This window comes from Nicotiana tomentosiformis, chromosome 12 (assembly GCF_000390325.3).
Source record: "Nicotiana tomentosiformis chromosome 12, ASM39032v3, whole genome shotgun sequence".
NCBI lineage: Eukaryota > Viridiplantae > Streptophyta > Magnoliopsida > Solanales > Solanaceae > Nicotiana > Nicotiana tomentosiformis.
Genome location: NC_090823.1, coordinates 75,458,432 through 75,602,610, shown reverse-complemented (window position 1 = coordinate 75,602,610; position 144,179 = coordinate 75,458,432). Strand labels below are relative to the sequence as shown.

At 37.6% G+C, this 144,179-nt stretch overlaps 6 protein-coding genes across 6 annotated transcripts; 2 read left to right on the top strand and 4 right to left on the bottom strand.

Moving 5' to 3' along the window:
• Positions 1 to 31,385: 31,385 nt before the first annotated feature.
• Positions 31,386 to 32,915, bottom strand: LOC104101067 (transcription factor MYB20). Its single transcript, XM_009608476.4, has 3 exons — positions 32,738 to 32,915; positions 32,042 to 32,171; positions 31,386 to 31,957 (listed from the first exon to the last, which is right to left on the bottom strand). Exons 1-3 carry the CDS (start codon positions 32,868 to 32,870, stop codon positions 31,573 to 31,575), a joined length of 648 nt encoding a protein of 215 aa, XP_009606771.1. The 5' UTR covers positions 32,871 to 32,915; the 3' UTR covers positions 31,386 to 31,572.
• A 17,316-nt stretch (positions 32,916 to 50,231) lies between these two features.
• LOC104101068 (protein HHL1, chloroplastic) lies at positions 50,232 to 53,664 on the bottom strand. Its single transcript, XM_009608477.4, has 5 exons — positions 53,230 to 53,664; positions 52,325 to 52,462; positions 51,516 to 51,602; positions 51,347 to 51,394; positions 50,232 to 50,687 (listed from the first exon to the last, which is right to left on the bottom strand). Exons 1-5 carry the CDS (start codon positions 53,506 to 53,508, stop codon positions 50,544 to 50,546), a joined length of 696 nt encoding a protein of 231 aa, XP_009606772.1. The 5' UTR covers positions 53,509 to 53,664; the 3' UTR covers positions 50,232 to 50,543.
• Positions 53,665 to 95,761: 42,097 nt separating this feature from the next.
• On the bottom strand, positions 95,762 to 98,423 carry LOC104101070 (probable carboxylesterase 11). The gene is made up of 2 exons (XM_009608480.4): positions 97,583 to 98,423; positions 95,762 to 96,637 (listed from the first exon to the last, which is right to left on the bottom strand). The coding sequence occupies exons 1-2, from the start codon at positions 98,236 to 98,238 to the stop codon at positions 96,094 to 96,096; spliced, it is 1,200 nt and encodes a 399-aa protein (XP_009606775.1). The 5' UTR covers positions 98,239 to 98,423; the 3' UTR covers positions 95,762 to 96,093.
• A 965-nt stretch (positions 98,424 to 99,388) lies between these two features.
• Positions 99,389 to 100,177, top strand: LOC104101076 (uncharacterized). Its single transcript, XM_009608487.2, has 2 exons — positions 99,389 to 99,656; positions 99,747 to 100,177. Exons 1-2 carry the CDS (start codon positions 99,389 to 99,391, stop codon positions 100,175 to 100,177), a joined length of 699 nt encoding a protein of 232 aa, XP_009606782.2.
• Positions 100,178 to 129,090: 28,913 nt separating this feature from the next.
• LOC104101077 (stemmadenine O-acetyltransferase-like) lies at positions 129,091 to 130,782 on the top strand. The gene has a single exon (XM_009608488.4). The coding sequence runs from the start codon at positions 129,180 to 129,182 to the stop codon at positions 130,539 to 130,541; it is 1,362 nt and encodes a 453-aa protein (XP_009606783.3). The 5' UTR covers positions 129,091 to 129,179; the 3' UTR covers positions 130,542 to 130,782.
• Positions 130,783 to 131,912: 1,130 nt separating this feature from the next.
• On the bottom strand, positions 131,913 to 139,726 carry LOC104101071 (serine/threonine protein phosphatase 2A 57 kDa regulatory subunit B' theta isoform-like). Its single transcript, XM_009608481.4, has 3 exons — positions 139,183 to 139,726; positions 137,656 to 139,090; positions 131,913 to 132,490 (listed from the first exon to the last, which is right to left on the bottom strand). Exons 2-3 carry the CDS (start codon positions 138,844 to 138,846, stop codon positions 132,140 to 132,142), a joined length of 1,542 nt encoding a protein of 513 aa, XP_009606776.1. The 5' UTR covers positions 138,847 to 139,090; positions 139,183 to 139,726; the 3' UTR covers positions 131,913 to 132,139.
• Positions 139,727 to 144,179: the final 4,453 nt, after the last annotated feature.

Below are 144,179 nucleotides of genomic sequence, written 5' to 3'. Positions count from 1 at the left end.
GATTTCAGGTCAGGATCGAAATGTCAAACCCACAGTGTGTCCCTCTAAACCTAGACACAGAATCCGGCCACCACGGCAGGAACAATATGCAGTGCTCGGTAACGAGAAAACACCGGTCGATCTTGGTAGAATACCGGTGGTGGTTCCCATCAACGCCTGTTCGTATATGGTCATCGACACAAACCAGCCCACCGACCCTGAAAACAGCGTGCGTATGGAAGTGCATTCGATTACCCAAAACACTCACAACGGCGAAAATGATGGAATCAACCTGCGCATGATTTTTAAAATGCTACAGGCTCAATAGACAGCGATAGCTCAGATGCAGAACCAAGGTCGAACACTGAGCAAGAATGAACCCGAGCTCCCCCGGGAAGCCATTCGCACAAACGAACCAATCTCGAAAAAAATGAGCGAGAGTGAATCGGGGACTAACCCCTAAATCCTGAAATTGCTAGAAGAATTAATGAAACAGATATAAACAGGGGAAAAGAAAATCGAAGCCAATGATAAAAAGGTGAAAACCTACAATTCCAGGGTCGACCAAATCCTAGGAGCACCCTCGATATTGAAGGGCCTGGATTCCAAGAAATTTATTCAAAGGCCATTTCCCCCGAGCGCGGCTCCGAAGCCGATCCCCAAAAAGTTTCGCATGCCCGAAATCCCCAAGTACAACGGAACGACCGACCCAAACGAGCATGTAACCCCTTATACATGCGCCATCAAAGGGAATGACTTGGAAGATGATGAGATCGAGGAATAACGAGATGCTCAGAGAGTTCGTTTCTCTATTCCAGATGGAACAGATGGATTTTCCCCCGGTCACGGACGATTGGGCCGTTCAGGCTTTCACCCAAGGACTCGACAATTGAAGCTCATTGGCTTCACAGCAGTTAAAACAGAACTTGGTAGAATATACAGCCATCACTTGGACTGATATCCATAACCGGTATCAATCAAAAATCAGGGTCGAGGATGACCAACTTGGGACCCCTTCCGGATCCGTACACCCCATCAGGATCACCGACCGAGTCAAGAGAGACACCGATCACGAACTTAGATCAAACCGGGATCGATATCAACCGTACAATAGGGACCGGAGAAGTAGTGGATCCGGGCGAAACCCTATGAGAAATGAAAGAAGGAATGACCGAGGACAGAACAACCAAGGACTCATGGGAAAAAACAGCTTCGACAGGACCATCTGGACTAAAGAAGCACCGAGGCTATCAGAGTATAATTTCAGCGTCGATGCCTCTGCTATCGTGTCCGCCATCGGACACATCAAAGATACCAAATGGCCTCGACCTTTGCAATCTGATCCAGCCCAAAGGGATCCTAACCTTATATGCAAATATCACGGTACTCACTGTCACAGAACGGAAAACTATCAACAATTAAGGGAAGAGGTAGCACGGCTGTTCAACAACGGGCATCTCCGAGAATTCCTCAGTGATCGGGCCAAGAACCATTTAAGGAACAGAGACTCAAATAAACGAACCAAATCATAATAACCTCAGCACGTCATAAACATGATCATCGGTGGGTTCAACGTTCCCTAGGGACTGATGTTAAAGCGCACCAAATTTTCCCCCACAAGAGAAAAACGGACTCGAGATTACCTATCGGAAGGGACCTTGTCATTCAATGACAAAGACGTAGAGGGGATCACACAGCCCCACAATGATGCACTAGTTATATCGATACTCATAAATAAATATCGGATTAAACGTGTGTTGATTGATCCAGGTAGCTCGGCCAACATTATCAGATCGAGGGTCGTGGAACAACTTCGCCTACAAGGTCAGATCGTACCTGCAGTCCGAATCCTAAACGAGTTCAATATGGCCTGTGAGACCACTAAAGGGGAAATAACATTACCGGTAAACGTCACCGGAATCATTCAGGAAACCAAGTTCTAATGTAATCGAAGGGGACATGAGATACAACGCTTTGCTTGGAAGGCCATAGATTCACAACATGAGAGCAATACCCTCGACATTACACCAGATGTTGAAATTACCGACGCCCGAAGGAACCAAAACAGTATACGGGGAACAACCGATCGCAAGGGAGATGTTCGCAGTCGATGAGGTGATCTCGACATCCACTCTCTTGGTATATAAGGGTATGGATCCAATGATCAAAAATGGGGCCAAATAGCAATCACCGATACCAACCTCGATAGAATCGGAGGAGCGGCGAATTGATAAAGGTGACGACTACGGAGTCCCCAGGTCTTCCATAACCCCTGATGATTCCGACTCTACAAAATCAACGGTCAAGGAACTCGATCAATTTCTTATAGCTAAAAAAGATTGTTTTGCTTGGTCCCACCTCGATATGACAGGGATACTATCGAAAATAACCACTCACAAGCTAAGCTTGGATCCAAAGTTCCACCCGGTCAAGCAGAAGAGGAGGCCCTAGTCCGAGGTCAAACATGTTTTCATCAAGGATGAGGTATCTGAACTCCTTAAAATAGGGTCCGTTTGGGAAGTTAAATACTCGAATTGGTTAGCAAACGTAGTGGTAGTTCCCAAGAAAGGGGCTAAATTAAGAATGTGAATAGACAATAAGGATTTGAATATAGCGTGTCCCAAGGACTCCTTCCCATTGCCCAACATCAATCACATGATCGATGCTACGGCCGACCACGAGATCCTCAGTTTTCTCGATACCTATTTTGGGTACAACCAAATACGGATGAACCCGCATGATCAAGAAAAAACCTCCTTTATCACTAAATACGGAACATACTGCTATAACGTAATGCCATTCTGGTTAAAAAATGTCGGTGCCACTTACCAACGCCTAGTAAACCGGATGTTCGAAGAACAAATAGGAAAATCAATGAAAGTTTACATTGACGATATGTTGGTTAAGTCCTTGCGAGCAGAGGACCATTTAAAACACTTACAGGAAACCTTTAACATATTGAAAAAATACAACATGAAGCTGAACCCGGAGAAAATGTACGTTCGGAGTTAGATCAGGAAAATTCCTCGAATTTATGATATCCAATCGGGGAATCGAGATTAGCCCCGATAAGATCAAAGCCATCGAAGATATCATAGTCGTAGATAACGTAAAGGTCATGCAAAGGCTAATCGGGCGCATAGCCGCTTTGGGGCAATTCATCTCGAGGTCCTCCAATAAAAGTCACCGATTCTTCTCATTATTGAAGAAAAAAGTAACTTCTCATGGACTTCGGAATGCCAACGGGCCTTGGAAGAGCTCAGGCAATATCTATCGAGCCCGTCATTGCTCCACACGCTGAAGATAGACGAACAACTATACCTATATTTGGCAGTCTCGGAGATAGCGATAAGTGGAGTCCTGGTCCGGGAAGAAAAAGGTATGCAATTCCCTAGTTACTGTGAAACCGAAACTAGGTAACCTCACCTAGAGAAATTAGCGCTTGCCTTGCTAAGCGCCTCTAGGAAGGTGAAACCGTATTTTCAGTGCCACCTCATACGTGTTGTGACTACTTACCCATTGAGAAATATAATGCATAAGCCCGAACTCTCGGGACGGTTAGCCAAGTGGGCCGTTGAGGCAGCAGGTACGACATTGAATATCGGCCTCGAATCACCATTAAATACCAAATTCTGGCAGACTTTGTGGACGATTTTATACTGGCGCTGGTACCCGAAGTCGAAAGAGAGTTATTATTAAACTCGGGGACTTCTTCGGGGATCTGGGCCCTCTTTACAGATGGGGCCTCGAACGCGAAGGGGTACGGACTTGGCATCTTGTTAAAACCACCAAAAGGTAATATAGTTAGACAATATATTAGAACTATAACATTGACTAACAATGAGGCCGAATATGAGGCAATGATTGCAGGTCTCGAACTAGACAACAGTTTGGGGCCGGAGGTGATCGAAGCTAAGTGCGATTCACTCCTTGTGGTAAAACAAGTTAATGGGACCTTCGAGGTAAGAGAAGAACGAATGCAGAGATATCTAGATAAATTACAGGTAACACTACACCGGTTCAAAGAATGGACTCTACAACACGTGCCTCGAGATCAAAACAACAATGCCGATGCCCTCGCTAATTTGGGGTCATCGGTAGAAGACAATGAGCTCAATACAGGGGCAGTCGTACAACTAATGAAATCGGTAGTCAAAGAGGGCCATGCCGAAATCAACACAATGAGCCTAACATGATATTGGAGAAACAAATACATAGAATATCTGAAAATCGGAAAATTGCCCTCGAATCCAAAGGAATCGAGGGCCCTACGTACGAAGGCAGCCCGATTTAGTTTGTCTGAGGATGGAACCTTAGTCAGAAGAATGTTCGATGGACCGATCGAAATATGTTTGGGACCAGGAGATACCGAATACATTTTAAGGGAAATTCACGAAGGCACCTGCGAAAATCATTCAGGTACCAAAGCACAGGTCCGAAAAAAAAATCAGGGCCGATTACTACTAGGTCGACATGGAAAAAGAGGCGAAGGAATTTGTACGAAGATGTGATGAATGCCAAAGATATGCTCCGATGATTCATCGAGCCGGAGAGCTGCTACATTCGGTCTTATCACCATGGCCATTCATGAAATGGGGGATGGACATCGTTGGCCCGCTTCCACGAGCACCCGGTAAGGCCCAATTTATTTTGTTTATGACTGACTATTTTTCTAAATGGGAGGAAGCCCAGTCATATGAGAAGGTCAGAGAGAAGGATGTCATCGATTTTATCTGGGACCATATCATATGTCGGTTCGGAATACCGACCGAAATCATGTGCGACAATGGGAAATAATTTATTGGCAGCAGAGTAAGCAAATTTCTCAAAGACCAAAAGATCAAAAGGATCTTATCAACTCCCTACCACCCTAGTGGAAACGGACAAGCAGATCCACCAATAAAACCATAATCCAAAACCTCATAAAGAGGTTGATCGATGACAAAGGAAAATGGAAGGATATCCTGCCCGAAGTTCTGTGGGCATATCGTACGACTTCGAAATATAGTATTGGGGCCACCCCATTCTCACTAGTTTACAGCACCGAATCTATGATACCTGTCAAAGTCGGAGAACCGAGTCACAGGTTCTGATACGCTACCGAAGAAATAAATAACGAGACCATGAATACAAGTTTGGAGATACTAGATGAGAGACGTGATGTCGCCCTCATTCGAATGGCGGCCCAGAAATAACGAATCGAGAGATATTACAATCGAAGAGCCAACCTTCGAAACTTCAATGTCGGGGACTTGGTATTGAGGAAGGTCACATTAAATACTCAAAATCCGAACGAAGGAAAACTGGGAAGGCCTGTATTAGATTAATGAGATTACCGAAAAAGGGTCGGACAAACTCGGAATAATGAACGTTGGACTACTACCGAATAACTGGAACATAACCCACTTAAAGCGATATTATTGCTAAGGTACGACCCCGGCCATATTATTTTACTAAGCTACATTTTTAACTAACACTTGCAGGTACCCAACACATTTCTTTAGGCCTGAAAGCACGTGTTGCACTCTTTTTTCCCTTGATCCGATTTTGTCCCAAATGAATTTTTTGGCAAGGTTTTTAACGAGGCAAAAATGAAATTGTGCTAACTTAGAATCCAAGTCAACAGTATACGAGTCTTATCTATGACAAACCATAATCCGAGGGGAATGGTTTTTGATTCTTGTGCTTGAACAATCTAGGCTTGCTCAATAATAAGATTTTCTGTAGAGGCCAAACGGTCGATTGAACCATGCCCATATAGATCACCCGAGCCCGGACACAAAATACAAGTTTAACTTTGTATACTACATACAAAATTGAAAGGAAGTCTATGCGTTTTGAATAAAAATTCCTTTCCTCTCAAAGATTGTTTCGTTTGGTTCCCCGAAGACATCAAGCCCAAAAGCCACTTCACTCGGGGACTACCACTTAGGCATTGCCTAAATTAAAAGGCTAAGGCCGTTCCGGGTTAACAATACTCGAGGGAATGAAGCTTATTTAGTATTGCCTAATTAAAAGGCTAAGGTCGTTCCGGGTTAACAAAACTCGAGGGCACAAAGCTTATTTGGCATTGTCCGAATTAAAAGGCTACGTCCATTCCGAGTTAACGAAACCCGAGGGCACAAAGCTTATTTGGCATTGCCCGAATTAAAAGGCTATGGCCATCCCGGGATATAAACACCTGAGGGCATGAAGCTTATTTAACATTGCCCGAACTAAAGGCTAAGGCTATTTTCAGGTTAATAATACCCAAGGTTATAGAATTTGACGAAAACCTGAGCAAAACACACTCTCGGCAAGTCATATCCAAAAAAGTATTAAGTATTTCGAGGAAACGTTCCCGGACATACCGGATCCCGCCATGCCTTAAGAGATAATGAAATCAAAGGCAAAGCCTGTTCAAAATTCCGAACATGACTATTTAATGCAAAGGCATTCCAATCTTTGAAAAACATAAAAAGGAAAAGCAAAGGAAGAACTCGAGAATTATCAAAAAGAAATAGAAAATTTGTATTTATGAAGTATGTCTTTACAAAGGCCGAGCGGCCTTAACAAAAAGTACTAAGTACAAAAAGAAATAAAATCAAATAGAAGCGGCCTGATCTTGGCCGGAGCCCGCCTTGTCATCAGGATCCTCGGGGTCTTCTCCATCCTCGGACCCGCTTGAGTCCTCGAAATCCTCCTCCTCCGGATAGGCCATCTTCCTGGCCTCCGCTTCGAGCACCTTGGCATCCTTGATCTCGGCCGATAAGTCAAAACCCTGAGCATGAACTTCCTCGAGGGCTTGTCTTCGAGATTTCCACTTCATATGCTCGGCTATACTTTTTGATTGGTCTTGAGTAACTTCGGCATCGGCCTTGTACTGGGCTACCATTTCAGCAGCTTCAGACTTGGCCACGGAGACCTCTGACTTGGCCGTTTTAAGCTCCTTGACCAGATTATCTCGATCTGAGATGACCGAATTGAGCCGAGATTAGAGCTCCTCAACGTTTTTTGTCTGAACCTCAGATCTTTCCTTTGCCGCTCTTAGCTGGATCTCAGCTGAAGTTAGTTGTGCTTGAACAACCTCTTTTTTCGAGGCCAAACGATCCATTCTGCCTCTCCATTCATCGGTCTCAGCTTTGACTATATCCATTTCAGCTCGGAGCTGAGCAATCCGATCGAGTTTTTGCTGGACCTGCGGATTTTGACCATCAGTCACCAAATCAAGTTCATCATCACTTACTTCGAAAACTTTTACCTGATCGACCAAGTCAGCATTATCCTTCCGGGCCACTTCCAGTTAGGCACGGAGGTTCTTAGTCTCCCTTCGAGCTGCTCACTAAGAAGTTTAAAGGCGTCTCTCTTCTCAGGTCATCCCGGTAGCTTAAAAAAGCCTCGTGATGAAGCACTGAAGCCTATGAACAAGAAAAGAAATGCTAAGTCATATGCGAAATAATCTAAGTGTAAATCAAAAATTCACTTAGGAAAGCAGGGAGCTACCGGTTCAGCGCCTGTTGCACTTCGTTGAAAAGGCAGGGTTCATCCACCTCGTTCATCTTAGCTTGATCATCCTCGGTCACTAGGCACCGAAGATAGCTGTCCACCCCTACGGGGGCGGAAAGAACCCGGGTATCTTCCGGAAGGGAAAAAACAATGGTGCGTTTCCGATCAGGATATGCACTCAGGGCAGGGAATCGATCGACCAATTTCGGGCTCGAGGAAGGCCCGCGTGCCTCAGAAGGTGAGCTCTTCCTCGGTATCTCTAAATCGCCAAATCCAATGGCGTCCTACGTGGACGTCAAATCCACACCGTCGAAAAAACTACGGAAGGGGTCGTTCGATCTATGGGCCCCTCGATGGGCGGTTCTTTTGCTACTTGGGCCTTGTTAAACATCGACTCTATGAACGAGGGCGACTCAGCAATCTTTATCGGTCCGAGTGATTCCTGCAGGGCTTTTCCCGCATCTCGTGAAGCCTCAGCTCCTACCTCCGCCTTGGCCTCCCCGACATGATAAAAATCGGCCTCGCCTCCCCCTAGTTCGGAGGCCCCTTGCCCTTCGAGATGCGACGACATACTGGCTACCAGATCAAAGGCTTCTCCTTCCCCCCTCGGACTCATCCCTCAATCGATAGAGTGAGTCCGGGAACAGTGCTCGACCAGTGGTGCTTCCCGTGGGTTTACGTGCCAATCGTTTCTTTGGCCTCTTCTTCTCAGGACCAGAGAACTCGGAGCCTTTTTCCTTTTCTTCGCTTTATCCTGCCTCGAGGTAGGGGGCTCGGTGAAGATATCGTCATCATCGAATGGAGGCCTCATCTCGATATCTTTTGGTAAACCTGCAAAAAAAAAGTAAAAGCAAATTAGAAATCGATAGCGCGAAAGGGAAATCAAAGTCATTTGAGAAAACTCTTACCATGAGAACGGGCCTCCCATCGGCCCTTCGAGAGCTCGCGCCACGAATGCTCGGAATAAAGTCTTTGTTTCACGATGCCCACGACCCATTCCTTGAGTCAAGGAACCGCATCCGACATCCGAACAATAGCTGCACCACCACAAAATATAGATGAGAGGGGAGGAAAAGAGAAGAGCAACGAACGAAATCTTAAAAGCGAGATTATACTTATGTTTCATATTCCACTTCTTAGGAAATGGCATATGCTCGGATGGGATCAAATCCGAGGTCTTCACTCGGACAAAACGACCTAACCAGCCTCGGTCCCGATCTTCATCGATGTTGGAAAACGGAGCCTTACTGGCCCGACGGGCTAGCTTAATCAGTCCACCTCGATAAAGTCGGGGGCTATACAAACACATGAGATAATCGATGGTGAAGAGACACACCTCGATCTTGCTCACGAAGAAGCGGAGGAGAATTACTATCCTCTAGAAGAAAGGATGAATCTGACCGAGGGTCACCTCGTACCTCTTACAGAAGGCGATAATGACCGGATCTAAGGGGCCCAGCGTGAAGGGGTAAGTGTAAACACTTAAAAAACCCTCCACGTGGGTAGTAATCGCTTCCTCGCCCGTAGGGATCACTACGTGCTTATCAGCCCAGTTACAGTCTTCCTTGACCTTGGCAAGGATACTATCACATATCGAGCATATATATCTCAAGACCGGCTCACACCGGCCCGGTACCGAGAAAGTTTTCTTGACCTTGAAATCAGCTCTGGTTGGGCACATCGTAGGGACAAATATTTGCAGAGGAGGTTCCGGTGTCGGTTCCTCGGCAGCGTCAGACAAAATATTTTTCTCAACAACCGGTCTTGAAGCAGAGGGAGTTTCTTTTTGGGGAACAGATTTTGAAGTCTTTGCCATTGCTTTTAACTAGTGAAAAAGGTGGAGAAATGAGGATGTTAATGAAAGAGAGGGTATGGTTGGCAGATGAGCAACTTTTACGGAAGTTTTCAGAAAACCGAAAGGGAACAAGTTTGAATGTAAGCCAGAATACAGAAAGTGAGAGTGATGAAATTTCTTAAAGCACAAGAACAAAGAGTTTAAATGTAAAGTTCAAATGAATAGATGAGAGGGTATTTATAGTTTTCCAAACGACGGTTCACGTCTTGGAGTGGCCGACCGTTAACTGACACACATTTAATGCCCAGAAGACTGGACCGATGGGACGTTTCAACTGTTCTTATCGCTTACGTCATGATTTTGTCGCTTACGTCATGATTTATCGAAGAGGAAATCGGGAGCTCACATCGTTTCTCGTTATTTACTTTCTAAAAAACGAGGAGACTATCTGTATACGGGTAAAATCGAACTCAGGATTTGACCGAGCATCCAACACGACAATTTGGGATTGAGAGATGGTGATAAAATACCGAAGATCAGTTCTTGCCTTACCGAATTAGCCATCGGAACCACCAGACTTGCCCTCGAGCTTATCGAGGTCATAACCGGTCCCGGTCATAACGGTCTCAAGGAATATATTGCCTGCTTATCCTACAGGGGTCCGAAATTCTCGTAATTAACCGGGCATTACGGCAAAAATTACTGAACATACCAAAAAAGGAACCAACAGTCAATAAATCAAGGACATTTTTACCTTTTATGCAATAATAGAATAATACCTTAAAAGTAGGTTCCCCTAATATATAAAGGGGGCCTCACAATTCATGAAAGACATTGTAACATATACTCATAAGCAATACATTACTGTTATCCTCTAAATTCTTATTTCTTTGTTATCTTGGCGTCAATCAAAGTACATTCGATTCAAGGATGGTCAGCTTTCCTAGGCCGAAATTACTCAATCCGTGTAGTTTGCAGTTAATTTATCGTTATTTATTTCAATTGCAATCTAATTTATGTCCAGTATCAAGTTAATCTGCATATCATTTAAGCCACTAACAAATTCAATTGTTATCCAATTTTGAGGGTAAACACAAATTGAGGAAAATCAGGGAACGTGACGTGAGATAATATAAAGGGAACAGGAGATTGTTCTGGAAGCAGGGCCTAAGTAAGCAAAGCACGTTTCTGGACTTCTCTGGAATTCTAGAAATTTTCATAATTCAATTACTTTTAATGTGACCAAAATAATTTTCAACTTTACGGTCATAGTAACAAAGTTTTATGACCCTATTGTAAAATTAAATCGTGATTATATAATGTCGCAAACTTAATTTGCAATTGGTGAGTGATTCCCTTTATTCCTTTTTGTTTTAATTTTCATTTATCGATTATCGATTTGTGTTGAAAATTCTTTATCGAAATCCAGAAGGTGCGAGGAGAAGTATCTGTAGGATATTCGGTAGAAGATGACAGTCCAGAACAAGACATTCATCAGTATGGACTTTTAGCTAATCTTTCTGCTTTTTATTCGAATTCGAATAGAAACAGCTATTATATATATATATATATATATATATATATATATATATATATATATATAGAGGGGACTTGACAAGGTGATTCTTTGACTTAGAATCTTATTTATCTTTTTTCTCCATTTTTTAGATTTCCTTCTATTTTTAAAAGACTTTATATTAGAGACCAACCATTTACTTTAAAATTTAAGAAACCCAAACGTTTTCTAACGTACAAAGACACATCAGTTCGGAAACGTACATACCAATTAAAACCATACTTCATATTATTTGCTTATTTAATTTGCACTTCATATTATTTATTTATTTATTTATTCACATCTTTAGAAATCCGGATCCATCTGAAAGCGGCATCAAATTTGAATAAAGCTAATGCAGATCGCAGAGAAACAAGGGAACAAAGATGCTGATGATTCAAATGAATTAAATTTTGACAAGAGTTCCTCGTAGCTTTGGAATATGGAACGCCTCCAACTTCGGAATGGTATATGTGCTCGATTTCTTACTTAATGAATATGTTGTAGGGTTTTGGCATTTGAGTTAAAAAGCTGGTAACTGTTATAAAATAAAGATTATAAAAAAAATAAACTGAAGACAAGTATAGAGAGAGATTGATATTTTATTCAACTTTTAAAGTTATATTCATAATGAACTTAAAACTCCTTTATTTATAGAAGAAAGGAAGCAGCTGCGATGCTTTTCAGGAAGCAGCTGCAAGGCTTTTCTTTAGCTGCTTGTAACCTGTCTGCATGAGTTGCTTGCAACCTGCTTGTTTAATAAGAAGCTGCTGCAAATCATTTCATTGAGTTGCTTGCAACCTGCCTGCATCAGCTGCTTGTAAGCTGTCTGCATGAGTTGCTTGCAACCTGCCTGTTTAATAAAAAGCTGCTGCAAATTATTTCATTGAGTTGCTTGCAACCTGCCTGCATCAGCTGCTTGTAGATAAATTTCAACAGAATACTAAATGGATAATCTTCTTCAGGAAGATTATCTATAGCGGAATAATGAATGGACATCCACAATATAATATTTTCATAACACTCCCCCTTGGATGTTCATTAAAAGATAATGTGCCTCGTTAAAACCTTACTAGGAAAAATTCAGTGAAAAAAAACCTAGTGAAGGAAAGAGAGTACACATATTTAGTAATACGCATTTCTAGCTGCCTCATTAAAAACCTTACAAGAAAAACCCCATGGGAAAAAAACTTAGTAAGGAAAAAAGAGTACAATGCGTATTTCACTCCCCCTGATAAAAACCTTGTTTCAAATATTTGAGTCTCCGCATTCCAATCTTGTATACCGTTTTCTCAAAAGTTGAAGTTGGCAAAGACTTAGTGAACAAATCTGTCGGATTGTCACTTGAACGGATTTGTTGCACATCAATGTCACCATTTTTCTTTATGAAAATACATGGACAAATAACATCATTTATGTAACCTTCTTTTAACAAATATTCACTAAGGCGATTATACCACATGCGCCCAGATTGCTTTAAACCATACAAAGATCTTTGTAATTTGATTGAATACATTTTTCGAGATTTTGAATTTGCTTCAGGCATTTTAAATCCTTAGGGGATCTTCATATAGAATTAATCAAATGAGTCATATAGGTTATGACTTACATTTAAATGGCATGACACCTTCAGGTGTCTGGACTACAGGTCCGATCCTCACAATCTTTTACAATATTATATCAAATATATCGTCGACAATCATTTCGTATCAGTTTGCAAGCGACATAACTTGTTGAGATCTCATCACTTTCTTTATTTTCAGGTACCTGAACTTCTTCTGGAGTTTCATGAAATGTTATGTCGTGGGCTCTTCCAGAGCTTATTTCCTCCTTATTATGATCATTTTGATTATTTGCTCCTATTCTTTTCGAGGATTGTTACCTTTGGAACCGATTGGTCTACCACGCTTCATGCGTACAGTAAACTCTATCCTTCAGGGACTTTAATTTTAATAGGAGCATTTGCAGCTGAAATATGATATTTAATTTTGGATCAGCAAATGCTTCTGCCATTTGACTTGAATTATCTTCTAAGCGAGGATCATATTAATGATAATTCGATTCATCTAGCATATTTTGCAGTTATTTTATTCCATCCCCCAAATGTTAGAAAAACTAACTCATATCCCTAATCTTCTTTGGGAAATATATCTTTATGCATTGTGGTAGAGAAATTAATCATATACCACATATCAAAAGTTATTAGATAGTAAAAATATTTGGTTTTTTATCCTAAACCAATTGTGAGGGGAAGACTTATCATATTTTGTTGGTCTGATGCATACAAGTGCTACTGTATGCAATTTAGAAAATCTTAGACCAACACATGAGGTTTTGTTCTCATAAGAAATAGTTTAGGCATTAATAGGAGGTATTCAATGCTAAACTAGCTTGGATATAAATCAGCATCATCAAGATGAACTATCTTGATTTCATAATCTAAAAATTATGCTTTTAATTGAGAAAGACAATTTCAAATGCCAAACTGCAGGTTGACAATAAACATACATGTAACCATCTTATATATGCATCTATAAGTGGTTCACATGATAGGTGAATGAGCCCATATTCACCCTTTATATATTCCAGAATTCGAAGATTTTAGTCCCAACTTTAGCTGGTATAATCAAGTTATTATGAGAACAAGCAACACAAGAGATTTCTTGAAGAATATTCCAGTTCTTCAGTATGTGCTTATCTGAATTCTCAAATAGCTCATTTAAAAATGGCAAATGAAAACTTCAAGTTTATCATGGCATGTGCTATCTCTAAGTAAACTTCTGATTTACTATAGCATAAACTTTTGCATCAGTAAACTTCTGATTTACTGTGGCTACTTTTATATCAATAAATTTCTGATTTACTATGACTGCTTTTGCATTAGTAAACTTCTGGTATATTGTGATACATGATGTAGTACAAATTTAAAAAATAAGGCAGGTATGTTCTCACATATATATTTACCCCATATGATTGTAGGAACATGAAGATTTTTAATCTTTCAATCATTTGTAGTCTCAGTATGATAGTTATATGTATTAGTAAACTTCGATTTATCATAACGTATGTTTTGACCACAATAATGACAAATAAGCTCTTCGGGAGCCTTCCATTTATTGTCCACAATCAAATATTATTCAAACACTACTTGTGTCATGTGTCTTCTAGACAAACAGTTATCTCTTCAGGAGCTTTTGTTGTACTACCAAATATTGCTCAGACACTTCTGGTGTCATGAGAGAAAATTATAATCAAATGAACAATATAAAGCTAATTCTAAAATTATAAATGAGGAAAATTAAGAATTTTAATATTTCTACCACTAACTTTGTGACAAATATCTCCTTCAAGGAGAAATACCATTAATATCTGAATATTTTATATCAATACGGCAACCACATAGTCATTGCATCTTTTAAGGAAAGATACACGAGTTGTTATTTCCTTCGGAGAACTCAATAACTAACCATAATATATTAATGTGAGTGTAGTAGAAAGCATTCTACAAGAATACTTTTGCCTTAGAATGATACTTAATAAAATTATCCAAGATGTTTTACGTACAACAAGTACGTGTGGCAATGATCTTTATGCTACAAAAATAATATTTATATCCTCTATTATTCTACCTCTTCAGGAGGTGAGTTGTGGTATTTCTTCATTCACTCCAAGGAATAAAAATATGCTTCAAAAATAACTTTGAATAGCTCATTATTTTTTACGCACATAAAGATACTGCTTCAAAATATTTTCCTACTTCAGGAGGAAATTTCAGTTGTATTACTTCTTCAGGAGCAAATTTAAAATACGAAATATTGAGTATATATTCTCTCAATCATATTAACTCTTCTGGAGGTGAATTATAATATATTTACAACAAGAGCGCATTCATATTTATAACTTTATTAATATTATTATATTTACTTCAGGGAATAGATTAATATTTATCACAAATTCTCATCCTTCAGAAAATCGAACATAATTATCTGAACGCGCATTAATCACATCAAATTGTGATGTTTCAACCTCTTTTAAAATATTTACTACTTTAGGAGCAAATCGAGGCGTGTATGTAATATAGAGAATATTTCTCTAGCTTATCTTTAATTGTAACCATAGAAAGCCTAAATTATTACTTCTGGTGGTTAACAAAATTTAGTTACAATGAGATATACGAAATATAACCACTTCTGGTGGTTGTATATTTCTTGCAAACTCTGCTGGAGTTTAAGTGGATCTAACAATGTTATCCACTTTGTAATCCTTTATTAAGATAATAAGGATGAAAACAAATACCAAAATAGGTACTGTATACGTAACATATAACCAAGCAAGCGATGATAAAGATATTAAAATATAAGCAAAAGGCTCAAATTAAATTACGCAAATTTGGCCACTCCATATGTAAGTGATATCTACATCACTACTGCCAAGAAGAAAAATTCACCATCTCAAGGATATAATCTACCTTATGATGCTCGGAATAAACAAGATCTAACCACGAACATAAGAGTGTCGCCTTACATCGGAGATAAACACTGAAATAGAAATTAAATTCGATGTAAGTACTCAAAATGACAGAGTTTCATGCTGATAACGTGTTATAAAATAAAGACTATAAAAGAAATAAACTGAAGACAAGTATAAAGGGAGATTGATATTTTATTCAACTTTCAAAGTTATATTCATAATGAACTGAAAACTCCTTTATTTATAGAAGAAAGGAAGCAGTTGCGATGCTTTTCAGGAAGCAGCTGCAAGGCTTTTCTTTAGCTGCTTGTAACATGTTTGCATGAGTTGCTTGTAACCTGTCTGTTTAATAAGAAGCTGCTGCAAATCATTTCATTGAGTTGTTTGCAACCTGCCTGCATCAGCTGCTTGTAAGCTGTCTGCATGAGCTGCTTGCAACCTGCCTGTTTAATAAGAAGCTGCTGCAAATCATTTCATTGAGTTGATTGCAACCTGCATGCATCAGCTGCTTGTAAATAAATTTCAACAGAGTACTAAATGGATAATCTTCTTCAGGAAGATTATCTATAACGGAGTAATGAATGGACATCCACAATATAATATTTTCATAACAATAACGTTTTAGTTTGAATCTATTTAAGCTTTTCGTTTCATTTTCTTCAATTTTCCAGTGGGGATTTTATATGAAAATTTAAAGAGATTGTATTTTGTAAGGATAAATTTCTGAGATGATGGAGAATTTTTAAGATGTTTAGCGTGATTTTTGGACGAAAAGGGATTGTGCACATTTACGGGGTGATTTTGGATTTTATTAGAAAATTGGCACATAAGAATGGAAAAGAAAAATAATAAAAAATAAGGTAAAAAAGGAAGAAAGAATCAAAGAACAGAAGATAGTGGGAGGGCCTCCCTATTGTTGTCCTAAACTAGATATCATCTCAGCCTTTGCTTGTGTGAGAATTGTCATATTTTGCGCCTGGAGTGGGTAAGAATCATCGATATACATCAAATGGTAATGTGACTTATGGAATAAGATTAATAATTTTGTGAATTGTTATTTCTGCCATTTCTGAAAAACTAAGCAAGGCATATAACTTGGCAAAGCTGAAGATGTTGTTAACATATCTGTATAACCTTATTAAAATATTTGTTTTGAGTGGACAAGTAATGTGATGATCAAAAATATCATCATTAAATTTAATAATTAATTCTGTAATTTAAGACCTCGAAAAGTACTATTTATTATTCCTCGACTTGCGTGCGTAATCCGTAAAATTTTATGAAAAGTTTTTATATGAAAAAATGGATTAAAATGTGAATTAGAGCTTTAAAACTCAATTGAGTTGACTTTGGTCAACATTTTGAGCAAACAGACTCGGATCAATATTTTAACAGTTCTGTTAGGTCCGTATCGTGATTTGGGACTTGGGCGTATGCCCGGAATCAAATTCCGAGGTCCCTAGCCCGAGATATAGAATTTTGATGAAAAAATTAAAAGTTTAAGTTCAAATAATGACCGGATGTCGAATTATGTGCAAACGACCCCGGAATAGAATTTTGATGATTCCAACAACTCTGTATGGTGATTTTGGACTTAGGAGCGTGTTCAGAATTTTATCTGGAAGTCCGTAGTTAAATTAGGCTTGAAATGGCTAAAAATAAGAATTTAGATTTGAAAGTTTGACCGGGGAGTTGACTTTTTGATACCGGAGTCGGAATCGAGTTCCAAAAATATTCATAGCTCTGTTATGTCATTTATGACTTGTGTGCAATATTTGAGGTCAATCGGAGTTGATTTGATAGGTTTCGACATCGAATGTAGAAGTTGGAAATTTTAAGTTTCATTAAACTTGAATGAGTTATCGGATTTCGTAACTTTCGCCGAATTTCGAGACGTGGGCCCCAAGGACGAATTTTTAATTAATTTCAGAATTTTTATTAAAAATATAGTATTTTCTTATAGAATTGATTCCTTTAAGTTTTAGTGATTGTATCGAATTGTTTTGGCTAGATTCGAGCTAGACAGAGTTGGATAATCATGGAAAAGGCCTTCTAATGGATTAAATTAGAGCAAGACGAGGTAAGTCTCTTGTCTAATCTTGTGAGGGAGAAAGTACCTCATAGGTGATTAAAATTAAATAATTGTTGCTAATTGTGGGGGCTACGTACGCACGAGGTGACGAGAGTCCGTGCGTAGCTACTATTAATGCTAAAGTCTAGGTAGTTTAGGACTCAAAGTATGAATTACTTGTGTAAATTGTATTCTTATATATATATATATATATATATATATATATATTGTGAATTGTTAGATAAAAATATTAAAGGATGAAAATCTCATGTACTTGATTTTTCTGTTTAAATTAATTAATTGTTAAGAGAAATTGTTCTTCCTCCTAAATTTATCTTATAACAAATATACTCTCATTCCGGAGATACATAAGAAAATATCCTCCTTTCTTGTGGAGCGGGCCGAACGCCTCGGCATGATAGATGCATCTATAGATCGTGCCATACGTCCCTCGGCAGTGTACACGAAACTCTGGATCGGGCCGTACGACCTCGGTAGAAATCGTGCTTGATAATAAAATAAATTCACGATACTTGGATAGTTTATTGCAGCTTGTAAAGCTATTTGATAAATTGGAAATTTATTGAAATTGAATTGCAGCTTGTATAGCTATTTGATAAATTGGAATTTTTATTGAAATTGAAGGATTTAATTAATAGATTGGAAATTGTTGCATTTAAAGGATTTTTATTATTTCTGCTAAATGAATAAAATTATTGTTAACTCTGTGAATCATGCTGATTTGAATAATTATAATTTATTTCATTTATTATTGTTGACTTTTAGTGAGTGTCAAAGTCGGCCATCTCGTCTCAACCACTTCGAGATTAGGCTTGATTCTTACTGGGTACATGTTATTTACGTACTCATGCTACACTTGCTGCACTTTTTGTGCAGGATCTGAGACAGATACTAGTGGAGGACTTATTATAGCACATCCTCGTTATCTAGGGGCGTAGTGGTGAGCTGCCTTTCTGAGCCGTCTTCCAGCTACCAGTGCCTCTTCTTGTATTTTAATTCTGTCTATTTTTATTTCAGACAGTATTTGGATTTTTTTATAATCTACTAGATGCTCATACACTTGTGACACCAGGTCTTGGCACACACATTGGTAGAATTTGGTATCTTATCATTTTTCGTGGATTTAAATTTTATCGATATATGTTTAATTTATTAGTTGGCTTGCCTAGCTATAGTGTTGGGCGCCATCATGACCTATAGGTGAAATTGGCATCGTGATAACATGGTATCAGAGTACTAAGTTCACGTAGGTCTCACAAGTTATGAGCAGACCTAATATAATCTTGAGATCGATACAGAGACGTCTGTACTTATCTTCGAGAGGCTATGGGGTGTTAGAAAACTACATTTCTTCATATTCCATCGTGAAATTAATGTTGTACTAAATATCCTTCTCTTATTCTCTCACAGATGGTGAGAACGCGCTCTAATGAGGTTCCAGACCAGGGAAGAGCTACTCTCCCAGTTACTAGAGGCCGAGGGAGGGCTCCAGCCCGTGGTAGAGGGCGAGGACGTCCCAGGACTGTTCCAGTTATGCCGCCAGTGGGTCCAGCAGAGAATCCCATTATTGAGGAGCAGGGTGAAGTGCCTGTGGCAGAGCCAGCTCCGGTGGATTTCACATCTGCACAGGGATTTCAGGATGTCATGGGTCGTATGCTGCGGTTCATAGATAATATGACTCAGGCCGGTTTATTTCCGGCAGACCCAGCCACATCTCAGGCGGGCAGGGGAGCACAGACCCCTACCGCTCAGGCTCATGGACAGGCAGCTGTTGTATATCAGACCCAGGGTGCACTACCCGTGGGTGGAGCCTAGCCAGTGGCAGCAGCTACACCTGAGCTCAGGCCAGCTGTAGTCGCTGATCCTCAGAATCTATTGGACAGATAGACTAGACTACATCATCATGTCTTTGGGGGTGAGCGACATGAGGATCCCAGGATTTCATTGATCGGTGCAAGGATAGACTGTATAACATGAGGATATTGGAGTCTCATGGGGTAGACTTTGCTACTTTTTAGCTAGAGGGCAGAGCCCGTAGATGGTGGTAGTCTTATATTCTTAGCAGACCAGCAGATTCTCCTCCCATGACTTGGGACAAGTTCACCCGTATCTTCCTGGACAAGTATATTCCATCCTCCGAGAGGGAAGAGTTGAGGTTTCAGTTTGAGCAGCTCCAGCAGGGTCAGATGTCAGTGACCGATTATGAGGCGAGGTTTTCTGAGTTACCTCGCCATGGACTTATGATACTCCCTACTGAGGCGGAGAGAGTGCGGAGGTTTGTTGCGGGTTTACATACTGGCATTCAGGCCACTATGGCTCGAGAGGTTGAGATGGGTACTTCTTATGAGCTAGTCGTGGAGATAGCCCGGAGGATTGGGGGTGTACGTCAGCGTAGCCGAGAGAAGGTTACTAGAGATAAGCGGTTTAGGTATTCTGGAGAGTTCAGAGGTGCTCCGTCTGGGGGCAGAGGTCAGTTCGTGAGAGGGCAGTCCAGCAAGCCCCCATATCCAGCACCACCGCCTCTTCGAGTTGCTCCAGTGCGACCCTATCTCAGTGTTATACCAGAGAGTTCTTATCGCCTACCAGCTATTCAGGGTTCTTCTAGTGGGTATTCAGGTCACCAAGTCCAGACTTCTAGTCAGTAGTTTATCACACCGAAACGTTGTTACGAGTGCGGGGATCCCAATCACATGCGGAGAGGTGGAGGTCAGCCAGGCGGAGGCCACCCAATTGGCGCTCCAGCTCGGTTCTATGCTTTTTCGGCCAGACCAGATGCAGAGGCCTCAGATGTCGTGATTACAGGTATTATTTCTATTTGTGGCAAAGATGCCTCAGTATTATTTGATCCAGGATCTAAGTATTCATATGTGTCATCTCTATTTGCTCCATTCCTGGGTGTTTCTCGTGAGTCCTTGAGTACTCATGTTTATGTGTCCACTCCTGTGGGCGATTCTGTTATTGTGAACCGGATCTACCGGTCCTGTATTATTACATTCTGTGGTTATGAAACTAGAGCAGATCTTCTATTGCTTGAGATGACCGATTTTGAAATTATTCTGGACATGGACTGGTTATCTCCATATCATGCTATTCTAGATTGTCATGCCAAGACTGTTACCTTGGCTATTCCAGCATTGCCTAAGCTGGAGTGGAAGGGTTCGCCTGTTAGTTCATTTAATCGATTTATTTCTTTTATAAAGGCTCAACACATGGTTGAGAAGGGTTGTTTGGCTTATCTAGCCTATGTTCGGGATACTACTGCAGAGACTCCGGCTATTGATTCAGTGTGTGTAATTCGGGAGTTCTCTGATGTATTTCCGTCAGATCTTCCAGGTATGCCACCTGATCGTGATATTGCTTTCTGTATTGACTTGGCTTCAGATACCCATCCTATATCTATCCCACTATATCACATGGCTCCGAAAGAATTAAAGGAATTAAAAGAACAACTTGAGGAGTTACTAGCCAAAGGGTTCGTGAGATCGAGTGTATCGCCTTGGAGTGCACCGATATTATTTGTGAAGAAGAAGGATGGAACAATGCGGATGTGTATTGATTATTGTCAACTGAACAAAGTCACTATTAAGAACAAGTACCCGTTGCCGCGTATTGATGATATATTTGACCAGTTGCAGTGTGCTAGGGTATTCTCTAAGATCGACTTGAGGTCGGGGTAACATTAGTTGAAGATTCGGGATTTGGATGTTCCGAAGACTGCTTTTCGGACTAAATATGGTCATTATAAGTTTCTGGTGATGTCCTTCGGTTTAACTAACGCCTCGGCAGCGTTTATGGATCTGATGAACATGGTCTTTAGGCCATATATTGATTAGTTTGTCATTGTCTTTATTGATGACATTTTGATCTACTCGCGCAGTAAGGAGGAGCATGAGCAGCATATGAGAGTAGTGCTTCAGACATTGCGGGAACAAAAACTATATGCTAAGTTATCTAAATGTGAATTTTGGCTAGAGTCTGTAGCATTTTTGGGGCATATTATATTGGGTGATGGTATTAAGGTTGATCCCAAAAAGATTGAGGCAGTTCAGAATTGGCATTGTCCCACTTCGGCGACTAAGATCAGGAGTTTTCTGAGTTTAACAGGTTATTATCGTCGGGTTGTGAAAGGCTTTTCATCTATTGCAACACCTTTGACCAAATTAACCCAGAAGGGTGCTCCGTTCCGATGGTCCGATGATTGTGGAGTGAGCTTTCAGAAGCTCAAGACAGCATTGACTACAGCACCAGTGTTAGTGTTTCCTTCCAGTTTGGGAATGTATACAGTGTATTGCGATGCTTCACGCGTTGGTTTGGGTTGTGTATTAATGCAGGAAGGGCGAGTTATTGCATATGCTTCACGTCAGCTGAAGCCCCACGAGAAGAATTATCCGGTGCATGATTTGGAGTTAGCTGCGATTGTTCACGCTCTTAAGATTTGGAGGCATTATCTTTATGGGGTGTCTTGTGAAGTTTACACTGATCATCGCAGTTTGCAGCATTTGTTCAAGCAGAGGGACCTAAATTTGAGGCAGTGCAGATGGCTGGAATTACTGAAAGATTATTATATTACTATCCTATACCATATGGGTAAAGCAAATGTGGTTGCAGACGCCTTGAGTAGAAAGGACGAGAGTATGGGTAGTTTGGCTTTCATTTCAGCAGAGGAGAGGACATTAGCTTTGGATATTCAGTCCTTGGCCAACAGACTTGTGCGGCTGGACATTTTAGAGCCCAGCCGAGCTCTTGCATGTGTTGTAGCTCAGTCTTCACTATTTGAGCAGATCAAGGCTCGTCAGTATGATGATCCACACTTAATGGTTCTTCGAGAAACGGTACTACGGGGTGGTGCCAAGGAAGTTACTATTGGAGCGGACTGTGTTCTGCGACTCCAGGATCGTCTATGTGTTCCTAATGTGGATGGACTGGGAAAAAAAGATCCTAGAAGAGGCACACAGTTCTCGATATTCTATTCATCCAGGTGCTACGAAGATGTATCATGATTTGAGGCAACATTATTGATGGAGGCGAATGAAAAAGGACATAGTTGAGTATGTAGCTAGGTGTCTAAATTACCAGCAAGTTAATTATGAGCACCAGAAGCCAGGTGACCTACTTCAGCAGATGACTATACCAGAGTGGAAATGGGAACGCATCACTATGGATTTTGTAGTTGGGTTGCCGCGGACCTTGCGGAAGTTTGATGCAGTTTGGGTCATTGTTGACAAGCTGACCAAGTCGGCACATTTTATTCCTATTGTGACTACGTATACTTCAGATAGGTTGGCCCAGATATATATCTAGGAGATAGTTCGGTTGCACGGTGTGCCAATTTCTATCATATCAGATAGATGCCCTCAATTTACTTCACATTTCTGGAGAGCAGTACAGAGTGAGTTGGGGACCCGTGTAGAGCTTAGCACAACCTTTTTTCGGTTGCACGGTGTGCCAATTTCTATCATATCAGATAGATGCCCTCAATTTACTTCACATTTCTGGAGAGCAGTACAGAGTGAGTTGGGGACCCGTGTAGAGCTTAGCACAACCTTTCATCCGCAAACCGACGGGCAGTCAAAGCGGACAATTCAGATTTTGGAGGATATGCTCATGGCATGTGTGATTGACTTTGGAGGTCAGTGGGATCGTTTATTGCATTTGGTCGAGTTCGCTTATAATAACAGTTACCAATCCAGCATTAAGATGGCTCCATTTGAGGCTTTATATGGTCGGCGATGTCGTTCGCCCATCGGGTGGTTTGAGCCTGGTGAGGCTAAGTTATATGGTACTGATTTGGTGAAAGATGCCTTGAAAAAGGTAAAGTTGATTCAGGAGCGACTTCGTACAGCACAGTCCAGACAGAAGAGTTACACGGATCAGAAAGCGCGTGATTTATCATTTGTGGTGGGTGAAAAAGTTCTTTTGAAAGTTTCGCCGATGAAGGGAATCATGAGATTCGGGAAGAAGGGCAAGTTGAGCCCAAGGTTTGTAGGCCCATTTGAGGTGTTGAGACGAGTTGGGAAGGTTGCTTATGAGCTTGCATTGCCTCCCAGCCTATCGGGAGTTCATCCGATTTTCCATGTATCTATGCTCCGAAAGTATCATGCCGACCTATCACATGTGTTAGACTTCAGCATAGTTCAGCTAGACAATAGCTTGGGTTATGAAGAGGAGCCAGTTGCCATTGTTGATAAACATGTTCGACAGTTGAGGTCCAAGAGGATTTCTGCAGTAAAAGTCCAGTGGAGGGGCCAACCAGTCGAGGAAGCGACTTGGGAGGCCGAGGAAAATATGCGGAGTAGATATCCACACTTATTCAGCACTTCAGGTATAATTCTAAACCCGTTCGAGGACGAACGTTTGTTTTAGAGGTGGAGAATGTGATGACCCAAAATATCATCTTTAAATTTAATAATTAATTCTGTATTCTAAGACCTCGAAAAGTACTATTTATTATTCCTCGACTTGCGTGCGCAATCAGTAAATTTTTCTAGAAAGTTTTTATGTGAAAAATAGATTAAAATATAAATTAGAGCTTTAAAACTCAATTGTGTTGACTTTGGTCAACATTTTGAACAAACACACTCGGATCAGTATTTTGACAGTTCCGTTAGGTCTGTATCGTGATTTGAGACTTGAGCATATGCCCAGAATCAAATTCCGAGGACCCTAGCACGAGATATGGAATCTTGATGAAACAATTAAACGTTTAAGTTCAAATAGTGACCAGATGTCGAATTATGTGCAAACGACCCCGGAATAGAATTTTGATGATTCCAACAACTCCGTATGGTGATTTTGGACTTAGGAGCGTGTTCGAAATTTTATCTGGAAGTCTATAGTTAAATTAGGCTTGAAATGGCTAAAACAAGAATTTAAGTTTGAAAGTTTGACCGGGGAGTTAACTTTTTGATATCGGAGTCGGAATCTAGTTTCGAAATTTTTCATAGCTCTGTTATGTCGTATATGACTTGTGTGCAAAATTTGAGGTCAATCGGAGTTGATTTGATAGGTTTCGACATCGAATGTAGAAGTTGGAAATTTTTTAAGTTTCATTAAGCTCGAATGGGTTGTCGGGTTTCGTAACTTTCGCCGGATTCCGAGACATGGGCCCCACAGACGAATTTTTAATTAATTTCAAAATTTTTATTAAAAATATAGTATTTTCTTATAGAATTGATTCCTATAATTTTTAGTGATTGTATCGAATTATTTTGGCTAGATTCGAGCTAGACAGAGTTGGATAATCGTGGAAAAGGCCTTCTAGTGGATTAAATTGGAGCAAGACGAGGTAAGTCTCTTGTCTAATCTTGTGAGGGAAAAATTACCTCATAGGTGATTAAAATTAAATAATTATTGCTAATTGTGGGGGCTACGTACGCATGAGGTGACGAGAGTCCATGCGTAGCTACTATTAATGCTAAAGTCCGGGTAGTTTAGGAATCAAAGTATGAATTACTTGTGTAAATTGTATTCTTTGTTTAATTAATATTATCTGATATATATATATATATATATATTGTGAATTATTAGATAAAAATATTAAAGGATGGAAATCTCATATACTTGATTTTTCTGTTTAAATTAATTAATTGTTAAGAGAAATTGTTCTTCCTCCTGAATTTATCTTATATCAAATATACTCTCATTCCGGAGGTACATAAGAAAATGTCCTCCTTTCTTGTGGAGCGGGCCGAACGCCTCGGCATGATAGATGCATCTATGGATTGTGCCGCACGTCCCTCGACATTGTACACGAAACTCTGGATCGGGTCGTACGACCTCGGCAGAAATCGTGCTTGATAATAAAAAAAATTCATGATACTTGAACAGTTTATTGCAGCTTGTAAAGCTATTTGAAAAATTTGAAATTTATTGAAATTGAATTGTAACTTGTATAGCTATTTGATAAATTAAATTTTTATTGAAATTGAAGGATTTAATTAATAGATTGGAAATTTTTGCATTTGAAGGATTTTTATTATTTCTGCTAAATGAATAAAATTATTGTTAACTCTGTGAATCATGCTGATTTGAATAATTATAATTTATTCCATTTATTATTGTTGACCCTTAGTGAGTGTCAAAGTCGGTCATCTCGTCTCAACCACTTCGAGATTAAGCTTGATACTTACTGGGTACACGTTGTTTACGTACTCATGCTACACTTGCTGTACTTTTTGTGCAGGATCTGAGACAGATACTAGTGGAGGACCTATCATAGCACATCCTCATTATCCAGGGGCGTAGTGGTGAGCTGCCTTTCTGAGCCGTCTTGCAGCTACCGGTGCCTCTTCTTGTATTTTAATTCTGTCTATTTTCATTTCAGACAGTATTTGGATTTTTATATAATCTACTAGATGCTCATACACTTATGACACCAGATCTTGGCATACACATTGGTAGAATTTGGTGTCTTATCATTTTTCTTGAATTTAAATTTTATCGATATATGTTTAATTTATTAGTTGGCTTGCCTAGCTTTAGTGTTGGGCGCCATCATGACCTATAGGTAAAATTGGGTCACGCAACAAAAACTTATTCATAAGCTATTCTTTTGCGAACAAATCCTTGATTGCTATTAATTGATTTGCTAACTGCTAATAAACCATTAATTTAATCCCAAAAGCTAAGACCTTAAAATTAAGCGATGTAATTGGGATCAAGGCTTGAGATACATGAATTGAGACCCTTTTTTTAGGGGAAAAAGAAGAAGGATGAAACTGGCGAAAAAGGATCATTTTCCTTTGGGAAGCTAAACACGAGAAATGCAAAAAAGAAAACCCAATATACTGACTTTAATTTTTAAATTAGACAAAGACGAGAAAATATGTCTCTTTATTGCCTTTGTACAGTACCAAACATCTAATAAATTAATTTATGCATACTTCATGCAAAAGAAAGAAGTAAATAAATTTCTCTTTTTTTGTGAAACCAGACATGATAGATAAGGTATAAAAGAACTTAACGTTAAAAATTAGATCTTCACAACTTTTATTTTGAATTTTTAAAACTATTAATTAATAAAAAGATCAATATAATGAGGTTTTTTTTATAATCGCGCGAAGCGCGGAAAGTTCACTAGTTAATAGAGTAAATTTAGCTTTGTGTTTATTACCCTAATAGGAGTATCATTTTTCTTTTTTTCGTTACGTAAAAGTCATTTAACCTTGTGTTCATTACCCAAAAGTCATTTTTCTTTCTTATGTTATACAAAAATTATTTTATTGTGCTCTAGTTTTCACAATAGTCATTTTGACCAGATTTTATAAAACTTTCACCTGAAAAGTCTATTATGCCCTGGCATTATAAATCCTCGAATTATGTAATACCTTATATATTATATACTATATAATATATTTTTACCTAGGTATTTTACTTATAGTTAAAATAAATTTATATTATTTTATAATATATCCGTACATTTACAATTGTCATGGCACTCAATTTGTTTAATCATATTCAGACATGAACATATATTGAAACATAAAAACGATAAAAAAATATTTATTTTAATATTTATTTGAAATAATAAAAACAGATTTAGTTAACAAATGATAGCTTTTTATAGTTAATAAAACTTTCAAAAAAATTCAAAGATATTTGTGTTTAATATTAAGTCTTTTAAAGCTTTTTTCTGTTAATATTTTTTTTTTTTGAAAGTGTTAATTTGATGTGTTAGTGTGTCAAATGTGGGTATTTTGTTTATTTGATTAACGAATATGGCTTGACTGATGTGAGTTTAATTTTATAATTTTTATTAAAAATATTTCATTAGGTATGGTTAAGAATGTTTACTTGAGATTTATTCACAGTAATATTACTAACAAATTTAATAATGTTACCTCTATATCTTGTAAATTAACGTTTAGGAAAAATTAAATGTCGAATATATTATAAAAATGATAAATCAAATAATATTAAGTTATTATAATTATAAGTAAAATATATGTAGTATATAATATAGAAGATATTACATAAATTGAGGGATTTATAATGTCAAGGACATAATAGACTTTTTAAGTGAAAGTTTTATAAAATTTGGTCAAAGTGACTATTGTGATAACTAGAATATAGTAAAATAATTCTTTTGTAACAAAATAAAGAAAAATAACTTTTGAGTAATAAATGTAAAGTTGAATGACTTTTATGTAACAAAAAAATTTATTTTAAGGTAACAAATATAAAGTTGAATGACCATCCATAAAATTTACTCGTTACTGTGCATGGCCAATGGAATGGAAAATTGACGAATCTGCTCGAAAACCTTTAGCTAGAGTCTAACTTGTCCACTTTCTAATAAGCTGCATTCAGGGGCGGACTTAAATGTACGATTCACACGAATTCAATACTTTTAGTGTACTTATAAGTTGTACTAGTTTTAGTGGGCGTTTGGACATAAGAATTGTAAAATATTAAAAAAAATGCAAGTGAAAATGGTATTTAAAATTAGAGTTGTATTTGGACATGAATATAATTTTGGGTTATTTTTGAAGTTTTGTGAGTGATCTGAGTGAAAATTTTGAAAAACAATTTTTTGGAGTTTTTTAAATTTTCAAAAAATTTCAAAATCCATGTTCAAGTAAAAATTTGAAAATTTATGGCCAAATATTAATTTCGAAAAAAAGTAAAAAATTTCTTATATCCAAACGGGCTCTTAGTGTATGTGTTGTACGTGAATGCTGTGCCAATTAATAAAAAATAGAAACAAATATACATAACAAACAAATATTTGAGAATAACAATTTTGGTTAAAATAAATGCAAATATTTATTTAAATGATAAAAAAAATACTAGATTATTAACATATTTAGTAGCTAAACTCAATATCTTTTGAACATGGTGATGAATTAAATTAAATTAGTTATATTAGTAATACATGACATATAAAACCTTTTTGAAATTACCGTAAAAGAAATCAATATATAACTTTCAACGTAATTCTAATTTATGAAGATAAGGTTTCCATTTGTTAAGAATAAAAATAGATCAGATATTAATATGTCATGATTCTGAAATAAATGTTTTGTGTAGAAATATGAAGTTAAGATATTTTTTCACAAACTATTGATTTTTTCAAGTATTACAAAAGAGATTGATAAGAATTAGAAACGCGCTCTATTTATTTATCCTTCTTTTTTCAGGTCGATTCCGATTCTTAGTTTTTTCTGTAATGTTGGTATTTATAGATCTGTTTCAATATGGTGATGAATTTTTTATTTTTTGGTAACTTAAGTACATAAAAATCTTATATGTCATCCCTAGTTTATGAAAATTATAGGTATGCTAAATGAACCTATTCTGGTGTAAAAAGAATTAATAGATTTATTTTCCGTAGAGTCTAAAACTTCTTCTTTACCACGTTTATCCAAAGGCCAAATAAAATTAAAGACTATCCTAAATTCATTTCAGTCCTTGATGGAACTACCAATTAGTTTGAAATTTCAATAATTTACAATGATGAGGATAACTTTTCAAAGTATTAAGGGGAAAATGATAAATTATCATTATTTTAAAGATTCAACTATATTAGTTTAGCAACAGTTTAAAATATTATTGTAATCACAAGTTTGATATGCTTGTAGCTGAATTTATTGTTTAAAGTAATATAAACCAAATATAATATCAACAATCAAGCCTTGTATTATGTAAACTAAGGCCTTGTATTTTTGTAAACTAAGCACCTTAAAATTGTTGACAAATGATATGGTTGAATAAAAATTAGATGTTTATAGGTCATCATATTACCTTCATGGTTTCTGATAAACGTTAAATTTTCAATATTAGAGAGTTTAAATTTTTTTTTAAAAAAATCATTAAAAGGAGTTCAATCAACTAATGAAGTGTTAATTCTAAATTAGCATATGTTGATTATATAAATCATGTGTATAACAATATTTTAATTAGACTATTGACAGCGTTTTTCAGAAGATATTAACTTTTAATAAAGTAAATAGTCGTGAAAAGTTTTGAAACAAATATTAGATCAAACTAACTTTTATATCTCTTATTGAACATAGATGAGGAAAACCCGTCCATAAAAACACAAGATTTTGTATATATGTAAGTAGAGGCGTTAATCATGCTTAAATTGTTACTTGGCTTAAATTATTCAAAAAAGATAAATTATAGATTCCTAAATATTAAATCTTCATACCTAGTTCAATAAGGAAAGATTTTGTTTTCCCTCAAAATCGGATAACAATTAAATTTTTAAGTGGTTTTAAGTATACGCGGATTAATTTGATACAAAGCGATAAATTAAGTTGCTATTGAATAAACCAAGACAAAATAAATTCAAACCACACGAGTTGGATAGTTTTAGCCTTAATGAAATAGCCACTCTCGAACTGAGCTCACTGAGACCGGTATAGACGAAAAAGAACAAGAGTTGGAGACAAAAATAATAATAATATAATTGCTTTTGAGTGCATGTTACAATGTATTTCATGAATTATCAGGCCCCCTTTATACAGTAGGGAAGTTCTATGTTAGGTACAACTCTCCAAAAGGTAAAGAATCTTTCGATTCACTGATTGCCGGTTCCTCATTGATACGTGCCGAGATCCCCGCCGTAATATTCGGTCGATTACGGATATTTCGGCCTTCTGTTGGCTATACTGAATTGTCCGACAATGTCCTTCGAAGTCGATCGAGGCTAAGACCGATTCCGGGACCATGACCTCGATATTTCCGATGGCAGGCGTCATGCCCCCGGATTCTGGCTCGATTTCGGTCTCTTGTTGCCATGTCTCGAGCCTGGCTTATTTTGTCGGAGGTTAGGATACACCATGAGTTCGATTCCACTCGTATACAGATTTAATAACCAAAATTCTAGTTGATTTCTAAGTCCTAAGCAAATAATTTAGTTACAATTACAATTTTGTCCAAGAAAAAAGTTTATTTTTAAGGGTAAAAAAGGCGGACGACATTTTATTAAAATTTTTTGTACTTTTAATATAATATAGATAGATAAATTTATATTAGAAAATTTATTACTTATATATATAATATTTAATTATGAACTCGTATATTTTTGATGACAAGTTCCAAAATCTTCTTTAAAATATGCAAATAACAGATTCACTATATATGACAACGAGGCAAGGTCCACTCATGATCAGACGGATGTAAAGTAGTTAGAAGCCTGTCTTTGCTAACTTTCCTTTTTTGTCTTTTAATATTTTTGGTTGGTGAGGAGTGAGGAGTGAGGATAGAGGAGTTTGCTTTTTTAAGGCCTATTTTGCAATTGAGAATTGGCTGACATGTCCAGGACCAGGGGCAGACTTTGATTTTGAACCTTTCTTCGTTGTATCGTTGAATCATCAATATGAACCAAGGGAAGACTAGCTTTAATTAATGTCTCATCAAAAGACTTTCCTAAGGAAGGTGTTAACTTAATTAGGATTTAAGGGGCATTTCCTTCTCTGCACAAGCCGAGATACGATGTCAATCTATTATTACAATTCGATTTATGAGCGATATTGTGGTGGATTTCAAATATTAATATATGCTTTATGTTATTTTCAAGCGTGTCTATTCATTGTATATATACATATTATTATTTTTAAAATATATATTACACTGATTTAAAAAGCAGTGTCGGATTGGATCCCTTATTAAAGGGTGTCTCTGCCACTAGTTCTTGGTTCAGGTTGTACTCAATAATTTTACTGGATAGTAGGGTGCAGTAATCTCTTCTGCGTTTTGTATAAAATACATTGTACATTTATACTCTGTATCATCTAAAACCAAGAGATGAATGATGTCAGTAATACAATTATAAAGTCCTCAAATATCTTAATTACAATGTGAAGGATTATTCGAATTCAAGTCTAACTCAAAAGGAAAACTACAACTTTCATCAATTATCAACATATAGCAGCTCTTTAGTTATGCACGTAAACCACCTTTGTCCTAATTGGTTATTCGTGATGCACCCGATTTCGCATAATTTTCAATAGTTGGATTTAAAACAAGCAATATTTTGGGTTTTGTAAAGATATTCTAGGTGACATCATGAAGATTTTTATTCAAACAAGAACCATCTGTCCAAATACCAAATAATGTTGCAGTTGAACTGAATAGATATATTTCTTAATACTCAACTCAAGAAGAATAGTGGAAGCATACATTCGCAATTTAGAAGATCCGACCAACGTCATAACCGGAAGCAAGGGAATAATTGATCTAAATAGATTCTCATAGAAAATTGTCGTCTAAGTTGTCGAAAAGATTCCAATGAATTGGGCTATCTATCCAATTCTGGAAAGGATCTTCAAGTCCTGGATTATACATGTCGCTGGAAAATGTGTCTGAATTTTGGAACAACTCATTTGATCCCATTTCCAAATTACTCTCATTCATTTCATCTAAGCTGGGACTAGATGTTGAAATTTGAATATTCTGCTGCTCCTGTGGAAAGTTTAAAGTTTCTGGCAATTCCAGCTTCTCAGACTGTTCAATAGGCTTGTGTGTTAAAGGGTCTAAGCCAAGGAGCTTTAGCTTCTTCTTGATCCTTGTATTCCAGTGATTCTTTATTTCATTGTCTGTACGCCCTGGAAAATGCGCCGCTATTTTCGACCACCTATTATTTATTAAAAAGTACTCGTATTTATTAGGCCGCTTTAATCAAAGGTTTAGTAACTTTGTAAAATACTGAGGTTAATACCTATTGCCAAGCTGAGAATGAAGCTTGATGATCATGTCTTCCTCTGCTTCTGACAGTGCTCCTCTTTTGAGATCTGGCCTTAGATAATTTATCCACCTTAATCTACAGCTCTTTCCACATCTCATTAGCCCTTCAATATCATTATAAAGGAAATTTTTTATAATTTATATCAAAATGTCAAACAAAAATCCAAAATTATTGTATGTTATTACCAGATAACTCCATCTACTATCATAGTATCAAGTCAATTTAAAAAAAAAAAAGAATGCAGACATCTATCTTACTTATGCCATATATTTGCACGTTAATTTGTTACACTTATTTTTAAATTGTTTATGTTGGTGTAAGAACCAGGTGCATGTAAGCTTTACTACGCTACTATTAGAGAAGATTAGGGTGAAAATGACATACACTTACACACACAGTGTCTAAACCGGCCAATAAAGTCATGTCTTAAATATGCACTTCTACGAATAACAATTAATGGTTGATTAATACTATATATTATGTTGTCACATGAATACATCATTTAATCATATATTAAGTTTTTCCTATCATGTTTCCGTAAAATCAGTGTTGCTAGTTAATAGTCTCATTGAGATTAAAAAAACAAATCAAAATGCATAATAAATATATACTAGCAAATTAAAGTAGTAATTAGAGAGTTTGATTCTTGGGAAACTATATATTAAGTACCTGCTAATTTTGGTACAAGACGCCAGCATTGTATACCATTGTTGAGGATGAAATTCATAAGCTTATGATCTTCTTCAATAGTCCAAGGACCCCTTTTGAGTCCAATCTTGTCACAACAAGGTTGTCTTCCCATATTTTTGGGGAACTAAACTTCAAAAGAAAACCTAAACTTGAACAAGTTTCATTCAGTCAAGGAAATTAATTAAACTTGGGATCAGCAGCCAAAATGTGGCTTATAAACAAAAGCAAAGATTCTGCCAACTCATCATAGATTAAAAATACCATTTCTTTTATGAGTTTACTCATAATTGAGGAGGAAATTAAAGAATCAACCTTTGAAACAATATTATTAAATTCAATATGTCTGGTTTCCTTATCATTGCCAAAAAGGACTATTTGCAATTAATAAAATGAAGAAACAGACGTGAGTTCTTGTCGTTGACATGTTTTTATATATATATGCCCACGATGTATTCTCCAATTGAATTTTGCAAAAAGTAAAACATTATAAATTTTCAAAAAGATTCTTGGAGTTGCCTTTCAGCTGGCTAGTTACATTTATGGGAGGCAAGTCCTTTTCTTCTTCTTTGTTTATTTTATTTACCTTTTGATTATTTGGAGCTTTTTGATTCTATTAAAGGCCACGGTGTTCGACTTTGCTTTAATTTTCTTTACCTTATCCCGTGCATCAAATCTCTATGGGATTCAACTTGTCAATATTCTAACTGCAATTTGTTAGCAAACACATATTATTAATTAGTTACAAGTGCCAACTGAAATGATTATTATATAAAGTACTCATCATTGCATATTTAAATTGTCATTATTTTTTCTTGACAACTTCAATAATATTCGTGATATTGTCAATAGAGTTTGTTGACTAATTTAATCTCCAACGAATTAACTAGAATATGCTCTCTTACGAAGAAACCATCTATGTCAATCATCTAAGAGTTAAATTTCTGTGCAGGAACAATGCACTACCATCACATCAAGATTACATACAATAGATAGTTATCTGTAGTAATCTTAATTTGGCAACATAAAAAGTCAGTAATAACATGTTATAATGCATTAATACTATAAATTCTTTATACTATCAGTATTATTCACTACTATTTTTGTCTCAATTTGTGTGTCGTACTTTCATTTGTACTGTCGTCGTACTTTCTTAGTTAATTATTTTAATTTTAATTTTTCCATTTTATTCGTTATGAGATGATTTTAATCATACAAATGTCTATGATAAGGGGCGACTCAATAAGTTTGGTGGCCTAAAATAAAATTTTAACGAGAGACTTTAAATTTTGAAAAGACTAATATTTATTTTATATAAATTCTATTTTTAACATTTTAATATGTAAAGTTGTAAATAATTTTTTAAACTTTAAAGTTTTCTATTTGAGGAAACGTAAAGAGAGAAAACAGTAATTTACATGTCAAACTTATTCCCCAATTTATTCACACATAAAGGATTTAGGGAAAGATTCACATTACCAGGTTTTTGGTGAAACAGTAAATCAATCACAATATAAATTGATTTTCTACGTAAAATACTTAATACCAATTTAACTAAGTACTTAATTGTGGGTAAAATTTGGGGGCTCCAAAAGGGTGAGGCCTAAAGCAATTGCTTTAGTTGCTTCACCCATCAGCCGGTCTTGTCTATAACTTATTTTAGATCACAAGTTTCAATTTTTTTTTTAATTTAGTGCCTAATCAAAAACCACTACATAAATCCGGAAGATTTAAATGGAGTATTGAATTGCAAAGGCAAAGGTGGCTAGCAAGTATACATAGACAGAAGAACAAAAGAATAGTTTGTACGGAGATATTGCTGTCTGAATGAGATTTAGACACGGTTCTCATTCAAGTACATAGTCATGATTTCTGAATAATGATACACCCTTGAGTTCATTGGATTTGTAATTTTCAATAGAACAATCTTTACATGGACCATGGTTTCATTTATATTAATAAGCACAAATCGAATATTGAGATGTTTATGAGATGGTTTAACTAAAGACAAGTATATAGAATATAATAATGCTTTCACAATATTATTGACTTTGAGTGGGACTTGAGGCCTTCCGTCTTAACTATATAAAATGATTTGGCAGAGCCAACTTTCGGTAAAGTCGTTTTTTTGCCTTAAGTCGACTAATTTTTTTTATAATATCAATGTAGTTTAAAATGATATTTCAGGTTATTAATTCCACTTAATATAGATGGGATCACATTTGCTTGCTTCCCTAATTTGGATCTATATTATATTATCAGTTTCTTTTGATGGCTTGTATCCATTATTACCTGATTCTGATAGCTAAATTCACATTGACGAGCTCAGCTGCTAATCATCTCTTACCTTTTGATGTAGTTTAATACTTATGTAGGGCAAGGAACCATTGGATAATATATTGATAATTGTGTCGTTTATTGTGTTTAGAAGTAACAAATTTAGGGTGCAGTTGATAGTTGATCTTTTATTTTGCAGCTTCTACTCGATGGGACAGACAGAATTCTTCCATCAACGGAATTGTGCCGTCCGGACCGAGCAAGCAAACAGCAGTCGACAAAAGAATACAACTTTTCCTCTTTGATACAGGGGATGTTCTGAAAACGCTGCAGACCCTACGAGGCAGCATTAATATTTATGTTTTAATCGATAATATGTGTATCGTATAACTTTGTATATATTTCGGTACAGTATCTATCACGATCCAAGACCATGTAACGTATTGTCCGCTTTAGACCTATAGTTATCGGTTCTCCATCTAACTTTCTTACATCATAGACCTCCTTATGAGGTTCTAGGAGCTGACGGCAGAAATACTAAGTCTTCTGGTCATAATTCATCTTATGCTCCCCACGTGAGTCTAATAGGATGATCCAACTCTCAAGTTTCATACAGGGACGGAAAGACTTCCAATTTACCTTCCTTACTTAACTCACTCGTAACATATGGGCGTTATGTACTTTCTATTTCCTCGAGCTAAGGTCCTAGTGCATATTCACGAGATGAATTGTTCTACATAGTCGTTTCCGGCACACTAATCTACACTTAATTTGGCCAATCACCCGTAATCTCATGCTTAACTACTAATGATTCACCTTAAGTTAACGCTACTCCCGTAAAATTCTTATTCGCTAACCCGAGATCTCGTTTGTAAACTATATATATAACAATCTGTAATTTGCTATCGTACATTACTTAGTAAAATAAATAATAACATACCGACATCCTCATCGCGGTAACTCTAATCTCATTTGATCCTCTGAGGAAATGCTACTCATGATGATGATATCATAGCACTCCTCCTTATCCGATAATAACAATCTCGTATTCTGTTGCCAGGAATCCCGCACCAATAACATACATTGGTACCCAGACGACACACTCCTGAGTGCGCCTTCCAACACTGCCTACAGTAAGGTCTGGATGGCCCTGCCTGGCTTTGATCTCTCTATGAGTGTATAAAGGTTTTCTGAAGCTTATCTATAAAATTTTGTAGGTCCTCGTGCAGATCTGAGCCAGTGAACTCTAGGGGTTTAGACTAAGGAACTCTCATACCCTTGAACTAGTCGATCTCTCTGAAGGTTCAACACCCAAAGATGCTCCCACCTGCCATTGTACATGTGCTGCTACTATCTAGGTCAATAGTTGTTTTGCCTCCCACAATTTCTGCTCCGCTGCACTTGATGGGGATGCTGAGGGTACTGGAAATCCTCGGGGCTCCTCCGGAACTAGGGTAGTCGAGAAAACCTAGGATGTTGATCCATGCTGTGTCTCAGTCTGACTCTCATCTACTGGTGGTCTACTACTAGGCCCTTCCTCTGTAACTTGATGACCCTTAGTCATTTTCTTACCTGTCGGCATCCCTCAAGAATTTTGCGGCCGCACCATTTTTTTCGCGACCGCGGGACCTAGGGCGTGGCCGCGGTTGGAATTTCGAAGCGGGTCATAATACATATTACGAAGCTGCTCGAGCCCTTAATCCACTGGACCGAGCGCTAATTCTTAAAACGACAAGTCGGGTCGTTACATTCTTCACCTCTTAAACAAACATTCATCCTCGAACGTTCTAAGAATTATTCTGAGGTTACCAAATTGATGATTTTACTTTTACACATATACTTAACGGTTGATTCCACGCTACTGCATTTGAGATAAGCCTGACAATATCATCTCATTTGAGTTTATTTCTTTTATCCATACTTTAAGATCAATTTCTTACACTCCAAACATTTCAAAAGGTCTGATTTTCACAACAACGCACGGTATTAGTCTCAACTGGTTATAACAACCCGTGCCTACGCACACATCAATTTTCTTGATGGTGTTGAAGTACTTCAAAACTTTCTCTGGGGTGCTACATTCTTCCCCGCTTAGGATTATTCGCCCTCAAATATATAACATATTTATCTCTTCCTTTGCAAATCCCAATCCTCCAAATTTTACTAACTCCCAAATTTTTCAGAAATTTCGGTAGAGTCTCCTCTGTAATTGGGCCTATCCACCTACCAGAGTAACACAAAAAAAAACTCCTAACAACACATCCACAACTCAAAAAAATACCACAAGGTATATATCAATAATACCAATCTCGACATCACAAGCATTGCATTATCATAATGATATCAGGACATGAAGCACATCATATGTATGCTCATCACCACATCTCTGGTCTTAAAAACTGTTCATAATTAATTCCAGCATCATCAATTAATCTCATATTAACCACCACCTCATTTTGAATTTTCACAACACTGACAACAGAATGTGAGGCATGAAGACCTCATGATTACTTACTCGGATTAATGAGTCACATTTAACGCCACCCGGGAACTCATCTCATAGGTTAAAACTTAATAATTACAGCACAATTATGGCACAGAAACACATAAAAGAATTATCACTTAAGCCTATCAGGCATGACTCCCTATTAGTACTATAGTACAATTTAAACTTCACACAGGGAGAATTTAAGACTCATAAATATTTCACCACAAGGACCTCATCCTTATATAACTTCCACCGCGACTTGTAGCCCGGTTAAATATTTTACATCATATATAAAATACGAGGATCTCGTCCTCAACTCCGAATCACAAGTATTTTGTACATTGTGCCATCTAAAATTTCAGTTTCTTTTCTTTCTTCTTTTCAATATATTTCATAAACAGTTTTCACAACACATAATGAACCCTCATACCGGTAGGGCATATAATTCATAAAAATTGGGATCAATTATTCCGAAACACATTAAACCCACTGTAAGGAATAATAAAAATTACTTTTGGACTTATAGCCCTCAATGGTGTACAAAAATAAATGACAAACACGGGCTCACACCTTCAAACCTCCCAACAGGGATAAATATATAAGTGGATCACAAATTTATGAAGCTCACCCATAAGTGAAGCATAATAGGAGGACTCACCTAAATATTCAGAACCGAATCAAATTAAGAAAAATATCCTTTTATAATAAAAATCAGGATCGTACATGTAACGACACCATTTGGTATATTGGCCTCAGCCAAATCATAGTGACTAAATCAATGGGTCGAGCCTCTACCTTTTAGGCGCCCACTACCCGCCTGTCGTCCACCTCTAGCTGACTGTGCACGTGGAGTATCAACTGGAATAAAGTTTATAGCTGGAGTATTCTGATGAAATCCACCCATCCCAAGTCTGGGACAATCTCTCATGATATGCCTAGTATCACCACACTCATAGCAACCCCTCTGAGGTCGTGGCTGCTCGTACTGAGTCTGTGCTGGATAACTGGAATAACCACTGTAAGAATCTCGTGTCGGTGGTGCACTGTAAACTGGAGCATTCCGAGTAATCTGATGTGCGGACTGAGCTGACCGACTGCTCAAGCTTCCGCTATAATGGGTTCTAGCTGAAGAGTAAAATTCACTGAACCCTCAATATTTTCGAGACCTTTTGGCCTCCTTAGAATCCCTTTCCTCGCCTAAAACACCCTCAATCTTTCTTGCAATCTCCACTACTTGTTGGAATGGAGTATCAGTTTGCAATTCTCGAGCCATGCATATTTTAATATCATATTCGATCCCCGCAATAAATTTGCGGACCCGCTATCTGATTGTAGGAACCAAGATAGGTGCATGACGGGCTAACTCACTGAACCTGATAGCATATTCTGACACTGTCATAGTGCCCTGACGGGACTGTTCAAACTCTGCGCGCCATGCATCTCTGAGAGTCTGGGGAACAAACTCTTTCAAGAATATTTTAGAAAATTGGGCTCAAGTTGGTGGTGTGGCATCGGCTGGTATACCCTCTTCATAGATTTGCCACCACCGATACGCTGCACATGACAGTTGAAATGTAGTAAAGGCAACTACGCTCACCTCCACAATACCCATGGTACGGAGAATACAGTGACAATTTTCTAGAAATCCTTGGGCATCCTCTGTAGCTGTGCCACTGAAAGTAGGTGGACTATACCTCTTAAACCTTTCAAGTCTCTTTTGTTCTTCTTCTGATGCCTCGGGCCGAACCGAAATAACAGGTTGTACCGATATTGCACCCGGAACCTGACCAACGTGAACCTGCTGCTCTGGAGTTATGGTAGGAGTCTGAGCTACTCCCCCAATCTGCGAAATATTTAGTGCAACAGAGATCAATCCCGCCTGAGTTAATGTACCAAACATACTCATGAACTGTGCTAAGGTCTCCTGAAGTTCGGGGGTAACAACAGGTACTTCTGGTACCTGTCCCCCAACTGAAGCTACTAGTGGCTCCTCAAATGTTGTTCTGACAGGTGCTCTAGTCGCAGCACGTGCCCTTCCTCGACCTCTACCTTGGCCTCTACCTCGGCCCCGGCCTCTTGCAGCCCTAGCAGTATGTGCGGATGCCTGCTCAGCTAACCTAGTAGCATGTGTCCTCGCCATCTGTGAGAGAATGGAGATACAAAGTTTCAAATTCCAAATTCAACAAATTTCGCACGATAGGAATGAAAGAAATAGAAATTTCCTAACAGTTCTGTAGCCTCTCGAAGATAAGTACAGACGTCTCCGTACTGATCTGCAAGACTCTACTAGACTCGTTCATGACTCGTAGAACCTGTGAACCTAGAGATCTGATACCAACTTGTCACGACCAAAAATCCCACCACAGGCGTCATGATAACACCTAGTCTCTAAGACTAGGTAAGCCGATTTCAATTATCTTTTGAAGCCATTTTTTTGAAACTAATAGCAGAAATAATTACAATATATAAGCTCCCAAGACTGGTAGTACTGAGTCACGAACTCTAACTGAATACATGGAATGATCACGAGGACCGAATATGCAATACTGTTTGATTACAAATTAACAGTACAATGAAATGAAAAGACCTCAAGGGACTGCGACGACCAAACATATCTACCTTAAATATTTACGATCCCGCTATAACTCTGCTCAAGTCCGATATCTCCAATACCTGGCTTTGCACAAAAATATGCAGAAGTGTAGTATGAGTACACCACGGTCGGTACCCAGTAAGTATCAAGACTAACCTCAATGGAGTAGAGACGAGGTACAGTCAAGACACTCACTAGTTTATTAACCTGCGCAATATAATATACAAAATACTAGAAAAACAGATAGCAATAAGGGCAGGATAAAACAAATAGTGGTATGCGCAGCAAGACAACAAGAATACCATATATATCACTCAACAATTAATAAATACATGTACGCCCAATTAATTCAAGCTTTTCAAATAAATATCCTTCACATATAATTCTTACGAATAAAACTCCTTTTCTTTGTTGAATAAATATCATTCAAATATAATTCTTTTGATTAAAGAGTCACCATGTGACACCTCGTTTCAAAATCATAAAAATACGGGTCTCAACCCATTTTCATATTTTCATGGTACCTCGTGCCCATAATTAAATCATCATATTTCCCCGGCACCTCGTGCGCTCATCTTATATCACAACTGCATGGATAATTTACGTGCCAAATATTATTATCATTTCATCATAGCACCTCGTGCCCACATTTCATATCACAACTGCATAGACAATTCACACGCCAATATCCCCATTTCATATTATAATTCATGGCATCTCGTGCCCATATTTTATTTTATAAACCGCTTGGCAATAGCCATAGGCTCCCAATTTCAACATAAATTAAATTATTATCAATTTACCAACAACAAGACAAATTGCACAAGGTATAAAAATAAACACAAGTAAATCACAATATCACATGAAAATTATCAACACCACAACCCCACATCATCACATATCGTCCCTGACAATAGCCACCCTTATCGTTCCTATTGCCGCCCTTATCGCTCCTATAGCCACCCTTATCGCTCCGCCTAGATAATATCAATAGCCACCATTATCGCTCTTATTGTCGCCCTTATCGTTCCTATAGCCACCCTTATCGCTCCGCCCAGACAATATTCCAACAAACACAACAACAATGAAATACCACCCTTATACCCACATAATATCAACGGTGAAATGTCACCCTTATCTCCCCAAAATAATAACTCTCACAACACAATAATTTACACGGAAAATTATCACGACAACATAATAAAATCAATTCATATCACAATTTACCCAATGGCCACAACCAAATTCCAAAAATATAACGAAATCAATTAATTTCACAACAAATAGCCCAAGGCTCCACACAATGTATATAACACCCAAAAATAATTAATAGAGATAGAAATTACTCAGCATAAAGCAAAGCCTTCATTAATGCAAATTTAAATAATTATATTAATATTTTTTCTTAACCTTGCTTAATTAATTATTTACAGAGAAAAAATCCATAATGAAGTTAAATTCCAAGAAATATTAACCATCAAACTCACGGAATTCACATAAATATACAAGTAATAATTCCATCAAATTGTCATATAAAAATAAATTCAACAACAAGGATTTAGGCATGGCAAACAGATGATTTAATAATTATCCACGATTATCCAATTTACTATACAATAATGCCTAAGACTTTAATCCAATAAAATTTGCACATATAAGCCCGAGTACGTACTCGTCACCTCGCGTACACGGCTTTTCACATTTCACAAATGGCATATAAGACTCGATGTCTAAGGGGTAATTCTCCCACTCAAGGTTAAGCAAGACACTTACCTTTTTGAAGTTATGCCTATATTCTAAAATCTCCTTCTTGCTTGAATTGGCTTCCGGACCGCTCAAATCTATTCAAATCAGTTGTATAACTTCATTAAAATTCATCGAAAATAATTCCGGATAATAAAACGTCGACTTAGAAATTTATTTCAAAAAGTCAACAAAAGTCAATGCGGGGCCCGCCCCTCAGAACCCGACATAATTTTTATGAAATCCGAACACCCATTCCGATACGAGTTCAACCATACCAATTTTATCGAATTCCAATAACAAATCGACCTCCAAATCTTAAATTTGTGGTTTATGAAATTTCTATAATTTTTCCAAAATTTTCATCTCAAAGTACTAATTAAATGATAAAATCAGTGATATATTCATGTATGTTAACCAAAGATTATTTACCCCGATGAATTTCTTAAAAAACCCTCGAAAGATCGCCACAAACCGAGCTCCCTAGGTCCAAAATGTGAAATAATGCCCTAAACCCCGTTTATATAGTGCACCCTCTGAACTCCCCTACGCGGTCCATGAAATTCCAACCGCGGCCGCACCCCAGGTCCTGCGGTCGCAGAAAAAAATGATGCGGCCGCGAAATTCTTGGGCCAGCACTGCCAGGCTTTAGTATTTTGTCCATAACTTTTTCTACTAATGTCCAAATGATGACCTCTTTACCTTTCTGGAAACTAGACACGAAGGACTACAATTTTCGTTTTTGAATCATCTCATAATTCCTTGTAGATCAAAAGATATAAGCTTCCGAAGTCCGACCAGCGGGTCTGCAGAACTTCCTGGCACGCGGACGCGGACAGAATTGTGCGGTTCGCGAAATCTTGAGCGCGGTCGTGAAATTCTGCTGCTGTCCGCGTTCTTATGTGCGGTCCGTACCCCTCCTTCGCCTCAGCACCCAAAAATGTGCTGTCCGCACCCCCAAAAGTGCCAGAACAATATCAGAGTGCCGAAATGCCCCGACTCGCTCAAAACTCACCCCGAAACTCATCCGGAACCTCCCAGACACAAACCATATATGAATTTCAATCATAAAATACGCTACGGACCTGCTCGTGCACTCAAAACACTGAAAAGGAGCCGTCTTGACCTGATATTGACCATGGTCAAACTCCCAAATTTCTTAACTTTACTAATCTATCAATCAATGATCCAAAAATACACCCAAGCCCCTCGGGACCTCAACCAAATATACCAATTGTCCTACGGACTTCCAAATCCAAATTCGAACATACGCCTAAGTCCAAAATCATCATACGAAGCTATTGACATCATAAAAATTTCATTCCAGGGTCGTTTGCTCAAAAGTCAACTCTCCGGTTAACTCTTTCTATTTAAGCTTCTAAATAAGAATTGTTCTTTAAATAAAATTTTGAATCTTCAGTAAATCAAACTCGACCACACCCGCGGGTCATAATACATATTACGAAGCTGCTCGAGACCTTAATCCACTGGACGAGGCGCTAATTCTTAAAACGACAAGTCGGGTCGTTACAAAAGCGTACGTACTATGTGAACTTGTAACATGCCTTATAAAGCAATTCACTTTCCTCTTCCATTCTAATATTGGGATTCGCCTAAGGTGACTTGTGCACCTCTTTTTTAGAAGCTCGCCAGCCTGGAAGCCTGCCAGTCATGCTTGACCCGCCCTCCATCACGGGCATCACATTCACCCCCCTTGGGACTCAGCGTCCTCACTGAGGTTTGCCCCACCATCGCACTGAGGGAAATTCGGCTCTGATGCCATATTTATATTTTTCACGACCCAAGCCCGTGGTACGTATTATCTGCTTTGGGTCTAGGCCTATACGAATTTATCTTTTGGGGCTATGCCACCTCGAGCCTCAAAAGCATGCGTACCATGTGAACTTGTGTCATGCCTTATAAAGCACTTCACTTTTCTCTCCCATTTCGATGTGGGAATTTCCTAAGGTGAAATGTGCACTTCTTTCTCAAAACCTCGCCAACCTAGAAGTTTGTCAGTCCTACTTGACCCGCCCTTATCAGCCCGCCCTCTATCATGGGCATCACATTCGCCCCTCTTGGGACTCATCATCCTCACTGAGGTTTGCCCCACCATCGTAGTACGGGAGATTCGGCTTTGATACTATATTTGTCATGACCCAAGTCCATGGCACATATTGTTTGCTTTGGGCCTAGGCCCGTCCGAATTTGTCTTTTGGGATACGCCACCTCAAGCCCCAAAAATGTATGTTCCATGTGAACTTGTGTTATGCCTTATAAATCTCTTCACTTTTCTCTCCCATTCCGATATAGTATTCGCGTAAGGTGACATGTCCACCCCTTCTTCAAAAGCTTGCTAGCCTAGAAACCTGCCAGTCGTGCTTGACCCGCCCTCATCAGCCTGCCCTCTATCATGGGCATCACATTCACCCCTTTGGGACTCAGCATCGTCGCTGAGGTTTGCCCACCCTCCTTCGTCATAATTTTTATTAATGATATATTGGTGTATTCTCACGGCTGAGAGGATCATGAGCAGCATCTGAGGATCGTGCTCCAGACTTTGAGGGAGAAGAAGCTATATGCTAAATTCTCCAAGTGTAAGTTTTAGTTAGACTCGGTGGCATTCTTAGCCACGTGGTGTCAAGTGAGGGGATTAAGGTGGATTCGAAAAAGATTGAGGTAGTTTAGAGTTGGACTCGCTGGCATTCTTAGCCACGTGGTGTCTAGTGAGGGGATTAAAGTGGATCCGAAAAAAATTGAGGCAGTTTAAAGTTGGCCCAGATCATCTACTGCTACTGAGATCTGGAGTTTCCTATGTTGGCTGGGTATTATCGCTATTGTTTGGAGGGGTTTTCATTTATAACAGCCCTATTGACAAGATTGATGTAGAAGGGTGCCCCATTCAGGTGGTCTGATGAGTGTGAGGAGAGATTTCAAAATCTCAAGACTGCCTTGAATACAACTCTAGTTTTGGTTTTGCCTTCGGGATCGGGTTCTTATACAGTATATTGTGATGCTTCATGGATTGGCATCAGATGTATGTTGATGCAGGAGGGTAGAGTAATTGTTTATGCTTCGCTTCAGTTGAAGCCCCATGAGAAGAACTACCAAGTGCACGATTTGGAGTTGGCAGTCATTGTTCATGTGCTCAAGATTTGGAGGCATTATCTTTATGACGTGTCTTGTGAGGTGTTCACGGATCACAGGAGTCTCCAACACTTATTCAAGAAAATAGATCTCAACTTGAGGCAGCGGAGGTGGTTAGAGCTACTAAGGGACTATGATATCACTATTCCTTATCATCTGGGAAAGGCCAATGTGGTGGCCGATGATTTGAGTAGGAAGGCTGAGAGCATGGGGAGTCTTGCTTGTATTCCAGTTGGGGAGAGACCATTAGCATTGGATTTTAGGGATTAGGAAAATCGGTTCGTATGGTTGGATATTTCGGAGTCCAGCAGGGTTCTCGCTTGTGTTGTATCACGGTCGTCCTTGTTTGAGCGCATCAAGGTGCGTCAGTATGATGATTTTCACTTGCTTATTCTGAGGGACACAGTTCGGCACGGTGATGCTAAGGAGGTTACTATTGGAGATAAATGGGTTATTGAGGCTATAGGGTCAGATCTATGTCCCGAATGTGGATGGGTTGTGAGAGTTGATTCTTGAGGAGTCCCATAGTTCGCGTTATTCCATTCATCCGGGGGCGCGAAGATGTATAATGATTTGAGGAGGCACTATTGATAGCGAAGGATGAAGAAGGATATTGTTCAGTATGTTTCTTGGTGTTTGAAATGTCATCAGCTGAAGTATGAGCATTAGAGACCCGATGATTTGCTTCAAAGGCTTGATATTCTGGAGTGGAAGTGGGAGCGTATCACTATGGATTTTGTAGTTGGGCTTTCACGGACCTTGAGGAGATTCGATATAGTGTGGGTCATTGTGGACAGACTGACTAAGTCTGCACACTTCATTCCAGTCATGACTACCTACACTTCAGAGCAGCTAGCTCGGATTTATATTTAGGAGATTGTTCGCCTTCATGGTGTGCCCACGTCTATTATCTCTGATCAAGGAAGTTTACATCACATTTTTGGAGAGCAATGCAGTGAGAGTTGGGCACACAGGTTGAGTTGAGTACGACATTTCATCCCTAGATGGATAGGAAGTCCGAGCGCACTATTCAAATTTTGGAGCACATGCTATGAGCTTGTGTCATAAATTTCGGAGGATCCTTGGATCATTTTATACCGTTAGCAGAGTTCGCCTACAACAATAATTATTAGTCGAGTATCCATATGGCTCCTTATGAGGCCTTATATGGGAGGCGATGCGGTTCTCTGGTTGGTTGGTTCAAACCTGGAGAGGCTAGGTTACTGGGCACTAACTTGGTCCCGTGATGCTTTGGAGAAGGTGAAGTTAATTCAGGAGCGGCTTCACACAATGCAGTCCAGGCAAAAAAGTTATGCTGACAGGAAGGCTCGTGATGTTACATATATAGTGGGTGAGAAGGTTCTACTCAGAGTTTCGCTCATGAAGGGTGTGATGAGGTTCAGGAGGAAGGGCAAGTTGAGCCCTAGGCATATTGGTCCTTTTTTAGGTGCTTGAGAGTGTTGGAGAGGTGGCCTACAAACTTGCCTTGCCACATAATTTATTAGGAGATCACCCAGTGTATCATGTTTCTATGCTTCGGAAGTATTATGGGGATCCGTCACATGTTTTAGACTTCAGCACGGTACAATTGGATGAGGGTTTGACATATGATGTGGAGCCGGGGTGGCCATTGTGAACCAGCAGGTTTGAAAGTTGAGGTCGAAGAATATAGCATCGGTAAAGGTTCATTAGAGAGTTCAGCCAATCAAGGAGGCTACTTGGGAGACCGATTAGGAGATGTGGAGCAGATATCCTTAACTTTTTTAGACTCCAGGTAGGATTCTAGACTCGTTCGAGGATGAACGTTTATTTAAGAGGGGGAGAATGTAACGACCCGGTCAGTAGTTTTGAGTATTTTAGCCATGTTTCCTCTATTTGATGCTTTACATATGCATATTTATGATTATGGGACTTGCCGGCATGGTTTGTTTAGTTTCGGGAAAGTTTTAGATTGAATTGGGACACTTAGTCCTAAGGTTGGATGCTTAAGTTATAAGAGTTGATCGAGTTTGAATTTTATGTAGACAACCTCGGAATGATGTTTTGATAGTTCCAATAGCTTCGTATGGTGATTTTAGACTCAGGTGTATGTACGGATTTAGATTTGGAGGTTCCTAGATCATTTTGGCTTGAATTGGAAAAAGTTGGAAGGTTGAAGGTTTGGAAGGTTGATAGGTTTGACCGAGAATTGACTTTGATGGTATCGAGTTCGGATGGTGGTTTCGGAAGTTGGAATAGGTCCATTGTGTCATTTGGGACTTGCATGCAAAATTTGAAGTTATTCCGAGTTGTGTAGGCATGTTCGGTGTAAGTTTTGAATTTAAAATTTTGGATTAATTCCTTAGGCTTGAATTGAGGTGTGATTCATGATTTTGATGTTATTTTGTGTGATTTGAGGCCTCGATTAAGTCAGTGTTATATTTTGGTATTGGTTGGTGTGATTAGATGGGGTCCCGGGGGCCTCGAATGCGTTTCAGACCATTTCGCCATGTTTTGGATTGCTGTTTTTTGATGTCTGCTTTTCTTCATTGCGATCGCACAAGGCAGTCGCGTTCCCAGAGGGCAATTTGATGGCAGGTGTGTTTGTTTATCGCGTTCGCGGAGGGGAGACCGCGTTCTGATCTTGGAGAGGTTGTGTCCTTCGCGATCGCAAACTGGGCAACGCGTTCGCGTAGAAGGAATGGTTGGTTGGGATGTCAGGCTTTTAGCCTTCGCGATCACGAGTGGAGGACCGCGTTCGCGCAGGCTCAACATGGGTGTACATCGCGTTCGCGATCGATATCACACGTTCGCGTAGGGCTTTTTTGAGGCAGTGTTTGGATATGCTTCGTGATCGCGAAAGGTATGCCTGGGCAGACCTTAAGTACTCTATTTTCGAGGGTTTTAGTCATTTTAACATATTTTGAGATATAAAGCTTGGATTTGGGCGATTCTGGAAGGAATTTTTACTATTTGGATTGGGTTAAGTATTTTTGGCTATGATTTGTTTATTATTCATGATTCCAACTTTGAATTCAACGTTTGATGGATGAATCTAAGTGAAGAAATTAGAAATTTTAGTAAAAACGTTTCTAAATTATAAATTGATGATTAGAGGGTCGATTTGAGGTTGGATTTGGATGAAACACATATATTTGAGCTCGTATTGGAATGGGTGTTTGAAATATGGGAGTTTGGTCGGGTTCTGAAGTGCGGGCCCGGAGTTAACATTTTGGGTTGACTTTGCATAGTTGATTCAAGATCTTAGCTTTATCATTTGGAATTATTTTCTATTGCTTTTATTGATGATATTAAGTTATTTTGGCTAGATTTGAGTCGTCCGGATATTGATTCACGCGGGAAGGACTTCTTAGAGTATTGATTTAGCTTACTTGAGGTAAGTATCTTACCTAAACTTAGTTAAGGTATTAGTTGCCTGAGTTATTTGTGATAGCTACGTGCTATGGGTGGCGCACATGTGCAGGGTTGAGCCCATGTGCGTGCACCGGGGTATTTTTATGCTCGGGGTAGTATTTAGGCTATGATGTGCCTTAGAGTAATTGCTAAGCTTCATGTTATGATGGTTCTTATAATTGTACCCATGTTGTGAGCTATTTGAGCGATGTTTGAGGTTACATAGAGGTTAATCTCCTAATTGAACCCGATAATTGCTCTTTTTGTGATGTATTTTCTTGATTTGAGCTATAATAGCACACTTTGCACATGCACAAACCTTAGCATGTCACTTATACCAGTCTGGGAATATGAAATTTGATGTTCATTGATCATGTACATGTATTCTTGTATATCTGCTTTTTGTATGATATGAATTGGACTGGTGGCACGTGACTACGCCGTGTGGATTGTGATATTGAGCCTGTGACCACGCTTGGCGGATTGTGATATTGAGCATGTGACCACGCCGTGCGAATTTTGATATTGAGCCTGTGACCACGCCGGGTGGATTGTGATATTGGGCCTGTGACCACGCCGGGCAGATTGCACGTGACTACGCCGTGCAACGTGTGGAATTGGGCGTGTGATTCGTGGCTTGGTCATATTATTTTTCAGTACTTGTTGGAATTATGAACTGTACAGGTGATTAGCGAGTATCATTTATAATTTTTTCTTCTATTACCTCGCCGAGGTTAGTTATGATACTTGCTGAGTATATATGGTCGGTTATACTCATACTACACTCTGCACTTAATTATACAGATCCAGGTATTGAACCGAGCCACCAGTAGCTGAGACTTATTGCTGAGCTATCTTGGAGAGAAGAGGTAGGGTTGCATCTCGACTGCATTCTTGGCGTCTCTTTTCATTTGTACTGTTGTCTTTCATTCTGACAGTATTGTTAGTTGGTATTTCAGACTTGCATTTCCGTTTTAGAGCTCATGACTCAGTATTTACCCGTTCTGGTGGATTTATTATGTATCGATGCTATTATGTTATGTTGATGGCTTAGACTTGTACTATTTCTGCTAATTCAGTATTTATATTTCGCTTTTGTTATGTTTGGCTTACCTAGCAAGTGAGTTAGGTGCCATCACGATCGGTTGGCGGTTTTGGGTTGAAGAATTTCACTCATTGCTGGACTCAACGTAATTTCTTCAACCGTAGGACAGTGTATGTAGCTGCAACAGATAAAACAGCAGCTACACTGGAATGAACAACGAAAGGACTGACTAGGCATCTAAGTGTGTCACAAAAAGGCAAAACATGAAGTAACGCAAAGTGTAGGTAACAGAGGGAAGCTATCTTCAACATCACCATTACATAATAAAGGAGACTCTGACTACACTGGAGGAATCCTTTGGACTACAATCCTGGAAACTCTTTAGACAAGGAAATGTTTCAGAGAAAAAGATTTCAGGTTTGTACCCTTTAAAGGATGCACATGTTACTTGCTGGCATTAGCCACTATAGAGCTCTCCACTGTATCATTTAGGCTTGACAGAAATTTAAAGCTGAATACCAAGAAAAAGATCGGGTTTGAAGCTTGTACCAGACTATCAATAAGCTCTACATCTACTTAGGATGCTTGAGAATGAAAATTTGGTTATCCAGACCGATACAGTTCAAGGGTAATTGTATTTTGCAGCTCTTTGTATCAATATCCACAGATTAGAACTACAATTTTACTTTGAACCAATGCTTACTGAGGTTCCAAATAATATATACAAGTTTTGTAATTCGATGATATTCCTTACACAAGTGTGTAGTGGCTGAAGGTGACACATTTCACATTAACAATAAACTAATTAGAGTACTGCTGCATTTTATACTATGAAATGAACAGTATTAAACAAAAAATCCAGTAGAGTTTGTCAAGTATAACTCACTCCAATCAACCAAAAACATGGAAAATCAAGGGCTGGAAACTTTTTGATAGTTTAACAAGTATGCTTTAAAGTATAGTTCCTCATCTTCCACAGCGCGTTATCAGTTCTTGGCCCTGCTGATTTAAGAATGGTAAATGCAGTAGGTCGAAGAAAAAGTGCATGTGACAACAAACATCCATATGACATCTAAGTTCTGCAGTACTTATGGTGAATCTTCTATTTGGATCCTTCTTTTGGTGAATCTTCCTCTGATGACTCGGACGTCGGAAGGGCTGTCAGCTTACCAAATGACTCTTTAGCATCTCCGAAGAAGTCCTTGACCTTATCAACGACTGTTTTAAGCTGATCCGGGGTCGGAAGCTGAAAGAATCATATGAAGATTTTGAAAGATGTCATTTAGCAGAAAGCAGAACAACATGCTACTACTCTAAGCAAGGCATATAATATCATTACTGAGTACTGCTAGTACCAATGCCATGTTGTCGTCTAAAATTTTCAGATAAATTTCTTCTGCAATTTGAATGCCTCTTAGCAAAACCTTAATTGTTTATAACGTAGCTACATGGTACAAATTCTTTGGACAAATCCAATTTGATTGGTAATAGATGCAATAATATGCTTTCCGGAAATAGCGAGTTACTCAATGTAGAAGAGATCATTCAACATAATTAGAAGCCTATGGTCATATACAGGGGAAGTGCAATAAAAGATTAATATTTTAGACCATAAAGGAGTGCACAACTGAGAAACTCCTGGGAATTAGGCCGATTCTGAGACATAATTCTTTAAATAGATAAACCACAAAGCTGCACTAATGATTAGAGATTGATTTATCCTTTTTATTAGATAATACAGAAGCACAATCCTGTAGTACAAGTCAGCAGTTGGACTCAATATTTCTCTCTCTTTTAGCAAAGTCTTCTGTTCTTAAGATTATGTTTACTATCCCATGGTTTATTATATCCCACCACCTATGATTGCTGTATAGTAAAGCCTTAGAACAGCTATAAGTTCCATACCTCAATCACATCTGTAGTAGAGAGGGCAGCCCTCAAATTGTTATTCTCCTGCAAATCAGACAGAACAAATTTTTTTCACTCTTTCGTTTACAGGTGTCCTACGAATTAGAAAAAACACACAAGAAAACAAAGAATCAATACTGAATGATGCAGAGACTAAGAACATTACCACAAGTTTGTATCCATATCTAAATTCTGTCGCTGACTTCAATACACGGTGCTGTTTCATTGCCAATTTCTGTATATTCTTTTCATCCTGTTCCAAGTAGAAACCAAGTTACAGTATCTCAGAAAGATTGACATAACCCCAAAGAATTAATGTAAATTAACATCGCAATAATGTCAAGACTCATATTTCTTGATCATTTACTCATCTTTCTAGTGAATCTTAGATTTCAAGGTAGGATCAATATCATAGGCTTTGCCTTGTTATGAACTCTCGGTTCATTCTTATGGGTTTCAATTTATTTACATCTACCTAGAACAACAATGAAGGGAAGCCTTGGAGCAACGGTAAAGTTGTCTTCGTGTGACCTATAGGTCATGGGTTTGAGCCGTGGAAGCAGCTACTAATGCTTGCATTAGGGTAGGTTGCCTGCATCACACCCCTTGGGGTGCGGCCCTTCCTCGGACCCTGTGTGAATGCGGGATGCTTTGTGCACCAGGCTGCCCTTTACCTAGAACAATAATACTCGTTTATCAGGAAAATACATGTTTGATAGACAAATCATCGTTTCAGATGGATCGTGCACCTGATGCAACGCCATAACCCTGAAACCAATCATCAACCATGATGATTGTACAAGTGTTAAGAATTTGCTTAAAAGCACAAAGAACAGTTTTTAGCTCATTACCTCCCGGGTGATTGAAGAAAGTGAGCACGAGGAAAACCAGATTCCTGCTATCTCTTATGAAGGATAAAGAAACTGGATACTAACAAGGGACTGAGGTCTAACCAGTTGTTTCACAGGCACTTACATTGTAAATCACTGCCGCGAGATTCCTAGCTAGAGTATCTTTGTATATGTATTTCCCTAGGAAGTTGTCTTTTGCAGCAACCATTATTTTTGCAGTTGTGCCACCGGTTACAATATTCAGGGGGTACCAAAGATAAACCTGTCCCGAGGAATAAAACAAAACATGAATTAGATTTTCCACAAGCTAAAATGTAAATAAGCAAGAATATGTGAAGGAAGAAATACGAACAAAACCGCAAAGTTTTAAACTTTAAAGTAGTCATGAGCTGGGAACTGCTACATTCACTTCAAAGTCAATTACATTCGAACTTGTGTAGGAAGCAATGAAGGATATGGTGAGTTGAGATGACAAAAACACAGGGGAATGTGAGGATCAACTAGCTAATCAAATGCAACTAGTCCTTTCACTTGGTTTCAAATTCATCCATCTTACTAACTCATAAAGCTTTGAATATTCAACACGAAATCTTACTTGTAGTTTTGGAAGCTCTGACACGAACAGAAGTATATACTTACAAGACTTGCTGACTTATGAGAAAGAAAAAGATACAAGACTAAGCATTGCCTTGGTACAACAAGAAGTGCAAAGGAACAAACATTACTCTCCCAACAACAACTACGCGTCAATCCCAAGCAAATTGGGAGGGGTATGACCATATTGCTCCATTTTAGGCCAAATTTGTATTGTGAGGATTCAGCATCATAAAATGACTAGCTTTACATGAACTGTTAGCCTAGCGCAATATGAGCATAGAGTAATAAAGCTCAAACTTTACTCTCCCAATAGACAAAAGGTCACGAATCTTTATCGCCTATACTCTCAAACTACAGCATAGAGTAATAAAATAAGAATCATACTTATAGTAAGTAAAATTAAAGGACAAAAGATACAAGGGAGAAACTAACATTGGCCATGCGAACAAAGATAACGAATTTGGGGTTGCCATCATCTTCAATCTTGGGAATAGGAGGAGCCATACGTTGGTACTGACGAGCTGCCATTCCTCCTTTCTTTCCTTTTGCTTCAACCACTAACAATCTTCTACCATGTAACTGCCTCTGCTTCTGAGTTGTTGTTGTTCTTGAGGAGAAAACTGAATGTTTAACAATTGAAAAATCTTCATGGGTTCTTGAATTTGAAAGGGGTAATCTAACCAGTGGATTCAAAGACATAGCCACTTCCATATTTCTTTCTTACAATTCTTCTGCTACTATGAATTTTCCTTTTTTTTTTTCTTGTTTAGTCTATGGTTTTTGAGGTATTTTTACAAGGTTGATGGAGAGACAAATCATCAGCACTGCTTGTGAGTTGTGAGATTCTTGGATCACCTTATCCACAAATTTCTTTTTTGTTTGAAATTGAGTTTAAGCTATTAGGAGTAATCAATATGTTCCATACACGTGGCATGGTAATAAGCTACTAGTATTATATTAACAACTATTTTTTTTTTACCTGAAGTATTCATTTACCTATTTGAAAATAATTTATCTTTATATAATGATTTATAACCACACAAAATATATGTGTCTCATTTTACATCACAAGTTCAAAAGTTTTTTCTAATAAATTTTAAAATAATTTAATCGAGATAGAAGAGAACTTTTTTATGTATATCCGTAAAATTAAAATTCTATGTCTGGGTGATATAAGAAATTATAATATTTTTATTAGAATTAGAGCTTAGGTGACCTGTTTTCATTATAAAAATTTCTTTGAAAATGAAGAAAAAAAACAGAAAAGAGCTTTAAAGGAAAATTTTCAGCTTTATATAGTGGTCCTAATACGCGATTCTCTAAGTGTACTATATAAATGTACGTATTTATATTGTTTGTGAGTTCGAGGTACAATGCTGTTATTGTAGTATCCATAAATTGTTGATAACCAAAACTCATCATTTGATTGTTTCTTTCCTACTCTTCCTTGTGTACTCAAAATTTCATCTTTCACTCTTGTCATCGTCCTTACATCTACCCATAAATTATGAGGGGTTCACGTTATTCTATAATTTAATTTGATAAATAGTATAAAAAATACAATTTGAACTAACATTTTATTTTTTGTTAGGTAGTCATAGCACCGTAACCCTTGTCAATGTTGAGTTCCAAATTTGGTGACCAGATTCTTGATATGAGCCATCTCTTTTCTCCTTCAATATTTTTGGACAAACTGAGGGCAATTAGTAATGCGTTTAATATATGCTAAAAGAAAATTTTCTCAATATAGTTACGACGAAACTAATTTGGGGACTGAAATTTCTCATGAAGCATAAATCCCCTGTTTTAATATCCCATCTCGCCTACCATTCTGGTGAAATATTTATTTAATTTGCTAATTATATAAGTCATGATGCCTTTGTTGGATTTGGAATGAAACTTGACTGGCTGCTTCTACCAACCACGCAACTACTTAATGTTATGAAATGGCCATCATCATGAGAATTGACAAGAGTAAGATCATATATATACCTATTATAGAAGTAGAAAACACAACTCAAAATTTAGAGAAATTTTATGAAAAAGAGATAAATAATAGAGTAATAATGAGGGAAGAGATTACTAAAAAGATCCCGCACAAAAGAAGGAAAATAAAGGATTTTCAGGGAAATAATAGTCTCAAACAACCTATTGATATTTTCTACATACTGTTACTTTCTTTGTTATTCATTTTCTTGTTACTTTACTTTTTATCCATCTTCCAACGGTTACTCTTTGTATTTGCCTCATTCAATTTTATATTTCTTTCTTTACCTTTCGCTCTCTTTCCTATAATTTATCACTTTATATTAAAATATACCTTCTTAGTGACTCCGAAGGTCTAAAGGAAAAGGAACAACAATAACAATCCAGTATAATCTCACTAGTAGGGTCTGGGGAGGGTAGTGTGTACGCAGACCTTATCCCTACCCTGGGGTAGAGAGTCTGTTTTCGATAGACCCTCGGCTCCTTCCCTCCAAGAACTCTCCACCTTGCTCTTGGGGTGACTCGATTAAAAGAAGAAGAAAAAAGTGAAACCGATGGATTACTATAATTAACAACATAAAGTAACAAATGACCCACAAGGTAGAAAGAATGAAAGATGGATTCCACTTCAAAGCACTGGGCTATAATTAACAGAGAACTATGCGAGGATAAGATAACAAACATAAGAAAGTCATAATTTTCAAATTCAATTCACAAAAATACCAACCTGGACGTAGTTTCCAAGGAACACAAGCATGATGTATTCCATTACGCTAAAAAAACTGCATATTTAAAATGAGTTATGAGTAAACAGACCAAAATACTATAAGTGCTATTTAAAATCTTAACCGGAATAGTAAATCTCCACAAAAATAAAAAGTGCTTTGTGCAACCAACTTTATTGTACTACTGAATGTATGAATAATACAAAACTTTATGAACAGAATGGGAGGTTACATTAGTAACGATCAGGTACGAGCAAGAAGAGGAACGGAGGGACAGGGATATGAGCAGGGTTATTAATTAACATAATAAACGATTGGAGGTTATGGAATTGAAAAGTTATAACCCCAATGAAGAGGTGTGAGTGAGTTATGGCATTATGGTGTGAAAATTTTAAAATAATTAAAATAGAAAAATTGAAAGGAAAATGTCAAAAAAATGAGAAAAAAGATAAAGAGGGTTCCTACACTATAGAGATGCCACATTACCTCTCTCGTGTCCCTCCTTTATATATATATATATATATATATATATATATATATATATATATATTTGTTATAGAATCTTGGGTTAAAATTTTTCTTTTTTGAGTTTGTAAGTGGGTGTTTGGACATAAGAATTATGAAATTTCAAAAAAAAGTAAAAACATATTTTTAAGTGAAAATGATATTTGAAAATTAAAATATGAGATTATCCCTCCAAACTTAAAGTACGCAGTTTTTTTTTAAACATAATTATTAGTGAAAGAGCTTGAACCTTTTTGGATCCGTGCAGTACTGTAAAACTCCTAATTAAAACTTTTTCATGATTTGCTTTGCGACGAGACTTCTTTAAATTTTCCGAGGTGATTATAAGTGGGTAAGATAGACTTATCAGATTAACGGTAGTATGTTCGCGTTTAAATGCACGTTTTATATTTTCAATTGTTTACCTTGTGAGCTTCATGCACAATTTATGTCTTGGATTATCCGTCTTTGTACACCTCAACACAATTGATACCAAATTCTGGTATTGAGAAGCAATGTAACAGTAATTACGAAGAAGAAGAGGAGGAGAGGAAAAGGAGAAGAGAAGACGAGCTGAGAATAGAGAAGGAGAGAGATCAAAATTCAATTGTCATTCAAAACATGTGTTCCTTTATTACAATTGTCCTATTTATCTATGAAAATGGAAAGGAAATGCATAAGCTGAAAATTAGAGCTTAACTAACTTTTCCGCCAACTGAAATTTAAAAACTAGCAACAACAAACGCATGAATAGGCTTAGGTGTGTGCTTCCATGGCACCTAAGCTGGCAACCTAGCTGGCAGCAGCTGAAATATGTGTATCAATACCCTCTCCCCCCCAATGGACAAAACCCTTGTCCTCAAGGGTGAATGTGGGAAATCTGGTGCGCAGGTCAGAGGCAAGTTCCCATGTAGCTTGCGAGACATCCAAGTCCTTCCATTTAACCAAACATTGTGCAACAACTTTATTGCCTTTCTTGATTAACCTTCTACCCAACACAACTTCTGGGAGGGGACACAAGGGACTGGCTAAGTTCAAAATTGGAGGATGAACAATTTCTGTAGGTAGATCATAAGAAAGCTTGAGCTGAGAAATGTGTAATGTGGAGTGAATTTGAACCTCTAGGGGAAGCAAAAGCTTATAAGCAATAGCTCCTACTCTTTCTATAATAGGATAAGGGCCAAAATACTTAGAAGTGAGCTTATGATAAGGAAAAATAGAGAGGGTAGACTGTCTATAGGGCTGCAGCTTGACAAAGACCCAATCTCCCACCTGGAACTCTTTATCAAACCTGTGGTTGTTAGCTTGAGCTTGCATTCTCTGTTGAGCTTGACAGAGAGGAAATTTAGCCGGATGCATCTTGAATTCCCTAACCAACATGATGTCCTCAACAACATCAACATAACAATCTCCAGGAAGATAGGGAAAGTGTATAGGAGGAGGATAACCATATATGCGTTCAAAAGGAGAGGTTTGAATAGCAGAATGAGGACTAAAATTGTACCACCATTCTTAAATGGATAAGAAGGCACCCCAATCAGTGGGAGAATCTGTGCAAAAGCATCTCAAGTAGGTTTCTAAACACCTGTTGAGCACTTCACTCTGACCATCTGTTTGAGGATGGTAAGTAGTTGAAGTCTGAAATGTGACACCTTGAGCTGACAAGAATTCCTTCCAAAACTGATGAATATGGTATCCCTATCACTAGTAATGGAAGCAGGGAATCCATGAAGTTTAAAGGTAGTATCCAAAAACACCTGAGCAAGAATTTGGGCAGTATAAGGATGAGAAATGGCAATGAAATGACCATACTTAGTGAACATGTCTATAATGACCCAAATAATAATCTTCCCTTTAGATTTAGGTAAACCCTCTATGAAATCCATATTAATGTCTGTCCAAGACAATGAAGGTATTGGCAAAGGTTGCAACATGCCAGGATATGCAAAAGTATCATATTTGTTTCTCTGACAGACATCACATTTGTGAATGAAGTCCAAGATATCCTTCCTGATCCCTTTCCAATAGAAGTATTCCATCACCTTCCTTGTGGTAGAATCAATCCCAAATTGTCCACCTGAGGGAGTGGAATGCGATAAGGTAAGGATCTTGTGTCTCAAGCCAGCATAATGTCCAATGACAAGCTTGCCCTTTCTCCTTAGTTGATCATTGATCCAAGTGTAGTGCTTCTTAGGTGTGTGTTGCAAGGAAGCAATGAGAGTTTTTAACTCAGGATCAGAAGTGCTCCTAGCTATAATCTCTTGACAAATCTCAACTTGAACCGAAGACATCATCAAGGACATGAGTTCAGCACCATCAATTCTGGAAAGTGAATCTGTAGCAACATTTTTCTTTCCCTTTTTGTACTGTATTTCAGAGTCAAAAGGGAGCAACTTAGCTAGCCACCTCAATTGTGAATCAGTATGTAGGTTTTGCTCCAACAAATACTTCAAAGCCTTTTGGTCAGTTTTAACAATGAAATGCTGACCAAGCAAATAATGGGACCATTTGGTGACAACAAAGACTAGTGCAAGTAGTTCCCTTTCATAAACTGATAGTGCAAGATGTATAGGGGCCAAACCTTTACTGATGAAGGTTATAGGCGTAGCACCCGAGAAAATTTTAAAATACTTAAGCGCTATTAATAAAGTTGATATGCTAATTACATTATTTTATGTGTAGACGAGGACTATTAATATGATGGATATTAATTGAATATGATAATAAGTGTACGAGGCATATTATAAGTGATGTGGGGTCTAAGGAGAGCCCTAAGTCTAAGTCAAGTTAGAAATTATACGATAGACTAAAGTTCCAAATGAGTACGTATAAGACCTAACTTTGGACGAGCATATCTATATATATATATATGGATTTATCTGATGGAAAACCTATTAAATGAAAGATCATCGAGTCTAATTGCTTACGCTTCAAACCGTTCGTCATTTGGATACTCCTACAAGAGATGATCAAAATACCAAAGGCTGGTAGTGAAGTACTGCCATAGCGTCTGGGTCCGCATCCGGGCTTCGAAGAGGAGTGAACTGGGGATGTAAAGCATCCGGGGCAGCGTTCGAAACCAGGAAATCTGGGCCTATAAATACAAAATCGGGGGAAGAGAGCATTTTGAGTATTGGGGGTTAGGGTTCTTAAGGAGAAGATGCGATTTTAAGCTCAAATTAAGTCCAATCAACTAAGGTAAGTTGTTAATGATGTTTTGGGTTAATTCTTACTCAATATACATGAGTTCTAATATCATTCTTGCATCCAAATACTAGATTTCATCATCAAATCCTCAAGAACACAAAAATCATCAAAGTTGTAATTTTTCAAGATTGATCTACTAGAAGTAATTCCAATGCTTAAAACTCATTTATTATGAGTAGTTAGAAGTATTTGAAGCATTTGTTATAAGTTTTAATGGTTGAAAGATTGGATTATAAAACTCTGGTTCATGGCATAAATAATACTATTGAGAAAATAAGAGAGAAGATGAATAGTAATCTTGGCGATGAAATTGATGAATACAATGAACCTATGGAATTATTTGTTAGTGAAAGTTGGAAGTGATCAACTACGTAATCACCCGAATTGTATATTTTGCAAGTGTTGATTATAGAAGACGATGAATAGTAACTTGGTGGCATTGGAGAATTGATGTAGTATTATTAATGACTTCGAATGGGTATTAAAATATAAGAATGAAGTTGAATGGTCTAGTATGTAAATCTATTTGGTGATTTGAGTTGTTGGAGGCTTGTAGCCAAATTATGAGCTATATATGGATATTGATCAATATCTTAGGTCATATTTTGATGTTATTAGGATATCTAATTGTAGATATCGACTTGTTGGTGATGTTTGAGCATTTTAATCAACATTGGAATGATGGAGGAGGATTGAAAGCTTGTGAATGTTAATAAAGCGAAAGCGAGGTAAGTTTATTAAAACTTACTCTACTTGAGGGACTTTCTCTAAAAGCATGTTTCGAGTTAATACTTAAGTTGTTTGCAAATGTGCTTTCGTGCTTGTGGGGACAAACAAGTACGGATGTCTCCATGTACAAAAATATTATGTTGTATATGTAGTACCATTTATAAAATTTTATTTAAATCTCGTTGGCAAAATGACACTCAAGGTAAATGTTATAAGTTTTTATCAAAATTTTTGTATTGACAAGAGTATACATATTTGAGTGCTAAAGATAACTCTTCATAAAAAGCATTCCTTTTGGAAATTGATGAGCAGAATAGCACTTGTGGTATCTTTTAAGGATTGATATTAAATTGTTAAAGGCTTTAACATGTAAAAGGTTGTTTATTTAATTTTTGTTCAAATGGTTTAGATTTTCTTTATTAATGTTATGATTTGATAAAAATAAATCCTTTGAGGCTACTATGCTATGAATCTATTTTTGAAGTATCAAATATTATGGGAGTTACTTGTGTTCACCGAGATTGACTTCGGATATATTGTGTTCGTCGTCATGAAACTACACGTGCCGGTGTAGGCGTAGATGGTCACTTTGTGGTATAGACTACGATAGAGTGCTCTCTCTTGAGAGGCTACTATTTTGTGCTATTATTAGCATGGTTGAGTCGATTCTTACGATACTACGATGAGACGACCTGAGCAAATAGGTTATATGATACTTGCCGCTAGGTACATAACCTAGTTGACCTTCTTATGTCGGTGATTGTATAGTACTCCCGGTGAAAGGTAAGGATGATTTTCTTATGTTTAGGCCTAAGGAGTCGAAAGTTATTTCAATGACTTAAAGCAAATGGAAATGATTTTGTATGATTTTATCCAAAAATCTTGGGTTGATATAAATATTTTAAAAGTTTATATCGTGGGTTATATTTCACTTGGATTTTATTTAAAATGACATTTATCATGAATTGTTAAAATTACTTATCGTTTTATATCAAATATTGATGCATTATTTATATAAAGTTTGTCCCAAGAACTTAAGTTAGAGAGAGTCTATGACACTTACTGAGTACCGTCGTGGTGTACTCAACCCTTAGCCCCCTCCTCCAGGGCTCTGCTTACTTTACATATTTCTGGATGAGGTATGATACGTGGCATGCGGTCGGCGCTAGGATGCTCTCTTCCTGAGGTATATGATGAGGCACCACTCCTATTTTTGTGGTAGCTATCATGTTGTTTTCTTAATTTATGCTAGTTGGGTATTAGCCTAAGCGTTTAGTTCTATTCTTTGGTATAGATGCTCCATAGATAGTTGTGAAAGGTTGTAGTAACGGGGTTGTACACGACATACATGAAAATATATTTATTTTACTTGGTCTCATTGTTATTATCATGAAAGGCGTCATGAGTGATTTTGAATTGGAAAATATTTTATCATTTAACTTGAAAATGTATTTGATTTTCAAGGAGCTTCCGCAGTGAAATTGGTTTTCATGCATATGATTTGGGTGCATCACATGGTTTGGTTCGCTCGGGTCGGGTAGTGTGCCGGGTGCGGTCACGTGATTTTGGGTCGTGACAAACTTGGTATCAGAACACTAGATTCTAAGTCGAGACCTAGGAAGTCTATGGAACCGTGTCAAGTAGAGTCTCTCTTATCGGTATGTTGCCGACCACACTTATATCGGGGAAGCTACAATGACATCTAGGGCGTTTCACTTTCTTCATACTCTAGATCGTGCATTTGTGCCTGAAGTGAGAGTATGGATTCTCGATCGTATTTATTACCTGTTATGGAAGATATATAAGTGACGAGAATAAAGCTCAAGGTTCAAATTATAATACAAGATATTTGGGCTAATAGACAAAAAGTGTCAGATTTGTTCAAAATGGAAAGATAAGTTGAGAATAGATTGGGACTAATACAGTCAACATGTATGACTTTGGTCAATAAGAATTATCAGTCAAATACGGAGAAATCATGGAAGAAAATAAGGTCATGATGTCAGCTAGTATTGTCAGGATAGTGTCATGACTTATAAAAAATTTTACTAAAGGATGCGAATAAGGGAACCTATGTTAGACCCTAGATTTCATTTCAAGATTGTTAGTCAAGATGTTGGAGCGACTGTTTACTATGGTAATCAGCATTAACGAGTTTAGCAAAGGTACAAAAAGAATATTGTAAATGAAGATGTTGCACCTTAAATTGTCATGACAATATATAGAGCGGTGATATGGATCTAACTGATAAGTGAATGTGAATCAGTCAAGTTTGTGGCAAACATAGTATGATTCATAAGAAATATGACATAGTTAAGGCAGTGTCAATAATGACCAAAGACACCTTCCCAAAAAAAAGAACTTCTTGATCATCCGAAAATGGAATGTTACAAGACGAGAGAGATGATCCTTAATTGTACTTGACATAGGGTTTCCCCTAAGCATGATAGGTTATTTTCATGATGGTGTCATATGTAATAGAAGTGGCACACAAGAAATAAAGTGCCACGTATAAGTACGAGTTAAGGATAGACGAAGCATGCCATATGTAAAAGATGGGCATGAAAACCTTGAGTTTCTCCAGATGATGAATGTGATACAAATAAAAGTCAATCTCTAATTATGCATACCTGACGAGTGCAAAACACACACTTAAATTGTGTTCGCTAGTCAAAGATAGTATACTATAATATCGTGTCCATAGGGATTGGATTTAAATAGTATTCTCATAGTTTGTAGCTAGACTACTATCTAGGAGGATCAACAGTTAAGATTTTATATGATTAATAATAAATTTTAACTAAGAATCTAAAATCTACAGCTATTGACTAGTGACTATCGAAACAAGGAATAAGCAATGAAGGTTATCAGTGGAAGAGGATAGGGTTTTGATAGAATAAGTGCAAGATAATTGTTCGGAATCTAACTCTAGATAATTCACTTCCAATGTTCAAGTGAGTCTCTCGAATTCACTCTTTTATTAGTTCAAATGTTCAGTAAAAACCCCTATCTCGATTAAGTGTTAACCTCACGAGATGAACCAATTTAAGCACTGTGAAGATATGCAAGAATGTATAGTGGATCGGTCTTTAGAAAAACCTCTTTTGATTATTCTCCTAGCTAGATTTAATCAATGATTCAACTAGCCTCTTTAGATTACTTAGAAGAATCTATGAACTCAACCAACAATAAAATGCAAAGATATCACAAGTTATGCCTCTTTCGATTACAAGAACAAGTATATATAGATGCAACAATTAAATCTTCCAACAACGATTCAAATACATAAAAATAGAGTTATAATCTACAAACAATCATCAATACACCAAATCCATCAAAACCCAAAAAGATCTACTCCATAGACATGGAGAAGTTCTTCATAATTTTAACTAAAGTATAGGAAAACATAAATTCAATCCAAACTCGGATCTTGAGTGAGGAAGGAATGATGAAATCCTTGTGCTTGTGTTCTTCCAACTCCTCCTTTGCCTCCTTAGGTCGAAAATGTGTCAAAAGTACCGAAAATAGTGTTTTCTTGTGTATTTAAGCCATCCCCTAATAATTCCCGGACGAAATTACCCTTTTTAGCGGAATTGGAAAGTCACTCTAACATTTTTGGCCTACCGCGCCGCCCCATGCAGCGCGCATGTAGGAAATTGCAGAACATGCCAAAATATGATTTCTGGCCACTTTTTGCACTAGCGCCTCGCGCCCCGCAAGCGGTAGTGCAAATTATGGCCAGAAATGAGTTTTCCAAATTTTTGACATCCAAGCTTGGTTTTCGACTCCCGAACGTGATCCCAGCTTAATTTCTTGGGCTTATGCTCAGACTTCAAAGCTCCAAATAGCTCAAATTAGCTCCACAACATCTACATAACTCGAAATAACTCCTACAAGGCATAAAACACACAATAAGTGCAAAAACACTACCAATTAAAGCTCAACACAAGTAAAGTGTAGTGAATGAGAGTGTAATAAGCAACTAAAATACGGGATTATAGTCTATCATCAACACCCCACACTTAAACCATTGCTCGTCTTCGAGCAATTAAACTACACTTCACATAGAGACGACCATTTTAAGCAACTCTCCTAACTCATCACACCAAGAATAATCGAAACAGAGTAAGCAAAATACCATAACATCCTCGCCTCAAGATTTGACTCAAAAGCACCACGCATTTTTCACAAACCGCTCACTTACTCTAATACAAAGGTCAACGACATTACCTTTCCTTCGTGAATCAAGTGCCCTCACACAATAATAGAGAGTAGTTCCACACACAATAAAATTCAAGAACACATAGAAACTCAAGATAGAAAGAATTAACTCACTCTCAAAAATGAAATTCATCCACTACAAAGAATGTACCATAAGCTTGACCGTAATATACTACTCTACTAATTGAGCTTATTCAGTCAAGGATCAAGTAGAACTTTATTTGGTTGTAATGTAGGCTGCGAGACGGGTAGGATACATTGGATATATTGACTACACCTCCCTAAGCACTTTAATACATACAATTGGCCGTTCAAAATCCCACACTTTTGTTAAACCATAACTCCACCCTTACATCAATATATGTCAACTTCCCACTTCCTTAAGTACACATACATCAAATGTTACCACTATCAATGAAAATTTGCAAAATAGTACAACTATATTTTGTTTTCAATACAGTGCACCTTTCTCCTTAATTCATTACTTCCACTCAAAAGCCAACCAACACCCCACACTTTAACTTTTACAAAGTTCATAAAAATTTAAAGTGCTAGCGAGAGGTAAAATGGTAAGGCTTATAATGTGGTTGACAAAGAAATAAGATTATAGGCTTAAAGGGTTAACTAAGATACATAACAATTAGGTGGGTACAATGTATAACTGGCTCAAAAAAGAAACGCCTATATCACTTCCAAGACTGAATAAAACTACTATTTCTCTTTGCAAACACACCAGACAAGTTTTAGACATAAAATGCAATGCACAAAATACACAATATCTCTCACACACATGGCACAAAACTCACTCAGGATCGGACTCATCAAGAAAATCTAATCAAAGTAGTTAAGCAAAGTTAAGATCATACAATTTAAAGTGCTTATACATGAGTCAAAACTGAGCCTCAGTGTCACAACCAAAGCACTTACTATTCTCAAGGCATAATAAAGTCAAGAGATATTGATTTTATTTAAAATCACAACACAAGATCTCCTACTCCTAAAAAAATAAAACTAACTACACCCGGTTTAAACAAAACCCTTGAAAAAGAATTGCGGAACAAAGAAAAATCAAGAGAAAATTATTATACTACCTAAAAAAATAATATTTTTTTTTCTTCGACTTAATCCCTCAAGAAACCTGTCGAATGGCTTCCATCGTCGGGAAAAATTAAAAATTTTAAGATTTTCAATCCCTCAAGAAACTTGTCGAATGACATCCATTGTCGGAAAAAATAAAAAAATTTAAAACTTTCAATCAAATGAATTACAAAAAACACACATAGACATTTATACATTCTATACATATATACATCCCCACCCACACTTTAAATTGTGTCATGTCCCTGTGAAACACAAATAAAAAGAAAGAGGTAAGGACAACTTCCCTAGACATCTAGTCGGGGTTTGAGTCAAAGTTGGGCTCCATCCTTCGTGCCCGAACTAGTGCACTCATCCATGCAGATAGCTTCTTCTCAGCCTTCTTGGGGTACACTCCACACTTATCTTTTTCACTCACTGCAGCCTTCTCTGTCACACCCTTCACTTTCCACACAACACTAGCAGTTAGTTTCTCCCTTTTTCCCCTTGTTTCTACTTCCATCTCAAAAGTCACAGTTTCTTCGCCCACTCTAAGCATGAGTTTTCTCTCATGTATATCTAATATTGCTCTGCCCATTGCTATGAATGGTCTTCCTAGGATGAGAGGGGCCTCCTTGTTCTCTTCCATATTAACCACTATGAAATCCACAGGAAATACAAATTTATCTACCCGAACTAAAACATCTTCAACTATTCCCTCGGGTGTTAGAGTCGTTTGGTCTTCCAGCTGCAAAGATATTGGTGCAGACCTTATCTCTCCAATCTCCTTCTCCAGTTTTCTGTAAATAGATAGATGCATTAAATTAATTGAGGCACCAAAATCACATAGAGACTTATCAAAATTAGTAGTGCCTAAAGAGCAAGGTATGGTAAAACTCCCTAGATCTCCACATTTTTGTGAGAGTTTGTTTTGCAATATCGCACTGCAATGCTCTGTGAGCTTGACCACTGAGGTCTCTTCTATTTTCTTTTTCTTTGTCAGCATCTCCTTCAAGAATTTGGCATAAGCCGGCATTTTTGAGAGCACTTCTGTAACGACCCGTTCCGTCGCTTCAGAAGTTATAGCCCCGTTTCCCCCATTTCTATTTCCTTTATTCTCTTAAGCTATATTATGATATACCGGGTTAGTTGGTTCGGGCCCGGAGTGGTTTCGAAGTAGAATGTGACACTTAGTCTCTTATTTAGAACCTTAAGTTGGACAAGTCAACCGGATGTTGACCCATATGTAAACGATCTCCGAATTAAATTCTGATGGTTCTGTTATCTCCGTTAGGTGATTTTGTACATAGGAGTGTGTCCGGAATGTGATTTGGAGGTCCGTGGTAGAATTAGGCTTGAATTGGCAAAATTGGATATTTGGCAATTTTTGGTCGGCAGTGGAAAATTTGATATCGGGGTCGGAATGGAATTACGGAAGTTGGAATGGGTTCGTAGCGTCATTTGTGATGTGTATGCAAAATTTGAGGTCATTCGGACGTGGTTTTGTTGGTTTCGGTATCGGTTGCCGAATTTGGAAATTTAGAAGTTCTTAGGCTTGAATCTGAGGGTAATTTGGTGATTTGATGTTGTTTTGAGTGATTCAAAGGTTCGACTAAGTTTGTATGTTGATATATGACTTGTTGGTATTTTTGGTTGAGGTCTCGAGGGACTCGAGGTGATTCCGGGTGGTTAACGGATTTGTCGAAGTTGGAAAATGCAGCTGAAGCCTCTACTACTGCTATTTACGCACCTGCGGAAAGAGGAGTCGCAGGTGCGAGGTCGCTAGTGCGCAAGGGGAGTCCGTAGAGGCGAAAAGGAGGGCGACTGGGCAGGCTTCGCAGAAGCGGAAGGAAATGCACAGGTGCGCTACCGCAGGCACGAGAATTTGAAGCGCAGATGCGGAAAATGGGAGGCCAAGGCTGGAGCGCAGGCGCGTCCAAGCGCAGGCGCGAAGGATTTGGATACACCTGCGAGCCCGCAGGTGCGAGACCTGGGCGCAGGTGCAGAGGCTGAGAGTTTAAGTGATTCTCTCAGGTGCGAGGATTTTTAACCGCAGGTGCGGTCCCGCAGGCACGTGGAATAGGCTGCAGGTGCGAAAATCTGGGCAGAATGTATATATAGCACTTCACGAATTTTAGTTCATTTTCACCATTTTTCAAGTCGGTTTTTGGAGCTTTTGGATTGATTTTCGAAAGGTGATTCAAGGGCTATCAGTGAGGTAAGTTTCTTGAGCCCTAATACTTGTATACATGGTGATTTTCCGTTGTTTAATCATTGTAATTAGTGAAAATAAGGGGTTAGGGCTTGAAATTTTTAAGAGTTTAATTTAAGGATTTGAAAGACCAAACGATGTCGGATTATGATAAATTTGGTATGGTTAGACTCGTGAGTGAATGACCTTTCTAGTTTTGTAAATTTTGTCGGATTTCGAGACGTGGGCCCGGGGGCCGGGTTTGAGCCAATTTCGGGTTTTGGTCTAATTTGATAGTTTTTCTTGTGGAATTCATTCCATTAGCATATATTGATGGTATTGTACTGATTGTAAATAGATTTGGAGTATTTGGATTCCGAGTCCAGAGACAAGAGCATTGCGGGGTAGAGATTTCACCGGTTTGAGGTAAGTAACGATTGTAAATCTAGTCCTGAGGGTATGAAACCACAGATTTTTGTATCATTATAGTATTTTGAGGTGACGCACATGCTAGGTGACGGGCGTGTGGGCGTGCACTATTGGGGATTGTGACTTGGTCCGTCCCGTAACAACTGTAAAGTTGCATATTTTGTTTTGGAAATTATATGATACTTATATGTTTTAGAAAGAGTTTCCGTAAATTGGGCTGAATGCCATGTTTGGGCCTTGAGCCAGTGCTGTTTAGATCCTTAGGGGCCTTTTTCTTATTATCCTCTCACTGTTTTCGATTGTAAAAAATCTATACTCAGTCATGGTTATACCTGTTTACTGCATAACTCAGTTTTATTACTCTATTTTGATGCATATAAATGTTGTTTTGGGCTGAGTACCCTGTTTTTACTGAAATGCCCGAGTGGCTTGAGAGGTTTATGAATGAGTGAGGCCGAGGGCCTGATTTGTGAGGATATTTATGGGATCGGGCTGCACGCTGCAGCATGTTACATATTTATGGGATCGGGCTGCACGCCGCAGCATGTTGCATATTTATGGGATCGGGCTGCACGCCACAACATGTTTGATATCGGCCGAGGGCCTGAGTGATTTATGCCATAATTTGGCTTGATATAACGTTTGATAGAACTGTGTTCTATGGAATTGGAGATTAGGAGTTCTCAGGAGCAGATTGTTTCATGGTTGTGGACTGTGAAGTTGTGGCCGGAGCTAGACAAATGATAGAAGGTGTTATGATTCCGTCATTATGGACTTTCGGAGGTTGTTTATCTATTGGTGGCTGACCATAGTTGATTTGAGGCCCATTGGTAGGCCCAATTAGGATGTGTATTCTACACCGAGCTGGATTGATTGGCTCCATACTGCTATTGTTGAAGGATGTGCCATTCGGTTGATGTGAAGCTTATTCGTGTTCTGAAATGATCTGTGAGTTACTCTTCTATGATACGAGGAGTTGTGATTCGTTGGTTATATGCACATATGGTGCAGTTCTATTGTGGCCTTATAGCGGAATTTGAGCGAGAATAGTATTGGATATTGCTTGGTTGATGACGTATTGGTTATGTTCTTTCGGGTTTTATGTGGCATGGTGTCATTTGCTTCTCTGTGGTTATGGTAATGCACTTTGGGTACTTAATGTCGAATTGCGCATGGTTATTGATTTTAGCAGGGTGGCTTGAGGTGTTTCATATGGACCAGTATTTGGATAGGGTCGCGTATTGCAGCAGAGTTATGTGGAAATATGATCCCTTGTGTAAGATTCGTGTGTTATGGTTCTGCGGTGTATGATGGGTTCTTAGCATTGCATCAGGGTGGTACTCGTCGAGCTTGCGGACGGTTCTCCTATTTGGGTCATTGTTACGATTGGGTACATTTGGAATATTGCTATCTGGTACACGGATTGCACGGGTTGTGGCTTTAGATTGTATTGATGTATCATGTCACTAGAGTGGTCGTGTTGGATGAGACGAGGTCATTGGTCCTAGAATGGATGCTATCAGATTTGATTGTGGTATAATTGGGAGGAAAATATCGGAAGTCGGCTTTGAAATTGGCTATAGTTCTTATAGAAGGAACGTGAGCTCCATGATTTGTTGATCTAATGAATGGTTATGAATTCAGTATGTTTCTTTCATCATCGGCAGTGTACGAAGATTTTAGAACGAGGTTTTATCTGATATGAGGTTCATTACCAGCACTGGGTTGATTTGAGTCGATACTGTGATTTGAAATCATTACTTCGAGCATTCGAGCTATAAGGTATTTGAATTTGAGTATTTGAGTTATGGTTACGTCTTTTGGTACAGCTTGTTCAGACTTATACAGTATGTAGATGCGAACTTCTGATCTTATAAGAAATTTCGGATGTCGAAAATTTGATTCGAAGGCTTGTGGGCTAGGTTGAATTGAGGAATTTAAAGTATGCTGTGCTATCAGACCTGTATGGGATAGGGTGACGTGGGATCACCCCCGGGTATGTTTATGGGAAAGTTACACAGCCATTTCTTGGCTTTTGGAACAACTCTCGGCACGTTCGATTACGAACGTTACTTAAGTGAGTGAGGATGTAACGACCCGGCCGGTCGTTTCGGAAGTTATAGCCCTGTTTTCCCCATTTCTGTTTTCTTTATTCTCTTAAGCTATATTATGATATACCGGGTTAGTTGGTTCGGGCCTGGAGTGGTTTCGGAGTGGAATGAGATACTTAGTCTCTTATTTAGAACCTTAAGTTGAAAAGGTTAACCGGATGTTGATCCATGTGTAAACGATCTCGGATTTGAATTTTGATGGTTCCGTTACCTCTGTTAGGTGATTTTGGACATATGAGTGTGTCCGAAATGTGATTTGGAGGTCCGTGGTAGAATTAGGCTTAAATTGGCAAAATTGGATATTTGGCGATTTTTGGTCGGCAGTGGAAATTTTGATATCGGGGTCGGAATGGAATTCCGGAAGTTGGAATGGGTTCGTAGCATCATTTGTGACATGTGTATAAAATTTGAGGTCATTCGGACGTGGTTTTGTTGGTTTCGGCATCGGTTGCCGAATTTGGAAATTTAGAAGTTCTTAGGCTTGAATCCGAGGGTAATTTTGTGATTTAATGTTATTTTGAGTGATTCGAAGGTTCGACTAAGTTTGTATGTTGATATATGACTTGTTGGTATTTTTTGTTGAGGTTCCGAGGGCCTTGGGGTGATTCCGGGTGGTTAACGAATTTGTCTAATTCGGAAAATGCAGCTGAAGCTGCTGCTACTGCTATTTCCGCACCTGCGGAAGGTGGAGTCGCAGGTGCGAGGTCGCTGGTGCGCAACGGGAGTCTGCAGATACGGAAAGGAGGGCATTGGGTTCGCAGAAGCGGAAGGAAATGTGCAGGTGCGCTACCGCAGGCACGAGAATTTGAAGCGCAGATGCGGAAAATGGGAGGCCAAGGCTGGAGCGCAGGCGTGAAGGATTTGGACTTACCTGCGAGCTCGCAGGTGCGAGACCTAGGCGCAGGTACGGAGGCTGAGATTTTAAGTGATTCTCGCAGGTGTGAGGATTTTTAACTGCAGGTGCGGTCCCGCAGGTGCGTGGAATAAGATAAACTATATTTTATTAGTTTCTATATTTTATCTATCCGCTTTTATTGCTTGATTATTCATAATTAAGGAATTATCTTGAAACGAACCACATGTGTGTATTCGTTTGTTTGGTGTCACGCGTACGTGTACTCTAATAAGAACACTTAATTATTTATTAAGATTGTTTGGCCAAAGTCGCGCGAACGTGTACCTTGATTTATTTTGGGAATCATTACTATGTTACGCGAACGTATACATAATCACAATAGTAAATTAAAATTGCGCCTAAAGCAAACTACGATGTTCATGAATTATTTTCCTAAACTAGCTTGAGATTAGTTGTGGGACAAATAAATTATGGGAGTTATTGTGAAAGGGATAAAGTAGATTAATCATGGAAAGATGGGCTAGCTTATTTAGAGGGTAATAGGGCATGCCTCAGATGTTTAAAACTGGGCCAACAATGTTCATTGGCCCAAATCGATTTCTTTTTATGCCACCCTCATGACCCAACACGTGAAAGAGCTCATTACCCACTAATCTCCAAAAAAACAAAAATTTGTCCACCAAAATCTTCTCAATTCCAAACAAACAAGAAACCACTGCTCGCTACTTTCTAGTGGTCTATGCGCCTATTTCATACCAAAACCTCAACAGATGTTTACCAACAATTCTTTCTAATCACTTGTTTAACAATCAAAATTCATGCTTCAAGTAATTGATAATTAACTTAAGAACAGGATATGTGAACCACTAACGCATTAATTATTCACATGAGAAACTAAAAGATCAAACATAGACTATACCTTACATGAACTTCCATTTCAATAAGAAACTGGCTTTTTCCAATTAACATTCACAACTCACTTATCTTTTAGTAATCTTAAACCAATCATGGGAAGAACCCTTTTTAAGAGAACATGATAATAGGCTTCACTTTTCTTGAATACAGGTACGCACATCTAGTATCAAATTACAAAATGTGAAAGACATCTAAAATGAAATATAAAGACAATCACGTAAAGGAAAAGAAGATTTCAGCACATATCAATAAACCAAAAAAAAACACTTATATTCAAACCATTATGAAGAGAACATGATGAATAAATGAACCAAAAATGAAAGAAAATGGACCTTAATATGGCAACGCTTTCTTTTCCTGTTTTCTGCCGATTCGAACTCAAACAAGGACCAGCGAACAAGACCTCCACAAGTCCGAAACCTCGCACCTCACCGAACTCGACTGGAACTTTGACGAAGCTCAAGGATGGCGTTTGGACTATTTTTAAAGCGGATTTCAATCTGATTTATGGGCTATTTTATGGTGGTTTTTGGCTGGTTTTGAACTATTTGGTGGCTGTTTTTTTAGCAGCATTTTTGGCTGCGTTTTTGGTGGAAAAAAGGTCGTTTTTTTGCGCTGGAGTTTTTTTTGGGTCTTTTATGGAGGAAATTTGGTGTGTTTTAATGGCTAAAAGTGGGGTATGGGGTTTGTGAGAGGGGGACATGAGTGGGGGAATGAGTGAGAAAGTGGAGTGGGGACACGCGAGAGGAAAATGGGAGCGGGAATGATGGAGTGGGAAGTGAGGTATTGGTGAGATGAGTGAAAAACATTCAAGCATGGTCAAATATTAGGTGCTCACATGATGTAGTATCATTAATGACGTCGAATGGGTATTAAAATATAAGAATGAAGTTGAATGGTGTAACATGTAAATCTATTTGGCGATTTGAGTTGTTGGAGGCTTGTAGCCAACTTATGAGCCATATATGGATATTGTTCAATATCTTAGGTCATATTTTAATGTAATTAGGATATATAATTGTAGATATCGACTTGTTGGTATGTTTGAGCATTTTAATCAATATTGGAAAGATGGAAGAGGATTGAAAGCTTGTGAATGTTAATAAAGCGAAAGCGAGGTAAGTTGATTAAAACTTACTCTACTCGAGAGACTTTCTCTAAAAGCATATTTCAAGTTAATACTTAAGTTGTTTGCAAATGTGCTTTCGTGCTTGTGGAAACAAACAAGTACAGATGTCTCCATGTACAAAAATATTATGTTGGATATGTAGTGTCATGCTGTTTTATAAAATTTTATTTATATCTTGTTGGAAAAATGACATTCAAGGTAAATGTTATAAGTTTTTATCAAAACTTTCGTTTTGACAAGAGTATACATATTTGAGTGCTAAAGATAAGTTTTCATGAAAAGTATTCCTTTTGGAAATTGATGAGCAGAATAGCACTTGTGGTATCTTTTAAGGATTGGTGTTTAATTGCTAAAGGCTTTAACATGTAAAAGGTTGTTTATTTATTTTTTGTTCAAATAGTTTAGATTATTTTTATTAATGTTATGATTTGATAAAAATAGATCCTTCGAGGCTACTATGCTATGAATCTATTTTTGAAGTATCAAATATTTTGTGAGTTACTAGTTCACTGAGATTGACTTCGGATATATTGTGTTCGTCGTCATAAAACTACACGTGCCAGTGTAGGCGTAGATGGCCACTTTGTGGTATAGACTACGACAGAGTGCTCTCCCTTGAGAGGGTACTATTTTGTGCTATTATTAGCATGGCTGAGTAGATTTCTATGGCACTACGATGAGATGGCTTGAGCAAGTAAGGTATATGATACTGCCCGCTAGGTACATAACCTAGTTGACCTTCTTATGTCGGTGATGGTATAGTACTCCCGGTGAAAGGTAAGAATAATTTTCTTATGTTTAGGCCTAAGGAGTCGAATGTTATTTCAATGACTTAAAGCAAATGAAAATAATTATGTATGATTTTAACCAAAAATCTTGGGTTGATATAAATGTTTTAAAAGTTTATATTGTGGGTTATATTTCACTTGGCTTTTATCTAAAATGAAAAGTATCATGAATTGTTAAAATTACTTATTATTTTGTATCAAATATTGGTGCATTATTTTTATAAACTTTGTCCGAAGAACTTAAGTTAGTGTCACGACCCGAAATTCTCACCTTCGGGACCATGATGGCGCCTAACATTTCACTTGCTAGGAAAGCCAATGTTAGAATAATATTATTCATTTTTAAAACAATTTAAAATGTATGAATAACCAAGAATTAAATGCAGAAATAAAGTCTGAAATGTAGTGAATAATCCATAAAATAACGATGTCTAAATACCATCCCAGAATTGGTGTCACAAGTGCACGAACTTCTAGAATAATACAAATAAAGGTCTGAATAAAACAAAAATTATTTGAAAACAAACACACAGCTAAAGTAAAGTAGACGGGGACTTTAGAACTGCGGACGCCATGCAGTTATACCTCAAGTCTCCTCTGGTAGCTGAAATCCGAGCAAGTCTATGGTACATCGCTGGGACCAACCCTGAAATCTGCACAAGAAGTGCAAAGTGTAGTATCAGTATAACCAACCCCATGTACTGGTAAGTGCTGAGCCTAACCTCGACGAAGTAGTGACGAGGTTAAGGCATGTCACTCACATTAACCTGTACGCAATAATAGTAACAACAACAATAATAGAAATAAATCAGGTAACTCATTTTTTAATAGTTGAAGCCAACTCAGCAGTCATAACCAATTATTCTTTCAACCAATTTCCGTTGCAGCGTGCAACCCGACCCCACAATATATTCATTTTCAACCCTCCCATATATTTATTTTAATTAAGTATATATATAGATTTTTAAATAAGTCTGTTACGGCGTGCAATCTGATCCCCCAATATAGACTTTTAAATAAGTCTGTTGCGGCGTGCAATCCGATCCTCCGGTATAGATTTTTAAATAATTCTGTTGCGGCATGCAATCTGATCCCCCAAAATAGACTTTTAAATAAGACGTTGCGGCATGCAATCCGATCCCCCAATATAGACTTTTAAATAAGTATGTTGCGACGTGCAATATGATCCTCTAATATAGACTTTTCAATAAGTCTATTGTGGCGTGCAATCCGATCCCCCAGTATACATATATTTACTTTTATTTTCGTTGCCGTATGCAACTCATTCCCCCAATATAACTTTAAACAACTCATAAATGTAATAAACATCACTCCAATAAATATTACGTCCAATGAGAAACTATTAAGCATCAAGGTACACAATAATTATAATTTATTTGTGAACAAACAATGGCAATTAGCAATTAATTGTGAAAATCGTGGAGAAAATAAGTAATTTAATATTTAATATGCTAAATGTCAAGTAACAATTAAGACACATAATTCAAGTAGCATGTAGTAATTATTGTAAGAATTTTAGAATTTATATTTGACAAAGAATAGGAGAGAAATAATTATCATAATGTTATGAAAATAATTATAATGTGGATGTCCATTTATTACTCCGCTACAAATAATCTTCCTGAAGAAGATTATCCGTTTGGTACTCTATTGAAGTTTATCTACAAGCAGCTGATGCAGGCAGGTTGCAAGCAATTCAATAAAATGATTTGCAGCAGCTTCTTATTAAACAGGCAGTTTGCAAGCAGCTCATGCAGACAACTTACAAGCAGCTCAAGAAAAGCCTCGCAACGGTTTCCTGAAAAGCCTCGCAGCTGCTTCCTTTCTTCTATAAATAGAGGAGTTTTCAGTTCATTATGTACATGAGTTTGAAGTTGAATAAAAATATCAATCTCCCTCTATACTTGTCTTCGATTTTTACTTTACTGTTTTTATTTTATAACACGTTATCATCACGAGACTCTGCCATCTCGAGCAAATACTTTGAACTATCTGAGTTGCAGTGACAAGCTACCGGAAAAATGCATTCCATGAACTTGCTTCTAGAAGAACCTATTTGGATGGCTTCAATTCTCGAGCCATCGAAGCCTGTTATTTTTCCAGTAATGACGAAAATTGTTGGCACGCTTGGTCCGAAATCACGTTCGGTAGAGATTATCTTTGGTTGCCTCAAAGCGGGACTGCACCTCCCAGTCAGTAAAGGATGGAGATACTATTTTCATCGGTCAGTACTTGTTTACAGGAAGTGAGACTACCTCAGTATGGCTAAAGCGTTCATCTATGATGTAAGGCGGCGCTCTTACCTCCGTGGTTAGATCTTGTTCATTCCGAGCATCATAAGGAAGATTATATTCTTAAGGAGGTGAGTTTTTCTTCTTGGCAGTAGTGATATAGATATCACTTACATCTGGAGTGGCCAAATTTGTGTAATTTAATTTGAGCATTTTGCTTATATTTTAACATCATTATCATTGTTTGCTTGGTTATATGTTACGTATATAATACCTATTTTGGTATTTTTTTTCATCCTAATTATCTTAATAAAGGAGTACAAAGTGGATAACATTGTTAGATCCACTTAAACTTCAACAGAGTTTGCAAGAAATATACAACTACCAAAAGTGGTTAGGTTTTGTATATCTCATTGTAACTAAATTTTGTTAACCACCAGAAGTGGTATATGCCTATGACTACCAGAAGTAATAATTTAGGTTTTTTATGGTTACAATTAAAGGTAAGCTAGAGAGATATTCTCTATATTACATGCACGCCTCGATTTGCTCCTGAAGTAGTAAATATTTTAAAAGAGGTTGAAGCATCACAATTGATGTGATTAATGCGTGTTCAAATAATTATATTCGATTTTCTGAAGGATGAGAATTTTTGATAAATATTAATCCATTCCCTGAAGTGAATGTGATAATATTAATAAAACCATAAATATGAACATGCTCTTGATGTAAATATATTATAATTCACCTCCAGAAGAGTTAATATGATTGAGAGAATATATACTCAATATTTCGTATTTTAAATTTGCTCCTGGAGAAGTAACACAATTGAAATTTCCTCCCGAAGTAAGAAAATATTATGAAGATGTGTTTTCTTATGCTTAAACAATTAATTTATATAGTTTATTTGATTATAATTTTCTCTCATGATACCAGAAGTGTTTGAGCAATATTTGATAGTACAAAATGTATTAATAACTCCTGAAGAGCTAATTGTCTATCTAGAAGACACATGGCACCAGTAGTGTCTGATAAATATTAGATTTGTGGATAATAAAGTAAGGCTCTCGGAGAGCTTATATAAAAATATATCATTCATATTATATGATTATGGTCAAAACATATGTTGTAGTAAACCTAAAATTTACTAATACAAATGGCTATCATATTGAGACTACAAAATGACTGGAAGATTGAAAATCTTCATACTTCCACAATCATAGGGGGTAAAATAATATGTATGTGAGAAGTGACCCGCCTTATTCTTCAATATATACTATATCATGTATCACAGTAAACCAGAAGTTTACTAATGCAAAAACAATCACAGTAAATCAGAAGTTTTACTGAGGCAAAAGTAGCTACTATAAACCAGAAATTTACTGATGCAAAAGTAGCCACAATAAATCAGAAGTTTACTGATGCAAAAGTTTATGTCATAGTAAATCAGAAGCTTACTAAGAGATATCACATGTTGTGATAAACTTGAAGTTTTTATTTTCTATTTTTAAATGAGCTATTTGAGAATTTAGATAAGCATATACTGAAGAACTAGAAAATTCTTCAAGAATTCTCTTGTGTTGCTTATTTTTATAATAAATTGATTATACCAGCTAAAGTTGGGACTAAAATTCCTGAATTCTGGAATATATAAAAGGTAAATATGGGCTCATTTACCTATCATATGAACCACTTATAGATGCATATATGAGATGGTTACATGTGTGTTTATTGTCAACCTGCAGTTTGGCATTTGAAATTGTCTTTCTCAATTAAGAGCATAATTTTCAGGTTATGAAATCAAGATAGTTCATCTTGATGATGTTGATTTATATCCAAGCTAGTTTAGCATTGAATACCTCCTATTAATAGCTAAACTATTGATTATGAGAACAAAGCCTCATGTGTTGGTCTAAGATTTTCTAAACTGTATACAACAACACTTGTATGCATCAGACCAACAAAATATGATAAGTCCTCCCCTCACAATTGGTTTAAGATCAGAAACCAAATATGTTTACTATCTAATAACTTTTGATGTATGGTATATGATTAATTTCTTTACCACAATGCACAAAGATAGGTTTCCCAAAGAAGATTGGGGATATGAGTTAGTTTTTCTAACATTTGGGGGATGGAATAAACAGCTGAAAATATGCTATATGAATTGAATTATCATTAATATGATCCTCACTTAGAAGATAATTCAAGTCAATTGCCAGAAGCATTTGCTGATCCAAAATAAAATATCATATTTCAGTTGCAAATGCTCTTATTAAAAAGTCCTTGAAGGATAAAGTTTACTGCACGCATGAAGCATAGTAAACCGATCGGTTCCAAAGGTAACAATCCTTGAAAAGACTAGGAGCAAATGATCAAAATGATCATAATAAGGAGGAAATAAGCTCTGGAAGAGCCCACGACATAATATTTCATGAAACTCCAGAAGAAGTTCAGGTACTTGAAAATAAAGAAAGTGATGAGATCTCAACAAGTTATATCACTTGCGAACTGATACGAAATGATCGTCGACGATATATTTGATATAATATAGTGCACAATATTGTAAAAGATTGTGAGGATCGGACCTGTAGTCCAGACACCTGAAGATGTCATGCCATTTAAATATAAGCCATAACCTACATGACTCATTTGATTAATTCTATATGAAGATCCCTGAAGGATTTAAAATGCCTGAAGCAAATTCAAAATCTCGGGAAATGTATTCAATCAGATTACAAATATCTTTGTATGGTTTAAAGCAATCTGGGCACATATGGTATAATCGCCTTAGTGAATATTTGTTGAAAGAAGGTTACATAAATGATGTTATTTATCCATGTATTTTTATAAAGAAAATGGCATTAGAATTTGTTATACTTGCTGTTTATGTTGATGACATAAATCTTGTTGGAACTCCAGAAGAGCTCCAAAAGGCAATTGAATATCTTAAGAAAGAATTTGAGATGAAAGGTCTTGGAAAGACAAAACTTTGTCTTGGTCTGCAAATTCAACATTTAACAGACGGGATCTTTATCCATCAATCTGCATATACATAAAAGGTCTTAAAATGCTTTTACATGGACAAAGTGCACTCATTGAGTACACCAATGATTGTTCGATCACTTGAAGTGAATAAGGACCCGTTCCGACCTCCAGAAGAGGATGAGGAACTCCTTGGTCCTGAAACACCCTATCTCAGTGCAATTGGTGCACTTATGTATCTTGCTAATGCCACAAGGCCTGACATAGCATTTTCTGTTAATTTACTAGCAAGATATAGCTCTTCTCCTATACGGAGATATTGGAATGAGATTAAGCATATATTGCGATATTTAAAGGGAACTATTGATATGGGTTTGTTTTAAGCTAACAAAGGTAGTGCAGATCTTGTTGGTTATGCAGATGCAGGTTATTTATCTGATCCCCATAAAGCTCGATCTCAAACCGGGTACGTGTTTACATGTGGAGGTACTATCATATCATAGCTCTCCACAAAGCAATCTATTGTTGCTACTTCTTCAAATCATGCTGAGATAATAGCTATTCATGAAACAAGTAGGGAATGCGTATGGTTGAGATCAATGATTCATTTTATTCAAGAAAAATGTAGTTTGGAATGTGATAAAAGATCCACAATGTATACGAAGACAATGTTGCATGCATAGCCCAATTAAAGGGAGGATTTATAAAATGAGATAGAACGAAGCACATTTCACCAAAATTATTCTACACACATGATCTTCAGAAAAATGGTGATATCGATGTGCAACAAATCCGTTCAAGTGACAATCCAGCAGACTTGTCCACTAAATCTTTGCCAACTTCAAATTTTGAGAAGATGGTATACAAGATTAGAATGCGGAGACTCAAATATTAGGAACAATGTTTTCATCAGGGCGAGTGAAATACGCGTTGTACTCTTTTTTCCTTACCAAGGTTTTTCTCATGGGGGTTTTCTTGTAAGGTTTTTAATGAGGCAACTAGAAATGCGTATTACTAAATATGTGTACTCTTTGTCCTTCACTAAAAATTTTCCCACTGGGTTTTTCCTAGTAAGGTTTTAACGAGGCATAATATCTTTTAATGAACATCCAAGGGGGAGTGTTATGAAAATAGTTATAATGTGGATGTCCATTTATTACTCTGCTACAGATAATCTTCCTGAAGAAGATTATCCGTTTGGTACTCTATTGAAGTTTATCTACAAGCAGCTGATGTAGGCAGGTTGCAAGCAACTCAATGAAATGATTTGCAGCAGCTTCTTATTAAACAGGCAGGTTGCAAGCAGCTCAAGCAGACAGCTTACAAGCAGCTCAAGAAAAGCCGCATAGCTGCTTCCTGAAAAGCCTCGCAGTCGCTTCCTTTCTTCTATAAATAGAGGAGTTTTCAGTTCATTATGTACATGAGTTTGAAGTTGAATAAAAATATCAATCTCCCTCTATACTTGTCTTCGATTTATTTACTTTACTGTTTTTATTTTATAACACATAATAATTAGTTCGTGTATTAAAACAAATTTAGGATTTTTAAATAATTATGCAAATAATTAATTTGACGATGTATAGACACTCGTCACCTCGCCTATACGTCGTTCACATGCTTTTCACATAACAAATAATTTAATGGTTCTATTCTCTCAAGTCAAGGTTAACTACGATACTTACCTCGCTTTGCAAATTCCAATAAATTATTCGACCATAGCTTTCCCTTTTGATATTGTCTCCAAAAACGTCAAATCTATTCACAAACAATTCGATATACTCTATACGAATCATAGGAATTAATTCCATATGAATTTACTAATTTTTCGGATAAAAATCATAAATTTATTTTAATATTCGATAGTGGGACCCACGTCTCAAATCTCAGAAAAACTTACAAAATCCGAACACTCGTTCCGCTACGAGTTCATCCATACAAAAATTATCCAATTCCGATGTCAAATGGACCTTCAAATCTTAAATTTTTATTTTTGGAAGATTTTATAAAAATCTGATTTTTCTTCAATAAATTCACGGATTCATGATGTAAATGAGTATGGAATCATGAAATATAATCAATATAGGATAATTAACACTTAACCCAATGTTTTCCCGTGAAAATCGCCCAAGAATCGCCTTACCCGAGCTCAAAAATGGAAAATGGTTGAAAATGGGACGAATCCCATTTTCCAGAACTTAAGTTCTGTTTCTCGGACTTTTACCCTTCGCGAACGCGGTCAGTGCCTCGCGTTCGCGAAGCACAATTTTGTGCTATCCAATTTTACCCTTCGTGAACACGAGGGCTACCTCGCGGACGCGAAGCTTGCTTGGCTTGGCCTTCGAGAACGCGAGATGTCCTTCGCGAACGCAAAGCACAAAATGTGCCAGTCCAAATTTCCTCTTCACGAACGCGAGACTCCCCTCGCGAACGCGAAGAAGGAAACCAGAAGCAGATTTCTGCAGTTTTCTCAGGTCCAAAAATGATCCGTTAACCACCCGAAATCAACCCGAGCCCTCGGGGCTCCAAACCAAATATGTACCTAAGTCCTAAAACATCATACGAACTTGCTCGCGTGATCAAATCGCCAAAATAACACCTAGAACTACGAATCGGACACCAAATCAAAGGAAATTTTTAAGAAAACTTTAAAACTTATATTTTCACAACCAGATGTCCGAATCACATCAAATCAACTCTGTTTCTCACCAAATTCGACAGACAAGTCATAAATATTATAGTGGACCTGTAACATGCTCCGAAACTAAAATACGGACCCGGTGTCAACAAGACCAAACATCGGTCAATTCTTAAAATCATTAAGCTTTCAAACTTTTAATGTTTCATCAAAATTTCATATCACGGCTAGGGACCTCGGAATTCGATTCCGGGCATACGCCCAAGTCCCAAATCATGATACGGACCTACCGGAACTGTCAAAATACTGATCCAAGTCTGTTTGCTCAAAATGTTGACCAAAGTCAACTCAGTTGAGTTTTAAAGCTCTATTTCACATTTTAATCCATTTTTCACATAAAAACTTTCTAAAAAATAATACGGACTGTGCACGCAAGTCGAGAAGTGATAAATAGTAATTTTTGAGGTTTTAGGATACATAATTAATTATTAAATTTAAATATGACACTTTGGGTCATCACATTCTCCACCTCTAAAACAAACGTTCGTCCTCGAACGGAGTTAGAAAAAGTACCTGAGCTAGAGAAAAGGTGTGGATATTTACTCTGCATGTCTTACTCGGACTCCGAGGTAGATGCCTCTACCGGTTGACCTCTCCATTGCACTCGAACTGAAGGATAAATCTTAGACCTTAACTATCAGACCTGCCGGGATAGAATAGCCACCGGCTCCTCCTCGTAAGTCAAATCTTTGTCCAATTGGACTGAGCTGAAATCTAACACATGGGACGGATCACCATGATATTTCCGGAGCATAGACACATGGAACACCGGATGAACCGCTGATAAACTAGGTGGTAATACAAGCCTGTAGGCTACTTCACCCACCCTTTCAAGAATTTCAAAAGGTCTGATATACCTAGGGCTCAACTTGCCCTTCTTTCCGAACCTCATTACACCTTTCATAGGTGAAACCCGGAGCAATATTCTTTCTCCAACCATGAAAGCAATATCACAAACTTTACGGTCAGCATAACTCTTTTGCCTAGACTGAGCTATGCAAAGTCGATCCTGAATAATCTTGACCTTATCCATGTCATCCTGTACCAAATCGGTACCCAACAATCGAGCCTCTCCCAGTTCAAACCAGCCAACTGGCGAACGACATCGCTTTCCGTATAATGCATCATATGGATCTATCTGAATGCTCGACTAGTAGCTATTATTATAAGCAAACTCCGCAAGTGGAAAGAACTGATTCTAAGAAACTCCAAAGTCTATAACACAAGCGCGAAGCATATCTTCCAATATCTGAAAGGTGCGCTCTGGCTGTCCGTCTGTCTGTGGATGAAATGTTGTACTCAACGCAACCCGCGTGCCTAACTCACACTGTACAGTGCTCCATAAGTGTGAGGTAAACTGCGTACCTCGATCTAAAATAATAGACACGGGCATACCGTGAAGGCGGACGATCTCACGAATGTAAATTTCAGCTAACCTTTCTGAAGAATAGGTAACTGCCACTCGAATGAAATATGCTAACTTGGTCAACCTATCCACAATGACCCAAACTAAGTCAAATTTTCTCTGAGTCCGTGGGAGTCCAACAACAAAATCCATAGTGATACGCTCCCATTTCTACTTAGGAATTTCTAACTTTTGAAGCAAACCACCAGGTCTCTGGTGCTCATACTTAACTTGCTGACAATTCAGACACCGAGCTACATATGCAACTATATCCTTTTTCATTCTCCTCTACCAATAATATTGCCGCAAATCTTGATACATTTTGGCGGTACCTGGATGAATAGAATACCTGAAACTGTGTGCCTCTTCAAGAATTAATTCACAAAGCCCGTCAACATTAGGCACACAAATACGACCCTGCATTCGTAGAACTCTATCTTCCCCCACAACAACATGTTTGGCATCACCGTGTCGCACTGTGTCCTTAAGGACAAGTAAATGAGGATCATCATACTGCCTCTCTCTGATGCGCTCATATAAAGAAGACCGAGCGACTGTGCAAGCTAGAACCCGACTGGGTTTTGAAATATCTAACCTCACGAACTGATTAGCCAAAGTCTAAACATCTGCAGCTAATGGCCTCTCACCACCCAAAATATACGCAAGACTGACCATACTTACAACCTTTTTACTCAAAGCATTAGCCAACACATTAGCCTTTCCGGGGTGATATAAAATGGTGATATCATAGTCTTTCAACAATTCCAACCATCTTCTCTGCCTCAAATTAAGATCTTTCTGTTTGAACAGATACTGAAGGCTACGATGATCAGTAAATACCTCACACGAGACGCCGTAGAGGTAATGCCTCCAAATCTTCAGCGCATGAACAATGGTTGTCAGTTCTAAGTCATGAACAGGATAATTCTTCTCTTGAACTTTCAACTAACGCGACGCATATGCAATCACCTTGCCCTCTTGCATTAATACTGCACCAAGCCCAATGTGAGATGAATCATAATATACCGTATACGATCCTGAACGTGTGGGCAATACCAACACTGGCGCCATAGTCAAAATAGTCTTTAGCTTCTGAAATCTCAATTCACACTCGTCTAACCATCTGAATTGGACACCCTTTTGGGTCAGTCTGGTCTATGGGCTTACTATAGATGAAAACCCTTCCACGAACCGACGATAATAACCTGCCAAACTCAGGAAACTCTGAATCTCCGTAACTGAAGTAGGTCTAGGCCAATTCTGAACAGCCTCAATCTTCTTAGGATCCACCTTTATGCCTTCTGCTGATATAACATGCCCCAAAAAGGCAATCGATTCTAACCAAAATTTACATTTTGAAATTTTGGCATATAACTGATTATTCTTCAAAGTCTGAAGCACACTCCGAAGATGTTGCTCATGCTTCTCTTGACTGCTGGAGTAAATCAAGATATCATCAATGAATACAACAACAAAAGAATCCAAATAGGGCTTGAACACCCGATTCATCAAATCCATAAATGTTGCTGGGGCATTTATCAACCCAAATGACATCACTAGGAATTTGTAATGTCCATACCGAGTCCAAAAAGCTGTCTTAGGGACATCAGATGCCCTAATCTTCAACTGATGGTAACCAGACCTCAAATCAATCTTCGAAAATACCTTGGCACCCTGAAGCTGATCAAATAAGTCATCAATTCTTGGCAGTGGATATTTGTTTTTGATAGTGGCCTTGTTCAACTGCCGATAATATATACACATCCATATAGAGCCATCTTTCTTCTTTACAAATAGTACTGGTGCACCCCAGGGAGAGACACTGGGTCTAATGAATCCCTCATCAAGCAAGTCTTGTAACAGCTCTTTCAATTCTTTCAACTCCGGCGGGGCCATACGGTATGGTGGGATAGAAATGGGCTGAGTGCCTGGAGCCAAATCAATACAGAAGTCAATATCTCTGTCGGGTGGCATCCCCGGCAAATCTGCAGGAAATACTTTTGGAAATTCATGAACAACTGGTACTGAGTCTATAGAAGGAACATCTATACTGGGATCGCAAATATAATCCAAATAGGCTAGACACCCTTTCTTTATCATACGCCGAGCTTTCATATAAGAAATAACCTTACTGGCAGAATCACCAGGAGTTCCTTTCCACTCTAATCGAGGTAACCCCGGCATGGCTAGGGTGTCTTGGCATGACAATCTAATGTAGCATGATAAGGTGATAGCCAATCCATACCCAAGATGACATCAAAATCTACCATATCAAGAAGTAGAAGATCCACACTAGTCTCAAGACTACCAATATGATCTACTACAACAGAGTCCCCCACCGGTGTAGATATACACACAGAAGCACTCAGAGAATCACAAGGCACAACCAAATAGGAAGAAAAATAGGAGGACACATAGGAATAAGTAGATTCTGGATCAAATAGAACTGAAGCATCTCTATGGCAAACTGGAATAATACCTGTGATCACAACATCAGATGACTTGGCCTCAGGCCTAGCTGGAAAAGCATAAAATCAGGGTTGAGCCCCACCACTCTGAATTGCGTCCCTGGGACGGCCTCTAACTGGCTAGCCTCTACCTCTAACAGTCTAAACTCCACCTCTAATGGTCTGACCTCCACCTCTAATGGCATGACCTCTACCTCTAGCTGCTTGAACCTACCTCTAACTATCTGAGTAGGCGGTGAAGCAACCGGTGCCAGTATGATGGCACGAGAATCCTACCGAGATATGTTACTCGCCAACCTAGGGCAATACCTCCTGATGTGACTAACGTTCCCATACTCATAACACCCATCCTGACGTCGTAGCTGCTGAAGCTGAAGCTGACCCGAATGGGCCGGATAACCACTGTAGTAACTCTGGAGTGGTGGTGCACTGATAGGAGCTAAAGGTGCACTAAATGCTGGCTACCCAGAGTAAGGCATAATATGACCGTGACTCCCTGAAGCACCGGGAGATGCATGAAGTACTGAATGAAATGGTCTGGGAGGATGACCCCTATCAAAATTACCTCTGCCTCCAGGTGAGGCACCACTAAAACCACCGAACTCACGAGGCCTCTTATCAGACCTCTGTCATCTCTCCTGTGCAAGAACCATCTCGATCCTCCTCGCGACAATAGCAGCTGCCTGAAAAGAAATCTCGCTTCCGGTCTCCTTAGTCATCTGAAGCCTGATGGGGTGAGTGAGTCCCTGAATAAACCTCCTCATTCTTTCTCCCTCAGCAGTAAAAGGAGAGAATGATGGGCCAAATCCACAAAACGAGACTCATACTGAGTAACAGTCATATTGCCCTGCTGTAGACACTCAAATTGCTTGCGGTAATCCTCTCTCAGTGTGATAGGAAGGAACTTCTCCAGAAATAGCTGAGAGAACTGCTCCCAGGTAAGTGCAGGTGATCCGACTGGTCTGGTCAATGTATAATCTCTCCACCACCTCTTGGCGGAACCCGTCATCTAAAATACAGCAAAATCAACCCCATTGGTCTCAACTATACCCATGTTCTGCAGCACCTCATGGCAGCGGTCAAGATAATCCCGTGGGTCCTCAGGAGGTGTTCCACCGAAGTGAACTGGAAAGAGCTTAGTGAACTCATCCAGTCTCAATAAGGCCTCAAAAGACATGGCGGGCCTATCACCGGTCTGTGCCGCAATAACTGGCTGAACTACCCTAATTGGCGGGGCTGCTGGAGCCTGATTCCGGGGAGCCATTTACTCCGGAGCAGGAGTAGTGGGAGTTTGTGCTCCTCCCCCAGCCTGTGAGATGGCTGGTGCCACTGGAAATGTACCATTCTGGGCCACGCCCTCTATAAGACTCACCAAACAGACTAGAGCATTCTGAAACACCGGAGTAGCTATGAATCCTTTCGAGACCTGAACTGGTCCAACTGGTACATTCTGAACTGGAACCTCCTATTGAAGGTCCACCTGAGGTTCTACAATAGGAGCTGCTACTCGAGCTCTAGACTGAGCTCTACCTCTGCCTCTGCCTCGGCCTCTAGCACAACCCCGGCCTCGACCTCTACCCCTGGCCATAGTTTCCACCAGGGGCTCTGGTCCCTGTCCATCGGTAGAGGTATTACATGTTCTCACCATCTGTGAGAGAATAAGAGTAGAATGGTTCAATCATCGATGATAGAATAAAATTACACGACATAATAAGAAAGAAGTGTTTGTTCCTAAACTTCATAGCCTCTAAGAGATAAGTACATACGTTTCCGTACCGATCCTTCAGACTCTACTAAGCTTGCTCGTGACTTGTGAGACCTATGTAACCTAGTGCTCTGATACCAACTATCACGACCCGAAATTTCCACCTTCGGGACCGTGATGGCGCCTAACATTCCACTTGCTAAGCAAGCCAACGTTAGAATAATATTATCCATTTTAAAAACAATTTAAAATTTATTAATAACCAAGAATTAAATGCGGAAGTAAAGTCTGAAATGTAGTGAATAATCCATAAAATAACGGTGTCTAAATACCATCCCAGAATTGGTGTCACAAGTGCACGAACTTCTAGAATAATACAAATAAAGGTCTGAATAAAACAAAAATTGTTTGAAAACAAACACACAGTTAAAGTAAAGTAGACGGGGACTTCAGAACTGCGGATGCCATGCAGTTATACCTCAAGTCTCCTCTGGTAGCTGAAATCCAAGCAATTCTATGGTACGTCGCTGGGACCAAACCTGAAATCTGCACAAGAAGTGCAGAGTGTAGTATCAGTATAACCAACCCCATGTACTGGTAAGTACTGAGCCTAACCTCGACGAAGTAGTGACGAGGCTAAGGCATGTCACTCACATTAACCTGTACGCAATAATAGTAACAACAACAATAATAGAAATAAATCACGTAACTCATTTTTTAATAGTTGAAGCCAACTCAGCAGTCATAATCAATTATTTTTTCAACCAATTTCCGTTGCAGCGTGCAATCCGTCCCCACAATATATTCATTTTCAACCCTCCCATATATTTATTTTAATCAAGTATATATATAAACTTTTAAATAAGCCCGTTACGGCGTACAATCTGATCCCCCAATATACACTTTTAAATAAGTCTGTTACGGCGTGCAATCCGATCCCCCAATATAGACTATTAAATAATTCTGTTGCAGCATGCAATCTGATCCCCCAAAATAGACTTTTAAATAAGTCTATTGCGGCATGCAATCTGATCCCCCAACATAGACTTTTAAATAAGTCTGTTGCGGCGTGCAATCTGATCCCCCAATATAGACTTTTAAATAAGTCTGTTGCGGCGTGCAATCCGATCCCCCGATATACATATATTTACTTTTATTTCCGTTGCGGCGTGCAACCCATTCCCCCAATATAACTTTAAACAACTCATAAATGTAATAACAATCACTCTAATAAATACCGCGTCCAATGAGAAACTATTAAGCATCAAGGTACACAAAAATTATAATTTATTTATGAACAATTAATGGCAATTAGTAATTAATTGTGAAAATCGTGGAGAAAATAAGTAATTTAATATTTAATATGCTAAATATCAAGTAACAATTAAGACACATAATTCAAGTAGATGTAGCAATTATTGTAGGAATTTTAGAATTTATATTTGACAAATAATAGGAGAGAAACAATTATCATAACAATTAGTTTGTGTATTAAAATAAATTTAGGATTTTCAAATAATTATGCGAATAATTAATTTGACGACGTATAGACACTCGTCTCTTCGCCTATATGTCATTCACATGCTTTTCACATAACAAATAATTTAAGGGTTCTATTTTCTCAAGTCAAGGTTATCCACGACACTTACCTTGATTTGCAAATTCCAATAAATTATTCGACCACAGCTTTCCCTTTTGAATTTATCTCCAAAAGCATCAAATCTATTCACAAACAATTCGATATACTCAATACAAATCATAGGAATTAATTCAATATGAATTTATTAATTTTTCGGATAAAAATCCGAAATGCATTATAATATTCGACAATGGGACCCACGTATCAAATCCCAAAAAAACTCGCAAAATTCGAATACCCGTTCCGCTACGAGTTCATCCATACAAAAATTATCCAATTCCGATGTCAAATGGACCTTCAAATCTTAAATTTTTGTTTTTGGAAGATTTTATAAAAATCTAATTTTGCTTCCATAAATTCACGGATTCATGATGTAAATAAGTATGGAATCATGAAATATAATCAATATATGATAAGGAACACTTACCCCAATGTTTTCCCGTAAATACTACCCAATAATCGCCTTACCCGAGCTTAAAATGGAAAATGCTTGAAAATGGGACGAATCCCATTTTCCAGAACTTAAGTTCTGTTTCTCGGACTTTTACCCTTCGCGAACGCGGTAAGTGCCTCGCGTTCGTGAAGCACAATTTTGAGCTGTACAATTTTACCCTTCGCGAACGCGAGGGCTACCTCGCGAACGCGAAGCTTGCCTGGCTTGGCCTTCGCGAACGCGAAGGCAAATTTTCCTGACCAGCCTTTTTCCCTTTGTGAATGCGAGGCTTCAATCGCGAACGCGAAACTTTGCACCTCGACCCTTCACGAACGCGTGCCCTTAGTTGCGAACGCGAATCACAAAATGTGCCAGTCCAAATTTTCTCTTCGCAAATGCGAGACTCCCCTCGCGAACGCGAAGAAGGAAACCAGAAACAGATTTTTGCAGTTTTCTCAAGTCCAAAATTGATCTGTTAACCACCCGAAATCAACCCGAGCTCCAAACCAAATATGTATCCAAGACCTAAAATATCATACGAACTTGCTCGCGCGATCAAATCTCCAAAATAACACCTAGAACTACGAATCGGACACCAAATCAAAGGAAATTTTCAAGAAAATTTTAAAACTTATATTATCACAACCGGACATCTGAATCACGTCAAATCAACTCTGTTTCTCACCAAATTTGACAGACAAGTCATAAATATTATAGTGGACCTGTAACGGGCTCCGGAACCAAAATACGGACCCGGTGTCAACAAGACCAAACATCGGTCAATTCTTAAAATCATTAAGCTTTTAAACTTTTAATTTTTTATCAAAATTCCATATCTCGGGCTAGGGACTTCCGAATTCAATTCCGGGTATACGCCCAAGCCCCAAATCATGATACGGACCTACCGGAACTATCAAAATACTGATCCAAGTTAGTTTGCTCAAAATGTTGACCAAAGTCAACTCAGTTGAGTTTTAACGCTCTATTTCACATTTTAATCTATTTTTCACATAAAAACTTTCCAAAAAATTATACGGATTGTGCACTCAAGTCGAGGAGTGATAAATAATACTTTTTGAGGTCTTAAGACACATAATTAATTTTTAAATTTTAAACATGACACTTTGGGTCATCTTAGTTAGAGAGAGTCTATGACACTTATTGAGTACCGTTGTGGTGTACTCCACCCTTAGGGGCTCCCCTCTAGGGCCCTTCTTACTTTACATGTTTCAGAATGAAGTATGATATGTGGCATGCGGTCGAGGTTAGGATGAATCTCTTCCTGAGGTATATGGTGAGGCACCTCTCCTATTTTCGTGGTAGCTATCATGTTGTTTTCTTAATTTATGCTAGTCGTGTATTAGTCTAAGTGTTTAATTTTATTCTTTGGTATAAAGGATTCATAGATAGTTGTGAAAGGTTCTAGTAACGGGGTTGTACACGACATACATGAAAATATATTTATTTTACTTAGTCTCATTGTTATTATCATGAAAGGCATCATGGGTGATTTTGAATTGAAAAATATTTTATCATTAAACTTGAAAATGTATATGATTTTCAAGGAGCTTCCGCAGTGAAATTGGTTTTCTTGCATATGATTCGGGTGCATCACATAATTTAGTTCGCTCGGATTGGGTAGTGTTCCGGGTGCCGGTCACGTAGTTTTAGGTCGTGACAATAGGATGACCATGATGCATTAGAACAGCTCTAATGCATGTTCTACTGACATCTGTTTCTACTACAAAAAAAGTAGAATAGTCTGGCAGAGCTAGGACTAGAGCAGTTGTTAAAGCTAGCTTCAGTGCAGAGAAGGCCTAAGCAGTACTTTCAAACCATTTGAAATTATCCTTCCGAAGTAATTCAGTGAGTGGTCGACTGATGAGATCATATCCTTTGATAAATTTCCTGTAATACCCTACCAGCCCTAGGAAGCCTCTCAGTTGTTTGAGTGTTTGGAGTAGGCCAGTGTTTAACAACTATGATTTTCTTAGGATCTATAGATACCCCTTCACTAGAGATGAAGTGTCCTAAGTACTCCACCCTTGCAACTCCAAAGACACATTTAGATTGCTTAGCTAGCAGACTGTTATGCACCATGACCTCAAACACCTGCTGCAAGTGTAATGCATGATCCTGCAAATTCCTGCTATATATTAGAATATCATCAAAAAAGAGCATAACAAATTTCCTTAGGAAGTGATGAAATAGGTGATTCATGAGCCACTGAAAGGTAGAAGGAGCATTGGTTAAGCCAAATGGCATGACCAAATACTCATAATGGACCAAGTGAGTCTTGAAGGTTGTTTTGTGAATGTCAGCGGTCACCATTCTTATTTGATGATAACCTGATCGAAGATCAATTTCAAGGAATACCACTGCTCCAGCTAATTCATCCAATAAGTCATCTATGATAGGAATAGGAAATTTGTCTTTGATAGTACATTGATTCAACTCCCTGTAGTCCACACATAATCTCCAGGAACCATCTTTTTTGCCTACCAACACCATAAGTGATGCAAAATCATTGTTGCTATACTGAATTACACCTTGCTGCAGCATGTCTTTGACTAGTTTTTCAATGATGTCTTTCTTCATAGAGGAATATCCGTAAGATCGTATGTTGATTGGTTTAGTCCCAGGTTACAATGGAATGCTGTGATCAAAAGCACCTCTTTGAGGAGGTAAGGTGGCAAGCTCTACAAACACCTGATAGTACTGAGATAGGAGTTCTTCAATGACAGTAGGAGTTTGGAACTCCTGAAGAAGGTGCAGTACATTAAGTTGATTGGTTGACTGTAATGCAAGCTCAGTAAATAGTACTTGTAACATAAAGAGTTGGACATCATATCCATTCATTTTATTAATAGCCTTGGTGCTCGAGAACTTACACTCCTCAGATACTCCTTTGAGTAGACGGAATGTGCCCTGATAAGTGAAGGACATAGTTAAGGATGTATAATCCATGGTAACTGGCCCCAAGGTTTTCATCCACAATACTCCCAAAACCATATCATATTTCCCTACTGGAAAGACAATGAGATCAAAAGTGTAGGTTATGCCTTGCAACATCCATTGAAAGTCTCTCACCACCCCAGAAGTGGCCTCCATGGAGTTATTACCAAGGCTGACATAGCCAACCTTAGTGGGAGCAACTTGACAACCTAGACTTTTAGGCAGACTCACAATCTATGAAATTGTGAGTACTTCCTCCATCCAAAAGAATTTGCAATGGCCTCTTGTTGCTATAGCTAGTCACATGTATAGTTTGTGCCCCTTGTATGCCACTCAGTGCACACAATGAGATCATAGGAGGATCTTCTTCAATAACAAACCATTTCTCATTAGCAGCATCACCATCTGTCTTTGGTACTACTTCTTCTGATCTTTCATCATCTCCTTACTCCAAGTCCAATACAAATAATTGCTTAGGGAGTGTGCACTTACGCCCAGGAGTTTACTTGTCATCACAAACGTAGCATAATCCTTGTGCTCTCTTAGCCTGCATTTTAGTTGGGGAAATGGTCTTTCTGTTCTTAGGAGCAACTAGAGCTCGATGAGTAGATATGGCTAATTTAGGTACTGGAACAACACTGGTAGGAGTAGTTTGGACTGTGCAGAGTCACAACTAGGCCTCTTCATAGCAAAAGAAGAGTTATCTCCAGAGTTAGACCTTTGTGCCCTAGCATTAGCAGCCAATGTTGCTTCTGCTAATCTGGCTAACCTATGTGTTTTAGATAGGGCCTGAGGCTCATGCATCTTCATAGGATTAACCAACTCATCCTTAAGTCCACCTATGAAACAAGAGATGGCTTGGCTTACAGATAAATCACATTGAGCTAAGAGTCGAGCAAAACTAAAATGGTCTTCCCTAACTGATCAAGTCCGTCTCAACTGCTTTAGTTCTAACATAGGATTAGAGAATTCTTCACTAAAGGTCTCAACCAAAGCAGCCAAATATTCATCCTAGTTAGAAAGCTCAATTGATTCACGACACTTCATGTAAGACTAATGGCATTCCAATGCCTCATCATCCAAATTCATTGCAACTAAACTCACTCTCTGATTCAGAGTAGTGTTATCAACATAATAGTATTGTTCAATTCTATACAACTAACGTTTTAAATTTTCTCCATTAAAATGAGGAAAAATTAAATTATGACCTCGATTTGTATTAACACCATAAGGATTTGGACCAAGGATGCCTTGTCCAAATTGTAGCACCTTATCCCTAGCAGTCGAAGTAGAAGCATTGTCCTTTGATTGCTGACTTAATTGAAAGTCATCGAATGAGTTTTTGAGGGAACTTACCATCTGAAGCAGCTCAGCATGGCATTTGTCCAAGTCTTCTCTTAATTTCCACAGTTTCTGATTCATTTCTTCTCTTAGATCTAGTTGTCGAGCTGCAAGATCTTCATATTGCTCCTGCAAATCCATGGGTTGATTTCCTGTCACAATATCGATAACTCTACGTGGTCCTATTGTCTTCGAGCTCTGATGCCAATTGATACCAAATTCTGGTATCGAGAAGCAATGTAACAGTAATTACGAAGAAGAAGAGAAGGAGGAGAGGAAAAGGAGAAGAGAAGACGAGCTGAGAATAGAGAAGGAGAGAGATCAGAGTTCAATTGTCATTCAAAATATGTGTTCCTCTATTACAATTGTCCTATTTATCAATGAAAATGGAAAGGAAATGCATAAGCTGAAAATTAGAGCTTAACTAATTTTCTTCTCAACTGAAATTTATAAACTAGCAATAACAAACACGTGAATAGGCTTAGGCGTGTGCTTCCATAGCATCTGAACTGGCAGCAGCTGAAATATGTGTATCAACAATTCAATTTTAAATATTTGATTATAATTTTTACACAATGTAATTGATATAATAACGAGTTTGGTGACTCAAAATATTATTATGTCCATACACAAAATGAAAAAGGGCCAAAAATATCCCTCAAATATGGGAAATAAAGTAAATTTACCCTTATTTTGGATTTAGCCCCAAATAATATATTTATCATTAGTGGATTAGTTCAAATTTACCCCTCAACTATGGGAGAAGATCCCCTCTAGTATTTTTCTATCCGGTAATATTGTGCATTGATAGATACTAGCCAGATATAAACTACAAAATTAAGGGTTTTGTTTTATCCTTCGCTTGAATTTGAACCCAAATATTACCTTATCAAGAGCAGACTAACTCATATTTGCCCTTCAAAACTAATAGAATGTATTTTTTTTTATCAACCCTTTTATTTTATTATCAAAATTTTTATTTGACTTCTATTACTAAACCAACGAGAGAGAATAAAAAGAAGGGGGGAAAAAAAGAATATGTAATTGTTTTCTTCAAAAATACATATCAAAAGTAGAGATTCACAAAATATTCTCTTTTGCTCGAAAGATAACTATTGTCTTCTCGGTTATAGTTTTTGTCATTTTGAGATCAATACTCTCTTGTCTACACAATTGCAACTATATGTGGATTCTTGAAAATTATTTATGTTCCTATGAAAAATAAATGAAATTTTAGAATTGGTGTTCTGTTTAATTGTTGTTCATTTTCAGTAGAGTAAACAAAATATATATGAGAAAGACAAGGATATGATAAGTCATTTTTTACAAGAAATTTTTGGGGTTAAGATTATTGTTTTGCAAGGTGGCGCTCCATCTTAATAACAAAAATATATTTTTAATGGGTAAAATAAGAAGTTGAAAGTTCGTTAATTTTGAGGGTGCCGATCTACTCATGATAAGAGCATATTTGGGACCAAAGGTTAACGGAGGGTGAATTTATTCTGTTTGGTATAGTTAAGGGGAAAATCTGAACCAATCCACTTAATAATAAAGGCATGTTTGGGACAAAATTCAAAATAAGGTAAATTTGCTCTATCTCCCATAGTTGATGGGATTTTTTTGGCCCTTTTGCCGTATAGAAGAAGATAAAAGTATTTCCCATACAATTTGAAATAAAGGAAATAAAGAACAGCAAAATCCATTAGGTGAAGGTGTTCCATGAATAAATAATCTGTTCAATCATACACTTCATAGAACTAAAAGAAATGCTACTGTTATTTCGAAAGATTGATCATTTCAAACATTCTGGAAATTAAGGCTGCAAAGAATGTAACTTGTCAAACAAAATTTCTTGTCCATTTACTTCTTTAATTTAAACAAAGACTGATGTATTATTTTCAGCGAACTTGAGCTGATTAAGCTCCGCAGCTCTATTTGACCACACAATGAAATTCAAGAAAGTTCACATGGTAGGGCGTCCAAAGAACATGCCATCTTTGATTTTTGACCCCGGCTGCATCTCAACTATTCATCTTTCCAGATTAACCAACATAACCTTCTCGTGGATCGTCATAATCAGCGTAAATTGGAAGTCATTCCTGATTTTAAGACACTTGTTTTCATGAAGAAAATGTTTTTCCAAACATGTCCAACCGAACATGGCAAAATTGGAAGACATTTTCCATACTAACCACACCCTATAAGTGTATTTAAGATGTTGTAGCACGTAACATACCTTATTTTAGTTGAATCCTTTCTTCAAATGGTTCCCTATGCAGCTGAAACCATAAAGGGAAACGCTAGGGATTTACAATAGAGAACAAATTTACATCAATTTTAGTGTTCCCTCTGATGTATAAGCTATATGTACATCACTACATACGGTATACAAAAGAATGATCATGAATTAATAAATGAACTATGTACCCCTTAACTTCTAACAGGGATAAAAACTGCTACAAAAACCTCAGCCTAAATATGTCATGAAAGGAAGTTGGCAGACACCCTAAGAGCAGGAATGCCTTTGTCTTTTTCTCTCTGATTCTGAACTCAATATGAAAATTCATTGCCTCTGAGGGATATATACTTTTTAACCCATATTGAAATGTCCTCTAAGCAAGCCTGAGCTTTAGGAGTTTTCTGAAGCACATTAAGAGTAGCAAAGTCATGTACAGAATCCTTGTAATCAAGAAGAGGGGCATCAATGTTCACTCTTCGAAGCTCCTCTGAATATGCAATAGCCCTGTCTCGCATCCAATCATGCTGTGCAACCACTGTAAGTGTTGGTGGCATATGCTTTAAGTTCAAGAGTGTATCTTTTCCTGGTACAAGAGGATTTGCAGCTAGATGGTCCAGATTGAAATTTGTTTCCGGGAGGAAAAGTTTCCAAGCAAGAATGCATGTAGCTTTATCGTAGAGGTATGAGTTTGCTAGTTTCAACTCTGAATGCGTAGGAATGTCTCCAATGAAGAAAGGGTACATTAGAACTTGAGCCACTACTTTTATAGGATCCAAAAGCTTTCCTGCCTCAACAGCATATCGCGCAACATAATTCGCGATATTGGCTCCACAGCTTACTCCAAGGAGGACACACCTAGAAGATCAGATTGAACCAAGTTATAATAACTTCTTGTATCGTTTCTCCTTAAGCCATGATCATTTCCATCTTTCACAAAAATTCTACAATAAATATACATATACAGGTTTGGGAGGCAAGTAACTTAGTTTCATTTGTGCTTCTTAAGATCACCTAATAAACTGAGAATGTTAAAAAGAGAGCTGACAAGCAGGTTTTGAAGAGGGATCCTATACCTTAGTTATGATTTCATAGAGCCTTTTGACCATGGTTTTACATGAATTTATCACACCATCTCACTTCAAACTCTAATGTGACTCCTCAAAATTCTCCGTTTCCTAGGTCTGAAGAATTAAAACACCATCACAAGGCCATCTCCGTTTAGCTTACAGCTCAATGGATCAAATATAAGAAGCACACAGAAGTGGGAAAAATAGTTAACCATTAGCAGTTTTGCCTAAGGTCAATGTGTTTGCATAGTATTAGCTGGTGATGCTCTCCATATAAAAAGTATCCCTCAAGAACGGCATATTTTTATATTTGAAAACTCTCTATGAAAAATGTTCTTTCAGCCATAGAATGTGCATATCTAAGGCCACAAGTTTTTAAGGGTACTCCGTCTTTCTTAAATTCTGTACTCATTTAATCGACAAGAGTGAGTTACTCTAGTGGTGAGCACCCTCCACTTCCAACCAAGAGGTTGTGAGTTTCTTGGAGGGAGGGAGCCGAGGGTCTATCGGAAACAGCCTCTCTACCCTAGGGTAGGGGTAAGGTCTGCATACACACTACCCTCCCCAGACCCCACTAGTGAAATTATAGTGGGTTGTTGTTGTTGTACTCATTTAATCGCCATGAAGTATAAAATTTAAAATTAATAAACAAAGCAATCAAAACAGGTATTCACTATGCCAAAAGCTTCAACATTGTATAACGCGAGAATAAGTAATTAACTGAAATTTATACCTTGAAGAGTCTAAATGAGCAGCTAACCAAGGGTCAACCATAGAAGCTCCAAATCCATCAACAATTCGCCTTCCACTACCCTTCTCCCCATTACCAATCCATTTATCCAAACTCGACCTTCCACATTCAGCCAAGTTAGCTTGCTTAGCTAACCATTTAATGGCCATAACCCCATCTTCAAATGCAGCAGGATACCGACTCTCCGGTGCCAGCCTATACCCAACTGAGACCACAATCACATCACAAGATTTCGCCAATTTCCTACAGAAAACGTCATTAGAGACTGTATCAATCCCCCCACTCACCCATGCACCACCATGAAACTGCAAAATCACCGGCAATTTCTTGCAACTGTTCCCATTTTTATAAATTGGCACATAACCCCCATAAACCCCTTCACTGGAGACCGAATTTCTTAGAGCGGATTGAGGGAGGAAAATTCTGAGGGAGAGATTTGTCAAAGGATCAATATGAAGGTCCTTAGTTGCAACCCCATCGTTAGAGAAGCTAGGATTACAAGTGGCAGTGGTTTCATCAGCGCGTGAAACGACACCGTTAAAAGGGTCTGAAGTTGAGGATTCGATTAAGGTTTGTAATCGGCGTTTAAGGTTGTACTTGAACAGTACGCTATAAACTTTCACCATTAAGCTCGGCATTTTCTCCGTTAACAGATACTCTATTGAAATTTGAAGGAAGTACTAAGATTTTAAAATGAAGGAATTAAGGAAGCGTTGAAGATTAAGAGGTCATCGCCGTGGAGGAATTTGTTTCGTTCAAAGGAAAAGACGGAGAAAATGGGACTTTTCAGCTACGGAAGCTTCCATTAATGGTTTTGAATTCTTCGGTGAGCGGTTGCTACGCGTGGGCGTCAGCCATGAATCATTTGAATTTGGCCGAGATTACACGTTAGTGTATAATAATAATAATAATAATTCAATTAACATAAGAGGATTTACCACATTATTTTGATAACTACTTGTAGTCATTAATTTTTAAGTGATTCTTGTATAAATATTTTTTTTATAGAAAAGTTTACATTTCAGAAAAACAATTACAATGTCACATCTTTGAATATGACCTAAAGTACTTTTTAAATCTCTTTTGCCACTTTACTATAATTCTCCCTAATATCAACAGGATTCAATAATTTATAAGTATATACTAATATTTATTTTAAATTACTTTTTTCCATTTACACCCTATAGTTCTTTCACATGAGGAATGCAATTGAACCACTTTCCTACTACCAAATTTCGCCCCTGAGTTCAAGCCAATTTGATGCCATGCGGTTTTCATCGTCGGCTTTTTCTCTCTCTCTTCGATCTGCCCGTCGTTTAGTTGGGCATCCCGGGCTGCCGTAGAATTAAACATCAGTGCAGTGGGGCAGGTTGACAGCCCCCCTATTGGCTTCATGGTTGGTGTGTATTTTTCAGGTTGTTAGCCACGGCAGTTGGCGACGAGGGTGAGGCGTACGAGCGAGCAGCGCGGAGCAGCCTTAGTTGGTGTTTGCAAAGGCCAGTGGGAGTTGGAAGGAAGTACGTCAGTTTTTCGCGACCTCGGGTGTGCACCAAGTCAAATTTTCAGGTTTTATTCTCGGGAATTGGTACCTCCCGCTTTCCTGTTTCTCTTCTTTGTGTTAGTTAAATTGTTGACATTTTAGTTCGCATTAGTTTAATCATATTATTAGTGTGCCTGTAGTTACAACTTGTTTTCTTCTAATTTGGTATGTTGCCTATTTTGTGTTAGTGATTTTTCTTAGTATGTCGTAGGTATAGTGGATGTAGTCTGGGATGGAAGAGTAAGGTCATGTCCTCAGGGAGGGCAGGGGTGGGGACAGGGGGTGGGACGGGAGGCAAGGGAGGTAAGGGGAACAAAAGAGCCTATAGATTGAGAATTGGCTCATGGAACATAGGAATATTGACGGGTATGTCTATAGAGTTGGCAAAGATTCTCCAGAAGAGGAATGCCAATATAGCGTGTGTCCATGAGACTAGATGGGTAGGAGCGAAGGCGAGGGATGTGGACGGGTATAAGCTGTGGTACTCTGGAGTCATAAAGGATAAGAATGGAGTGGGTATTTTGGTGGATATGGATCGTAGAGAGTCTGTGGTAAAGGTTAGGTAGGTGAATGATAGATTAATGACTATTAAGTTAGTGATTGTAGAGTGCACCATAAATATCATTAGCGCTTACGCACCGCAAGCGGACTTGGATGAGGAGGTTAAAAGGCGCTTCTGGGAGGGGTTGGATGAGATTGTGCATAGTATTCTGCCTACTGAGAGGTTATTTATAGGAGGCGATTTCAATGGTCATATTGGGTCCACTGTTGGTGGCTTTGGCGAGGTGCATGCCGACTTCTGTTTTGGGGATAGGAACGAAGGAGGTACTTCGCTGTTGGATTTTGATAAGGCATTTGAGCTGGTGATTGCGAACTCTAGTTTTCCGAAGAGAGGGGAGCATTTGTTTACTTTCCAAAGTACGGTGGCAAAGACTCAGATTGATTATCTTTTTCTCAGGAGGTGTGATAGAGGGCTATGCGAGGATTGCAAGGTTATACCAGGTGAGACCTCAAGAGATTTGTACGAGGACGACTAAGGATCAGGTGGGGATCCTTGACTAAGGATAGAGCTCAAGAGTTGGAGGGGGGTTATCGGCTATGAGAGTCTAGAGGAGTAGTGGGACGCGAGCGCTATGCGGATGATGACGACTAAATGTATAAGGGAGGCGGCGACACAGGTGTTAGGAGTCTCGAAGGGCTACTCTGGAGGGCACAAAGGCGACTGGTGGTGGAATGAAGTGGTCCAAGGTAAAGTAAAAGTGAAAAAGGCGGCATACCTGAATTTAGTAATGAGAACATGCGAGGAGGAGAGGTATAAGGTAGCTAGGAAGGAGGCGAAGTTGGCGGGCTAAGACTGCAGCGTTTGGTCGTCTGTACGAGGAATTGGGGGACAAAGGCAGGGAGAAGAAGTTATTTCGGCTGGACAAGGTGAGAGAGAGGAAAGCTCAGGAGCTGGACCAAGTGAGGTACATCAAAAACGAGGACGGTAGAGTATTGATGGGAGAGGCTCAGATTAAGCGAAGATGGTAGACTTACTTTCATAGACTTCTGAATAAAGAGGGGGATCGTGACATTGTGCTAGGTAAATTGGGGAATTCCGAGAGTCGCCGAGACTTTATGTACTGTAGACGTATTAAGGTTGAGGAGGTCGTGGGGGCTATGCGTAAGATGAGTAGGGGTAGAGCAACCGGGCCAGATGAAATTCCGTTAGAATTTTGGAGGTGTGGGTAGAGTAGGCTTAGAGTGGTTGACTGGGTTGTTTAATATTATTTTTAGGACGAAGAGGATGCCGGATGAGTGGAGGTGGAGAACGGTGGTACCGTTATACCAGAACAAAGGTGATATCCACAGTTGTAACAACTATAGGGGTATCAAGTTACTAAGTCATACCGTGAAAGTTTGGGAGAGGGTGGTAGAAGTGAGGGTGATGAGGACAGTGTCTATATCTGCCAACCAGTTCGGGTTCATGCCGGATCGTTCAACTACGGAAGCTATCCATATTTTTAGGAGGTTGGTGGAATAGTACAGGGATAGGAAGAAGGATCTGTACATGGTGTTTATTGACCTAGAGAAAGTATATGACAAGGTCCCTAAAGAGGTTCTTTGGAGATGCCTGAAGGCTAAAGGTGTGACTGCTTCCTACATTAGGATGATTAAGGATATGTATGATGGAACTAAGACTCGGGTTAGGATAGTGGGAGGCGACTCGGAGCATTTTCCGGTTGTTATGGGGTTACACCAAGGATATGCACTTAGGTGAAGGACACACTAACACGCCATATTCAAGGGGAGGTGCCATGGTATATTTATTCGTTGATGACATAGTTCTGATTGATGAGGTGCAAGGCAGCTTTAACGATAGGTTGGAGGTTTGGAGACATGCCCTTGAGTCTAAAAGTTTCAAGTTGAGTCGGACAAAGACGGAATACCTAGAGTGCAAGTTCAGCACCGAGCCGAGGGAAGTGGGCATGGAAGTGAGGCTTGAATCATAGTCATCCCCAAGAAAGGCAGTTTCAAGTACCTTAGGTCGGTTATCCAAAAGGGATGAGGAGATCGACGAGGATGTCACAAACTGTATGGGGGTGGGGTGGATGAAATGGAGGTTAGTATCTGGAGTCATGTGTGACAAGAAAGTGCCACAGATACTCAAAGGTAAGTTTTATAGAGCAGTGGTTAGACCAGCCATGTTGTATGGGGTTGAGTGTTGTCCAGTTAAGAACTCACATATCCAGAAGATGAAAGTAGCAGAAATAAGGACATTGAGGTGGATGTGTAGGCACACTAGGATGGATAAGATTAGGAATGAAGATATTTTGGTGAAGGTGGGCATGAGTCCTATGGATGACAAAATGAGGGAAGCGGGGCTCAGATGGTTTGGGCACGTATGGAGGAGAAGCCCAGATGCCCCGGTAAAGAGGTATGAGCGGTTGGCATTGGCGGGTACGAGAAGAGGTGTAACGACCCGATTGGTTATTTTGAGAATTAGCATTTCATTTAGTGGCTTAAGGTTTCGAGCAACTTTGGATTGTGTATCATGAGTTGCGTGTGTGGCCGGGTTCGATTTTCGAATGATTCAGGATTAATTTGGAAGAATGATTCTTGTTTTAGAAGCTTAAGTGGCTAGAGTTGACCGGACTTTTACTTTTGTGTAGACGACTCCGGAATGGTATTTTGATGATTTCAATAGCTTCGTATGATGAATTTGGACTTAGATGTATGTCCGGATTTGGATTTCGAAGTCCGTAGGTTGATTTGATGTATTTTGGCGAAAATTAGAAAGTTAAAAGTTTGGAAGGGTGAGAGGTTTTACCAGGATTTGACTTTGTTGATATCGGGTCAGAATTTCGATTCCGAGAGTTGGTATAGCTCTGTTGTATCATTTGGGACTTGCATGCAAAATTTGACGTCATTCTAGGTTGATTTGATATGATTCGGCGCGATCTGTAGAAGTTGAAAGTTCATAAGTTCATTAAGTTCGATTTGAGGTGCGATTCGTAGTTTTAATGTTGTTTAATGTGATTTGAGGCCTTGAGTCGGTCTGCGTTATATTATGGGACTTGTTGGTATGTTTGGGCGGGGTCCTGAGTGGTTAGGGTGAGTTTCGGGGTGGTTTCAGACCATTTCTAGTACATTTTTAGTTGCTAGCTTTTTGCCACAGGGGTGTGCATCGCGATCGTGGACTTTGGGTCGTGTTCACAAAGATCAAATTGTTGTTTGGGGCACTGTGAATCGCGATCGCATAGAAGAAAATGATGCTATCATAGGACTGATTTTGGAAGCTTATATCTTGTAATCTATAAGGAAATTAGAGATGATCCAAAATAAAAGTTATAGCTTTTTGTGTCTAGTTTTCAGAACATCAAACCGTTTGTCATTTAGAGTTTTGTACAAAAGGTTATGGCTGATATACTATAGGCCGTCTGAAAAGAGTTTGGGAAGTGTAATGGAAATTTTCATCGCGATCGCGAGGAAATGGAGGGTAAAATATGTGCTGGAAAATTTTTGAATCGAGATCGTGTGGTTGGTGACCGCGATCGCGAAGGATACCTCTGGAGCAGTGTTTAAAGTACTCTATGTCGAAGTCTTGGTCATTTTTATCATATTTTGAGCTATGGAGCTCGGATTTGGACGATTTTGAAGGAGATTTTCACACTTTGGATTGGGGTAAGTGTTCTTTACCTGCATTTGACTATATTTCATGATTCCATATTTATTTTTATCATTAAATTAGTGATTTGAATTGGAGAAAATGAGAATTTTTGTAAAAACTTTCAAAAATATAAAATGAGGATTTGAAGGCCGATTTGATGTCGGAAATAGATAATTTTGGTATGGTTGGACTCGTATCGAAATAGAAGTTTGGATTTTTGTGAATTTTGTCGAGTTCCGAGGTACGGGTCCGGGGTTGACTTTTTAGTTTTCATTAAAGATCGAAGTTTTATTATCCGGAATTATTTTCTATAATTTTTATTTATGATATTGAGTTATTTTGGCTAGATCTGAGCCGTTCGGAGGTTTGTTTCACATTAGAAGGTCATTTTAGAGTATTAATTTAGCTTATTTGAGGTAAGTATCTTGCCTAACTTTGTATGGGAGAGCTACCCCTTAGGATTGAGTTGTTTGTGCTATTTGTGTTATGTCGAAGTTGTGTACACGAAGTGACGAGTGCGTACTCGGGCTTATATGTGAAAATTAACCGGTTTAGACCCTTAGGCTTCTTTCATGTATTTATTTGGAATTGTTAGCACATGTTATATCTCTTATTCCTTATGTTTACTATCATATGCTTTATTTAAAGTTGTCGTTACACGTCACATCCTTTAATTTTCAAGTTTACTCTTATATGCTTTATTTGAAATTGTTACCTCTTTTATTATTATGTGACTTTTTTTATTGTTGAGTTACTCTTAATTGAAGTTGTTGTTACATGATATCTTTTTATTGCCGGGTCATTCTCATGCATTTAGACGTAGTTGCTAGTTCGTGCTATCTCTTTCATTGTTAGCCTATTTCATACACTAGAATTCAAAGTTTGCCATTTTTTGGAAATACCTTCATCATCGAGTTGATCCTTAAGAAATTAATTGAAGTTGAAGTTATTGAAAATCATTAATCTATTTTAATTGAAGTTGAGTTTAAAGGGAGTGTTGTTCATAGTTGAGTTACTTTCCCGTTTATTTTGTTGTTATTGAGATTCTATATACATTGTGTTTGGGATGTGGGCTATTTGTTGTGGAAATATTGATATTGTTGGTTCTTATGGAAATGTTGTGTCCTATAGGAACTTGTGGTACGAGTTGATATGTCATGTTGTTGTGATGTTTGCACATGTAAATTATTGTCTGAATTGGTTATTTTTATGCGGAGCGTAAGGGTGGCTTCTCATCGTTGTTGTTATGCGGGGTATAAGGGGGGCATATCACCGTTGTTGATTGTGCGGAGTGAAACGGGTGACAATTGTGTTATTGTCCAGGCGGAAAGGGTGGCTATCATATAAAGTGATACAGGTGGCTATCGGAGTGATAAGAGTGGCTATTATACGGAGTGATACGGGTGGCTAATGATATTGTCACGGCGGAGTGATACAGGTAGCTATCGAAGAGATAAGGGTGGCAATGTCAGGGATGATGTGTGATGGCCTGGGGGTAGTATGTTGACGATATTCGTGTGTTAGTATGATTCTCCTTGTGTAAGTCATACACCTTACATGACTTGTTTTGTTTCTTTCAATGAGCTACTCGATGTCTTTGATATTACTTGTTAACTTGGGCTGTAATAGTACACTCGCACAAGCATACACCGTAGCATGCCACTTATACCGGTTCAGGTGTATGAAACTTAATATTTATTGATCATGCGCATGTATTCTTGTATTATCTACTTTCATGTTGATATTAAGCTTGTGACCATGCCGTACGGATTGTGATATCGAGCCGTGGCCATGTCGGACGGATTGTGATATTGATCTTATGACCATGCTGGGCGAATTGTGATTGTGAGCCTGTGATCATGCCGGACAGATTGGAATATTGGCACGTGGGTTGTCCATGCGATTGTGACTAGACATGTGGGAACAAGGTGTCGTGAGCATATGATTTGTGGTTTGAGACTCGTGACTTATGGTTATGAGATGAGGTATCTTGGAGTAATTCGTTGTGAGACATGTGTTGGAACGACTTGCTTGTTGGTTGACATCTATTTCCCTTATATGTTCTCGCTGGTACTTTAACGGTGTTATGTTACTTTAAATGTTTAAATCGTATGTTGATTCGTGATGCCATTTACTGATTCCTGCTTTCATTATTAGCTAAGTATATTGCACATGTTATTTTGACTAGTAGGTGTCTTGACTTGTACCTCGTCACTACTCCACCAAGGTTAGTCTTGATACTTATTGGGTACCGATCGTGGTATACTCATGCTATACTTTTGCTCATTTTTATGCAAATTCAGGTATTGGAGATATCGGACTTGGGCAGAGTTAGCTTATTGATCGCGAGGATTCAAGGTAGAGCTGCTTGGTCATCGCAGTCCCTTGGAGTCATTTCCTTTTATTGTACTGTTATCTTGTCATTTGAACAGTATTATATTTCGATCTTTGAGATATTTCCATGTATTTAGCTAGACTTCATGACTTTGTATTACCTAGTCTTAGGATGTTGTTATGATTATTGCCGCGTAGACTCATTTCGCTTTTGTTTCGGTATTTATATAAAACTGTGTTCTAAATTATCATTGTTAAACTGGCTTAATTGTTATAAGTAATCGGCTTACCTAGTCTTAGAGACTAAGTGACATCACAACTCTTGTGATGAGATTTTGGGTCGTGACAAGAGGTAGAGGGCAGCCTAAGAAGTATTGGGGAGAGGTGATCAGATATGACATGGCGTGGCTTCAGATTTCTGAGGACATTGCCCTTGATAGGAAGGTGTGGAGGTCGAGCATTAGGGTTGTAGGTTAGGAGGTAGTTGAGCATTTTTCTACTTCGTAGCGATGTGAGGCTAGTCTGATAGGGTTTTGTCTTTGACTGCTAATGGTTAATATTGTGTTCACACTATTCTCCAAATTTTCATTGCGCCGGATCTTATTTACTGGTTATTGTTATTGTTGTTCATCTATTTTATGATTTTTCTGATGCTGTCATTATTTTTATGATTTTATGTTGATGATACTGATATATTGTCTCTTTTCGTCTTCTTGAGCCGAGGGTCTATCGGAAACAATCTTTCTACTCCCTCGGGGTAGAGATAAAGTTTGCGTATACGCTACCATCCCCATACCCCATTGTAAAATTTTACTGGGTTATTGTTGTGGTAGTTTTCACTACACACAACCACGCACTGTTCCACTATTTAAATAAGTTAAAACGGAGAAATATAATGATCTTTGACTTTAATATTAGTAATAGGAGTAATAAATAACGGACTCTAGAGTTCTTTATTCAGCTCATTGAACTGTTCCGAGCTTCACTTTTTAGTCCTTGAAAAAAAAATACCAATAAATCACACCAAATCGATAATTCAAGTCAAACTCGAAAAAAAACGCAATTGTGATTTGATTTGGTATTGGAAAAAGAACCTGACCATAATTGGTTTGGTTTGGTTTTAACTAAAAAAAAAAGTCAAATAGAAACCAAACTAACCCGATAGTATATTTTTGTATAATTTTTAAAAATATTTTATACATATAAATATTTATTAAAATTTAATTTATAAATATATCTTAAACTTTTTCACAGTCTTATCTATTAACATATTATTTCAAGTTTGGACTTAGCATCCTTGAATGGTAAATAAATTTTATAGCCCATAAATGTAGTAACTCAAACAAAGTTCAAATCAATACTAATGCTAACAAAAGATATTCAACTTAACACTAGGAATGACGATATTGTTGGATATCTATTTTTTAGTTTTACATTGGTTTATAATGAAAATGCATAACTTAGTTTATCTTTTTTTTTAGTGCTTAGTTATGTAATTAATAGTACTTATTAATTGTACTTATTTTAGCATGACCTATATATAGTATTTTTAGATTATGTTAATTTTCACTATGGCATATTAATTAACAATATTTGCTTCATGCAATTTTATTATCTTTGTTATTGAATATTTTAGTATAATGATATGACTTATCTCATAGTATTGTATTATTTACTTGGAAAAATAATATATAGTTGTATCTTGCTAGGACTAAAGAAATTTTGGAGCACAAGTTGCATATTTTGTGTTATGAAGACTTTACTAGAAAAAAACCCGAAAATCCGGAAAAAAAAAACCGAAAAACCTGAGAAAAATCGAGATTGAAAAATTCGACTTCGTTAGTTTGGTTTGATTTGATAATTGAAAAATCCGAACCAACCCGGCCTATGTACACCCCTAAGCTTAAGGCTTCATTTCTTAGATTATACAAGCAAATTTAAAGTATTATTCTTAACTGACATGAAATGAACGGTTCTATGAGGTCAAATTCCAAGTCAAACGAAAATTACGATTTTACAGTGTCTCGTGCAATATTGCAATTACCTTGTAGGAGAGTGAATCCACCTTTGCCTGAAACATTGTTTTGGGAATTTGACCCGCCTCGCGCCATAACTATAGAATTTGAAATCCATTTAGATGCAATGGGTCTTGAAGACACCTTAAAGATAAAAATAAAGTATATATCCAAGACTTTATGATATCTCACAGTCAAGATCCACTTGTTTTGTGGAATGACTTAAAGGAAAGATATGACAAACTAAAGTTGGTCACACTTTCACAAGCACGATATAATTGGGCTCATATGAGGCTCCAAGACTTTAAGTCTGTTTCTAAATTGGAACTCTATGGAGATAATATCACTAACTATGATATGCTTGAAAAAATATTCACAATGTTTCATGCTTCCAATATGGTCCTGCAATAGTAGTATCAAGAGAAAGGTTTCAAGAAGTACTCTGAGTTGATTTCTCTTCTCCTTGTGGCTGAACGAAATAATGAGTTTCTCATGAGAAATCATGATAATCGACCTACTGGGTCTACATCATTGCCCGAAGTAAATGAGGTGTATTCTCATTATGCTAAGCGTGGAAAAAGTCGTGGTCGTGGTCGTGGCCAAGGAAGAAATTTTCCTGATGTTAATTATCCCCCAAAGAAAAATAACCACCAAAAATAGAAAGGGAAAGATGAGAAGCCAAAAGCAAAGGGTTCAGAAACTGAATGCTATCGTTGGCAGTGGAAAAGGGCATTGGGCAAATATATATCGTACACCAAGATATTTGGTTGAGCTTTATCAAGCATTTCTAAAGAATAAAGGCCTTGAAGTTAATTTTGTCTCTGACAATGAATTTGACATCACCCAATTGGATATGGCAGACTTCTTTGAGCATGCTCATGGAAAAATAGACCACTTGATTGGTGATGAATCCGTGGTTAAAGATGTTGAGTAATTTGATTTTTATTTTTACCTATTCGTAGTAGCTAGTGAATAAATAACAAGTAATCATAGTTTTTTACAGGAGTAGTAGTCATTAGTATCAATTAGTATTATTTTTTTTATGACGTAGTGTTAGTTCGTTTTGATTAAATATAGTTCTAGTATTCATTTTAAACAATGTTTCAGTTTGCTTAGTTTTCAAGGATTAATATATTCTTTACTAAAGTAATGTTGTGATGTGAAAAGATAAATTAGTTACTGGTTTTGGACATAAAGGGTACGAATGCATGTCTTTAAATTGATCATATTAGTGTACTAAAATATAATCACTGTTTACTCGTAAAACGATACAATTGAATTTATAACGTGGTTTATAGATACGTAAATTAATTTGATCCAAAACTATGAAATAAATAAGAACAGAGATAAGATTATAAAATAACTTAAAGAAAATATGATCTTGGCTATGAGTTTAGCTTCTCCGATAGCAATAACAAGAACAATATTAAGAATAAAGTAAAAAGAGCAAATTGGTAGAATAAGATCTGAATTGTAGCTTTTGTATATAGAATGTTTCATGTCAAACAATGAATAAAAAATTCCCTATTTATAGCTCTATTCAGGAAAACAAGATCCCCAAATCAAGATCTTCTTGAATGAGAATAAAACTCCTATTGATGGTTGTATAACAGTTGGTAATTAATATAGAGATTCCTTGTAACGGCTGCTCATAATGATATCCTTTCCAATCGATGTCTTACTTACAAATCTTTGTCCTCGGTTTTAATGCCTTCGGAACTCACTCAGCATCGGTCACATGCTTGTATACGGTGCCAATAATTTGCTGACTCATATCATACTCGTTTTCAGTTTTACGTGTCATCTCGTAATTCGCCCAACTGTCACTAACCAATTTTATCCCATATAGATAGTCCCCCTACTTTTCGGTGACACAACTTTGTGTTATCGTGAAGTAGATAAGACCCCTTTTCTTGGCGAAAAAGTTCCTGAACGATTTCTGACACTCGAAAGGACGCACGTCTTTTCGCATTTAAGGACCCGAACACATGTTATCCCGTGATTCAGCAAACATTTTTGCCAGTTTTCAAGGTAATCATAATCACAAATTTTGCCATATAAACTTCTCCACTACTCATCATTTTTACCTCTTCACTTTTACAAATTCTTCTTCTTCTAATTTCTTTAGAACCCTACTGTAAAAATTCATCTTTCTCAGTAAAATCTCCCTACTCTAATTTCCTACCATCATGTCTTCTAACACCGATGTACTCGGAAACTCCAACCTTCTCTTCGGTGGTGGCCCTAAAACGAATAAAACAAAGAAAGTTGATATTGAATACGAACCTCCTACCATTAACTCCATCATACCCCTTCAACTTAACACCTAGTTAGACCTTCAACCCCAAAAAGAACATGTTAATCCCAAAAATGACAGACGTTAGCTTGTTCACAAATATCCTTCTTCCATTCGTCTTTCTAGCATTCCCATCGTGAACAAAGATTTCGAATGGAGTAACATTGAATTATTTGCCCCCAATGAGGTGTAAAGGGTCACCTTCTCCAAACCAGGATTCATGTATGTTTATACATACCCATTCACTTTGAGATTAGGTCAAGGAATAGACCCCATAATTTTAGAATTCTACCATCCTTACCAAATCTGTTTGGCTCAAGTAGGCCTATCAGTATGGCATACAGTGTCTTGATCTGGAAGCTGTGTTCCGAGATCGAAGAAACCCTAACTCTCGCACACTTGATCAACCTCTATTCCCCAAAGATTTTACGTTGAGGTGTGCAACATCACCTGTTATATTTGAATCTTGGAAACTTTTTCGTAAGTCTTCGAATATCTTTTTCTTTCCGTGTTTAAAAAAGACTTCCCTCCTTAGTTAACTTTGTATTGTCCTTATTCCATCTACTCATTGGGAACCACTACAAGGTTAAGAACTTGGCTCGATGGTGCAGAAAAGTTTAGATAGTTTTACACTGGAATCTCGAAGATGGAAAGAAATGGCTCCTAGATTTAATTGGAAAGCCAAAAACCATGGTAAGTAAAAGTTCTTCCTTTCTTCTTTCAATCTTTCAACATGACTTAGAATCAATTTACTAACTCTTTTTTGCAATACATTGGTCAACCGGATGCTCAACCAGGAGAGCTTCACACACCACAACCGGAAAAAGTTCAAGGACTCTTCACGAAAATAGGATTAGCTGAAAATGCTGCATCTCGTTTTTGAATCCCCATTGTTACTTCCGGTCAGAGGAGTTATACCCCTGACATTCCTCCGCCATCAACTTCTAAGCCAACTGCAACTGCATCTCCTTCTACACCAGCTGATACCTCTTCATCGGCCCTATCCGAACAGATAGAAGATGTTACTTCCTCACGGTCATCCGACTAAGGAAATTTGGGAAACACTTACCCGACACCCACTCAAAACCCTGATGCAAAATAGAGTGTCATGCTTACGATTTCGAATGAGTGCCACTTACTCTCCAAGTCAGTGGAAGTCGCCAACTAATTGAAACCTCTGGCCACAGACAGATATTGGAGAAAAATGGACTCTCTTTTTGGTGAGTGTCTGATCAACACCAGTATGCACTGTTCAGCTCAAGTATCAATTTAATCTTCTTCTTTTCCCTTCCTTCTTTCTAGACTTTATCTTTATACCCTTAATTTTCAATTTTTACAGGCTGACCTCCTTGCTTCTGAGGATCTACAAAAGTTGATCCTGGACAAAGAAGAACTCACTGCTGGATGCAACCAACTTGCTACCAAACAGAACCAGATTGTCAAGCGCCTCCTTGTTTCGGAAGAAAACGTTGCTCAAATGGGCGAGCTCGAGGCTCAATTACAGCAATCCGAGCAGGATAGAATGGCCCACAGCCAAGAAGTCTCTCAATTACATGAAGATCTAAAGGCGGGGAAGGCCAAATAGGCTGAACTGCATGATGTCGTGACTGCCCTAGCCGAGCGTGAGTATGCTTTTATGGAGCAAATCAATAACTTGGAGGCTAGCTTATTCTCCAAAACCAAAGAAACTACCGTTGCTGAGGAAAAGAGAGCCAGAATGGAAGAAAGGTTCAAAAAGGTTATGGAGAAGAACCAGCTTCATGCGGCAACTAATATTGAACTTGATTCCAGGATCAGTATTGTGAGAGCTAAAAATGACAAGCTTCAATCCAAAATTGAGAAACTCAAGGCTAAACTCCAACATCAAGAAGATTATTTCCTCCTCGAGAAAACCTATGTCATTTATCACATGAGGAGGAAGACTTTAGAGGAGGCCAGAGAAGGCATTGCAAACATTTATGATTGCATTGCCAAAGCTCGTTGATTGGAGACAAGTGCTCTCGAGAACTTCCCTGCTCGGCCAGTTGCTTCTGACTCTTCAAACACTATCTCTGATTATTCGAGAACTGAAGAGGAAGATAAAGAAGAAGAAAAAGATAAGGATGAAGGCCTTGATCCGGATGTGGAACAACCTTCACCTGTAAATGAAGCCAAAAACACTTCCCTTCCTTCGGACCCCGCAAACGAAAAGAACTGATGTATATATTTTTTTCTTTGTAATTATGACAAAACTTACTTATTAAGTTTGGTTGTTTAAGTAATGAAAGAAATCTTTTGCTTACTTATTGTGTAAAAAATATTTTTTTACTTAACTGATAAAGAGCAGAATTCTTTTTGTTTTTATCCGATAACTATGATCCTGGCATTCACACTTCCTGTATCTACCCTTTGACTATGAGGGTTTCATAAGAGAGGGCCGTTATGTTTATGGTGATCTTGAAGATGACGTCTCATGTTCATTCCGATACAAGCATTTGAAGTTTTAATTAACTTTCAAAAGAAAAATAATTTAACATATTATTGAACAAGAACTAAGATAAAAATAAAAGGATTTTGATTTATTCCTTTCATCTTTAAAAGTATATTTATATAAACATTCATTTGCTTAAATAAATAAATCTGCCAATACATGTGGCTAAGTTGTGCAACTTATTTCTATGGGGCTAAATATGCAGTTCGTCCTCAAAAGAAATAGACCCTAGATCTAACAGTCCCTGATCTTCGTGAAACTTTTAGTGCCTTATTCTGTAATAGTTCCCCTCAGTGTTTGGATGCTAAGTATGAGAATTCGAACACTGGAGACCTTTCTATCATCGATGATCTATCTTTGTAGTATGCTTTACATTGATGCCTCATTAAAAACCTTGCCAGAAAAACCCAATTGGGACAAAAACTAGACGAAGGGAAAAAGAGTAAAATACATACTTTCAGAATCAGGAAGGATCTTCGACAGTAATACCTTTTGAGATGAGACATGTTCCAATTGCTTGGAAATTTAGCTCCATCTTGATTCTCCAATTGATATGAACCTTTTCCGGTTATAGCAAAAATCCGGTAAGGTCCTTCCCGTGTTGGTCCCAGCTTCCCAGCATAACCTTCTCAACTACTTTGAGTTACTTTTGCAAAACCAAATCTCTGACTTTAAAATATCAAAGATTTGCTCTGCGATTGTAATATCTTTCCATTCTTTGCTTTTGTGTCACCATCCTTACATACGCCAAATTTCGATGCTCTTCACAAATCCAGTTTAATCAACAATGCTTCATTATTTGCCTCCTCGTTTGTTCTAGAATACCTTATGGTCGGCTACCCAATCTCCATAGAGATCAATGCTTCTGCACCGTACACAAGTGAAAATAGTGTTTTACCCGTGTTTGATTTCGTTGTTGTTCGATATGCCCAAAGCACACTCGGTAGCTCATCTGGCCAATTACCTTTAGTATCTTCTAACTTTTTTTTGAGATTTTTAATTATTATCTTATAGGTAGACTCTGCTTGTCAGTTAGCACTTAGATGGTATGGTGAAGATGTAATCCGTTTGATTTTCAATCCTGCCAAAAACTTTGCACCTTTGCAAACTATAAATTGCGGTCCATTATCACAAGTGATTTCTTTTGGTATTCCAAACCGACAGATGATGTGATCCTATATGAAATCTATTACTTCTCGTTCTTCGATCTTTTTATGAGCACATGCTTCAACCCATTTAGTGAAATAGTGAGTTAAAACCAAAAGAAATATTACATGCCCGGGTCCTTGTGGTAAGGGACCAACTATCTCCATTTTCCATTTCATAAATGGCCATGGTGATATCACTGAATGCAAAAGTTCCACTGGTTAATGCACTAATTGTGCATGACGCTGACATTTGTCATATTTTTGTACAAATGCCTTCATGTCTTGCTCTATCTAAGGCCAATAGTAGCCAGCCCTTATCAATTTGAGAACCAACGAGTCTGCACCGGAGTGGTTCCCGTATACTCCTTCGTGAACTTCTCTCATCACATAATCAGCCTCTGATGTCCCTAAAAATCGAGCCAATGGTCCTTGAAAATATCTCCTGTATAGTTGACCGTCAACAAGACAATAACGAGCAGCTTTAGTCCGTAGTGCCCGGTATGCTTTTGGATCTTTAGGCAATTTGTTATGCCTTAAATACTCTATAAACTCATTTCTCCAATCCTAAATTAGATTAGTTGAGTTAACTTCATAGTATTCGTCCACGTCCAATACCGAATGAAACAGTTGAACGACCGCCCCGGAATCATCTCCTTTCATTTTGTGGACGACCCCAAATTGGCCAATGAATCTGCCTCTGTGTTTTCTTCTCTCTAAATGTGTATAATTGACCATTCCCTGAACCGGAAAAGTAATACTTGATCATTATTCAAGTATTGTTGCATGCGCTCCTCCTTGGTGTCAAAAATTCCATACACCTAGTTCACTACCAGCTGGGAGTCACACTTTATTTAAATTACCTTAGAGCCTAGTCCCCAAGCTAATTCAAGTCCTGCAACCAAAGTTTCATACTCGGCTTTATTGTTAGTTAATGGAACAGTTCTAATGGCATGTCTCAAGGTTTCTCCCGAAGGAGTGATTAATCCTATCCCGAGACCAGACACTTTTGTGTTAGAAACTCCATCTGTAAACAAAGTCTAAACACCTGATTCCGTCCCCGATACCAACACTGCCTCTTTAGAAGCTAAAGGCATAAGTACCGGACTAAAGTCAGACACGAAGTTGGCTAAAACTTGTGACTTGATCGCAGTCCTGGGTTTGTATTCAATGTCGAATTCACTAATTTCGATTGCCCATTTGGCCAATCGACCCTATAATTCAGGCTTATGATGGACATTCCTCAAGGAAAAAATTGTCACAACGGCTCTAGGATGATATTGAAAATAAGTCCTAAGCTTTCGAGAAGCAACTACGAGAGCTAGGGCTAGTTTTTCAAGGTGCGCATAACGTGTCTCTGCTCCCGATAAAACTTTACTAATATAATAAACAGGAAACTGCGTACCTTCCTCCTCTCAGACCAGAACAACACTTACTGCTACTTCTGAAACCTCCAGATAGATTAACAGTTGCTCTCCTTCCTTTGGTTTTGACAACAAAGAAAGGCTAGACAGGTACCTTTTTAGGTCTTTCAATGCTTGCTAGCATTTTGGTGTTCACACAAAATCGTTCTTCTTTTTCAAAAGCGAAAAGAAATTATGACATTTCTCTGAAGACCTTGAGATAAACCCGCTTAGAGCCGCCAACCTGCCGGTCAACCTTTGTACTTCCTTCACACTAGTTAATTGATCCGGGATATCCTCGATGGATTTTATCTTATTGAGGTTTACTTTAATTACTCTTTGAGAGACCAGAAACCCTAGGAACTTTCTGGAACCAACCCCTAAAGCGCATTTTTTAGGATTGAGCTTCATGTTGTACTTTTTTAGAATGTCAATTATCTCGTGTAGATGAGAAAAATAATCACCCGCATTAAGAGAATTGACCAACATATCATCAATATAAACCTCCATTGTTTTACCAATTTATTGTTCAAATATTTTATTAACAAGCCTCTGGTAAGTGGCTCCGGCATTCTTAAGCCCGAAAGGCATCACATTATAGCAGTATGTGCCAAAATTTGTGGAAAATGAGTTTTTTTCTTGATCTTCCAGATGCACCTAATTTGATTATACTCGGAATATGAATCAAGAAAACTCATTAACTCATGCACGGCCGTAACATCAATCATTTGACTAATGTTTGGTAGCGGGAAAGAGTCCTTAGGGCATGCCTTATTCAAATCTTTATAATCTACACACATTCTAAATTTATATTTCTTCTTTGGTACTACCACAACGTTAGCTAACCAATCGGGGTAATTTACCTCTGGAATTGAACCTATATTTAGTAATAGGGTTACTTCTTCTTTGACAAACCTGTTTCTGAGCTCTGTTATCAGTCGTTTCTTTTGCCTTACCGGAGGGAAGTTAGGACCCAAACTCAACTTGTAGATAGCCACCTCCAACAGGATACCTGTCATATCTGAATATGACCACGCAAAACAATCAACATTAGCTTTAAGAAATTCAATAATTTTTAATCTGAGTTCGGGATTCAACCTTGTTCCTAAGTGGAAATTTCTTTCTAAGAACTCCGTGAACAAGGTCACTTGGTCAAGCTCTTCAGCGGTTGATTTGTTGCATCAGTTTTCTCCGGTACCTGAAAAGACTTCGGTACCTAATAAAAATCCGATGACTCCTCTTCCTTATTATCTTCAATAGGGGTGGAAGAGGGAACCGGCTCCTATAGTTGTTATTTGCTTGTTTCCTTTCCCTTGCTACTAGACAAGGTAACTGCATTCATTTCTCTTGCAGCTGGTTGATCTCCTTTGATCTTCTTGACCCCTTCTGGTGTGGGAAACTTTAGCAACTAATGATAAGTTGACAGCACAATTTTTATTTTATGTATCCACGACCTTCCAAAGATCACGATGTACCCCATATCTCTATCTACCACTTCGAACAACATGGTCTTCATTAAACCTTTTGCATGTGTTGGCAGTAACATCTCTCCCCGGGTCGTTACACTCGTTAGGTTGAACCCAGCCACAAACTTTGATGCCGGAACTATGTTTTCGGTTAATTTTGCTTGCTCCAAAACTCTCCATTATATGATATTGGTTGAACTTCTTGGATCAACCAACATACGTTTAATTTTAAAAACTAAGACGTTAAGAGATATTACCAAAGCATCGTTGTGCGTAAATAAGTCTATCCACATCCTCTTCCGTGAAGGTGATGTCATCATCTAAAGCTTCTCGGATCCTCTTGCCATGAGTTACTGATATCTTCGTCTTCTTTGCTGCTAAAAACGTCACCCCATTTACTTTGTCACCACTGAAAATCATGTTTATCATCATCCGAGGAGACCTTGTAGATGGCTTTTCTAGCTCCCCAGCGTCTCGATTTTTTCCATAATTATTTTTGGCATGATCACTTAGAAATTCTCTAAGGTGATCATTCTTTAACAACGTTGCAATCTTTTCACGTAGGTGCCGGCAGTCTTTAGTTATATGACCATGTGTTCCATAGAACTCACACCATAAATTAGGATCTATCTGACTAGGATCCGATCGAATTGGTTTCGGAAACCTAGCCTTCTTAATGTTTCTCATAGCCGACACCAACTCTACTAAACTGGGGTAAACGTTGTAGTCGAATAACCAGGGGTACATTGAATCTCGGGACCCCCGATGTTTCTTTCTCCTGTAAAGATCTGCTACTTCGACCATGATCCACCCTTCTATTAGAAACAAACCTGTCCTATGAGTGAAAACCTTTATTTCCTCGCCCATTGACCCTTTCGTAAGGCTGAAAGCGACTCTTAGAAGACCTTCGATCTATATCGAAATCAGTTTTGATCTTGTCCTAATTCCAATCACGATTACATTCTTTAGAAAACACCGAAGAACTCAGTTGATCATCTTCAATTCTGATATTTAATTCACAACTATTGTGGATATCTTGCCCATGTAGTTGATTGAAATTCCAACAGGCTTTCCTTCAACTTCCTGGAAGCATCTGAACTCAATGGATTGAGACCCTTGGTAAATGCCTCCACTGCCCACTCATCTGGTACTGCCGACAACAACATCCTTTCCTTCTAAAATCGGATCACGAACTCTTGCAATAGTTCGAATTCTCCTTGGGCAATTCTGAATATATCCGCCTTACTAGCTTGGACCTTTTTTGTCACAGCATGAGCTTTAATGAAGGAATCTATAAGCATTTCAAAAGAATCAATTGAATGCTCAGGTAAAAGAGAATACCAAGTTAAAGCACCATTCGTTAGGGTTTTGCCAAAAAAAATTCAACAAAATAGATTCGATCTCGTGCGGGGCCAAGTCATTCCCCTTTACAGCCATAGAGTAAGTTGTGATATGCTCTTGTGGATCCGAGGAACCATCATACTTTGGAACATCCGACATTTTGATTTTTTTTGGAATCAACTCCGGGCCCGCACTGGGTTTGAACGACAACTGTGTATACTTCTTAGAATCTGGTCCCTTTAGCACAGGTGATGCTCCCGGGATCTGATACATCCGAGCATGGAATTCTTTAGCATTTTGGTCCATTCGTTCATTCATCTCCCCCATGAATCACATGAGATTGGTTTTGAAAGGATCATTGGCGTTGTTGTCATTCCCGAATCCACTACATATACCACCTGCCTCGTTAAAATCGAACTTCTCCCTTGGAGCGTAGTTACCGGTTCTTTGAACTGTTTGATTTGCAAGGACGTTGGAAGGAATCTGAACTCCTCCATTAGAGTTATTGGAAGCAACCGAAAGTGCGTGCTTCAATTTTTTCATCACCCTATCCTGTCTTGAGAGGTAGTTCATAATTTCCCTTTGTTGCTCTCTAATGACTTTCACTATTTCAACAACGTGTTCATCATCCACATCATCAGGAGTTGGACTTCTCACATGCCGAGGATTTTGATTTTCGCAAACTTGAGTTGTTTCATCTCCTTCATTGCGAGTTTCACTAGTTGCATCATCATGTCAGAATGCATCCTCATGTTCGTTGTGCATTCCAACATTATAGGAATTGTTCCCAACGTTAGCTGCCATATTTGATTTTCCTCTTACTAAGAAAAGAATCAAAATTTGTTAGTAACAGATGAATAGATCAAAGCAATTATATAATTGTCTATGCCCCACGGTGGGCGCTAAACTGTTACCCGTAAAACGGTACAATTGAATTTGTAATGTGGTTTATAAGCACGTAAATTAATTTGATCCATAAATATAAAATAAATAAGAACAGAGATACGATTATAAAATAACTTAAAGGAAATATGAGTGACTATGAGTTTAGCTTCTCCGATAGCAGTAACACAAATAATATTGAGAATAAAGTAAAAAGAGCAATTTGGTAGAATAAGAGCTAAATTGTAGCTTTTGTGTACAGAATGTTTCATGTCCAACAATGAATACAAAATTTCTTATTTATAGCTCTATTTAGGGAGACAAGATTCCCAAATCAAGCTCTTCTGGAATGAGAATAAAACCCCAATTGATGACTGTATAACGGTTGGTCATTAATACAGAGATTTCGTGTAACGACTGCTCATTGACTGCTGCATTTTCCAACTGATGCCTTATCTTTAAATCTTTATTCTCGGTTTCAATGTCTTGGGAACTCACTCAGCACATGTCACATGCTTGTATCTGGTGCCAATAATTTGCTGACTTATATCTTACATGTCTTTTGTTCCACGTGTCATCTCGTCATTCGCCCAATTGTCGCTAACTAATTTTATCCCATACAACCACAAAATTTCAAAAATAATTTAGTAATTAAAAGAGTGTCACTAGTTCTTGCTTGGACAAACAGAAAAACTCCAAAAATATCCAGGAAAAGACACCTTTATTCCATGATATGTTGTCTCTTTGTTGTTTGATTTTTTTAAGATTTCACTTGTTTTATTCAACGAAATATGAAAAATACTTCACCTTCCGTGAAACTTCCTTGGACTGTAAGTACATTTTAATTTAATAACAGATCCAATTACGTGTTTAATTTTTGTGAAAAATATATGTAATATATAATACGCACACAAAAAAGGTATATACTCCGTATAAATTTACATATCCATTTAAATTTATATTTGTTTATTAAAGAAGATGTACGCATACATTTGAGTATTTATACTTTTTAGAGAGTTCGACTTGGTATTTGTAGTCATCAAAATGATTTTTATAAGTGACTATTAAATACAATTTGTGGCAAATACAAAAGTAAATAACGTATACATGTAATGTTGTAGTTGTATTAGTCATATGTATAGTGTAGTTATAATTGCATTATTATTAGCTACGTAATTATTTGTATCTCAATCAGAGTTTGCCCGAAATTGCATTAAAAGGTCATTATTGAATCATTGATTTAGCTTTGTTTCTTTTCCTTTTTCTCTGAAAATACCAATATTTATTCGTATATTTCTTTTTGTATGTCAAACCATGGGAAGCAAATATGGATATCTCTCAAAGTAAACGTGGATCAAAGTTCAATTGTTTTAATATTTGTTTAATTGATTCATGTACGACACATACAATATTCAAAGCAAAGAAATATTTTTCTCATTTAAGTATGTGTAACGCAGATGTTACTATAATTTTTGGTAGTAGTAATTTAATTGAAGGCTTTGGAAGAGCTACTATAACTCTGCCTAGGGGAATAGTATTTATCATAGATAATGTAATATTCTCCTCCAAGTCCAGGATGAACTTGTTGAGTTTTAAAGATATCCGCCGAAATGGATATCATATTGAGATAATAGATGAGAATAATCTTGAATATCTCATCGTTACCAAGAATGTCTCTGGCCAGAAAAGAGTTATTGAGAAGTTTTCACCTTATCTTGTGGTCTGTATTGGACAAGAATTAGTACAATTGAGGCATATTCTATCGTAAACCAAAGGTTACTGATTCTAATACTTTTGTATTTTGGCATGATCGATTGGGACATCCCGGATCAATTATGATGAGACTAATTATAGAAAATTCAAATGTGCATCCATTAAAGAATTCAAAGATTCTTTTAAATAATGAATTTTCTTGTACTTCTAGTTATCAAGCAATTTAATTATTAGACCATCACCAACAAAGGTTGGGATTGAGTCCCATGCGTTTTGGAACATATGCAAGGAGATGTTTGTGGACCTATTCACCCCACCTAGTGGGCCGTCTAGATATTTTATGGTCTTAATAGATGCATCTTCTAGATGGTCTCATGTGTGCCTTTTATCATCTTGCAACCTGGCGTTTGCAAAATTAATGGCACAGTTCCCCGATAATCAAATTAAGTCTATTCGATTTGATAATGCTGCGAGTTCTCATCCCAAGCATTTAATGATTATTGCTTATCAATTGGGATAAAAGTGAAACATCATGTAGCTCATGTTCACACTCAAAATGGCCTTGCAGAGTCTTTGGTTAAATGTCTGCAATTGATAGCAAGATTGTTACTCATAAAAATGAGGTTGCCCACTTCTGTTTGGGGTTATGTCATTTTGCAAGCAACAATGCTAGTTCATCTCAGACCGACAAATTATCATACATATTCCTGTTGCAATTAGTTTTGGGTCATAACCTAATATATCCCATTTAAGAATTTTTGGATATGCAGTATATGTTCATGTAGTACAGCCATATCACACCAAGATGTGTCCCGAAAGAAGGTTAGGCATATATGTTGGGTTTGAATCGCCCTCTATATGTCGATTTGATGAGACATTTTTTCCATAACTAGGGGAGAAAATGGTGAAACCAAATGAAAACTTTTGTAGAAAAATCCATCATTGTCTTATCTTGATCCACGTACCTCTATTTGTGAAAAAAGGTACAAAAGATTATTCATTTTCAAAAAATAGCAAATCATATGCAAGACGCATTTACGGATCTGAAAAGAATAACAAAATTACATATTCTTGCAGAGAATGTTCCAATCTGTATTGATGTCCCTGTTGGACAATCTTCTAGTGTCATAGCTAACGAGTCAAAAGCATACCTAAAGCGTGGTAAACCATTGGGCTCTATGAATCGAAATCCTATAAAACAATATGATCAAATGACACTACGAAAGAGTCTCATAAAGAAATTCATAATTTAACCAACCCTGATATTCATGAGGAAATCACTGAGCTTGAGACTCAAGAAAATAACAAACTATCAATAAATCCAATCGATATTGAGACGAATTTGCATTGATTGGATATAGTGATGGATTATGTCTTTGCATATAATGTTGTATCTAGCATTATGCAAGATAGTGAGGATCTTGAAACTCAAACCGTTGGTGAATGTCGACAAAGACGTGATTGGCCAAAATGGCAAAAAAGCAATCCAATCAGAGTTGGTTTCACTTGCGAAATGTGAAGTTTTTGGATCTGTAGTCCAAACACCTAATTATGTTAAGCTTGTTGGCTATAAATGGGTCTTTGTACCCAAGAGGAATGAGAAAAATGAGGTACAAATATATAAGTCACGCCTTGTTGCCCAAGGATTTTCACAAAGGCTTGGTGTCGATTATGAAGAGACATATTCACCTATTATGGATGCAATAACATTTCGTTATCTCATTAGTTTAGCTATCCATGAAAATATTGACATACATTTAATGAATATGGTTACAACCTACCTTTATGACTCGCTTGATAATGAGATATACATAAAAGTTTTTGAAGTATTTAAAATGCATGACGCAGATAATTCAAAGTTCCGGAAAATGCTTTCAATTAAATTGCAAAGATCTTTGTATAGTCTAAGCAATCAGGATGAATATGGTATAATCGCCTTAATGAGTATTTATTAAAGGAAGGTTATATAAATAATGCCACTTGTCCATGTATTTTTATAAAGAAAATAACATCAGAGTTTGTTGTACTGGCCGTATATGTTGATGACATAAACCTTATTGGAACTCCTACAGAACTCCAAAAGGCAATTGATTATTTAAAGAAGGAATTCGAGATGAAAAATCTTGAAAAGACAAAATTATGTTTCGGTTTGCAAATTGAACATTTGGCAAACTGAATTTTTGTTCAACAATCTGCCTACATAGAAAATATATTGAAACGGTTTTACATGGATGGAGCACATCCATTAAATACTCCGATGGTTGTTCGATAACTTGATGTGAATAAGGATCAATTCCAACCTCAAGAAAATAATGAAGAGCTTCTTGGTCCTAAAGTGCATATCTTAGTGCAATTGGTGCCCTAATGTATCTTGCTAATACTACAAGGTCTGATATAACCTTTTTAGTTAATGTCTTAGCAAGATATAGCTCTGCTCCTACAAGGAGACATTAGAATGGAATCAAATACATATTGTGATATCTAAAAGGGACTGCCAATATGGACTTATTTTATGTCAACGATTGCAGTTCCGATCGTGCAGTTCCGATCTTGTTGGTTATGCCGATGCTGGGTATTTATCTGACTCACAGAAGGCTTGATCTCAAATAGGCTATGTGCTTACATGTGGAGGCACTGTCATATCTTCACAATCAACTAAGTAATCAATCATGGCTACTTGATCTAATCATGCCGAGATAATTGTTATTCATGAAGCAAGTCGAGAATGTGTATGGTTAAGGTCTATAATACATCTTATTCGGAAAAAATATGGTTTGAAGTGTGACAAACTACCCACAATTTTGTATGAAGATAATGCAGTATGCGTAGCCCAATTGAAGGGAGGATTCATATAAAGAGACAAGATAAAGAACATTTCACCAAAGTTATTTTTCACACATGATCTTCAAAAGAATGATGATATCAATGTGTAACAAATTCGTTCAAGTGATAATATGGCTGATTTGTTCACCAAATCTCTACCGACATCAACCTTCAAGAAGCTAGTGTACAAGATTAGGATGCGAATGCTCAAGGATGTGAATTGATGCTCTCATCATGGGGAGTTAATACGCATTGTGCTCTTTTTTCCTTACAAGGTTTTGTCTGTCATGACCAAAAATCTCTCCTCAGGAGTCGTGATCACACCTAGTCCCTAGGACTAGGTAAGCCTAACACATAGAGAGTTATTAACATATTAAACGAATAAACCATTTAACATGAACCAATAATTGCAACACAAATCCAACAACCATTAATAGATGTACAATATCCCAAAATCGGTAGTACAAGTCATAAGCATTTCTAAGAATAACTAAGAATATCAAATACATCATTGTTTGGAATAGAAGTAAACAGTAACAATGTAAAACTCCAGAAGGTGACTCTGAGGCCTACACACGTAATGGCAAGTATAGCTTGAAGTCTCCACCGCAACTCACAATCAGCTAACTAATGACCAGTGCGCTCCGAGGTACCTGGATCTGCACAAAAATATGCAGCAAGTGTAGCATGAGTACACCACAGCGGTACACAGTAAGTATCAAGATTAACCTTGGTGGAGTAGTGATGAGGTACAACCAAGACACCTACTAGACATAATAACCTATACAAGTATTGATATAAAACTAACAAAGGAATGAATATCAATATAAAGCTAAACATAGAATAAATTAACAATATAACACTAGTAGATGGAAAGTAGAAGTAACAAATAGCAACAAGGAGTAAACATGTACTAACGCCGTAAAGTAATCAGAACACTAAAAGTCCCAGTGAAACCAAGTAAAAAAAATAAGTAACAACCAAATAATCAACTGTTCTTACACCAAGTTTACACAAGAATCACCCCGAGGTACCACACCTCATAATCACAATCACGGGTCTCGAATCACGAATCATAATCACTTGGCATCTCGTGCCCACATTACCAATCACAACCGCACGGACAACTTACGTGCTGCACGGATAACTCATGTGCCAATATCACTAGTACCTCATATATGCACGGACAACTCACATACCAATAGTAATAATACCTCATATCTGCACGAACAACTCACGTGCCAACAGTAACCATGCCTCATATCCGCACGGACAACTCATGTGCTAACAGTCCAAACCACGCACAGAAGGCAGGTATACAAGAATACATATATACATGCAATAAACATCAAGATTCATACTCCTGGACTGATATATGTGACATGCCACAGTGTATGCTTTGTGCAAGTGTACTATCACAGCTTAAGTTAACAGGTAAAATCAGAGACACCGTGTAGCACATTGGAACAACACAACAAAAATCCGAAATATGCATGACTCACACAAGATAGTCACACCACCACATAAATATAATAATTGACAATGCCCCCAGGCCATCACAAATCATCCCCGACATAGCCCCTCTTGTCTCGTCGCGTGCGCAATAATAAAGTGAATGCCCGCATTGTCTCGCCACACGTGCATAATAATTATCTCACCTTGTCTCGCCACATGTGCAAACCTAATATATATAGCCCACCTTATCACGTCGCATGTGCAAATATCAATAATAACAATAGCACGGACAACTCACGTGCAAACACCCCGACAATCCTCTCAACAATACTTCATGTGCCAAAAATATAACAACACAATATAACAATTCGCACCACATGTGCTCATATACCACAACATTCCATAACAAAAATTCTAATTACAACAACCACACGTAGCCTACGGCTCAACAACACCAAATACAATAAGAACAACAATAACACGATGGTACGAAAAGTAAATCAACACAAGAATTACAACAGTACGAGAAAACAAAAGAATGAGCTCAATAATGAAAGACATAATAAGTAATGATGACTTCAAGTAAGAGTAGTTCAACAATAAGATAGACAATGTGTAACATCGATTTCAATTACAAATAATCAACTATGGAAGAGATAACATGTAACAACGAACTTCAAACTAGAAAAATCAACTATGAAAGAAATAACATGACAATAAAGAGGCAACAATTACAATTAAAGCATGTATGAGTATATTTGGCAATAAAATATATAACATGAACCAACAACTTCAAATAAAGCATATGAGAGTGAATTTAACAATGGAGGACATAACATGATAGAGCAACTTCAATTTAGTGTGCATAGAAAACCTAAGACTCTAAACCAGTCAAATTGTCATATATAAGGCTGTGTACACTCTCGTCACCTCGAGTACACTCTTTACGTAGTTCAAATAGTGCAAAAAAAAAAAATCAATCCCTACGGGGTAGTTCCCCCACACAAGGTTAGGTAAGATACTTGGCTCAAAAGCTCTCAATCAATACTCAAAATAGCTTTTCCTTTACAATTCACCTTCGCTCGGCACAAATCTAACCAAATCGAATTAATAACATTAAATAAATCAAGAGAAATCAATTCTAACAAATAAAGCTATGATCTTTGCACAATTCCTCAAAAGTCAACAAAAGTCAACCCCAGGCTCGCCCGGTCAAAATCCAGGTCCAAGAGTAGATTCCGACTACCCATAACCCTACGAGTCTATATATATTTTTTGTTTCAAAATCTGAGTCCAATTCGACTCTCAAATCCCAAATTTTTATTTTTTAAAACATAGACAAAGTTTCTCAAAATTCCCATTTGATTCTCAAAATTCTGATGTTAATTCTCATATATAATCATGTAAAATAGCTGAAAATGATCAAAATCACTTACCCAATGATTGTAGATGAAAATCCCCTCTCCAAATCGCCTCCTACCGAGTCTAGGGTTCAAAATATGAAAGAATGAACTAAAATCCCTAAATTTCAACTCTTAACCCAGCTGCAGATGTCTCATATATGACCAAAAGTTCGCAATTGCGGATGTTCACAATTGGGGTCTCACAATTGCAACCACATATTCAAAATTGCGACCAAAAGTTCGCAAATGCAGTAGTTCGCAATTACAACAAAAAGTTTGCAATTGCAAAGTACCAGCATCAGCAATCCCGAACTTCACCGAAATGATCCGAAACTACCCTGAAACTCATCCGGAACCTCCCGGACACAAGTCGTATATGCATTTCAATCATAAAACATGCTACAAACATGCTCCCGCACTCAAAATATTGGAAAGATATTGTCTTAACCCGATATTGACCATGGTCAAACTCCAAATTTCTTAACTTAACTAGTCTCTCAATCAATGATCTAAAACACACCCAAGCCAAGCCCCTCGGGACCCCGTCAAATCATACCAACAAGTCCCAAAATATAACACGAACCTACTCGAGGTCTCAAATCCCGTAACATAATATTAAAATCACGAATCGCTCCTTAATTCAAGCTTAATGAACTATTTCAAATTTTCAAATTCCAAACTTACACCGAAAACCTCTAAACAACTCAGAATCACCTCAAATTTCACACACAAGTTCAAATGACACAACGAACATATTCCAACTTCTAGAATAACAATCTGAGTCTGATAACTCCGAAGTCAACTCCCGGTCAAGCCTACGAACTTTCCAAACCTTCAAATTGTCAATTTTCGTCAAATTGTACCAAAACCTTCTAGAAACATCTAAATGCAAATTTGGGCATACGTCCGAGTCCAAAATTACCATCCAGACCTAACGGAACCATAAAAACTACAATCCGACATCAAATTCACAAAAGTCAAACTTCGGTCAACATTTTCAACTTAAGCTTCTAAAATGAGGATCACTCATCCAAATAAATCCCGAAACATCCGAAAATAGAATCCGACCATGCACGCAAGTCATGACACACAATATGAAGCCACCCAAGACCTCGAACCACTGAACGGAACGCTAAATCCCAAAATGACTGGTCGGGTCGTTACATTATCCCACTTGATTTTTCTTACAAGGTTTTTAACGAGACAACCAAAAGGCGTATTTCTAAACATGTGTACTCTTTTTCTTTCACTAGAATTTTTTTTCACTGGATTTTATTTTTGTTAAGGTTTTAACGAGGCACGTTATCTGTTGAATAGACATTCAGAGGGAAGTGTTATAAATAGAATTGTATTCTAGGTAAATATCTATTTTTTAGAGAGTTTGTTACTTTGTGACTAAGTCATTTTTTTCCTATAAATAGAGGAGTTTTACCTCATTGTAACTCATCTCAAATTCAATAGAATTCTCTCCCTCTTTCTTTGCAATATTCTTTTTTTCTTTATTGTTTTATTTCAAATTCAATATTTTCGATACAAAAATTATAAATATGTAAAAAATCACTAAACCTTTAATATTTGAGCACATAATATTAAAAACACAATAGGTTCAGTGCTAACATTTTGAAGGTCTTTTTTAAGGCAAACATTTTGAAAGGTTATTGGACCTACTAAATTTAAATTCTGAATACGTCTAGGATCTCTAGAGATTTCCACTTTAAGAGATTGATTATATGGATGAGATGAGCCAACTTGGGCAGGATCAGCAGATCTTTACTTTCAGGACAGTTGCACAAATGGCCTTTTTTGAATTTAAATAGAGGCCTCAAAAAAGGTTATGTGCAAATGCATTTTGAAGCACGATTCTACTAACTGGATTAACGGGACAGAATTCATAGAGTGGCCTCAAAAAAGGCCATCGGGTGCAAATAATCCCTTATAGTATAATTGTGTTTATTGGCACAAGATGATCAGATGATGGCATAAAAGCTTGGGACATTCCAAAGGGTGAAGATATTGCTAAATTTGAAGTTGATAATGAGTTGCTTGCGTTTGGTTAAATTTCTGGATTTAAAGCTTATTCGAGTTTTGGCAAACTATCTATGCATGTATTTCTAGTTTCAATTCTGTGATTGTTTGTTTTACTTATATTCGTCATGAAGTGTACAAAATTTATTCGTTGTAAATATGTGAAATTAAGCCGTGTGACCTATTGACGAGAGATTAACAATTGTTGAGTGATGAAAGAAAGCAAACAAAGAACAAAACATCCATATGTAGGCATGTAGAGTAAATAGGTGGATTCTGAATTCTTCTTTTCTCAAATGTGTTACAGTAAGTATTAACTCAATGACTCAATGTCTATCACAACATTATTAAAATTAGGATGCGTTAGAGGTCAATTCATAGGCTTTTAATTTATTAAATAAAAGATTAATGCATGGAAAATGTATCAACTCAATCCATAGGCTCATATCAAGAGGTCCACCAATATAAGATAATCTTGAAGCTATATTCAATGAAGTTAATTTATTTTCTTTTTTGCAAAAAAAGAAAATGGAAAAATGAGCATTTTGGATAATGCGCAATGGTTTGCCTGCTGTGGTTTATTCACAAAAAAAGAAGGAAAGACCAAATATGCACACTTTTGAATTGCTATCGTCGTCCATGGTTGGCCTGCTATGTTTTATATATTGGCAATTCGGCATGACTGTCTTTGACTTCTTGTGTATTTTTTGGCCGACTAGTATATGTTGCTCTAATAAAATAAGGTGTTTTTATTAAATTGAAATATATCGCCATCTTTATGTATTAATCTTCAAATCAAGTTGTGATCATCTATTTAGTGCCACAACGGCCACAAAATATAATTATGAGCTAAAAAACCTGAAGACACCATAGAGGAGAGAATCAGAGAACGGCAAAATGCTGTTTTCTTTAAGAATTTAATTTATATACATTAACGATGTAAAAAATATTTACATTATAAATAGCATGCTATCTATCTTATTTTCTAGATCCACTCATTATGAACAGGTTACCTATAATCATCTTTTGTGTTTCAATGTAAAAAAGTCAGTATAAAAGTTAAATTCTTTCTTTAATAATATATTTATTCTTATAGATAACTTAACCTGGTCTTATTTATGTCCTCAATAACCATTGTCAGTTTATCAAGAAAAAAGACTCCTAATAAGAGCTTTGCCTCTTTAGGTTACACTTTACAAGAAAGAATGAAGGTTGATATAGAAATTATCTCCAAAATGACAATCAAACCATCTTCACCAACCCCAGATGACCTTCACCATTACCAGCTCTCATATCTTGATCAAATTGCTCCAAATATTTTGATGCCCCTAGTTTTTTTCTATGCAGCAGACAATAACCTCACAAACACACAGAGATCAAATCAGCTCAAGAAATCTTTATCACATGTGTTAACCAGATTCTACCCTCTTAGCGGCCGTCTAGAGGCCAATTCTCATGTCAATTGCAACGACGAGGGCATTCCATATATAGAAGCCATAGCCAAATGCAGTCTCTCAGATTTCCTTCTTGATCCAGTTCCTAAAGAACTCAACAAGTTCATCCCTTGTAAGTTACATGATGTTAAAGATTTCTTCTTACTAGTCCAAGCAAACTTTTTTGAGTGTGGAGGAATGGCTATTGGTATAGCCATTTCTCATAAGTTAGCTGATGCAATGTCAACTTTCATGTTTATCAATTGTTGGGGAGCTATTGCAAGAGGGAATACCAATGTTCCTAGTCCAAGATTTAATTCTTCCATACTATTTCCACAAAGAGATACATCAGAGTTAAAATCAAGCATCACAATCGGGAAGGATACCATTGTGACTAAAAGGTTTGTATTCTCTGCCTCTAAAGTATCAGCACTTAAAGATAAGTATACTGAAAATACGAGACCTCCCTCGAGGATTGAAGCTTTATCAACTTTCTTATGGACTCGTTTGATGGCAAGTATTCATCGCAAAAGAGATGAAAACAAGAATTATGGCATAGTCCATACACTGAACTTACGTACCAGAAGTAATCCTCCGTTGCCTGAATCTTTATTCGGGAATGTAATGCAAGTAGTCGTTACAATACCATCTCTGGATCATAATATTAGTGATGAGGAACAAGGTTTTGAGCTAGTGAAACAAGTGAGAGAAGGTATACACAACGCAAATAGTGAATTTGTCTCAGGTCTCCAGAAGATTAATGATGACAAGCACTTGAGTTTTATCAAAGAGAAAGCAAATGAGCAGAGGAAAGGTGGCCTAGTATTGTTCAACTTTACTAGTTTGTGCAGATTTCCTCTATATGAAGCTGATTTTGGCTGGGGACAACCGATATGGGTAGGATCAGCTAGCCTTGTTCTCAAGAATGTTATTGGTTTTCTAGACACAAAATCAGGTAATGGTATAGAAGCCTGGGTAAATCTCAAAGAAGAAGACATGGCCAGATTTGAAGCTGATAAGGAATTGCTTTCTTGGTGTAGTGACTGAACCTAGAATTTGGTGGATTTCTACACTTTCTAGTATAGACATTTACACTTACACATACTGCTGCTTTTAATCCTTCCATATGTTATAATGTTGGAAGTTTGTTTATTTTTATCTTTTTGGTCAACTTTATACATTGATGAACACACCATCCAACTCCTACGTCTACCACCAAATTAAGCTCTAGAGCCTGAAATTCATACGAGGGATTTCAAAAAACATTATTAGAGTATCACACCTAAGATCTGAACCTATTATTTAAAGCAATTTCTTAATGCCATTTGCCACTACACTAAGATCTCCCCTAATGTAAAAGGGATTCGACAATTCATATATAACCAAAAGAAATCATTTTTGCTCTATTTGCGCAGTACAATATTCCGGCAAAGGGGATTCAATTGAATTCCCTTGCCTCCCTTTAGGCTTTAGCTCCGCCCCTGCCTAGAAGGTCTTAAGAATGCCAAAAGATCCTCTACTCTCATGGCAAAGGCTTTGCAATATATAAGACCGAATTAAGAGGAAGGTGAATTAGGTTGTACATAAACTTTAGGTGAAAACAGTCCGTTGTTTAGAAACATATTTTTCGAAATAACTTTGGATGAACCTAAAGAGACATACAAAAAGGAACAGGTTGTTCTTTATACTCAAACACACTTCAGACAGAATCAATTGCAATTAACACCACTCTAGTAATTCTAATAAAGGTAAACTGCTCAACAAGAAACTCCTTCAAACAGAACAATATATAATTTCTTTCAATTTATGGGTCAAATGTATGAGAAAAGTTTAATATTTAACTAGAAAAAACAATATATTAAAGATTTTAAGAAGTAAATGAGAGAGTATAAGAAAAAATGCAAAAAGTTTGTAGTACATAGTAATTGAACACATCATGTAGCTTTTGGTTCATTTCTCCTAGAAGCCAGTTAATGCTTACCAATGTACTTCCAGCCGCCTAGTTAGTTATACACAGAACCTCAACCATTTGCTGGAATCCTTGAGCTTTCACAAAAAAACCAAATGAGGAACAAACAAACAAATAAAAGCTTGATGCTACATGATTGGCTGCAGCCTACAATGTTCGTTCCAGCTTTAACTCACATTCTTCCATTATCAATTTACCTTTGTGATTTTCCCATCAGACTAAAACATATGTGACTAATCAATCTACTATTACCATCAGCTTCTGTAGCTTTTCTATTTGTAATTTGTAATATAATATATGCAAAGACTCTCTTGAACAAAATGCCAAACTTACCACAACTTATGTTCTATCCCTAATCTTAAGAATTACTATAAGCATTTGTTGAAGAGTAGTATTTGCCAAAACTTTACCAAAACAATAGACACGGCAAATATTTCAAACAAGTATAATGATTGATAAACGTACTTGCTCCCATATCATTTCCAGATTGCCAAAGTTAACACATATATAAACAAATTAGAGTTACAACTACAGCTACCAGGATGAAACTGACCAGGGGGAAAAAGCCAATGACACAAAAAATCCCTTCTCCCTTTAATAAATTCACTGCTTCCGAAATGTAAACTAACCAGAAATATCAAAATGAAGAACAAGGAAGAACAAGCATATCTTAATATTAAGTTCGAGAACGCCCAGTGGACGGCACAAGCACAGCTTCAGTACTTGTAGAATTTTTGGCAGCAACATCTTCTAATCGTTTCCATGTAGCTTCACGTCTTGACTTAATCTCATCTTCCTTCAATTCGTCCTCCTGAAACTTGTGCAAGCACTCCTTGAATAGATCAGGATCAAGATCATAGAATATCTTCCGAATATTCAGTGACAAACTGTGAACAGCCTGATTCCAATGGTTTCTGGCATTTCTCTCCAGTGCAGGAAAGATGATAGGCAGTATCACCTTTCGATTTTGCTTTATCAAATTCTCAATGTGATCGTTGTTCCACAAAAATAAAGCCCTTTCTGCCACCTATAGTGAACACAAACACTAAGTCTTCTGAATTGGCAAATTTGAACATTAATCAGAGCAAGCAAAGTAAAAGTATATTCAGAATGCTAGTATACAAGTTTTTTTTTTCGTGATAAAGGTATACAGGTTTTTTCCAAATTAAATCCCGCAGCAACATGATAAACACACGACTCAAGCTCCTGATCTTCTTCTCATTCTAAACATTCTATGAGTTCACAAAAAGAATATCTGTCAATCAAATATGTCCACCAACTCATTGTGGAAACATCAAATAACTGATTTTTCTGAAGAGCCTTGAAACGTTCATCCATATTAAAAAACCAAAATAAATATAAAGGAAGGAACTTCTATATACAGCAATCTTTAGTTTTACGACATAGGAATTAGTCATGCGAAGTTAAGAATCAATAATTGAAAAAGAAAATAAAAAAATTAAAGAGGATGAGGATAAGAAGACATAACCAGAAGAAGAATTAGAAGAGGAAATTGCACTTTTGCTTCCTCAATTTACACAATGTCCCAATCCTGACGTTCTTAATCCCACTAAGCATATTTAACCTTCGATTAACTGACACATAATCTTTTGGTCTGTTAGTAGAGGGACCAAAAGGTGAGCTAGCTCCAAGCAGCACATCACCCAACATAAAGCAACATGCATCAACATGCGGCTAAACTGCCCGGCTTCAGTTCCACTTTACTGAAAAGTCTATCATTCTTTATGTAACACAGCACTATTATTACTCAAGCATAGACAAAGATTTGTACGTCCCCTTAACAATCCATCACCAGAGTTTCACCTTCCTTAAGGATAACACGACAGCATGGCTTTCTCAAAGTAACTTACACAAGGTATGTTTTTATTTCTATTAATTCTTTTTACATAAGATACATTGTCATGAATTTATCGAAGCTTCAACTGAAAATAAACCTACTTTTGCAATATCTCCATTGAATTATCATAATCAATGTTCTCTGTAATACAATCATCCACTCCTTACACCACTTCAAATGCTCCCCAAGTTAGCCACAGTAATACTTTACATTGAGCTCGCTACTTGCATGCACCTTGACTATTACACCCATTACTTGCCACCTCCTACTAACACAGGTACCTAGTTACTCTACTCACCAAGGCTTAAGTAGATGGGATTTAAACAATGGTTTCTAAGGTTTGCACCCACTTCATTGACCATCAGGCCACATACTTTGGTGCCCCAATTTGTAGCCACATAATCTGAATCAAATCTTCTTCCTTTGTTATCTAGAGGAGCTATTTATTCTGTGCTACAAGTAAAAATTGCATTATTAATCAAATATTATTTAATTTGTTGATAAATTAGTACAAAACCCCCTTTAACTGAGTAATTTATCCAAATTAAGCCTGACCCAACATTATTCTCTCCTCCTTTTGGCTTCCATTGCTACCGCTCCAATATCAGACTTCCACAAAATATTTCCAAAAAAGGAGGTTCAGTTCACATCTTACACCCTCTTCTTCCAGTCAATTCTGCTGCTGCTACTCCTATTCTAGCTTAGCTGTTTAACTGTCCTCAAATTGAAGGCCTTAAATGAAAGAAAAGAGAATTTTGAAAATGCTGTCTCACTAGCCTATGCACCGGGCTGCCCTTTTTCACTAGCCTATGCACAACAGGCAACTGAACAGTGTAGAGTGATAGTATTCAAGAGAAATAAGTCATGCTTATGACTTGTACAGCATATTTGTTTTCCAACTTTTTCCCATTACCACTCTCACATGAATTAGGAATGAAGCACAAAAGTCATCTGTGTTGGACATTAAGTGTACCGAGATCAAAGATCCTAGCGGACCATGCTTCCGCAAGATTAAGTGAATAGAGGTTCTTTTTTGTTTGAGAATGGTAAAAATAAGTGAATGAGGTTTTCATGAACAGGTGATAAGAAATTCATCTAATTCTTTTCCGAGCAATATTACTGTGTTTGGTTATTATACAATCAGTACTGCACAGGAATTAACTTAGGAAAGGTACTGAAGCTTTTCCATTAAGGCATCCTGTAGTTGTTACAAGAGATTAGAGGTAGGTAGGAAACTACTTAATGGTGGAAATAAAAATATTCATAGATCACAAGTCCGAATACCTTCTGAAAACTAAATGCTACCTTTTGGTATTATTGGCTAATTTGTATTGGATAGATCTGAGCTATCTATTATTCTACTTTGTCCTCATATCACATTACAGAATAGGCAATACAACCATATCTACAAAGTGTGGTGGCCGTCAGGGGTTTAGCTCAATTTGTAAAGGTTGAGGGACTTGTATCTTAAGTCAAAGGTTCAAGGCCCGTGCTAAGAGAACTAACTCTTGTATTTAAGTGGAGAAGGGTATGTGGGGGGGGGGGGGGGGGGGGGCATCATCCCCCAAATTTAGAAGGCTGCGGGTGGCCCAAAAGGTCAACTCCAGATAGATTTCTCAATCATAAAAAAAAGAATATGGTGAAGTGAAACGATAGTAAGATGCATTGCATAATAGGAGTGCATAGAAAGATAACATACTTCAAGCCAGATCAGACAACCAGAAGAACTAATCAGAAATTTTTCCACGGAGAATGACGCAGAAGTTGAAGAAAAATAGTGTATATCGTTTTGCTTATCCCGAAAAAAATAAAAAAAGAAAAAGAAAAGAAAAGGGGGACTAGAGGAAAGTAGCATGTATCCTGCGTTTTAAAGGTACAGTATTTCACAGATCATCTATCATTAAAGAGAGAGACTACCATGCATGGAAGAAAAACATCCTCCCCCCCACCCCCCAAAACCCGCACACACACAGGCTCTACAACATCTACTTGATTGTCAGATGCTCAAGTTAGAGTAATCTTTTCATTTTGTCATGCTATTGTAATGTATAATCAACCAGCCAACCATAGCTGCTTCAATGACCAAATTTCTGAGGAACGAACAGCAAGATTAGTCTTACTACAAGACCATGAATAGTGCAAGCACCTAAAATAAATGGCAAACTACGACTTCACATCTTCATGCTATTCCTCAGCACTAAAAACGGCAAGTACAACCAAAAGGGGTTAACTTTTTCAATCTATAAAAAAGTCTTACAGCGAAAATCCAAAGATCCAACATCAGTATCATACTATTGCCAACAATTTTTATTTTTTTTGAGAGAGAAAGGTAACTGTAATATAGAGCTAGCACTAAGTGCTGTAGTACTTACAAGTGAGCAAAAAACCAAAAGAAAAAAATACTTTCCAGTCTTACAGGGATTCTAAGAGGTTAAGTATGGAAGCTGTTGCACAACTTTAACCTCAATCAATAAATGGTTGCTCATTGAACAGATGGAAATGATGGAAATGAAGACATGCGTCATTCTGCATGCAGCAGTAGCAGTGGCAAAGAAGAATTCTCTAGGATCCGTTACAGTTTTACAAGTGCGGAAAATTCATGCGGCAGTAAATGGAGCGTCCAATATATGTGGTTTCAATATTTTGAAATCTTTAATCGTCATCGATCATCTTTTATGGGAATGATCAGGTTCCTTTTTCAATAAGTCCTTCATGAGCAAAAGTAAAATCCACCATCATCAGTGAATAAAAAGGTTTATGGCACATAAAAGTACAACACATCTCAGCACAAGATAGCAACAAGGGGAAAAATTCTCTGCCAATTAACAGGAATTGGGATGAAAAAGGGGGCACAAGCTCAAGTCTTCCAGCCCATTTTCTCTTTGTTGATGATTTTTTTTTTCTCTATTCAAAGAATCATGAGTTGAGCTTGATTGAAACAGCGAGGATTCATATAGCTGATCCCAACTTGTTTGGGACTGAGGCGTAGTTGTTGTTATTTAAAGAATCAGAACTATATTTCATTTTTGATACTTCATCTTACTACTTCTATTGCAGAAGCGAACTACCAGCATTTCAGATCAATTTTTATGCTTAAGTTAGTTTTTTCTTTTAAATTTTCATGGAAGTAATGTATTACTACAGAAGATGCTGAATACAGTACATCCTGATCAAGGGTCTCCTGTACAACGGCATCTGGTTTTTATGCTACAGTTAGTTATCAAATTATCATCTCAACAAAGCAATATAAGGTGGAAACTTTTGAAATTTTTGTGTTTTTAGTTGTTCAACAACTATAGTATTCGCTCACCATTTTACAGTATAAACATCCACCTATCACACCAGCAATCAGCAGTACAGAATAACAGAAAACTACTTTAGACAATTATATTCATTTTCCCATGATGGAACTAAACTACATTATAAAATTTGGATTACCAAGCTACGGTACCACGAATAGGCAGATAATCAACTAAAATAAACTCAGCACCACTCCATAACAAACTCAAATAGTAGCAGCTCCATAACAGCCTCTGACAAATACTAATTCTATTGCTTAATTTACATAATATTCAAGAAACCAGTCACTACAGAATAAGAGCGTCATTTACCATAACAAACAAATCCACCTCTGCATAAATCATGACTTATATACAGACACCACAAGACATGTTGCACATTCACCATTGGAAATTACAAACAAAACTATGGCTATAACAACAATGTGCACTCAAACAATCACAGAATATAAATGCTTCATCCAAGGGGGGGGGGGGGGGGATGGTACTCCAGATCATCTCAACCCATCAGAAGAAAACTAACTGGCTAACTGCAAGAAATTTAGTCCCTTGAAAAGCAAATATTCTACTTGAAGAAGAAAACACGCTTTGGCAAGAAAAGAAAAGAAGAAACAGGGAGAGAAGTATTGCAGGTCAGTTAAATTTTTCTTAGTTTCAATCATCATCTCAACCCATCAGAAGAAAACTAACTGGCTAACTGCAAGAAATTTAGTCTCTTGAAAAGCAAATATTCTACTTGAAGAAGAAAACACGCTTTGGCAAGAAAAGAAAAGAAGAAACAGGGAGAGAAGTATTGCAGGTCAGTTAAATTTTTCTTAGTTTCAATCATTTCTCCATTTCCACCAGACAACACATGACCATTGCAAGCTAGGAAACATAAACATACTGCACGCCACGTCAATCCACAAAGTATATTTTAAAACCAATGTTGCCTACAGAGATAAGAAATTAGTGCTGTTCTATGATGCATATAATACATGCATGTTCTTCCATGCTTAATAAATAGAAGCATATCCAAATACAACGGACACATACCTGAAAATGCAAACTAGTCAAGCAATGAGCAATTCGACGAAACAATGGCACCATACACCTTTGGAAATCTGGTGGCTGAGTAGCTTCCAAGATTTCCTCCAACTCACCAAGGAACATGACTTCCTTTGAGCTATTTGTTACTGGCCAATACTTTAACAATCCCCTAATAACTGTATCAGCAAGCTTGCAGTCTTTCTCCACAAACTGTGTCATACAATAAGTTAACTGTTGATGGTACATGGCTAAGCATTTGGGTTTATGCAGGGGGATCAGTGTCCGCACAAGAAAAAGCTTGTGTTCTTCTTTTAGTGGCAAAGCAAACCCATTGATTATGCTGCCCAGAATTTCCAGAAGCTCTGCAATCCCATTATGCTTTTCAGTCTCAAAAACAAAACGGTAAAATATGTTATTAATAGCCTTCCTAATATAAGGTCGGTGTACCATGAACTTCCCATAGACACGGTGCAGTATTATTTTCAAGTACTCCCTCTCTCTAGGATCCTCAGAGTCGAAAAGATCAAGCAATCTGAGAACAAAAGAATGATCTACATATCTTTTAGCAACTTTTGCATCAGTTTCCGGTGATGCAACAAATCTTAGAAGAAACTCATACACAATCTGCAGATGTGGCCATGCAGGATCCATTGCAGGCTCGTCCTCTTCCACATCAAAGGCCAACGCCTTGTTCTCCCGAGGCTGAGGCATGAGTTCCCTGAACAAATTTGTAGATACCATTTTTACTACTTCTTGCATCACCACTTCTGTAAATTTTACATTTGCAGAAGTCACGTACTCCACGAGCTCCAACAATGTCTGTCGCTTGATCTCCTTTTCTTTAAGGTTCTTTGTAGGATCAGTGAAGTCAAACAAAACACAACACATGCTGAGCTTCCTAATGAACAAGTTCTGTTTCTCAGAATTGGGAACATCCCTAAAATTTGGTAATGCATCATAAGAAGCTACTACCAGATTCCCATTCACCTTAAAACTCCCATCTCGAACAAACTTATCCCCCATTCCATATCCTGAAGCTGAAACAGAATAAGGGGCTGAAATAACAGTACTGGCTACTCCAACCTTTTTATTTCCTCCGTCACTTTTCTTTGAACTGCTAGTTGAAGAACTTGAACTAGAGGTACCAGCTGTCTTTGACTGCTTCTTAGAGTTCTTTTTACCAAATATCTTGATCATATTTCTCTTCAATTTGAAACTTTATATAAATAACAAGTAAATGCTCAACAGAAAGATCAACCAAAACTGAGTAAAGTCATCAAACCAAAGTTAAATCTTCCACCTGAGCTGAAACCCACATGCCCAAGCTCAGCTTTTCAAAAGGGTCAGCACAAAATGATGAAATTACTTCATCAAATAATTCAAGAAATTACTCAGTTACCTACCACCTTCAAGAAAGGGGCTAGAAGGACACTTTTTTCAACTACAAGAAACAGAGGCCTCAATTAATTCAAATAATGAAGAACTAAAATATTGAAAACCATTCAGAAGTACAGATCAAGAATTGAGGAATACCTGAATCAACTCAGGGAAAACCCCAGTTCCTCAAAATTCAACAACTTTTGCAAAAACCCATGTGTAAAGTTTTTTGCCTTTTGACTTAAAAACCCAGATGTATACATGTGTAAAGCCACTGGAAACAGAAAATTATATCAATAAAAACCTTCAGTATTAAATTCAAGAAAACCCCACCTTTTTCAACTTTGCTCTTCCACTAAACAACCATAGCAAATGGGGTTTACAAAATAAAGTATATCCCCACACACGCTCTCTTCACTTTTTCAATAATCCCCAAGCACCAAAGATTAAACTTTTAATGTAAATTGAAACCCAAAAGAAAAAAAAAAGTGTTTTTTTCTTTCTTTTTCTTTGTCACAGTTCAGAAACTGGGGAAATGGAGCAATTATGGAGATGAATTTGGTGAATCAATTTTGGGGTTCTTGGATTTTTATTTTTTTATTTGTTATTTTTGGTGTTGATTGTTGACTGGGTAAACTATTCTTGGAATTGTATTAGTTTAGCGTGTGCATTCTGACTCGGACCAAACGACCAAAAGCCCCCGTCTAATATCCTCTAATTCTCTGTACTTTCTTAATTGGTAATTTGGTAAAAGTCAAATGCCCTAACCCGGACGCCGGACGGTATATGTTATGATTAATTATTGAGATGTTTAAAATATTTGCTAGTATATTATTTACCAAAAAAAAAAAAAAACTAAGCAGAAAACAATCATAACAACCCTTTTGCTATATATATATATATATATATAAGTCCAAGTTAAACAAGGCTATCTACTACGCAAGCCCACCTCTTTTTGTTTGAACCCTATGTAGTGAAAGATACGAAAGGGCAGGCTACTTTCGTTAAGTACCTAGTTGAAAAAGGCTGTAATATCTTAGCCATCTTAATGTCCTAGATGACTAAGAAAAATCTACCGTTTTAACACACAACAAAATCTTAGAAAAGAGGAAGAATCATTAATACAAGAGACATATAGGTAAGCAAGCAAGAAGGATAGGTGCAAAAAGACACTTGTCACGACCTCAATTTCACTCCGTAGGATATCGTGATGACACTTAGTCTCTAAGATTATGTAAACCTGATAATTTGCGAAATAACTGAATAATAAATTGAACTCGAATCTCAACACATAATATATAAATAAAAACTGCGATTTAAATAATTACAACTCCCAAAACCAGGTAGAAATAAGTCACAAACTTCTAAAAGAAAATACTATTTGTCTCTATACATCAAAGTCTAAAGAGAATAAGGGAAATAACATAATAAGGATAGAGGGGGACTCTGAGGTCTGCGAACGCTGGCAGATATACCTTGAAATCTCCACGTGCGGTCCAGCTCACTGATATCTGGTCTGGTATGAAGAACCTGGATCTGCACAAAAAAATATGCAGAAGTGTAGTATGAGTACACCACAACGGTACCCAGTAAGTGTCAAGCCTAACCTCGGTAGAGTATTGACGAGGTCAGGTCAGGGACCTACTGGTTTAAAAGATAAGCAAGGCAGAAGATATAATAATATTTTGAAATGACTGAGAATTTAAACAACGAGAAGTTTCAGAAACTAACAGCATAGCAAATAGAGGTAAACAACAGGGGCGCTTCCGAGGTATCGCCCCGTAACCCAAATGTAAATGATCAACAGGGGGATCTCCCGAGGTGCCGTCTCGTAGTCCCAAAAGTAAATATGCACGACAGGGGATCTCCCGAGGTACCGCCTCGTAGTCCCAAAGTAAATATGCAAGACAGGTGGATCTCCTGAGGTACCGCCTCGTAGTCCCAAAGTAAATATGCAATACATGTGGATCTCCCGAGGTACCGCCTCGTAGTCCCAAAGTAAATATACAAGATAGGGGGATCTCCCGAGGTACTGCCTCGTAGTCCCAAAGTAAATATGCAAGACAGGGGGATCTCCCGAGGTATCGCCTCGTAGTCCCAAAGTAAATATGCAACTCATAAATTATAGAACCACGAATTTACGGCAAGGAATCCTACAGTTAAAGACCGAATTCAATAATCAAGGAAACAGGTAATTCAACTAAGCATGTTGCACGAATTTCAAGTAAAGGTTAAGACACGTAAACATGCAATACTAGGCTAAACATGACAGCTACACATGCAAGGCAACTCAGTTAAGGAATTCAAAAGAAATATACTCATCAAGAACCGGAATTTTCACAATTAGCATGTGTACGCACTCGTCACCTCGCGTACACGGGGATCACATACCACAAATTGTTACAACAGTACCAAATCCTAAGGAAATTTTTTCCACACAAGGTTAGATAAGTCACTTACCTCAAATCTCGCTCAATCAATCGATAAGGATGCCTTTCCCTCGATTTTCCGACTCCGAATGGCCCAAATATAGTCAAAAGCAATTACATATCATGAATACAACTACAAGAAACTAATTTAAATAATAAATCTATGACTTTAGCAAAGAATCGAAAAATCGCCCCAAAAAGTCGACCCAAGCCCACGTCTTGGAATCGGGTAAAAGTCACAAAATATGAACACTCATTCGATATCGAATTCACCCATATCAAAATTACCAAAATCCGACACCAAGTCGCCACTCAAATCCCCAAATTTAACTCTCAAAATTCCTAACCTCCAACTTCCAAATTCCACCTTAAACACACACAACCTAAGTGGGAAAATCAATGGGGAAACAAGATTATTGATCAAAAATATGTACAAGAGACTTACCTCAAGATATTCCTCAAAAATGCTCTCAAGAATCGCCAAAACTCGAGCTCAAAATGTTTAAAATGAGGCAAAATCGCGAACTCTTGTATTTAGATGTTCTGTCCAGCACTTCCGCTTCTGTGGAAACTTAGTCGCATCTGCGACGTCGCAGAAGCGACAACTTACCCGCATCTGCGGTTCACTCGCTCCTGCGGTCAACTCTTCCGCGGAACTTCCGCTTCTGCGGTCCTAAAGCAAGGGGCTCTCCATCTCTGAAAGATTGTGTCCAGGATTCGGTATTGGAATTCCCCTAAAAGAGGTGGGCTTGCATAGTACATAACCTTGTTTAACTTGGACTTGCTGCAGGAAGCTTCCTTTGCGAGGTGATGTGCGATTTTATTTTCTTGATGGAAGTTATGTTTGATTACCAGTTCCATCCCCTAGTGCATTAACAACCTGTATAACAAATTTTAGACTCATAAATATGATTTTTATTAGTCAACAATTGTGGAGTCCGTTTCAATTTCCAGTGTATAAAGATGCAGTTTCTTTACTAGTTGAAGTCTCTCCTGGAGTGCAAAAAGTTCTACTTGAATTGGAGTCCTGAAAGAGTTCTTTTGAGAAATCCAACAACGCAGTTTCCATCGTCATTTCTAAATACTCCACTTAATCCGCTTTGAAGATCTTCATATTTGAAAGCAACATCAACATTTAGTTTAAACCATCCCAAAGTTGGTTTATGCCATTTTATGTTGATTTTCAACCAATTGACTCTTTTTAGTAAAGAAATTTTATTCCCATGCGTGATGAGTAATGGCAGCAAGAGATTATTATGATTATTTCTATTTTTATTTATCCAGTAATTCCATAATACAAATGGAAAGACTTCTTGCCAAGAAATGGAGTTTGCGCTAATGCCAAAATTTAGGTCTTTTAGTTGAAGAAGGCAGTATGTAAAAGGGGGACTACTGATGTATATACCCATGCTTACCCAGAAGTATTGAGCAATAAGGCATTCTATAAAGATATGGATAATAGTTCCATCTGCTACCTTATACATCGAACATATAATATCAACATTAATACCAATAAGAACTATGTAGTATCTACGTGACCGTCTTTCATGTTGGCACTGCCATAACAGGAATTTAATTTTGTTGGGACAATTCAGAAACCAAATCCAAGAGAAGTCTTTTCTATAGGCTGTGGAGGGTCAATGATATCATAGCAAGACTTAGCAGTAAACATGACACTGTTATTTAAAGACCAAATTGGAATATCCACTAGATTGGGGTTAGATCTAACTAACAGTGAGATTGTTATTGTAACGATTCGACCGGTCGTTTTGAACTTTTGTGTTTCATTCAGTAGTTTGAGACTTTGAGTAGCTTCATATGATGTATTATGACTTACGTGTATGGTCGATTTCAGTTTTCGACTGGTTCGGAATTGATTTGAAAATATGAGTCTCGATTTGGAAGTTTTAAGTTGGAAGAGTTGACCAAGATTTGACTTTTAGGTAAACAGACTCGAAATTGAGGCTTGATTGTTCTGATAAGTTCGTATGATGATTTAGGACTTGTACGTATGTTCGAATTTGATTTTGAAAGTTGGCAATTTGAAGAGCTTAAGAGTTCATAAGTTTGACCGAGAGTTGATTTTGATGTTATTGGACTCAAATTGGTGTTCCGAGATTTTAGATAGGTCTATATAGTTGAATTGAACTTATGTGCAAAGTTTGGAAGCTATCAGAAGTGTATAAATGTGATTCGGACAATCTTTTGAAGGAATAAAGATTTAACAACTTAAGGGAAATTCTATTCGGTTTGAGCATCGATTTTTTATTATGATGTTTCCGTGGGTGTTTTGAACCTTTGGATAAGTTCGGATAATGTATTTATACTTGTTGATATGATTGGATGAGGTCCCGAGGAGTTCGGGTGTGTTTTGGATCATTGGTTGAGAGACCAGTTAAGTTAAAGATTTAGAATTTGACCACGGTCAATATCGAGTTAGGATGACCTCTTTTCAGTGTTTTGAGTGTGCGAGCATACTCGTAGAAATTTTGTGATTGAAATGCATGTGTGGTTTATGTCCAAGAGGTTATAAATGAGTTTTGGATGCTAAATCGAAGATTTTGCGATTGCTGAATTTTCTGGTATAATAATTTTGAAAATACTGATTATGTCCCTGAAGTTTTCAGACTCTCTTTAAAACTTCAAAATATCACATCTCCCTCATTTTAAGATCAAATTGGTTGATTCAAAAAGCTATCTTGGGTATAATTTTGCAAGAATTAT

Excerpts from the sequence above, each read along its gene's own strand:
- LOC104101067 (XM_009608476.4), bottom strand. The coding sequence starts at position 32,870 with ATGGGAAGACAACCTTGTTGTGACAAGATTGGACTCAAAAGGGGTCCT. Across the intron at positions 32,172-32,737 it reads TCTTGTACCAAAATTAGCAG|GGCTAATGAGATGTGGAAAG; the intron begins GTACTTAATATA and ends ATGATATTGAAG. Across the intron at positions 31,958-32,041 it reads CATTCTCAGCTTGGCAATAG|GTGGTCGAAAATAGCGGCGC; the intron begins GTATTAACCTCA and ends AATAAATAATAG.
- LOC104101068 (XM_009608477.4), bottom strand. The coding sequence starts at position 53,508 with ATGGAAGTGGCTATGTCTTTGAATCCACTGGTTAGATTACCCCTTTCA. Across the intron at positions 52,463-53,229 it reads TCTTTGTTCGCATGGCCAAT|GTTTATCTTTGGTACCCCCT; the intron begins GTTAGTTTCTCC and ends TCCTCGGGACAG. Across the intron at positions 51,395-51,515 it reads GATATGGATACAAACTTGTG|GAGAATAACAATTTGAGGGC; the intron begins GTAATGTTCTTA and ends TCTGATTTGCAG.
- LOC104101070 (XM_009608480.4), bottom strand. The coding sequence starts at position 98,238 with ATGCCGAGCTTAATGGTGAAAGTTTATAGCGTACTGTTCAAGTACAAC. Across the intron at positions 96,638-97,582 it reads GCTCATTTAGACTCTTCAAG|GTGTGTCCTCCTTGGAGTAA; the intron begins GTATAAATTTCA and ends CTGATCTTCTAG.
- LOC104101076 (XM_009608487.2), top strand. The coding sequence starts at position 99,389 with ATGTCCTCAGGGAGGGCAGGGGTGGGGACAGGGGGTGGGACGGGAGGC. Across the intron at positions 99,657-99,746 it reads AAAGGATAAGAATGGAGTGG|AGTGCACCATAAATATCATT; the intron begins GTATTTTGGTGG and ends TAGTGATTGTAG.
- LOC104101077 (XM_009608488.4), top strand. The coding sequence starts at position 129,180 with ATGTCCTCAATAACCATTGTCAGTTTATCAAGAAAAAAGACTCCTAAT.
- LOC104101071 (XM_009608481.4), bottom strand. The coding sequence starts at position 138,846 with ATGATCAAGATATTTGGTAAAAAGAACTCTAAGAAGCAGTCAAAGACA. Across the intron at positions 132,491-137,655 it reads TGACTAGTTTGCATTTTCAG|GTGGCAGAAAGGGCTTTATT; the intron begins GTATGTGTCCGT and ends TGTTCACTATAG.